Source organism: Heloderma suspectum, chromosome 6 (genome assembly GCF_057233095.1).
Source record: "Heloderma suspectum isolate Gila_16-S chromosome 6, 16-S_ref, whole genome shotgun sequence".
NCBI classification, from domain to species: Eukaryota; Metazoa; Chordata; class Lepidosauria; order Squamata; family Helodermatidae; genus Heloderma; species Heloderma suspectum.
Window position 1 is genome coordinate 114127671 of NC_139463.1, and position 144179 is coordinate 114271849.

Below are 144179 nucleotides of genomic sequence, written 5' to 3' on the forward strand. Positions count from 1 at the left end.
GCCCTTGTGATCCTAACCTAAGGATGTTGGAGAAATCCGCAATGGAATCAAATGAGTTCTGCTTGACCAGCAGATTCCACAGTGGATCAGCTTTCCCCAAGTTGCATGGATGGAGCAGTTGTTTGTTTGTTTGTTTGTTTGTTTTTAACATTCTGGAATTTTATGTAAATTTAGTCATAGAAAAATATGTTTTTAAAACAATTGTTGTTCAGTTGTTCAGTCGTGTCCAACTCTTCGTGACCCCATGGACCATAGCACGCCAGGCCTTCCTATCCTGCGCTCTCTCCCGGAGCATGCTCAAGTCCATATTCATTGCATCGGTGATGCTATCTAGCCATCTCATCCTCTGCCATCCCCTTTTCCTTTTGTCTTCAGTCTTTCCCACCATCAGGGTCTTTTCCAGGGAGTTTTCTCTTTGCATTAGGTGGCCAAAATATTTGAGCTTCAGCTTCAGTATCTGTCCTTCCAATGAGCACTCAGGGTTGATTTCCTTTAGGATGGACTGATTTGACCTCCTTGCAGTCCAGGGGACTCGTAAGAGTCTTCTACAGCACCACAGTTCAAAAGCATCAATTCTTCAGTGCTCAGTCTTCCTTATAGTCCAGCTCTCACAGCCATACATTACTACTGGGAAAACCATAGCTTTGATTAGACGGACCTTTGTCAGCAAGGTGATGTCTCTGCTTCTTACTATGCTGTCTAGGTTTGCCATAGCTTTCCTCCCAAGGAGCAAGCATCTTTTAATTTCATGGCTACAGTCACTGTCTGGGGTGATCTTGGAGCCCAAGAAAATAAAATCTGCCACAGCTTCCATTTCTTCCCCTTCTATATGTCAGGAAGTGATCGGGCTAGATGCCATGATCTTCATTTTTTTAATGTTGAGTTTCAAACCAGCTTTTGCACTCTCCTCTTTCACCCTCAACAAGAGGCTCTTTAGATCCTCTTCACTTTCTGCCATTAGGATGGTATCGTCTGCATATCGGAGGTTGTTGATAATTCTCCCAGCAATCTTAATTCCGACCTGTGATTCATCCAACCCAGTGTTTCTCATGATGTACTCTGCATATCAGTTAAATAAGCAGGGTGACAATATGCAGCCTTGTCGTACTCCTTTCCCAGTTTGGAACCACTTGGTTGTTCCATGTCTGGTTCTTACTGTTGCTTCTTGACCCTCGTACAGGTTTCTCAGGAGACAGGTAAGGTGGTCTGGTACTCCCATCACTTTAAGACTTTGCCACAGTTTGTTGTGATCCACACAATCAAAGGCTTTAGCATAGTCAATGAAGCAGAAATAGATGTTTTTCTGGAATTCTCTTGCTTTCTCCATGATGCAGTGAATGTTGGTGATTTGATCTCTAGTTCCTCTGCCTCTTCGAAACCCAGCTTGTACTTCCGGTAGTTTTCGGTTCGCATACTGCTGAAGGCTAGCTTGTAGGATTTTGAGCATCACCTTGCTGGCATGTGAAATGAGCACAATTGTGTGGTAGTTTGAATACTCTTTGGCATTGCCCTTCTTTGGAATTGGAATGTAAACTGACCTTTTCCAGTCTTGTGGCCACTGCTGAGTTCCAAATGTGTTGGCATATTGAGTGCAGCACTTTAACAGCATCATCTTTTAGGATTTCAAATAGCTCAGCTGGAATGCTGTCATCTCTGCTAGCTTTGTTGTTACTAATGCTTCCTAAGGCCCACTTGACTTCAGTCTCGAGGCTGTCCGGCTCAAGTTCAGTGACTGCACTATCATGGCTACCAGGGACATTCAGACCTTTCCTGTATAGTTCTTATGTGTATTCTTGCCACCTCTTCTTAATCTCATCTGCTTCTGTTAGGTCCCTGCCTTCTCTGTCCTTTATTATGCCTGTCTTTGCACAAAACTTTCCCTTGAGATCTCCAATTTTCTTGAAGTGATCTCTAGTCTTTCCCATTCTGTTGTTTTCCTCGATTTCTTTGCATTGTTCATTTAAGAAGGCCTTTTTGTCTCTCCTTGCTATTCTCTGGAACTCTGCATTCAGTTGGGTATATCTTCCCCTTTCTCCCTTGCTTTTCGCTTCCCTTCTTTCCTCAGCTACTTGTAAAGCCTCATCAGACAGCCACTTGGCTTTCTTGCATTTCTTTTTCTTTGGGACGGATTTTGTTGCTGCCTCCTGAACAATGTTATGGACCTCGGTCCATAGTTCCTCAGGCACTCTGTCTATCAGGTCTAATCCCTGAAATCTATTCCTCACCTCCACTGTATATTCATCAGGGATATGATTGAGGTCATACCTGAATGGTTTAGTGGTTTTCCCTACGTTCTTCAATTTAAGCCGAAATTTTGCAACAAGAAGCTCATGATCTGAGCCACAGTCAGCTCCAGGTCTTGTTTTGACTGACTGTATAGAGCTTCTCCATCTTTGGCTGCAAAGGACATAATCAATCTGATTTTGATATTGACCATCTGGTGATGTCCATGTGTAGAGTCGCCTCTTGTGCTGTTGGAAAAGAGTGTTTGCTATGATCAGCGTGTTCTCTTGGCAAAACTCTATTAGCCTTTGTCCTGCTTCGTTTTATACACCAAGGCCATGCCTGCCTGTTACCCCGGTGATCTTGACTTCCTACTTTAGCATTCCAATCCCCTATGATGAAGAGGACATCTTTTTTTGGTGTTAGTTCTAGAAGGTGTTGTAGGTCTTCATAGAACTGATCAACTTCAGCTTCTTCAGCCTCAGTGGTTGGGGCGTAGGCTTGAATTACTGTGATGTTGAATGGTTTGCCTTGGATTCATACTGAGATCATTCTATCATTTTTGAGATTGTACCCCAGTACTGCTTTTCCCACCCTTTTGTTGACTATGGGTGCTACTCCATTTCTTCTAAGGGATTCTTGCCCACAGTAGTAGATATAATGGTCACCTGAATTAAATTCGCCCATGCCTGTCCATTTTAGTTCGCTGATTCCCAAGATGTCGATGTTCAGTCTTGCCATCTCATGTTTGACCACCTCCAACTTACCTTGATTCATTGATGTGACATTCCAGGTTCCTAAACAATATTGTTCTTTACAGCATCGCATTTTCTTTTCACCACCAGACACATCCACAGCTGAGTGTCCTTTTGGCTTTGGCCCAGCCGCTTCACTCTTTCTGGCACTACTTGGAAATACCCTCTGCTCTTCCCCAGTAGTATATTGGACACCTTCTCACCTGAGGGGCTCATCTTCCGGTGTCTTATCTTTATATTATTTATATCTTTATATTTATATCTTTATTTTGGCTGTTGACATTTAAAACAATATCAAAGGCCAAAATGCCCATTTCCTCCATTGGCTAAAGCATGAAAATGAGCATTTCAAGGAGATTCATGCATTTTGAATGGTTTTGCACAAATGCAAATTTGCGAAAATTCAAGCAATTGGAAAGAATCCAATTCTGTCAATGAGTAGACAATGGAATGGAAGGCACCTTACAATTTGTGAGTCATAGATAGAATGAAAATTATGAATCACAATTTGGACTTCCAAAAAGGTTTTGACAACATCTCTCATCAAAGGTTCCAGAATAATCTTGGGTTAAGCATTGGGTGAAGCATTGGGTTAAGACAGCAGGTCCTCTTATGGACTGAGAACTAGCCACCTTGATTGTCATTTTCTTGGTGCAAAGGTACAAATCAAATAAATAAACTAGTAAAGAAAATGAATCAGAGAGTAGGTTTGACAGGCTGTTCAGACAGCGAGCGGAAGGAAGAAGTGGTTCTATTAACTTGTGCACAAAACTATCTGGAGGTAGGGGAGGTACAGTGAGGTGGCTAATTTTGCAGATAAAACCTAATTGCTCCAGTTCAGGAAAACACAACTGAATGATGGAGAGATCCCAAAGGATTTTTTCCATACTGGTTGAACGGGCAATGAAAAGGCAAATGAGGTTCAATGTAAGCACCCATAAATACTATACATCAGGGCAAAACTGAATCCTAACTTCAGATATGCACTGATGTGGTCTGAACTGAGTCTGAGAGTGACTAATGAAGAAAGAAAAATCAGGTTTGTGTTGTCTACCTCAGCGTAAACAAGGATGGATGCAAATATCACATAGTAAAAGAGGCAGGAAATATGTGCATGCAATTGTAATTGGACGGTTTTAATAGTTGTTGGAACACCGTATGTTGCCTTGGGGATCCTTCTGGATAAAAAATGCAGACGATATTGAACATATGAGTGACTTAGAATATATATCAAGAATATTTGGAAGCCCTCAGACCCTCTTTTCAATTTCTGCAATGTCTCTCCCCTCACCAACTTTTCTTTTTTTAGATTTCATATGGCTCATTTGAACCAAAAGTGAGTGATCAAATGGGTTTCTCCCCCTTTTACCGCATGGTCCCCAAAGAGGATATACAGTACCTTGGAATCATCCAGATACTCCTCCATTTTGGATGGAAATGGGTAGGACTCATTACATTGGATAATGAAGGTGGAGAGCATTTCTTGCAGGTCTTGGAGCCAATGCTGTCCCAGAATGGAATCTGTTCAGCATTCACAGAAATTGTTCCAAAGAACATACATCTCCTTAGCATAGATGAGATTATTGATCTCTATCTTAGTGATATTCCTGTTTTCATGAAGAGCAAAGCCAATGTAGTTGTTATTTATGGAGAAAATAGATCCATTGCACGGCTGAAGGGTATTGTATTTGTAAGATCTTTGGCTTCTCTAACACCTGCTGAATATGAGGAGATGAGCTCTTCAGGGAAAGTGTGGATTATGACAGCTCAAATTGATATCACATTGCATTCCTTCCAAAAGGTTTTTGAGATCCAGGCACTCCATGGTGCTATCTCTTTCACAATTCAGTCAAAACAGATTTTTGGCTTCCAAGAATTTCTTCAAACAATCCACCCATCTGGGGCAAATGGAGATGGTTTTATCAAGGATTTCTGGGAGCAAGCATTTGACTGTTCCATTCCAAATTCCCACAGCCCAAATGAATTAAGTGAATCCTGTTCTGGAGAGGAGAGGCTGGGGAGCCTTACTGCACCTTTTTTTGAAATGAGCATGACCGGCCACAGCTACAGCATCTACAATGCTGTGTATGCTCTGGTGCATGCTTTTCAGGTCATGTACTCATCTAGAACCAAGCACAAAGCAATGGAGGATAAGAGCAGATTGGCTTCTCATGATGTGGAACCCTGGCAGGTAATGTTCCCTTACTGATAAAAGTCTATTTTTGTAACCTGAGCGCCATATAATGGTGTGACACTCAGTACTCAGGTATAACACCTCCAAATTTCTGTAAAGGATAAACACTCTCCTTTTGTCCCACTTATCTCCATCAAATCCTTCTGCTGCTTTCCAGAGATTGATGCTATGACTATTTATAGCCTCATGTATTACTGAAGGACCATGTTGGAAGTTCTCTCATCAATACCACCAACCAAAAAAGTTGCACTGATCACCATTGTTTTCCAGTGTCCAAAGTGGGATGTACTCCCTTGCCATGACTCTTCTATCATAGGAAGTACTGTATTTCAGTAGTCCATTTAGTCCAGGATCCTGTTCCTATTGTTGCCAGCCAGATGCCCCTAGAAAGCTCAAAAAGAAGACATGGGGCAAGAGACTTCTGTTCTTGATCCCAACAGCTGGTATTTAGTGGCAAAGTGCCTCTGGACCTCAGTGTTGCATGTATCTGTTATCATAGGCAGGGTGTCTCAGGGTCCTTTTCACCCAATCCTCACTGCCAAGGGTGGGTTTAATGAGAATGGCTTCACCAAGGCATAGTTGAGAATGAGAACTTAGAAGTCCTGTGCCTTTTATAAAGGAAATACAGTAAATACATGCTTTCTTTACACATCCAAGTCATGCCACTCAGCAAGCAACAAAGAGTAACATACAACAAAGCAAACATAATCATTTTGTAGTCCTCTTTATTGATTATACTTCCATCCCAAGTGCTTCTACCAAGTGAGCATTTGCTGGAACAGGGGTGTGGTAGTTGACCTGAAGTCCCTGACTTGGCCAGCTAACAGGCGAACACTGACACTGTGGACCTTGGTACCCAACAGGTACTTGGTGAAGCACTTTGCCTGATAATGCTGGCTTCATATTTGCCCCAGAGTTCTCAGCTCCCTCCAGTTGCAGGAAGCCACCTTAATACTGATCATCCCTCCATTTTGCTTCACCTGTTTTCAGGTTTTTGCTTGAACTGCTGCCAGCTCTGTCTAAGCCGTTGTCATCTGTAGGGACCTCCTTAGAAAAAAATCCTGTAAGCATTCCCTTTCTTACAGCTAGAGAGGTGAATGGCAGGGACCACTTGGTTTCAGTATGCATCATGACTGGTTCCCATTGAGAGACTTCTCTCCCAAAAGTCTGCCTAATGCCATCTAAACTAGAGGCCATCCAGATATCTTTGGCACCAAATTCACAGATTAAATATGTGCTGTGAGAAGAAGTTATTCTTTCTCTATCCTGAATAGCCTGCTAATCAGGATATTAATTGGATTACCTAAAATTATATGATGGTGATAATGCTGGTGTTCTTGATGATGATGATGATAAAAATCTATCTCACCCTTACTTTTTAAAAATCATAAATGTGTTCATTCATAAACGCATATCTCATTCCATCATGGAAAGGTCTTTGAAATGAAAGTCTTTTTAATATATTTGATCCCTTTCTCTTTCGTTCTAGCTTTACTCTTTGATTCAGAGGATCTCCTTCAACAACAGTGCAGGAGATGAAGTTGCATTCAATGAACATGGAGAATTAGCAGCTGGATTTGATATTACAAACCTGGTGACTTTCCCAAATAGGTCCTACATCAGAGTCAAAGTGGGAAGACTGGATCCACAGGCTCCTCCTGGCAAAAAGTTCATTGTGAATGAGGACAGAATTCAGTGGCATGGGTGTTTCATTCAGGTTTGGCTATAGCTGCATTACCTCTCAACTGACACAGTTACTTGTCACTGAATGATTTAGAAGTCTTACTCTAAACCAGTTTAAGAAGTGGAAGGACCCACTAACTATTGAGTGTGGCCATTGCCTGTCAGTCAGTTCTAGGGAAGACCTCCACTAGTAAGGCAGAGTTGAGGCATCATTTTATGCTCCATGTGCTATGCCATGTTCAGATGACCAGATAACCCATGCCAGGTGTAATTAGGGAAATGGCAGCCATGCAACAGGCACCTGGGAGTGGGTAAAAGAAGCCACTATGCCTTCTTTTCTCTGGTGATCATCTGAACCTGGCCATTTGGCAATTAGAGTGTCTATGGCTAAGAAAAAAAATTCCTACCCAAAGAGACACTCAGACACTATTGAAGAGGATAACGTGCCATAATGGCACATTTATTGAGGTTTACAGAGATTCAGACGTTCAAACTGAGTTTGGGGGAGTTAGCTGAGCAAATGGAATTGTTAACACATACCAGTTGGGATGCTCCAGGCTTCATTAAGTTATGCCTCAAGATGGGAAATTAGCTGCATCTGCAACAAAGCTGAACTTCAGGCCTAAAAGTAGTTTTTGAGACTGTGGGAAAGAGTCTTCTCAAAGGTAGAAGCATACACACATACACAGAAAGAGGGTAGTGGAGGCTACATTTTGAACTAAGAACATCCAAGAGCATTATACCTTTCCTGGACTAAAGCCCTTTCCTGCAGACACAAACTAGCAAGTGTTGCAATTCCTGGCCTCAGGTGGAGAACAGGAAGCCTTGACTATGGGAAGCAGGGCACTCAGTGATGGCAACTTGCTCTGGCAAGCAAGGAGCCTAGTGATTTCAGTGGGAAGGCGGCTAGTCCTTCAGTGATTTCAGCATGGAGCCTTTCCTCTGGGAGAAGAGACTCAAGTGATTTCAGCAGCAGCATGGCCCCTTATCCCTGGGGAGTGAGGCATGTAGTGATTCCAGCAGCATGGCCCCATGCTTCTGGGAATAGGAGGAAGTCAGCAGCATGGCCCCATACCTCTGGGAAGATTGGGAATGACAGCAACATGGCCCATGCCTCTGAGAAGAAGGGGGACATCTCAGGCTGCCCAAACCTGACAGTTTTTATACAGTTCAGAGAAAGGCGGTGACATCACAACCTTGATAAACCAGACAACACTCACAAGCACTGGAAGTGGTGATACTTGCTATGGGATAAAGACAAAGCTAGACCTAGAGCTTTGTGAACCGCCCAGAGAGCTTCGGCTATTGGGCGGTATAGAAATGAAATGAAATAAATAAAATAAATAAATAAATAAATAAATAGACCTTCTTCCATATAACCAAAGAGAGTGTTTGGGTATAATGGCTGTACTTGCTGGAAACAGGAGCCCTAATGGGTCCTTCTTGCTATTACCATTCTGTTAACAAAATATGATCTTACAAACTAATGGCTGTCTTAATGACACGTATCAAGGCTGGAGTGCAACAACAGGAGCACATTGCAAGGACTAGACCCAGTACCTTATGAGATATCACTCTTGCTACACAGCACATACATATTTTGCTCATCTTTTACCCCCACCTGTGCCTTTGGGAAATGCATTTTAGGAAGGCTATTAGAAACTGAATTGCTTGATCTACTCTTATCCGAGCTCTCAGCCCCATTCTCAGCCTTTCTCCCACCTAGGGATGCAGAGGACTTCCACCGCGGACTCAAATGAGGCCAGATTCCAAAGAATACAGCCTCTGGAGTCCATAGTGGAGAAGCCACACTTACCTCTGGGTCTGGAGGAGTTCCCTCAGAGCAGCTCTCCAGCTCTCTATGAGATGTGATACGCCAATGACGACTGCCATTAGCCTATCGTGGGGAAAAATATAGCTGTAAATGGCATAAAGCACTGACTTTGACCTAAATTGCAGCTGTTTACAGCTGTATTTAAGTCAAAGTCAGTGCTTTACAGCCTCAAATGGCATACAGTATGCCATTTGCAGCTGTATTTTTTGCCGCAATATGCTAATGACAGCGGCCATTAGTGTATTGCATAGGGATGTCAGAGAAATCTGTTGTGGATTCAAATGAGGAATACTCAGGAATCCACAGTGGATCGGGACCACTTACCTCTGCTCCAGGAAGATTGGAGGTGGAATGGCACTTGGCTGCTTCTTTGAGCCAGAACAGTTCGCCTTCTCCCTGTCCCTGCTGATTGCCTTTAAAAAAAAGTCTTAAAAAAAAGATGGCGATCAGGGGGACATGCCCATAGACTTGTATGCAAAATAGAGTGGTGAATGTTGCATATGAGCCTATGAACACATAGACTTATATGCAAGATTCATGACTCTATTTGCGTATAAGTCTATGGGCTCATCCCCCCCCCATCACCTTTTTTTAAAGACTTTTTCTAAAGGCAATCTGCAGGGACAGGGAGGAGGCGAATGGGTCTGGATGGGAGAAGGCGAATGGGTCTGGATGGCAGGAGGGAAGGTAAGCGCCCCCAATCCAGTCCCCCTCCCCAAATCCTAGTGGAGAGGAACTGCTCTGAAGGATTCCGGAGTGGAGGAACGGATCACCTCCCCCACGCCCACGGATTCCCCACTGGAACAGATGGTGGGGAATCTGTACACCCCTAGTATTGCATATTATAGGGATCCAGAGAGCCGCTCTGCCAATTCCAGTGGATGCGGATGGGCTCTGGAAGATTCTGCAGGGCCCTGAGTGGTCTGAATTGCCCCTAAATGGGCCCCTTCCTGGACTGGACAGTGTGGGGTTCATACATCCCTACTCCCACCTTTGCTGAAGCTAGGGATGATGACTCCTGGCTTATTAGCTGTGTCTCAAAATGGAGTCAGTGTGGATCACTCAAAAGAGAGCTAGTTCATAACAGTACAGAACTGAGAAGAGAATTATCCTTTCCAACTCCAGCAGTGACCCTCCCCCTCATATTCCAAATAAGCTTTTAATAGTTTCCATTTACACTAATGGATGGTTATTTAAAAGCCTCCACTTACTGATCAGAGATAAGGGCAGGAGAGAAGCTCGCAGGCTGCATAGGCCATTATGCCTCCCATGGGCCATTCCCAGCCCATGCGCCACAGGTTCCCTATCCCTTCTATATAGGACACTTCCGGATTCTCAGAAATCATGGCTAAGAGGTACCTGTGTACTTGAGGTTGTTGATAATTCTCCCAGCAATCTCAATTCCGACCTGTGATTCATCCAACCTGGCGTTTCTCATGATGTACTCTGCATATAAGTTAAATAAGCAGGGCAACAATATGCAGCCTTGTCGTACTCCTTTCCCAATTTTGAACCAATTGGTTGTTCCATCTCTGGTTCTTACTGTTGCTTCTTGACCCTCATACAGGTTCCTCAGGAGACAGGTAAGGTGGTCTGGTACTCCCATCTCTTTAAGAATTTGCCACAGTTTGTTGTGATCCACACAATCAAAGGTTTTAGCGTAATCAATGAAGCAGAAATAGACATTGTTCTGGAATTCTCTTGCTTTCTCCATGATCCAGAGAATGTTGGCAATTTGATCTCTAGTTCCTCTGTCTCTTCGGAACTAGGGATGTACGAAAGGGAATTACCTGGACCCACAGCTTGCTTCGTGGTGGGGAAGAGGCGCTTCGGTTCTCCCCCCGAAGTTCAGGCTGGGGGTGGAGGCGCCCCGCCTCGCCTGGCCGAAATTCAGGCCGGGGGGGGAGGCGCCCTGCCTTGCCTGGCTGAAATTCAGGCCGGGGGGGGAGGCGCCCCGCCTCACCCGGCCGAAATTCAGGCCGGGGAGAAGCACCCCGTCTCCCTGGCCGCGAAAGAAAAAGTGAAAAAAAAAACCCGTGACAGGCTACATAACGATTTACGTAGCCTATCACAGCTAGATTTCAAGAGTCAGCCATGATAGGCTATGTAAATGGTCACGTAGTGTATCATGGGTGACTTTGGGGGGAAAAAAAGCACGTACGCAAATGGCGGCGCCCATGGGGCGCCGCCATTTGCATTCCTGAGTTTGGCACGTCTAGTCTACGTAAAGATTTACGTAGACTACGGCAAAAATAAGGGAATGCTATTTGCATTGCCGTTATTTTCGCCGTAGTCTACGTGAATCTTTACATAGACTAGACGTGCCAAACTAAGGAACGCAAATGGTGGCGCCCCATGGGCGCTTCCATTTGCGTACGTGCTTTTTTTTTTTTTCAAAGTCACCCGTGATAGGCTACGTGACGATTTAGGTAGCCTATCACGGCTGACTTTGGAAATCTAGCCATGATAGGCTAAGTAAATTGTTACATAGCCTATCACGGGTGTGTGTGTGTGTTTTTTTACTTCCCTTTTTTATTTTGCAATGGCGGCGGTGGCAGCCGGTCAGAAGACCAGCCGCCGCTGCCGCTGCCGCCCCCACCGAACCGCCGGCGAACCATCGCCGGGACCTGCCGCCGAGAGGGACATTCGCATGAGGTAAGTCCCATCCGGGGGGGGGCAGGGGGCCGGCGGAGAATTTCACCACCAATTTCGGGGGACCGAATGCATTGGCATTTGGCCTCCCGGAAATTCGTGGAGAAATTCTCTGCCATCCCTATCGGAACCCTGCTTGTACTTCCAGTAGTTCTCGATTTACATACTGCTGAAGCCTAGCTTGTAGGATTTTGAGCATCACCTTGCTGGCATGTGAAATGAGCACAATTGTACAGTAGTTTGAACACTCCTTTTCATTGCCCTTCTTTGGAATTGGAATGTAAACTGTAGGGATGTACGAAAGTCACTTACCTTTTCAAAGGGTGACATTTGCGGTGGGGGGAGGCGCTTCGTCCCTCTCCCCAAAATTCTGTCCGGCCGGCTCTGTTCCACGGAGATGCTGCGGAGCCGCCGGCCGGGGCCGCCAGCAGCTGGACATCCGGCCACTGGGCAGCCTGCAGGGATGCAAATGGAGGCTGCCATAGCCACCGCCATTTGTGTCCCTGTATTTCGCCGTGAAAGGTGTCCTAAATATTTACATAGCCTATCTCGGCATGCAAAGAAACAACAGCAGCAGACTCAAATGGCGGCGGCTACGGCAGCCGCCATTTGCGTTCCCTTTCTTTTGCCATTTTAGCCTACGTAAATATTTACATAGGCTAAAATGGCGAAAAAAAGGGAACGCAAAGCCGCCATTTGCGTCCGCTGTTTTGTTTTGTTTTTCCTTGCTGTGATAGGTGATGTAAATACTTAACATAGCCTATCATGGCCTCCGCAGGGATGCAAATGGCGTCCCTGCAGATGCGGCCGCCATTCGCAAGTCACCGCGGACGGCAGCAGGTAAGTGCTCCGTTTCGCATGCCTTTTCTGGGGGGGATGGGGGCTTCATTCTGCCATGGATTTCGGGGGGCCGAATGCACTGGCATTCGGCTTCACCAAGATCTGTGGTGGAATTCTCTGATATCCCTAGTAAACTGACCTTTTCCAGTCTTGTGGCCACTGCTGAGTGTTCCAAACTTGTTGGCATATTGAGTGCAGCACTTTAACAGCATCATCTTTTAGGATTTTAAATAGCTCAGCTGGAATACTGTCATCTCCACTAGCTTTGTTACTAATGCTTCCTAAGGCCTACTTGACTTCACTCTCTAGGATGTCCAGCTCAATTTCAGTGACCCCACTATCATGGCTATTCAGATCTTTCCTGTATAGTTCTTCTGTGTCTTCTTTCCACCTCTTCTTAATCTCATCTGCTTCTGTTAGGTCCCTGCCTTCTCTGTCCTTTATCATGCCCGTCTTTGCACAAAATGTTCCCTTGATATCTCTGATTTTCTTGAAAAGATCTCTCGTCTTTCCCATTCTGTTGTTTTCCTCGATTTCTTTGCATTGTTCATTTAAGAAGGCCTTCTTGTCTCTCCTTGCTATTCTCTGGAACTCTGCATTCAGTTGGATATATCTTCCCCTTTTCCCTTGCTTTTCGCTTCCCTTCTTTCCTCAGCTACTTGTAAAGCCTCATCAGACAGCCACTTGGCTTTCTTGCATTTCTTTTTCTTTGGGGTGGATTGAGTTGCTAACTCCTGAACAATGTTATGGACCTCGGTCCATAGTTCCTCAGGCACTCTGTCTATCAGGTCTAATCCCTGAAATCTATTCCTCACCTCCACTGTATATTCATAAGGGATAGGATTTAGGTCATACCTGAATGGTTTAGTGGTTTTCCCTATGTTCTTCAATTTAAGCCGAAATTTTGCAACAAGAAGCTCATGATCTGAGCCACAGTCAGCTCCAGGTCTTGTTTTGACTGACTGTATAGAGCCTCTCCATCTTTGGCTGCAAAGGACATAATCAATCTGATTTTGATATTGACCATCTGGTGATGTCCATGTGTAGAGTCGCCTCTTGTGCTGTTGGAAAAGAGTGTTTGCTATGATCAGTGTGTTCTCTTGGCAAAACTCTATTAGTCTTTGTCCTGCTTCATTTTGTACACCTAGGCCATGCTTGCCTGTTATCCTGGTGATTTCTTGACTTCCTACTTTAGCATTCCAATCCCCTATGATGAAAAGGACATCTTTTTTTGGTGTTAGTTCTAGAAGGTGTTGTAGGTCTTCATAGAACCGATCAACTTCAGCTTCTTCGGCCTCAGTGGATGGGGCATAGGCTTGAATTACTGTGATGTTGAATGGTTTGCCTTGGATTCATACTGAGATCATTCTGTCATTTTTGAGATTGTACCCCAGTACTGCTTTTCCCACCTTTTTATTGACGATGAGTGCTACTCCATTTCTTCTAAGGGATTCTTGCCCACAGTAGTAAATATGATGGTCACCTGAATTAAATTCGCCCATGCTTGTCCATTTTAGTTCGCTGATTCCCAAGATGTCAATCTTGCCATCTCATGTTTGACCACCTCCAACTTACCTTGATTCATTGATCTGACATTCCAGGTTCCTAAACAATATTGTTCTTTACAGCATCGGATTTTCTTTTCACCACCAGACACATCCACAGCTGAGTGTCCTTTCTGCTTTGGCCCAGCCGCTTCACTCTTTCTGGCACTACTTGGAAATACCCTCTGCTCTTCCCCAGTAGTATATTGGACACCTTCCAACCTGAGGGGCTCATTTTCCGCAATCATCTCTTTTAGCCTTGTGATACATTCCATGGGTTTTTCTTGGCAAGAATACTGGAGTGGGTTGCCATTTCCTTCTCCAGTGGACCACATTTTGTCAGAACTCTCCGCCATGACCTGTCCATCTTGGGTGATCCTGCACGGCATAGCTTATGGCTTCACTGAGTTACGTAAGCCCCTTCACCACAACAAGGCAGTGATCCATGAAGAGGCTCAGACCTTATACCATCATAGAAATGTAGGAAGCTGGATTATGCCAAGTGAACGTTTTTGCACATCTAGTATTATCAACTATGGTTGGCAGTGGTTCTCCAGGGTCCAGAGAAGTGGACTTTGCTACTTGATCAGCTGCTACCTGATCCATCTAGCTGGAGATACAATGAATTCCATTTGTGATGGCATGATATGTATATGGTCTATCACAGAACAATTCTCCCTTCCCAATGGAATCTGCATCAAATCAGCACTAGAGTTTCTCCTTGCTCTTCAAGCATAATTGTATGCTGATATTTAAAAGAAAATAAATAAATATAACAGGGTCCCTTAAGCATCTTCAGCCCCTAGACAGTAAACATCAAACTCCAAGTAGTGACTTCTAGGGATGTACGAAAGTCACTTACCTGTTCGCGGATTATGTTGATGCTGGGGGGGAGGCGCTCCGTCCTTCCCCCTGAAATTCTGGCCGGGGGGGAGGTGCTCCATCCCTCCCCCCCCCCGGATCCTGGCTGGCCGGCTCCGCTCTGCAGGGATTCTGTGGAGCCACCAGCCATCTCCACCAGTGGCCGGACATCCGGCCACTGGCTAGCAGGGACGCAAATGGCGGTGGCCATAGCCGCTGCCGTTTGCGTCCCTGCAGTCAGCTGTGATAGGCTATGTAAATGTTTACGTAGCCTATCACGGAAGATTAAAACAAAACAAAATGCGTGTACACAAACGGCGGCACCCATGGGAGCCGCCATTTGCATTCCTTATTTTGGCACGTCTTAGTCTACGAAAACATTTACGTAGAGTACGGCGAAAATAAGGGGAACGCAAATAGCGTAGATGCTATGCTATTTGCGTTCCCCTTATTTTCGCTGTAGTCTACGTAAATGTTTACATAGACTAAGACGTGCCAAAATGAGGAATGCAAATGGCGGCGCCCATGGGCACCACCATTTGCGTACATGCGTTTTTTGTTTTGTGATAGGCTAGGCTACGTAAACATTTACGTAGCCTATCAAGGTGTTTTTTAAAATTTAGTCGTGATAGGCTACCTAAATCTTTACGTAGCCTATCACGTTTTTTTGTTTTTTGTTTTTTTAAAAACTTGGAAATGGCGGCGGCGGCAGCCAGTCAGAAGACTGGCCGTTGCCGCCGCCGCTGAACCGCCGCCGGAGCCGCTGCCGCCAGGAAGATATGCCCCAGGTAAGTCCCGTCTGGCATTCGGCCTCCCCGAGATCCATGGCGGAACGTTCGTACATCCCTAGTGACTTCCTTCCCCAGTTCCTGTTGCTCTAGTAAGCATTTGTGGGGCTGGTTTGGGTAAGCCCCCTACACCATTGAATACCTTGCTTTGGCTGCTTGGGTTGTGTGCCATTTTTTTTTGCTCCCTATGACTTGTCTTGCCTTCCAAAATGCCCTCAACCTGCCAGTTGTTACATATTTGTTAAGTAATTAAATGGATGCATATGTAGGCAATCATCAACTGACTGACAGAGCAAAATAACAATAATAAAAAGCAAGTCTCTTTGTTTTCTGCCAGTTGAATAATGGGAACCAAAACAACAAAATACACACACAAAAACCCACCAAAAAACCTAATTTGGTTATATTGAAAGCATATTACACAATATGCTTTTATTACACAAAAGAAGGCTTTCTTCAGAAACTGCAGGTTTTGTCCAAATGAGGAGAAAAAATGTGAACACAACCTTGCCCAATGGAAATGAAAAGAGACAATAGGGATGACTCTCCACCAAGGATTTTGAAATGCATATCACTAATAACATCTGTGCCAACAATATACATACATCAGAAGTAGGAAGCTGGATAGGGAGGAAGTAGGACTATTTGATGGAAGCAGAGTTGAAAGAGTACCAAAAGAGGTTGTGGAGATTACCCTAAATGAGTTCCTTTCATATGTCTTTCCTGAGAATGATGTAGGGCAGATAGCTATGCCTGAACTGACATTTTCAGGAAGCGACTCTGAGGAATGGAGACAAATAGTGGTGACAAGAGATAACGTTCCTGACCTTATTAAAAAAAAAAACCCTGAAAGCTAATCAATCACCAGATCCAGATGGTACCCATCCTAGAGTTCTTAAGAAACTAAAAAAATGAAATGGCAGATCTTGTGACAAAAATATGTAGCATGTCCTTAAGATCAGCCTCTGTACCAGCAGAGGACTGGAGAATGGCCAATGTAATGCCTAGTTTTAAAATGGGATCCACTGAATGGCAGCCATTTAGTTTAACACTTCTTCTGGATAACTTGGTGGAAACCATTATTTAAGGGAAAATTAGTAAGCATATGCAGGAACATGCCCTGCTGAAAAGAACCAAATTGGCTTCCACAAAGTTAGCTATTTTCACTAACCATTTTAGAGTTCCTTGAGAGTGTCAATAAATACGTGGACAAGGTGATCTGGTAGACATTGTTTAATTGGACCTTTGACATAGTCACAAAAGACTCCTGAGCAAACATAAGAGTAATGGAATAGGAAGTGTGGTCCCCTTATACATCAGTAACTGCTTAAAGAACAAAAACTGAGAGTAGGAATAAATGGTCATTTTTTACAATGGCAGGATGTTGTCCCACAGGGATATTTATTGATAGTTACTGATATCAATGATTTTTATTTTGTTCATAAATGATCTGGAATTAGGAATGAGCAGTGAGGTGGCCCAGTTTGCCGATCTTGCCAAAAAAATTTAGGGTAGTCAAAACAGAACAAAAGGATTGGTGGGGTTTCGAAAGAATATCACTAAAATGGGAGAATGTGTATTAAAATGGCAAATGCAGTAACTGTAAGCAAGCGTAAAGTGATGCACACTGGGGCAAAAAATTCCAACTTAACATATGTGCAGATGGGATCCAAGACAGTGGTGACTGACCAAAAAAGAAACCTTGGGGATGTGGTGGACAGTTTAATGAAACTGTTGGCCCAGTTTGTGGCTGCTGTGAAAAAGGCAAACAGTATGTTATACATAATTAGAAAAATGAATTGAAAATAAAACTGCCAATATCATACTGTCCTTATACAAATGAATAGTCCAATCACACTCAGAATACTGTGTACAGTGTTGGTCACTGCACCTAAAAAGTTGGGAAAAGTGCAGAAAAAAGCACCCAAAATAATCAAGGGGAGAAGAATGACTCTCCTATGAGGGAAGGTTAGAATCTGTGGGACTGCTTAGCTTAGAAGAAAGGTAATTATGAAGAGACATGATAGGAGTGTACAAAATTATGCATGGTGTAGATAAAGTAGATACAGAGCCATTTTTCTCCCTCTCTCATAATACTAGAACCCAGGGTCCTCCCATGAAGCTGATTGGTAGGAGATTCAGGAAAGATAAAAGAAAGAAATCACTCACACAGCACATAGTCAAATTTTGGAATTCAGTACCAAACGATGGAAAGATGGCCACCAACATTAATGGATTTAAATAGGATCAGATACGTTCTTGGAGGATAAGGCTATTAATGACCACTACTCATATTTGGCAAATATTACTTCCAGTATCAGAGTCCATGTGCCTCTTCTGCAAGTTGCTGAGGAACATGAACAGGAAACTGCTGTTGAACGCTCCTCCATCACAGGAAGGTGGTTGAGGAACATCATTGTTATTTCTCTATGTCAATACCTCTGCTATTTACCAGTATACAATTTTTAAACAAATATTTTGCAAACATTTACTCAGAGCTATTCCTTTTGTTCATGGGTAGGTGCCACCCTCCTCTCTCTGTAATGATAGGTGCCATCCCGGTTACAGCAGAAAAAAGAAGGAGGGGGAGAAATTTTGTTGCTATGATTGTGCTGTATGTCCAGCAGGGAAGATCACAAATCAGACAGGTAGGAAATACATTGTTAACGTACATGACTTGGATCAAATATGCAATTATATGGGATTAAAGACAATAGGTGTAATCTAGAGGATACACAAGCCTGCCATTGCTGGACTTTGGGCCATTGAAAAAGAGGCGAAAGGATGTGCTTATTTTCCATTCCCCAATTATCTTCAGTTATTTGCTTGATAATTCAAAACAAACAAACAAAAGCGAACCAGAACCACATTCCAGGCATGATCCCTTCTCCCTAACAAGGGTGCTCATTTTCAGGGCTCATGAGAGTAAGTGCTATTGGTCTCATTTGGGTTGCCATCCTGGTTACAGCAGAAAAAAGAAGAAGGGGGAGAAATTTTGTTGCTATGATTGTGCTTCATTTCCAGAAGGGAAAATCACAAACCAGACAGGTAGGAGACACATTGTTAACACACATGACTTGGATCAAATTTTGAATTAATCTAGGGAATACAGATACCTGCCATTGCTGGACTTTGGACAATTCAGAAAAGAGGCTAAAGGATGTGCTTTTTAATCTGTTCCCCATTTTTCTACAGTTATTTGCTTTATAATTAAAAAAGAAAGAAAACAGATTAAGAAAAGTGAACCAAAACCAAATTAAAAACTTTATCCCCTGTCCATAATGGGAGGGCTTATTTTCAGGGCTCCTGACAGTAAGTCCATTGATCTGAACTGGTTTTCCTTTTGAGTCAAAATGATAGGATTGCACTATGTGCCTGCATTGTATATTTATGTACATATTTTTAGAATTATCTGGCACCCTAAATGCTCTGATGAAAATCTACCTGAGACAAATCTCAGCTGCATGAGGCACTATCAGAAATACTGCCTTCATATCCTGCCTTTTTTGGATATAAATCCTTCCATAGCATGTTACACATAGTATCAACATACATTTATTAACAATAACCAGTAGTGCTTTTTTAAAAAGAAACTCAACAAGTGATCAGGATACTTCCCATATGACTCGATGTGGTAGATTGGCTTGTTGCAGAGGGTAGGGTGGAAAATCCGGACCTGAGGTAGTATTCATCTGCCTCCTCCACTTCTGGGATCCTTCCTATAAGGCAAATGGTTGTAGATGGCCCCATGGGTGGGACAGGCCAGTAGACCAAGTGTACCTCAGTCCAGACACTGAGATATGCTTTGTCTACCTGCCTTTCTCTCCTCTTTCCTATATGAGATTAAGTGCATGAAATTAGATCGGGTAGACAGGTCATTACTACCCTCTCCTGATCTGCCACTGTTGTGGAGGGAGATGGACAAAGCTTTCTACAGGGAGGAGAAATCCTAATGAAAGTGTCTCCTCCCTCCACTTGAATGGCTGGCTACTATCACATTGCTTGTTAAAGAATGTTAGTCTAGGATATGCAGGTCATATCACATTGAGATTACCATTAAGAATCTCAGGAACTGGAAAGAAACATCTTACCCTGAGAACAATCAAAATAGATTTAATATTTAATATTATTTAATAATAATTTTCCTCTTTCAGACATGGATTATTGCATCAGCTGCCCAGAACATCAATATGCAAACAAGGGCAGACATGAGTGCATTCCCAAAGTTAAAAGCTTCCTTTTCTTTGAAGACCCTTTAGGAATCACTTTAGCTTTGCTGGCTCTTTTCTTTTCTCTAGTCACAGCTCTGGTGCTCTCAGTCTTCGTTAAGCAACGGGACACTCCCATTGTCAAAGCCAACAACCGGAGCCTTACCTATGTCCTCCTCATGTCTCTTCTTCTTTGCTTCCTCTGCTCCTTGCTCTTCATTGGACAGCCCAATAAGGTGACCTGCCTTCTTCGACAAACAGCTTTTGGCATCATCTTCTCTGTTGCAGTTTCTTCAGTTTTGGCCAAAACTATTGTTGTGGTTGTGGCTTTCATGGCCTCCAAGCCAGGGAACATTTTTCAGAAATGGGTGGGGAAAAGATTGGCACATTCTGTTGTCATCTCCTGTTCTCTTGCTCAAGTCGGCATCTGTGCTGTTTGGTTGGCTAGTTCTCCCCCATTCCCAGATTTGGACATGCACTCAGTGTTTGGAGAAATCAATGTGGAATGTAATGAAGGTTCGGTCACCATGTTCTATTGTGTTTTGGGCTATATGGGATTCCTAGCCATTCTTAGCTTCACGGTGGCTTTCCTAGCGAGGAAGTTACCTGACAGTTTCAATGAAGCCAAATTCATCACTTTCAGCATGCTACTCTTTTGCAGTGTTTGGCTGACTTTTGTTCCAACCTACCTAAGCACAAGAGGAAAATACATGGTGGCTGTGGAAATCTTCTCCATCTTGGTTTCCGGTGCTGGGTTATTGGTCTGCATCTTTTCCCCAAAATGCTACATTATTTTGGCAAGGCCTGATTTGAACAACAGGGAGCAGCTAATAAAGAGGCAGCATTATGCTATCTAAACTTTATCCCTTCGTTCTGCTGATAGAATAAGTTAACTGTGTTTCCTAGGAAGCTTCTCTAATGTAATTCAGAGGGCCTGCACAAAATGTGATCTTGGGTTATTTTGTAGAAAGCATCACACCTTTGTGTGTAGAATGAAACCTCTTGAATTTATGACAGATGAAAATATTCGTCCCATTATGATTGCTTCTTGCTTGATGTCTTTGATGGAGGTTGGGTGGTGGAAGTTATGAAATAAGCACCATATACTTCTAATAGTGTATGTCCACCATCTTTTTGTTTAATTTTTCCAATAAAGGAATTTTACTTTTGAAAGGTAATTCTGGACATGGCTGTAGTACGTACTAAAGAAATAATTGTAAGGATTGTAATCCAGCTACCCAAAGATTCCCATTTGTACAAATCTTGTAAAATTGTACAAATTCCCATTTGTAGAATATTCAAATATGCATGCACATTATCTTAATAATGCATAATACAATAACCATATGACTAGTCTGGCACACCTATTGCTGTCATAAGGAAAACATTTGGCTATAGGTCCTTTCCTGCATTCCACACCCCTCCGTATACTGATGGTATCTTTGTGCCAGTCTTCCCCTCATCATACTTACCATAGAGGGGATAGAGAGGGAGTTAAAGCACAGGGTATGCCATCTATGCCAAGAAGTGGGGAGGGGGCGAGCTCAGATGTTCTTTCACTTGTGTAATGCATATCTAAGGGCACGTTCCTCTGTATGTTTAGACAGGAAAAAGTCCAGCAACACCTAGCACTCCCCAGCCAGACCTTATGAGACTGGAAGTTCCCACTTCTATCCCAAGTGGCCCCTTTCCACCACCACTGTTCCTCACATTCAGTGAGTGGGGAAGAGTGTGTGGATGAAGAACAAGCTCCTATATGTATTGGATGCACCAGATGGGGTATGGTTCTACAAATGTTTTGAAGAAGAGTTGTCATGAAAAATATTAGTTCTTGAACATCCTCAGCAGACATCCTCTAAATTAAAGTGGTATGTATGTTTGAGTGTTAATATTTATTTATTTATTTCTATCCTGCCATTTGTGTCAATGTCACAAACTGCTTCACAAAAGAGTAAAAAAAGACACTGAACAAACAGAGACATGGTACTACAAAATAAATCCTATACAAGTCTATGGGGGTGGGGGTGGGGATATCTGTCGAATTGCTGGTGGGCACTTGCCAAACTTTAAAATCATATAAATAATGAATTCCTTGACCTTTCTTCCTCAAATCAAAATGAGTGTGAACCATCCTCAAGCTCAGCTCCCTTACACTGCCAAGTTTCAGAGCACTTTCTTTGACCCATTTTCTCAATATAAGCCATGGGTGTAGAACTAGATTCTGGGTGGGGAGTGGATGACCTCTACCCAGCCCTTGATGCCTATGTGACATCATTTGCTCCCTGACCCAGAGACAACACTTTGGCCAAGCAACAACAATTTGGCCAGGGACCACAGTTTGTTCTGTATCACTTTTCCCTGTTAGGAAAGTGAAGTTGAGCAGCCTAGACCCTATGGCTCAAACAAAGAGGTGTCAGGGCTCTAACCCAATCTTTAATCACCACACTTCCTTTCTGCAATGGGGGAAGGAGGCAGGGTGGGAAAAGCAGGAGCTGCTAGGTCCTCTTCACTACTTCAAAGGAGGAGCAAAGGAAATTCCCCTGGCCCACATCATCCCATCCACACAGTTCTCACAGGAACCCTTTGAAGTAAGCAAGTCTGAGAAACAGTACCTGACCCAAAGTCATCCAGGAGCTTCTTGTCTCAATGGGGATTTCAATCCTGGCTTCTCCAATCTTGGACCAGGATTCTAATCCCTTGCCCCCAAATTCTGAAATAAGGTGATGTGAAGTTGAATTTGGATTAACTAATGGCCAGAACTTCAATTAAGAATTTGAAGGAAACCTACCACAGAATATTGGTAACTGCCTACCATACCCCCAGTTAGGGATGTGAGAACCCATCCCAGCTTGGGTTCTGAGAGTGCCAGCCAAGCTCTCCAATGCAAAAAGTGCTGTGGATCACCCATATACCCTAGTTTCACAGCACTACTTTGCGTGTAAGTCTATGGGCAAGTGCTGCCGATCGCCATGTTTTTAAAAACATGGTGATCAGGACAGAGACAAACAGCCCCAGGTAAGTTTTGGGCTGCTTACTGAGCATGAAGGGGGGGCTCAACTGCAGCCCAGAGGGCCAACAAGCAGCGGGGGAAGCTCGGTGGGTGCAGCTCAGGGGACGTGGGCACCAGTGGTCCAACAGATTTGCAGACTGAAATGGGTGCCCACACCATCCCTACCCCCAATATGGATAAATATTTGGTGTACAGAGGCATGATTGCATTACCTCCTACTGCAACACCAAGCTTTTAAGTCTAAAATGAAAGACAGGAGACGGCCCTGCAGATCTGTAACCACTGAGACTTGGAAATACTGAGTGAGGTGGAGTCTTGACACAATCCATTTTATTGCTGAGTATAACTGTGGTAACTTTCAAATAGACACATGCATTCCTGCTCCAGCCTGGGATTACTGCTGCAGATGCTCAGAAGATCAATATCCAAATGAAGTGTAAGATCAAATAAACAACACAATTTCCACTGGTTTTCCAAACATGCCCATTTTCCCCTTGATCCCATCCTGAAGTTCACTGTAGGTTATTCTGAAATCAATGTCCAGTTCCTGTCCCAGTAAGTAAAAGAAGAATATTGTGGTAAGAACTATCAAGTATGTTGCCTCAACACCAGAGGGAGCTCAAGAACATCAGAGAAGTGATTATCACCCCTATAATGATCAAAATCACTGTCATTGATTCATCTAACTAAAGCTCCAGTGGCTTCTCAGAAGGCACTAGAAAGAAAAATAACAACCTAACAAGGTTCAGATCAATAGAACCTGTGCTGTGCCACTGGGTGCTAAAGTCACATTGCAGGGCTTTGTCACTAGGACTGAATAGTTCTCCTATTTGCATTGCATAGGTGAGACTTGAAATAATTGTCTCTCCACTGGCATTCAAGGCACAATTTTAGAACAGACATGAGGCTAAGCATAAGGATGGCAGCATCCTCTTTCAGAAGTACATTAGCAGAACTCAACTTCAAGCCAAGCCAGCTTCTTTAAACTAGGGATGGACGAAAGGGACTTACCTGGTCCCGCAGCTTGCTTCGCGGTGCGGGGGAGGCGCTTCGGTTCTCCCCCCGAAGTTCAGGCGAGGGGGGGGAGGCACCCCGCCCCACCTGGCTGAAATTCAGGCCGGGGGGGAGGCGCCCCATCCCTCGCCGCCTTAATTCAGGCCGGGGAGCAGCGCCCCATCTCCCCGGCCGCGAAAAAAAAGTAAAGTAAAAAAAAAAAGCGCATACGCAAATGTTTATTTTAAAAACATTTTTTAAATGTTTAAAAACGCTATTGGTGTTGCCCTTATTTTCGCCGTAGTCTACGTAACTCTTTACGTAGACTAGACGTGCCAAACTAAGGAACGCAAATGGCGGTGCCCCATGGGTGCCGCCATTTGCGTATGCGCTTTTTTTTTTTCAAAGTCACCCGTGATAGGCTACGTGATGATTTACGTAGCCTATCATGGCTGACTTTGGAAATCTAGCTGTGATAGGCTACGTAAATCGTTACATAGCCTATCACGGGTGTGTGTTGTTGTTTTTTTACTTTACTTTTTTATTTTGCAATGGTGGCGGCAGTGGCCGGTCAGGAGACCGGCCGCCGCCCCCGCCGAAACGCCGCCGAAATGCCTCGGGGACCCACCACTGAGAGGGACATTTGGCCACAGTAAGTCCCATCCCGGGGGGGGCGGGGGGCCGGCGGAGAACTTCCCCACCAATTTCGGGGGGCCGAATGCATTGGCATTCAGCCTCCCAGAGATTCGTGGAGAAATTCTCCGCCATCCCTACTTTAAACCAGTCACAAAGCAGCTAGTGATGCTGCTGCTGTAAAGTGAGCAAGAACATCAACATTTGCAGGAAAGATTTGGCCTCAGGCGTTTGGGGTTTGTGATGTTGCTGCTGCTGGTGGCTTTCTTCCTTCCTCCCCAAGTATGCACAGTGAGTACTATGAAATGTGCACCAACTGACCCGCTTCCTATTCCACATGAGTGGCACCAGCCAAATGAAGTCATCATTGGTGCGGTTGCATCTCACATCAATTATATGTTCCATAGAATTTTATTTGTTAAACACCCCTCACAGGAGTCAATTAGGTTTCCATTGTAAGGACCCTTATTTCCAAGAAGTATCTTATAAATGTCAATTTGATGTTATAGATGCTTTCTGCTTGTATGTTGGCAAACTGGTTTGACCTTTTTTTAAAAAAAAAAATGGATATAGTTTTGGTAAAGATATGAACGAACAAGTTGCTGCTAACTTTGGTTGCTATGACAAGTGAAACGCACAGAATCAAGTATAAAGATATTATGGCCACACATAAACATTCAGTTTTTGCCATGAGATTTCACTCTAGCCTATGTGTGCTCCAGCCATCATACATAAGATTGGCACCAATCTCTGAGTTCAGAGGCTGGTGACTCTCTTCATAGAATTGTGCCCTTAATGACACAAATACTCTTCTGACCAAAGAGTAGAAAACCTATCAGTGCTCCCTAAATGGGCTCCAGTGACCCCTCAGGAAGTGAGGGATTTAATTTCATGTCTGAAATCAGGGGAAGTGCCTGGTCCCATGATTTTATCCCCCCTGAATTATTCAAGGTCAGTGTGATTCTCTCTCCCCCCCCACACACACACATACTCCTGTCTGCTCTTTTTAGTTCTATTAACAAAACTGGCAATATGCCTGAAACTTTGCTTAAGGTGATAATGATTCCAATTCAAAAAGTTGGCTGTAAATCTGATCACATTACTACAGATCGATAACCCTGCTAGCTGTCACAGGTAAATGGTATGTCAGTGTTCTCGATATTCAATATTTCATTTGTTTGTTTGTTTGTTTCTATACCACCCAATAGCTGAAGCTCTCTGGGCGGTTCACAAAAGGCTTGGCTCGAGATATGATGCTTGGCTTGAGATAGAAAAAAATCTGGGTGGGGAGCAGGCAGCTTTCAGAAAAGGTGGTTCTACCATAAACCAATTAAACCTCTTGTTAGTTGTCTCAGAAGACCCTTGGGTGAATGGGGTTGTGTGCCAGGGAACAGCTGGATTGAGGGAAATTACACACACACACACACACACACACACACACTAGAAGAATATAGTTATTCATATTCCCTGGTATGTTTATTCCTCATTTTGTCCATTCCCTGAGCATCTGCAGAGTGTGCTTTTTATTCAAACAAGTGTGATTGCTTCAGCAACAACTTTCTGTTATACTGTCTCTTTTTCTTCATGAGTTTCATAACAGACGTATGGTGTAGTGGTTAGAGTCCAGCCCAAAGTCACCCAGTCAGATAACTAACAGGAGGTTTGCTAATGAGCTGGATGTGGAAATACAAAGCTGAGCTGGGGGCTAGTGGGGTGCTGACATGTGTAGGAGTAAATCCCATTGAACTCAATAAGACTTACTTCTGAGTAGACATGCACAGAGTTGGTTCTCCTCTCCATTTTAGCTTCACAACATCAACAACAATGCTGGATGTGGAAATACAAAGTTTAGCAGGGAGAATAATACCTCATGCAGGGCTCCAGACCAGCATGGTCATTTTAAAAGGTTTTTCCTATCTTTAAAACAGTGTTGCTTTAAACAAAGAGTGCATCGCTCAGGCACACCTAGAACAGCCTTCTTTTGGGAAGCCCCTAGGAGGAGGAAGTGTTTTGGCTGAAAGTAAATGGAGACGGAGGATTTCAATTGAAAAAGAACACCCACAAAAAAGGCGGTGAGCACAATTCATTTTTTTTAAAAAAAACGTATGTATTTATTATCGGAATATACTAGGGATGTACGAAAGTCACTTACCTTTCCGCGGATTATGTTCATGGGAGGGGGAGGCGTTCCATCCCTCCCCCCAGAATCCGCGATGGGAAGGAGGCGATCTGGTCCTCCCCCCCAGAATCCTCGACGGCTGGCTGTGCCCCGTGGCGGCTCCGCAGAGCAGCCGGCCAGGCCCAGGCCAGAGCCGTCTGCAGCTGGATTTCCGGCTGCAGAGGGCTCTTGGTAAAACAACAACAACAACAATGCATACGCAAATGGTGGCGGCTATGGCCGCTGCCATTTGCGTTCCTCATTTTTCGCCATCTTAGTCTACATAAATATTTACATAGACTATTATGGCGAAAATAAAGGGGAATGCAAATAGTGTAGCGGGCACTATTTGCGTCCCTTTTTGTTTGACAGAGGTGTGTGTGTGAGTATGCTTCTACTACAGCTTTGTCTTTCTTCTTTCTTCCCAAATCAACTATTCTCTTTCTTTCTTTTCTAGATTCATTTCATAGAATCATAGAATAGTAGGGTTGGAAGGTGCCTACAAGACCATCAAGTCCAACTCCCTGCTCAGTGCAGGAATCCAAGTCAAAATAGGGATGTACGAAAGTCACTTACCTTTTCGCAGCTTTGATTCGCAGTGGGGGGGAGGCATGCCATCCATCCCCCCAGAATCCTCCCTGGCCAGTTCCGCTCTGCGGCAGCTCCTCGGAGCTGCCAGCCAGGGCTGTCCACAGCCGGATTTCCGGCCACAGCTGGCTGCTGCGGCCGCCATTTGCGTCCTGCCAGGCTGCCGTGATAGGCTACATAAGTATTTACATAGCCTATCATGGCAAAGAGCAGGGGTGCAAACGGCGGCCACTACGCCATTTGCACCACTGCTCTTTCCGTGATAGGCTATGTAAGTATTTGCATTTGCAGGTACACAAATGGCGTAGTGGCCGCCATTTGCGTGGCTGCCTTTACCATGATAGGCTATGTAAATACTTACATAGCCTATCACGGCAGCCTGTCAGGATGCAAATGGCGACTGCTATGGTGGCCGCCATTTGCAGCCGCAGCAGCCAGCCGAAAGACCAGCTGCCGTCACCGCCGGAGCCACCGCCGGAGCTGCCACTGCCGGAACATCCGCCCCAGGTAAGCTTCGTCCTGGGGGGGATTCCGCGGGGTGGCAGGGGGTGGGAGGCCATTCTGCCATGGTTTTTGGGGGGCTGAATGCCAGTGCATTCGGCCTCACTGAAATCCATGGCAGAATTCTCCGCCATCCTTAAGTCAAAGCATCCCTGACAGATGGCTGTCCAGCCTCCAGTCTTGAATGCCTTCAGTGTGGGAGAGCCCACTACCTCCCCAGACAATTGGTTCCTTTGATGTATTGCTCTAACAGTCAGGAAGTTTTTCCTGATGTTCAGGCGGAATCTGGCTTCCTGCAACTTGAAGCCATGATTCCATGTCCTGCACTGTGGGATGACCGAGAAGAGATCCTGGCCTTCCTCTCTGTGACAATCTTTCCAGTACTTGAAGAGCGCTATCATGTCTCCCCTCAGTCTTCTCTTCTGAAGGCTAAACATGCCCAGTTCTTTCAGTCTCTTGTCATAGGGCTTTGTTTCCAGTCCCCTGAATATCTTCTTTGCCCTCCTCTGAACCCTCTCCAGTTTGTCTGCATTCTTCTTAAAGTTTGGCACCCAGAACTAGGGATGGGGGAGAATTTCTCCCCGAAACCTCGGGGGCCGAGTGCCAACGCATTCGGTCCTCCGAAGGTTGTTTGGGGAGAAATTCTCCACCCCCCCGCCCCCCGCCCCCCCGGGATAGGACTTACGTTTCACGAATGTCCCTCCTGGCGGCGGGTCCCGGCGGCGCTTTGGCAGGTCTTCGTCAGGGGCGGGACCAGCAGCCAGTCTTTCGACCGGCTGCCACCGCCGCCATTACAAGAAAAGTAAAAAAAAAAAAACGCCCCTGTGATAGGCTACGTAACGATTAATGTAGCCTATCATGGCTAGATTTGCAAAGTCAGCCGTGATAGGCTACGTTAATCATCACGTAGCCTATCACGGGTGACTTTAAAAAAGAAAAGAAAAGCATGTACGGCTAATGGCGGCCTCCATAGGGAGCCACCATTCGCGTTCCTTATTTGGTCCCTGTAGTCTACATAAATCTTTACGTAGACTACAGCGACCAAATAAGGAACGTGAATGGCGGCTCCCTATGCGGGCCGCCATTTGCATACGCACTTTTTTTTTTTCAAAGTCACCCGTGATAGGCTACGTGACGATTAACATAGCCTATCATGGCTGACTTTGCAGATCTAGCCGTGATAGGCTACGTTAATCGTTACGTAGCCTATCACAGGGGCGTGGTTTGTTTTTTTTTTAAGTTCACGGCCAGGGAGATGGGATGGTTCTCCCCAGCCTGAATTTCAGCCGGGCGAGGAGGGAAGCCTCCCCCCCCGGCCTGAACTTTGGGGGGAGCAGAGAAGCGCCTCCCCCACACCGCGAAGCAAGCTGCGAGACCAGATAAGTGACTTTCGTGCATCCCTACCCAGAACTGGACACAGTTCTCCAGTTGAGGCCTAACCAGTGCTGAGTAGAGGGGAACTAGTACTTCATGGGATTTGGAAGGTATACTTCTCTTCATGCAGCCCAAAATAGCATTTCCCTGTTGTGCAACCACATCACATTGTTGGCTTATATTCAGCTTGTAATCTACAACAGTTCCAAAATCCTTCTCGCTTGCAGTATTGTTGAGCCAAATATCCCCCATCTTGTAACTGTGCATTTAGTTTCTTTTTCCTAGGTGCAGAACTTGGCATTTCTCCCTATTAAATTTCATTCTGTTGCTTTCTGCCCAGAGGTCCAGTCTATCAAGATCACTTTGAATTTTGTTTCTGTCTTCCAAGGCATCAGCTATCCTGCCCAATTTTGAGTCATCTGCAAATTTGATCAGCATTCACTGCACCTCCTCCTCCAAGTCATTAATAAAAATGTTGAAGAGCACTGGGCCCAGGACTGAGCCCTGCAGTACCCCGCTCATTACCTCTCCCCAGTTGGGAAGATCCCATTGATAAACACTCTTTGAATCCGATTCTGTAGCCATCTGTGGATCCACCAGATCGTTGTTTCATCTAGCCCACTTTTAGCTAGTTTGCTAACCAGTATATCATGGGGCAGTTTGCCAAAAGCTTTGCTAAAGTCAAGGTATATTATGTTCGTAGCATTCCCTCAGTCCACAAGGGAGGTTACTTGATCAAAAAATGAGATCAGATTCATCTAGGGATGGCAGATAATTCCAACATGGATTTCAGTGAGGCCGAATGCACTGGCATTCGGCCCCCCAAAATCCATGGCGGAACGGCCAACCCTCCCGTGGATTCCCCCCCGGGACAAAGCTTACCTGGGGCGGATGTTTTCGGTGGTGGTGGCTCCGGCGGCAGCTCCAGCGGCGGCAGCAGCTGCTGGTTTTTCGACCAACTGCCGCGGCCACCATTTGCATCCTGGTCTTTGCCGTGATAGGCTACGTAAGTATTTACATAGCCTATCACAGCAAGCCAAGCAAAAAAACCACAAAAAAGGAGTACGCAAATGGTGGCGGCTACAGCTGCTGCCATTTGCATTTCCTATTCTTCGCCGTTTTAGCCTATGTAAATATTTACGTAAGCTATTACGGCAAAAAAACAGGAACACAAATAGCACCCATTATGCTATTTGCATTCCCCTTTTTTTCACTGTAATAGCCTACGTAAATATTTACGTAAGATAAAACTGTGAAAAATAAGGAACACAAATGGTGGCCGCCGTAGCTGCCGCCATTTATGTATGCTGTTTTTTGTGTGTGTGTTTTATTTTTTGGCCAGCCATGATAGGCTACATAAATACTTACGTAGCCTATCACGGCAGCCTGGCTGGATGCAAATCTGTCCGTCCACAGAACTCCAGCTGTGGACGGCCCTGGCCGGCTGCTCCGTGGAGCCGCCGCAGAGCGGAGCCAGCGGGGCAGGATTCTGGGGGGAAGGACCGGATCGCCTCCCCCCCATCAAGGATTCTGGGGGGAGGGACGGAGCGCCTCCCCCCACCGCGAATTAATTCCGCGAAAAGGTAAGTGACTTTCGTACATCCCTAGATTCATCTGGCAGGATTTTAAAAAACAAGCATTTTAAAAGTACTTAGTTTGAGTTTCCTCCTTTCCTTCACTGGTTCTCCCTGCCCCCCATAGGTTTTACCTTTCATTCTTTTCTTGATAGTTTATTTAAAAAAACCAAAGAAAAATGTTTAAAATTACTTTAGTTTTCCTTGCCTTACCTTGTTCTTTAACTCCCCACTTCTCAATTCTCAACCATTAGTTTTCTCTTACTTTCTAGATTTTTTTTTTAATATTATAGATGGATGGATGGATGGGAGACAGAGAGAAAGAATTTTCCTTTCCTTGTTCTTGGCTCCTTCACCCCACCCTTCTCAATTCCTGTATTCCTTCCCTCCCTATTTTTGATCTCTTTTCCCTTAAATAAATAAATAATCAAACAGCCTTTTCTCTTCTGTCAGAATTACATATACCCACTCCCGTTGTTTGCAGGTAGTTCAGTATCTGCTTTCCTTTATGTGTGTGTGTGTGTGTGTGTGTGTGCATGCTTGTGTTGTGGATAAGCAAGAAGTGTGTGGCAAAGCACTACACAGTCCACATTTCAAAACACAGTGGGCAAGCACTACACAACATAGATTATTTAAATTTTACACTACGTTGCGGCAAAGCAAGCCCAAAACAAGGCATTTCCAGGGCCTTGGCAGAGGGAGAGGTGGGTGAGGTGCTGGTGGGACCAGCAGCACCAATAGCCGAGCTGGGTCACCCCAGTCCAGATAGTGCCTCCTGGTGTAGCAGTGCAGCAGAGCATGGACACCAGTCTCAGTGCCCTGAGGTCATTGTTTGAGGAGGCTGGTGTAGGCAGCAGCAGTGGCACTCTTGCCAAAGGAGCAGCATCTCCTTCTGTAGTGGAAAGGGGGAGCCTGGTGTCTCTCTCTCTCTCCAAGCCATGTGCCAGCATTCTTGCCTCTGTCAGTCCAGAAGACAACTGTTGTTGCTCTTCGTTCACATCAACGTGCCCACATGGCAGTGTTACTCTGTCTTTCTGCCTCTGTCAGACACAACCATTGCCGGTGCTGTCAATTCAAATCAATGTGCCTAGCTTGCAGGGTTGCTGTGTTTGCTTCCTTCCTCGGTCAGACAAGAGACCACCATTGTTGTTCTTTGTTCAAGTCAATGTGAAGCTGAATATTAAAGTAGGACTAGTGGAGAGGGATTTGCACTTCAATGAAATCTACAGCAGAGATTAGGGATAGAGACCCCCTCCTAATCACTGCTTAAACACCTCACTTCTCTGACTATCATTTTGATAGTGATTGATTTTGATTGCCCTTTGGTTTCTGAGAACAGTGAATTTTATCTTTTCCCAGCACAAAAACTTCTGGGCCAAACTGTCTGAAGTTTGGCAAGTTCAGTCAGCTCCTTGGGGGCTCCTAGGTGCCCGGATTTCATGCACTTCTGTAGAAACAGTGAAACATTATAGCTGTTTGCTTTGAGAGTTTTTGTTGGAGAAAAAAAAATCAAATTTTAACTCCACGTAGCCCAAGAACTACTGGGCCAGGCAGTCTGAAATTTGGCAGGTGGAATCACCTCTATGCAGCCTGACAGGTTCCCAGATTTCATGCACTTCTATGGAAACAGCATATCACTCTCTGCTTTGAGAGTTTTTGTTGAAAAAAAAATTAACTCCACTTAGCCCAAGAACTAATGGACCAGACTGTTTGAAACTGGTAGGTAGAATTAGGGATGGACGAAAGGGACTTACCTTGTCCCGCAGCTTGCTTCGTGGTGGGGGGGAGGCGCTTTGCTTCTCCCCCCGAAGTTCAGGCGAGGGGGGGAGGCACCCCATCCCTCGCCGCCGAAATTCAGGCAGGGGAGGAGCACCCCGTCTACCTGGCCGCGAAAAAAAAAAGTAAAGTAAAAAACAAACACACACCCGTGATAGGCTACGTAAGGATTTACGTAGCCTATCATGGCTAGATTTCCAAAGTCAGCCGTAATAGGCTATGTAAATCGTCACGTAGCCTATCACGGGTGACTTTGGAAAAAAAAAGCGCGTACGGAAATGGCGGCCCCCATAGGGAGCCGCCATTTGCGTTCCTTAGTTTGGCACGTCTAGTCCATGTAAAGATTTACGTAGACTACGGCGAAAATAAGGGCATGCTATTTGCGTTGCCCTTATTTTCGCCGTAGTCTACGTAAATCTTTACATAGACTAGACGTGTCAAACTAAGAAAAGCATATGGCAGCACCCCATGGGCGCCGCCATTTGCGTACGCGCTTTTTTTTTTTCCAGAGTCACCCGTGATAGGCTACGTGATGATTTACATAGCCTATCATGGCTGACTTTGGAAATCTAGCCATGATAGGCAATGTAAATCATTACGTAGCCTATCATGGGTGTGGGTTGTTGTTGTTTTTTTACTTTACTTTTTTATTTTGCAATGGCAGCGGCGGCAGCCGGTCACAAGACCGGCCGCCGCCGCCGCCCCCGCCGAAACGCCGCCGAAACGCCGCCGGGACCCACCGCCAAGAGGGACATTCGCATGAGGTAAGTCCCATCCCGGGGGGGGTGGGGGGCCAGTGGAGAATTTCACCACCAATTTCACCACCAGAGATTCGGGGAGAAATTCTCCGCCATCCCTAGGTAGAATCCCCTCCATGACGGATGATAGACATCCAAATTTCATGTATTTATCATGAAAACTGAAAAGGTTATGACTACTTCTATTTTCCAATGCAAGTCAATGGGAAAGCAGAATTATTCAGATATCTGAATCTCACTTCGGATCTGAATCCAAAGCAAAGTGGATGGGGTCTGAAGAGATCTGAAGTGAAGCCAGGGGGTCCATGCACAGACCTATTAAATAAGCTGTTCAGACAGTGGGGAGAAGTAAGAAGTGGTGTTATTTAAATTTGCATAAACTGTCTGCAGTTGGAGTGTGCAGTGAGGTGGCCACATTTGCATATAAAACCAAATCATACAGGTCCACAAAAACACAACTGAATGATGGAGAGATACAAATGGATTTTTCCGTAGTGGGTTAACGGGCAGTGAAAATGCAAATCAAGCTCAATGTAAGTATCTGTAAATAATATGCATTGGAGTAAAATGGAATCCTTAACTTCACAAATACACTAATGAGGTCTGAACTGGGAGTGACTAATGTAGGGATGTACGAAATTGGCCTTACCTGGCTCCGCCGGGTTCCGCTGGGGGGGGCGCTCCGTCCCTCCCCCCGGAATCCTTGCCGGCTGGCTGTTCTCCGCAGGGATTCTGTGGAGCTGCCGGCCAGCTCCGCCAGCAGCCGGACATCCGGCTGCTGGCTAGCAGGGACGCAAATGGCGGCGGCCATAGCCGCGGCTGTTTGCGTCCCTGTAGTCAGCCATGATAGGCTACATAAATCTTTATGTAGCCTATCACGTCTGTCTTTAAAAAAAAACAAAAAACGCGTGTACACAAAAGGCGGCGGCTACACAAAAAGACTACGGCTACACAAAAAGACTACGGCGAAAATAAGGGCAACGCTATTTGTGTTGCCCTTCTTTTCGCCGTAGGCTACGTAAAGATTTACGTAGACTACAGCGACCAAATAAGGAACGTGAATGGCGGCTCCCTATGGGGGCAGCCATTTGCGTAAGCGCTTTTTTTTTTTTTTTAAAGTCACCCGTGATAGGCTACGTGGCGATTTACGTAGCCTATCACAGCTGACTTTGCAGATCTAGCCATGATAGGCTATGTTAATCATCATGTAGCCTATCACGGGGGCATTTTTTTTTTAACTGTTTAGTTTGCGGCCGGGCAAGGCGAGGCGCCTCCCTCCCGGCCTGAATTTCGGCCGGATGAGGCGGGAAGCCTCCCCCCCCAGCCTGAACTTCACGGGGGGAGCAATGAAGCGCCTCCCCCCCACCGCGAAAAGCTTCGAGGACAGGTAAGGGACTTTCGTGCACCCCTAAAAATGAGGGGGAAGGGTTTAGTCTAGACTGAGTGACAGATGTTTAACCTATGAAATTGTGTACATACAAATCCAAGCAAACAGGCTATTCCTAAATGATGTTTTAGCCTTTAGATATGGAGCTGATAAAGTTAAGTGACTGATGTGGCAGGATACGTAATCCCTTTGTCTGACCCACACAGGGTTGTTGAGGCCTGGGTGACTCAGGAAGGACTACCTGAAAACCTGAAGAGGTGTGGCCAGTGAGTAAGGGGCAGTTCTTACACTTCCTCCAACTGATCACAATTAGTAGGGTCCCACATGCTTTTATGCTTGTCATATATCCTATTATGTTAAAATGAAATGAAGTTGTGGCACCGGTTAATCCAGAGCTTTTCTACACAGGGCTGTTAATCTGCTGTATCTACTTTTGGTTTCATCGCAGAATTGAGATCTGAGCAGTACACAAAGAGCCTTCCCTTTCCTGCTTTTCTGCTACATAACCTCTAGGTGGCACTGTGGAATTGCAGAAAAGAACACACACTTAAGGGGAAAAAGTGGTTTCTTTCACTTTCACAATTAAATGCCACATTTTCCCTGTTCTTAAAAAACAAACAAAAAAACACCTAATCAAAAATGGTATTTAAACACAGAAGTGATGTCATCTAAAGAGCCAATGGAGGGTTCTGATGTCATCTAAAGAACCCATAAACAACCATGAGGAAAGAATGATGAGTGTAGAAAAGCTGCCAATGTCACAAGTCTTGTCTTGTCATTCTGGATATGGTCATATGTAGTAGCTCTACAGGGTCTCAGGCAGAAGGTCCCACACATCACCTGACATATTTAATTGAGGATACCAGGGATTGCACCTGGGACATTGGGTGGAATCCCCACCACCACCACATAAATCAAGCTGAGGAGCATCAGTATTATTGTTCCATATCCACTTACTTACTTACTGTTCTATGTCAGCTTACTTACTAGTGGATATTTCTAAAGCAAAGTTCCCTCAAACATCCTCTGAGTGCTATCTGTTACTTTTGTTCAAGGATAGGTGCCTCCTTCGTCTCTCTGCAATGACAAGTGTGATCCTGGTTGCAGCAGGAAAAAGAAGGAGGGGGAGAAATTTCGTTGCTACGATTGTACTTCATCTCCGGAAGGGAAGATTGCAAACCAGATTGGTAGGAGCTATATACTTGGAGTTATGTTGTTCACAAATCTGAACTGGGTTTGAATTCAGTGGAGATTGAATTGGGACCAACGATAGTAGTGTAATCTAGAAGATATATAAGTGTCTGTCATTGCTGGAGTTCAAACAATATGAAACCGAGGTTGAAGAATGTGCTTATCATGCAATATCCAACCATCTTCAGTTATTTGCTTTGAAATTTGGAGAAACAAAGGGGGACCCTGAACAAAATTTTGAGCTGTATCCCCAGTTTTGCACTGTATCACCTGAAAGGGAGTGCTCCTTTTCAGAGCTCTTTACAGTAAGTCTAATTCAACTGGGTATCCTTCAGTGTAAACATGATAGGATTGCATTGTTTGTTGTTGTTTATTCAGTCAGTTGCTTCCAACTCTTCGTGACTTCATGGACCAGCCCACGCCAGAGTTTTCTGTCGGCCATCACTACCCCCACCTCCCCCAAGGTCGAGTCCGTCACCTCCAGAATATCATCCATCCATCTTGCCCTTGGTCAGCCCCTCTTCCTTTTGCGTTCCACTTTCCCTAGCATCAGCATCTTCTCCAGGGTATCCTGACTTCTCATCATGTGGCCAAAGTTTTGCCTTTAATATCATTCCCTCAAGTGAGCAGACTGGCTTTATTTCCTGGAGTATGGACTAGTTTGATCTCCTTGCAGTCCAAGGCACTCTCAGAATTTTCTTCCAGCACTACAGTTCAAAAGCATCTATCTTCCTTTGTTCAGCCTTCCCTATGGTCCAGCTCTCACAGCCATAGGTTACTACGGGGAAGACCATTGCTTTAACTATGCGGACCTTTGATGTCAGTGTGATGTCTCTGCTCTTAACTGTTTTACCAAGATGTGTCATTGCTGTCCTCCCAAGAAGTAAATGTCTTCTGATTTCCTGGCTGCAGTCAGCATCTGCAGTAATCTTTGCGCCTAGAAAGACAAACTGCCTTTCTGTCACTGCCTCCACATTTTCTCCCTCTATTTGCCAGTTATCAATCAAGCTGGTTCCCATAATCTTGGCGGTTTTTTTAGGTTTAACTGCAACCCAGCTTTTTCACTGTCTTCTTTCACCTTTGTCATAAAGTTCCTCAGCTCTAGGGATGGCGGAGAATTTCTCCCCGAAACTTCGGGGGGCCGAGGGCCAACGTGTTCGGCCCCCCAAACAAGTTTCGGGGAGAAATCCTCCGAACCCCCCCGCCCCCCGTACCCCCCCCGGGACGGGACTTACCTTCACCGAATGTCCCTCCCGGCGGCGGGTCCGGCCGGCGGTTCGGCGGGTGTTCGAGCGGGGCGGGAGCGGCAGCTGGTCTTTCGACCGGCTGCCGCCGCCACCATTGCAATGAAAGAAAAAAAAAAACGCCCCCTGATAGGCTACGTGACGATTCACGTAGCCTATCACGGCTAGATTTGCAAAGTCAGCCGTGATAGGCTACGTCAATCGTCACGTAGCCTATCACGGGTGACTTAAAAAAAAAAAAAAAGTGTGTACGGATAATGGCGGCCCCCATAGGGAGCCGCCATTCCCGTTCCTTATTTGGTCGCTGTAGTCTACATAAAGATTTACGTAGACTACGGCGAAAATAAGGGCAACGCTATTTGCGTTGCCCTTATTTTCGCCGTAGTCTACGTAAACATTTACGTAGACTACAGCGACTAAATAAGGAACGCGAATGGCGGCTCCCTATGGGGGCCGCCATTAGCGTACGCGCTTTTTTTTTTTTTTAAGTCACCCGTGATAGGCTACGTGACAATTGACGTAGCCTCTCACGGCTGACTTTGCAGATCTAGCCGTGATAGGCTACGTGAATCGTCACGTAGCCTATCAGGGGGCGTTTTTTTTTTTTTTTAATTTTCGCGTTCGTGGCCGGGCGAGGCGGGAAGCCTCCCCCCCGGCCTGAATTTCGGCCGGGCCGAGGTGGGAAGCCTCCCCCCCGGCCTGAACTTCACGGGGGGAGCAGCAAAGCGCCTCCCCCCCACCGCGAACGTCCTTCGAGGACAGGTAAGTGACTTTCGTCCACCCCTACTCAGCTCCTCCTTGCTTTCAGCCATCAAAGTGGTATCATCTACATATCGGAGATTGTTAATGTTTCTTCCAGCGATTTTAACTCCAGCCTTGGCTTCATCAAGCCTAGCACATCACATGATGTGTTCTGCATACGGGTTGAATAGGTAGGGTGAGAGTATACAACCCTGCTGTACTCCTTCCCCAATCTTAAACCAGTCCGTTGTTCCATGGTCTGTTCTTACCATTGCTACTTGGTCGTTATACAGATTCCTCAGGAGGCAGACAAGATGACTTGGTATCCCCATCCCACCAAGAACTTGCGCAATCCTATATTTTCTTTCTTTCTTTCTTTCTTTCTTTCTTTCTTTCTTTCTTTTAAAATTATTTATCTCCCACTTTTTGGAACAGAAAGCCTTCCATGGCAACTTACAAGTAACTTCAAAAATCATAAATATAATCTCTATAAATAGTATATATTTTGGCATCCCCTAGTCTTGGTCAAGCATGCTCTGAGGTGGTCTTCATCTGCATGTCTGCCTCTCTTCTTGGATCCCTCCTCCCCTGCCAGCAGCCCAGATGGTGGTATATGGTTCTAAAGGGCATGGCTGAAGAACTTGCAAGGGTCCAGGGGCCAATTTCTACCAACACCACCAAAACACTGCCACTGCCAAATTGCTGACAAATTTCAGAGGCAATTCCAGCAGTAGGAGTGCACGAAAGCCACTTACCTGGTCTCGCAGCTTGTTCGCGGTGGGGGGGAGGCGCTTCGCTGCTCTCCCCCCGAAGTTCAGGCCGGGGGGGGAGGCTTCCCGCCTCGCCCAGCCGAAATTCAGGCCGGGGGAGAGACTTCCCGCCCTGGCCGGCCGAAATTCAGGCTGGGGAGGAGGCGCCTCGCCTCGCCCGGCCGCGAAATAAGAAGTTAAAAAAAAACGCCCCCGTGATAGGCTACGTGATGATTAACGTAGCCTATCACAGCTAGATCTGCAAAGTCAGCCATGATAGGCTATGTAAATCGTCACGTAGCCTATCACGGGTGACTTTAAAAGAAAAAAAAAAGCGCGTACGCAAATGGCGGCCCCCATAGGGAGCCGCCATTCGCGTTCCTTATTTGGTCGCTGTAGTCTACGTAAAGATTTACATAGGCTATGGCGAAAATAAGGGCAACGCAAATAGCGTTGCCCTTATTTTCGCCGTAGTCTACATAATCTTTACGTAGAGTACAGCGACCAAATAAGGAACGCGAATGGCGGCTCCCTATGGGGGCTGCCATTTGCGTAAGCGCTTTTTTTTTTAAAGTCACCCGTGATAGGCTACGTGACGATTTATGTAGCCTATCACGGCTGACTTTGCAGATCTAGCCGTGATAGGCTACGTTAATCGTCACGTAGCCTATCACGGGGGCGTTTTTGTTTTTTTTTACTTTTATTGGAATGGCGGCGGAGGCAGCCGGTCGAAAGACCGGCTGCCGCCCGCTCCCCTGACGAAGACCCGCCGAACCACCGCCGGGACCCGCCGCCGGGAGGGACATTCAGGAAAGGTAAGTCCCGTCCCGGGGGGGCGGGGGGGCGGAGGATTTCTCCCTGAAACTTCTTTGGGGGGACGAACACATTGGTGCTCGGCCCCCCGAAGGTTCGGGGAGAAATTCTCTGCCATCCCTATACCAGCAGTGAGGGTGGAAAAACCCACATTTTTTGTTTGTTTGCACAAGAAGTGTGCATCTTGTTTGAATGCAAAACTGTGCTCCTGCAGTCCCCAGGAGAGTGTGAAATTGCATTAAAACAAGGCACGTATTCCCCACACAACTTATTTTGAAAGGAAAATGTGGCTTTTTTGTCTCACCAATAATAATCTGGGGGTCCCCAAAAAAAGATGGGATGACCTCATGCAGCCCTCAGGCCATGTGTAACCCACCCTTATTGTACTGGGACAGTCCAGTGAAGCAGGCTCTAAAATGGACATTGTCTGCCTGCCTCCTTCTCTCCTCTTTTATACTACACATTTATGTTTTATCATGTCCCACTGAAGTGAACTCACCAATGATGAGTTGATGCTTCATTCAAACAAAACAAAACATAACCATAATTTGATTACAAATTAAAATTGAAACAGAGGATATTGATTCTGAATTCCCAAGTGATTCCTCCATCTTTTATAAGTTTGTAACTACTTAGAGAATTTTTAAGAAACATTCCTGGCCTAGGCTTAATTCCACTCCGAAGTAATTCACCAAATTCATCCTTTGAACAAAGCCCTCTGGTGTACTCCAGTGAGGAGCAGTGTAAGCAGCAGTTATTAATTCTTAGATGTCCCATGTACAACGTATACTGGTCGAGTCCCATTCCAAAGAGAGATCAGGTAGAAACTTCCCAATTGCCCTCTGGAGTTCCATGAAAGCAGTATCCGTCACTGTAGTTGATGGAGTGGAATAAAGCTTTCCACAAGGACATAAAAAGCTAATGAAACTGCCTCCTCTCTCCATCTCACTCTTTCTTACTTGGATCACATTGTTCGCTTAAGAATTCAAAGTCAGAATCTGCTAGGGATGTTGTGAACACCTGGCAGGGTCTGGGAGTCCAGCAGATTCCTCCACGTCCACCCCTCAGACCCCCGCTCACTGAGTCATGGCATGCTGACGGACCCAGCCGCCAAGTGCCCCGGGGCTCAGCAACTGTCTGGTAGCAGCCTGCCCTCATTGTGAACTGCCATCATTGAGAGCAAAATACCATCTCGGCCTCTTCTGGGAAGAGGGCAAGCCACAATTTTGTGCATAATGGTGACCCTCAGAGTTCCTTTGCCATGCACCAACTGCTTGCCATCTCCTCCTTGCATGGAGGAGAAGAAGACCATTTGGAGTGCAGCAACAGGAGCTCCTCCAGCTGCACATTCTCCCTTCCTTACAATAGGGATGTACGAAAGTTCTGCCACGGATCTCGGGGAGGCCGAATGCGCTGGATCCTCCCAATTTTTGGATCCTCCCAAAATTGGTGGCGGAGCGGCCTGCCTCCCCGCCCCCCGCCAGGATGAGACTTACCTTGGGCGGATCTTCCTGGTGGCGGCGACTCTGGTGGCAGCTCCGGAGGCGGTGCGGTGGCAGCAGGGTGGTGGCTGGTATTCCAATTGGCTGCCGCCACTGCCATTTCCAGTTTTAAAAAAAACAAAAACGTGATAGGCTACGTAAAGATTTACGTAGCCTATCATGGCTAGGTTTAAAAAAAAAAATGTGATAGGCTATGTAAATGTTTATGTAGCCTATCATGGCTGACTTTTTTAAAAAAACAACAACAACAACGCGCATACGCAAATGGCGGCGGCCATGGCCGCCACCATTTGCATTCCTTATTTTGGCACATCTTACTCTACATAAACATTTACATAGACTAAGACGACGAAAATAAGGGGAACGCAAATAGCGTAGCGTCTACGCTATTTGCGTTCCCCTTATTTTCGCCGTCTTAGTCTACGTAAATGTTTACGTAGACTAAGACGTCTCAAAATAAGGAACGCAAATGGCGGCGGCCGTAGCTGCCGCCATTTGCGTAAGCGCGTTGTTGTTGTTTTTTTTTAAAAAAGTCAGCCATGATAGGCTACATAAACATTTACATAGCATATCACGGCTGACTGCAGGGACACAAATGGCTGTGGCTATGGCCGCCGCCATTTGCGTCCCTGCTAGCCAGTGCCGGATGTCCGGCTGCTGGTGGAGCTGGCCAGCAGCTCCGCAGAATCCCTGCAGAGCACAGCCAGCCGGCCAGGATTTGGGGCGGGGGGGACGGAACACCTCCCCCGCAGCCATAAACATAATCCCGAAAGGTAAGTGCCTTTCGTACATCCCTACCTTACAAGTAGGGGAGAGCATGCATCACCTTCCCGGAAGAGCCCACCTGAGCCACCACTATTCTGCATAATGACAGCTTGAAGGTGGATGGCCCCACAGCTTTGCTGAGTGCTCACCAGGTCATCCAGAAGCTTATGTGATGCTGCAAGCAGCTGTTGGAGATGGCAGCAGCAGCTTGGCGAGTGCCTGTCAAAGCCCTAGAATCTGCCATCTGTCAGGGCTGCAAAACTGTATGAGGTGGATTCCTGGAAAAGTGCATCTTATCCCCGAGAACAATAAAATTGCTTTAACATTATTTATTTATTTATTTATTTATTTATTTATTTATTACATTTATATCCTGCCTTTTTTTCCCCTTTAAGGAGCCCAAGACAGAGCACATAAACCTCCTCCTCTCCATTTTGTCCTTACAACAACCCTGTGAGGTAGCTTGTGCTGAGAGTCTATGACTGGCCCAAAGTCACCCAATGAGCTTCCATGGCTGAGTGGGGACTAGAACCCAGATTGCCCGACTCCCAGCCCAACACTCTAGCCACTGCCGCTGCCATTTGCATATGCCTTTTTTTTTTTTTTTTTTTAACCCAGACGTTTTAGGCTACGTAAAAACTTACATAGCCTGAAACTACTGGTTAAAAAAAAAAAAAAGCTGCCACCATTTGCGTTCCTTATTTTGGGACGTCTTAGTCTACGTAAATAATTATGTAGACTAAGACGGCGAAAATAAGGGGAACACAAATAACGTCCACTATGCTATTTGCATTCCCCTTATTTTCGCCGTCTTAGTCTACGTAAATATTTACGTAGATTAAGACATCAAAAATAAGGAATGCAAATGGCAGCAGCCATAGCCGCCACCATTTCCATATGCGGTGGTGTGTTTTTCCCCCAGAGCCCTCCACGGCTGGAAATCTGGCTGCGGACAGCTCTGGCCTGGCTGGGCCTGGCCGGCTGCTCCGCAGACCAACTGCAGAACACAGCCGGCCAAGGAGGATTCTGGGGGTGAGGAATGGATCGCCTCTCCCCACATCGAGGATTCCGTGGGGAGGGACGGAACGCCTCCTCCCCACCATCAACATAATCTGCGGAAAGGTAAGTGACTTTCATACATCCCTACTGCTCACCCCGCTCACTGAGCCATGTGAGCTGCCCCTCCTCTCTGAACCAAGGACTCCAGCAGTCAAGCCTTTGTGCTTTGTGCACACAAGGGCTTAACTGCTGGAGTCCTTGGGGCTGCATTCATCACAAATACTCTAGCCTTTTCCTCCTACCTTGGGGTGCCAAGGCCACTCCTGCCCCACTGGTTGTCAAGGGCTTCCTTGACAGCTGGTGGAGGCAGGAGGAGGCCTCAGTGCCACCCCCAGCTGCCCACCAAACTCTGGGGCACTCAGTCAGCAGCTGGGTCCATCAGTGACTGATGGCTCAGCGAGTGGGGTCCGGGAGGTCAGATGGGGGAGAATCTCCTTCACCACCCCTTCTCAGACTCCCATGCCATCCCTTGTTATGATATTTGAAACATCTCCAAAATTTTGTGAATGCTTATCACCAAAATTGTATTTTGGAACCTGGCATGTGCACTGTGATGTTCTTTTTCTACCCTGCACATCATGTCATCATGAGTCACCACACATCTTTCCCTCATTGGCCATTATCAGATGTGTTTTGTTTACAATACTGTTGCAAAAATATGACCTCCTTGGCCTCAGGTAATCTCCCATCGTGGCCCCCAGATCACAAGTGCCCCTCCTGAAAAAAAAAAATGGAGCAGAACTCAAACAAAAGGGAAAACTGCTCTACGAACAGGCACTATGGTTCCTGCCATCAAAACCATGTTCCTAGTTAATCCCAGAGCAGAAATGGAGTAGCACTCATAGTCAACAAAAGGGTGGGAAAAGCAGTACTGGGGTACAATCTTAAAAATGATAGAATGATCTCAGTACGAATCCAAGGCAAACCATTCAACATCACAGTAATTCAAGTCTATGCCCCAACCACTGAGGCCGAAGAAGCTGAGGTTGATCGGTTCTATGAAGACCTACAACACCTTCTAGAACTAACACCAAAAAAAGATGTCCTCTTCATCATAGGGGATTGGAATGCTAAAGTAGGAAGTCAAGAAATCACCGGGATAACAGGCAGGCATGGCCTTGGTGTACAAAATGAAGCAGGACAAAGGCTAAGAGAGTTTTGCCAAGAGAACATGCTGATCATAGCAAACACTCTTTTCCAACAGCACAAGAGGCGACTCTACACATGGACGTCACCAGATGGTCAATATCGAAATCAGATTGATTATGTCCTTTGCAGCCAAAGATGGAGAAGCTCCATACGGTCAGTAAAAACAAGACCTGGAGCTGACTGTGGCTCAGATCATGAGCTGCTTCTTGCAAAATTTCGGCTTAAATTGAAGAACGTCGGGAAAACCACTAAACCGTTCAGGTATGACCTAAATCATATCCCTGATGAATATACAGTGGAGGTGAGGAATAGATTTCAGGGATTAGACCTGATAGACAGAGTGCCTGAGGAACTATGGACGGAGGTCCGTAACATTGTTCAGGAGGCAGCAACGAAATCCGTCCCAAAGAAAAAGAAATGCAAGAAAGCCAAGTGGCTGTCTGATGAGGCTTTACAAGTAGCTCACGAAAGAAGGGAAGCGAAAAGCAAGGGAGAAAGGGGAAGATATACCCAACTGAATGCAGAGTTCCAGAGAATAGCAAGGCGAGACAAGAAGGCCTTCTTAAATGAACAATGCAAAGATATCGAGGAAAACAACAGAATGGGAAAGACTAGAGATCTCTTCAAGAAAATTGGAGATCTCAAGGGAACGTTTTGTGCAAAGACGGGCATGATAAAGGACAAAGAAGGCAGGGACCTAACAGAAGCAGATGAGATGAAGAAGAGGTGGCAAGAATACACAGAAGAACTATACAGGAAAGACCTGAATGTCCCTGATAGCCATGATAGTGCGGTCACTGAACTTGAGCCGGACATCCTAGAGAGTGAAGTCAAGTGGGCCTTAGGAAGCATTAGTAACAACAAAGCTAGCAGAGATGACAGTATTCCAGCCGAGCTATTTAAAATCCTAAAAGATGATGCTGTTAAAGTGCTGCATTCAATATGCCAACAAATCTGGAACACTCAACAGTGGCCACAAGACTGGAAAAGGTCAGTTTACATTCCAATTCCAAAGAAGGGCAACGCCAAAGAGTGTTCAAACTACCGCACCATTGCGGTCATTTCACATGCCAGCAAGGTGATGCTCAAAATCCTACAAGCTAGGCTTCAGCAGTATGCGAACCGAGAACTACCGGAAGTACAAGCTGGGTTTCGAAGAGGCAGAGGAACTAGAGATCAAATCGCCAACATTCGCTGCATCATGGTGAAAGCAAGAGAATTCCAGAAAAACGTCTATTTCTGCTTCATTGACTACGCTAAAGCCTTTGATTGTGTGGATCACAACAAACTGTGGCAAATTCTTAAAGTGATGGGAGTACCAGACCACCTTACCTGTCTCCTGAGAAACCTGTATGAGGGTCAAGAAGCAACAGTAAGAACCAGAGATGGAACAACCGATTGGTTCAAAATTGGGAAAGGAGTACGACAAGGCTGCATATTGTCACCCTGCTTATTTAACTTATATGCAGAGTACATCATGAGAAATGCCGGGTTGGATGAATCAGAGGTCGGAATTAAGATTGCCGGGAGAATTATCAACAACCTTCGATATGCAGACGATACCACCCTAATGGCAGAAAGCGAAGAGGATCTCAAGAGCCTCTTGTTGAGGGTGAAAGAGGAGAGTGCAAAAGCTGGTTTGAAACTCAACATTAAAAAAACTAAGATCATGTCATCTGGCCCTATCACTTCGTGGCATATAGAAGGGGAAGAAATGGAAGCAGTGACAGATTTTACTTTCTTGGGCTCCAAGATCACCGCAGATGGTGACTGTAGCCATGAAATTAAAAGACGCTTGCTCCTTGGGAGGAAAGCTATGGCCAACCTAGACAGCATAGTAAGAAGCAGAGACATCACCTTGCCGACAAAGGTCCGTCTAATCAAAGCTATGGTTTTCCCAGTAGTAATGTATGGCTGTGAGAGCTGGACTATAAGGAAGGCTGAGCGCCGAAGAATTGATGCTTTCAAGCTGTGGTGCTGGAGAAGACTCTTACGAGTCCCCTGGACTGCAAGGAGGTCAAATCAGTCCATCCTAAAGGAAATCAACCCTGAGTGCTCATTGGAAGGACAGATACTGAAGCTGAAGCTCCAATATTTTGGCCACCTAATGCGAAGAGAAAACTCCCTGGAAAAGACCCTGATGCTGGGAAAGACTGAAGGCAAAAGGAGAAGGGGACGGCAGAGGATGAGATGGCTAGATAGCATCACGGATGCAATGAATATGAACTTGAGCACGCTCCGGGAAAGAGCGCAGGACAGGAAGGCCTGGCGTGCTGTGGTCCATGGGGTCACGAAGAGTCGGACACGACTGAACGACTGAACAACAACAACAACAATCCTAGGATGCAGTGCTCAAAGGCTCCTGCCCACTTTCTAGGACCCTCTAGGGATGTTCTTGGAATGAGCCTTCTATGGCAGGAACCATAGATCCTTGAAGGTAAACTGTTTCCTACCTAAAAGATCCTAGGAAACTGGCAGAATTTCCTACTTGAAGCAGTGACTGCTAAGGCTGAAATTGGGTAGGGCAACTTGGTGGGTGTGAGGCTTCAGCCTCCTCCCACCCACAGCCATCCCCACACAGCAATCCCTATGTGTGTGTGTGTGTGCGTGTGCATGCACGCATGCACACACATGCATGTATGAATGAGTGCGGTGTGTGAATAAATGAGTGGGGGGTTTGAAAGAGAAAGAGAAAGAGAGCTGTATGTGAGTGTGTGTGTGTGTGTGTGTGTGTAGGCGTGTGCGTGCTTGCATGCAATTCTGGTGTTCTGCTGTTTCATCTATTCTACAATGTCATGGGATTTGCTTCTCTCCAAGCTCTAAAGTCCCCTCTTCTTCCCCCGCTCAGGGGTGACATTATGATAGAAATCATGATTAAAATGAGATTAGGAAGATAAGTGCTTACTACTTACAGTGGGATGCCTCCTGAGCCAGACACCCTTCAAGGTTATATTTGTGATCCATTCAAGTTCCAAACTACCCCAGAGTCCTCCTTTCACTTTAAAGGCAACTCCAGTGTTCACCAATACCTGATGGCCCCCCATCCACACTGCCTGCCAGAGGAAAAAGTAGCAAGCTGCTGTTTTCCCCTTTCTCCCCACCTGCTCTGGATAAATCCCAGCAGTCACCTCTGCAGATCTCAACAGAGAACTCCATCTATGTCAGGAAGGGTGCAGGCTAGGGATGTACGAAAGTCACTTATCTTTTCGAAGGGTGACATTCGTGGGGGGGAGAGGCGATCCGTCCCTCTCCCCGAAATTCTGTCCAGCCAGGTCCGATCTGTGGAGATTCCTCAGAGCCGCCGGCTGGGGCCGCCCGCAGCCGGACATCCAGCCGCTGGGCAGCCTGCAGGGACGCAAATGGGGGCTACCGTAGCCGCCGCCATTTGCGTCCATGTATTTTGCTGTGATTTTTTTGATTTTGCCGTAAATATTTACATAGCTTATCATGGCAAAAAAAATGATTTTGCTGTAAATATTTACGTAGCCTATCATGGCAAAAACAAAAACCAGTGGACGCAAATGGCGGTGGCTATGGCAGCCGCCATTTGCGTCCCCTTTTTTTTGCCATTTTAGCCCACGTAAATATTTATGTAGGCTATTACGGCAGGGAAAAAAACAGGGAACGCAAATGGTGTAGCCGCCGCCATTTGCGTCCACTGTTTTCTTGTGTGTGTTTTTGCAATTATAGGCTCGTAAATACTTACGTAGCCTATCACAGCCTCCGCAGGGATGCAAATGACATCCCTGCATTAGCCGTGATAGGCAACGTAATTATTTACGTAGCCTCTCACAGCTATAATGAGGAAGCGAATGGTGGCCACAGACGCGGCCGCCATTTGCAAGTCAGCGCGGACGGCAGCAGGTAAGTGATCCATTTCGCATGCCTTTCATGGGGTGGGGGGTGGGGGGCTTCATTCCGCCATGGATTTCAGGGGACCGAATGCACTGTCATTCAGCCTCACCAAGATCCATGGCGGAATTCTCTGACATCCCTACGCAAATGGCAGCCACTACGGCGGCTGCCATTTGCGGCCGCAGCAGCCTGGCCGCGGCCTGAACTCTGGCTGTGGACAACCCTGGCCGGCAGCTCCATGGACCCGGCCAGGGAGGATTCTGGGGGGAGGGACAGAGCGCCTCCCCCCCCCACGAATCACACCTGCCAAAAAGTAAGTGACTTTCATACATCCCTACATCTCTTTCTGGCATATTATCCAGAAGGTGCTGCAGATCCTTATAGAACTGATCTACTTCTGCTTCTTCAGCATCTGTGGTTGGGGTGTATATTTGGATCACTGTGATGTCAAATGGCTTACCCTGAATTTGAATTGAGATCATTCTATTTTTTTTGGATTGTATCCAAGCACTGCTTTACCCACTTTATTATTAATTATGAAGGCTACTCCATTTCTTCTGTGGTCCTCTTGTCCACAGTAATAGATCTGGTGGTCATCTGATGTGAAGTGGCCCATTCCAGTCCATTTCAGTTCACTGACACCCAAAATGTCTATATTTAATCTTGACATCTCCCCAATAACCACATCCAATTTGCCCTGGCTCATAGATTTTACATTCCAGGTTCCTGTGGTGTGTTGATCTTTATAACATTGGATTCGTCGTTCACCACCAGCACCGTCGGCCACTAGCCACCCTTTTGGCTTTAAGCTAGCTGCGTCATCACATCTGGGGCTAGTTGAACTTATCCTCTGTTCCTCCCCAGTAGCATTTTGACCATCTTCCGACCTGGGAGTCCCATCTTCCGATGGTATACCGACATATCTCTGGTTGTACAGATCCATTTAGTTTTCACAGCAAGAATACTGGGGTGGGTTGCTATTACCTTCCCCAGGGATCGTATTTAGTCTGACCTCTCTGCCATGACCTTCCCATCTTGGGTGTCCCTTCACAGTTTAGCTCATTGAGGTGCTCAAGCTCCAGCACCACAACAAGGTAACAATCTCCTTTGCTGGAGAAAAATCTGTCTAATGATGTAAAATTGCCTATTTTTGTGGATAAACTTTTGCATGAGATACTCCCTGTCCCATCTGATTATTTACTTGATATTGAGCAGGCATTTCATGTGCCAAATGCTAAAGGGGCTGACTATATGATCATAGTCCAATTTGCAAAAGTCTCCACAAAGAATTACATCCTGTGTTTGACAAGAGAGGGTGGAAGCCTTTCCTGGAAATAGGATAAAGTTATGTTATTTCCAGTAGGGATGGCGGAGAATTTCTCCACGAACCTCTGGGAGGCCGAATGCCAATGCATTTGCCCCCCCCAAAATTGGTGATGAAATTCTCTGCCACCCCCCGCCACCCCCCGGGATGGGACTTACCTCCTTCAAATGTCCCTCTCGGCAGTGGGTCCCGGCAGCGTTTCGGCGGGAGCGGAGGCGGCGGCCGGTCTTCCGACCGGCTGCCGCCGCCACCAATACAAAGTAAAGTAAAAAAGAAAAAGTGATAGGCTACGTAATGATTTACATAGCCTACCACGGCTAGATTTTCAAAGTCATCCATGATAGGCTATGTAAATCTTTACGTAGCCTATCACGGCTGACTTTGAAAAATAATTTAAAAAAGCGTTGCCCTTATTTTCACTGTAGTCTACATAAATCTTTACGTAGACTACCCCTGCCCAAACAAGGAATGCAAATGGCGGCGCCCATGGGCGCCGCCATTTGCGTACGTGCTTTTTTCCCCCCAAAGTCAGCCGTGATAAGCTACGTAAAGATTTACGTAGCCTATCACAGCTGACTTTGAAAATCTAGCCGTGATAGGCTACGTAAATTGTTACATAGCCTATCTCGTTTTTTTAAAAAAAAATTACTTTTTTATTTCGCAGCCGGGGAGATGGGGCGCTCCCCCCGGTCTGAATTTCGGCGGCGAGGGATGGGGCGCCTCCCCCCTGGCCTGAATTTCAGCTGGGAGGGGTGGGGCGCCTCCCCCCTGGCCTGAATTTCACCCACACACTGAGCACAGTGTGTTTGCTTCCCCCACACACCGAACACAGCTGCAGGACCAGGTAAGGGACTTTCGTCCATCCTTAATTTCCAGATTACATCAAAGAGGTGGTGAATAAAAGAAGGCAATTCATCAAAGCAAAAAATATGGCAATACAAATGAACTTACAATATTACTTAAAATATCCTGCAACACTTTGCATTGTGCCTGAAGGTCAGATGAAGAAGTTTCTGAATCATGAAATGGCGTAGACATGGCTGAACATAAAAATGCGTGAGATTTCTGTTACAACCCCATGAACTGGAATCTTTAAACAAGCTCTGTTAACTGTTTATGTTTCGTCTACATGATCCAGGCTAGGTCAGAAGATAAATGATTATACATATATTCGTTTATTCTCTTTCATCTTTCGTCTTTTCTTGCTTTTCTTTTTTATTTCTTTATTCCAAAATAGATACAATATGCTGTATTTAAATATATTGTTTGAGGGTGTATTGTGAGCATATTATATATCTAGTATAAAATATATCGCTGATAATTGAAGGTTTATTTTAAGTTTTATTATTGTATAACACTATATTTGTTTTTTATACTATTATTATTATTATTATTATTATTATTATTATTATTAATATAGGCTACTGGGAATGAACTGTAGGCCTGTTTCTTTGATATAAGATTGATGATATGACATTGAAATGTAAGGTTGTTTATTAAACTGCAAGATTGTTAATGTTATAGATATAGTTTTTAAAATAGAATGGCATCAGAGGCCAGGGGGTATTGGAGTTTAAACTTAATCCTTTAAAGGGGAGGGGGAGGGAAAGGGAAATAAATTTATTTTCTTTTTCTTTACTTCTTTTCTTTACTTCTTTTTAGGGATGTATGAAAGTCACTTACCTTTTCGAAAGGCGACATTCGCAGTGGGAGGGAGGCGCTCTGTCCCTCCCCCCGAAATTCTCCCAACATCCGGCTGCTGGGCTGCACAGGGATGCAAATGGTGGCCGCCGTAGCCACTGCCATTTGCGTCCCTGTATTTTACCATGATAGGCTACGTATATATTTATGTAGCCTATCACAGCAACAACAAAAAAGGGGGAACGCAAATGGTGGCAGCTACGGCAGCCGCCATTTGCGTTCCTGGTTTTTGCCGTGATAGCCTATGTAAATATTTACGTAGCCTATCACGGCCTCCACAGGGACTCAAATGGCATCCCTGCATTAGCCGTGATAGGCTACGTAATTATTTACATAGCCTATCATGGGTATAATGAAGAAGTGAATGGCGGCCGCAGATGCGGCCGCCATTCGCAAAGCAGTGCAAACGGCAGCAGGTAAGTGCTCCGTTTCGTGTGCCTTTCACGGGGTGGGCAGGGCGGGGGGCTTCATTCCACCACAGATTTCGGGGGGCCGAATGTACTGGCATTTGGCCTCACCAAGATCCATGGCGCAATTCTCTGACATCCCTACTACTTTTCTTTTCTTTTATTTTCCTTTCCTTTTTTCTTTTTTTTATTGTTGTGTCCCCATCAGAACATTGTATTGCTGGGAAACTGTAGCATTGATCAGGTTGTTGGTATTCTTGGTATTGTTTATTTCATTTATAAAGATAAAACAAATAAAAATATATTAAGAAAAAAAATATTTTAAAACTTAAGCAGGAAAACAGTGAATACCTTTTTTAACTTGCGAAATGAATGAAAACTTGCCACACAAGAAGTCTTAAGATATGAATGGTTCATAAAGAAAAAAAACAAATGCAAAAGAACATCGGATACAGACATAAAATGTGAAACATGTAAACATTACCAAAAAAAATACATGTATACACTATGCAAAATATATTACAGTTTAATGTATGGAAAATATATTACTGTTGCTAAGGCCTAAAAAAAAAAGAAAGATGTTAGTAGGCCCAAAACAATGTTAGTATGCCCAGTGGCAGTTTGAATTGTTTGTTAGCTCTACTTAGACTTCTGCCAGTCCAAACTAGTTAAATGCAGTGTTCGGAGCTTTCAACATTATAGCAGTAGGGATGCCAGAGAATTCTGCCATGGACTCCAGTGAGGCCGGATTCTTTAGAACCCAGCCCCCCAGAATCCGTGGCGGAATGGTCTCACCCACCCGCCACCCTGCGGAATCCCTCTGGGACGGAACGTACCTGGTGGCGGATCCTGAGGCTCTGGCGGCTCTGCTGGCAGCTGTGGCTGCGGCAGCTGTGGCTGGTCTCCCGGCTGCTGCCGGGCTGTTGCATCCACAAATGGCGGCAATTGTAGCAGCCACCATTTGAGTCCTTGCAGTAAGCCGTGATAGGCTATGTAAATATTTACGTAGCTTATCATGGCAATGAGCAGGGGTGCAAATGGTGGCGACTATGCCATTTGAGTCCTTGCAGTAAGCCGTGATAGGCTACCTAAGTATTTATGTAGCCTATCACAGCAAAAGGCAGCCACACAAATGGTGTAGTGGCTGCCATTTGCATGGCTGCCTTTTGCCATGATAGGCTATGTAAATACTTAAGTAGCCTATCACAGCTTACTGCAAGGATGCAAATGGCGTAGCGGCTGCCATTTGCGCCCCTGCTCTTTGCCATGATATGCTACATAAATATTTACGTAGCCTATCACAGCTTACTGCAAGGATGCAGTAAGGATTTGCAGTAAGGATTTGCAGTAAGGATTTGCAGCAAGGATGCAAATGGCGGCCACTATAACAGCTGCCATTTGTGGCTGCACCAGCCCGGCAGCAGCCAGAACTCCAGCTGTGGTTGGCCCTGGCCGGCAGCTCCATGGAGCTGCCACAGAGTGCAGATGGCCAGGGAGGATTCCGGGGGGAGGGAAGGAGCTCCTCCCCCCCACTGCGGATTGAACGGCACAGAGCCAGGTAGGGATTTCGTACATCCCTATATAGCAGTATGGTCCAAACGTTTAGAGAAAAGGAGGGGAGGGATTTAAAAGGAAGGTATAGCTACCTATCCAAAGCAGATGTCTAAAGACCAGGCTTTCGTGGTCCCAGAGGAAAGCTGAAAGAGACCTAGAATCCAGAGTGTGGAACTCAGCAAAGTCCAGGTAGGGAAAATGAATCCAGATAGAGAGTGAAGAAAATATTTTAAAATGAAAAGTGTTGTGAACTTGTTCACCAGTGAGCAAAATAAAATAGAGGGCAAAAACTACACCAAGCTGCTCAGGGAAACTGGCTTGGGGAAAAATAGCCCCAAATAGTCTCAAAGTCAAGGGAAAACATGTTCAAACTGAGAAAAGAGGACTCCTCTTCTCCCAAAAGGGAGGCAAGAATGAGGCTGGGCACAAAATGGCTCTCAAACCAAAATCTGCTAATAAAGTTCACAGTTAAGCAAAAGGTAAAAATCCAGGTTGGAACAAATGTGATTAGCTCTTTTCCCTAGTTGCTAACTGGAAAATGTGGTTCTGGATTGGTAAATGACATATTGGCCAGCAGAAATGTGCAGGGACAGTTTCTCATTGTTTTAGGCAGCTGATGTTACTCTAAGCCTTATCAGGGTACATGGGAACACTCGGGACTCATGGAGCTGATAGTTGCAGAGAGTAACAAACCTTGTGACCTTTTCTCATACTGGTCCATTTGTCAGCAGCTTGACCACTGCTTTGTCAGCACAATTGCTGGCTTCTCAGACTTCAAGCAGCAAAACTTCCTGCCCTCCAGGAAAGACAGGCCTGCTTATGAACCAAAGTTTCACTCCTATTCCATAGCTTCCTTCTAAGCCCTCTGTTCCAAGCACTTGAACCCCCAAAGGGACCTTAGTAACACACATGATTAAGGGGAAAGCAGGGAGCAGAGGAAGAAGGGGAATGGGTGGGAGCACAGACCAGTAAGCAGAAGTGGTGAGGTATGGTCATGCTGAGGTGATTCCTTGTCTGCCTACACACACACGCACAGAGAGGTCCCAGAAACTCGCTGCTGCTGCTGTTTCTGCTTTTCCTCTGCACAGCAGTTATTCCACTCCTGCCACACCTTTAACATTCTGAGCACCGCTTTGAGACTCCCACAGACTTTCATTATAAAACATTAAAAAATACATTGAATTTCTAAAAATGAAATTCCATTCCACCAACTACAATACAGTGGGAATAGGAAAACATCAATCTTTAAAATAAGGAGCCTAGAGATTCCCCACACACACACACACAAATGATGGGCACAAAACATTGGCAACACATGATTTCAGGAATAGTTTTGCATGACTGAGTTTTCATTTTCTTTTTTCTGTTAATGACCCTTTCTTCCTCGATCTTTAACCAATCCTCCTGAAATGTTCAGATTATGTAAAACCAACATTTCTTTCTAGTATGATCAAATTTCAGGAAGATTGGTTAAACCTTTGCAATTTTATTAAGGTTATAACAACCCACCCCCTGATTTCCATTTAACATTACGGAACTAGGGATGTACGAATTACTTACCTGTTCTGGGGGTGGGGTTCCACAGCGGGGGAGGTGATCCATCCCTCCCCCCGAAATCGCCAGCTCTGCTCTGCGGCGATTCCATGGAGCTGCCGGCTGGCTCCGAAGTCCCAGCAATACGGCCGCCATTGCCGTATCGCTGGCTGGACTGACGTACTGCGGACGCAAATGGCGTCCGGCGTAGTGGACACCATTTGCGTCCCTGCTCTTTGACGTGATAGGCTACATAAATCTTTATGTAGCCTATCGTGTGAAGGAACAGGGATGCAAATACGCCATTTGCATCCCTGTTTTTTCACGCAATAGGCTACGTAAAGATTTACGTAGTCTATCACGTCAAAGAGCAGGGATGCAAATGGCATAGTGGATGCCATTTGCATCCACAGTACATCAGTTCAGCCAGCTCTACAGCAATGGCGGCCGTATTGCTGGGGCTTCAGAGCCGGTGGCAGGCAGGATCTGGCCAGCGAGGACTTTGCAGGGAGGCAGAGGTAAGAGATCTGATCCTCCACGGACTTCAGGGGGTTGGATTCAATATAATCTGGCCTCACTGGGGTCCGTGGTGGATTTCTCCAACATACTTATATGGAACCCTTATTTTATAGAAGGCTTACTGAACAGGAGCCACAGTTGTGGCTCCTATTATGTGTGTGTGTGTGTGTGTGTGTGTATGTATGTGTATACATACGCACACAGGTTTTCATTAAAATTCTTAAGCTTTTTTGTGCACATTTCTCCTACATGCATTTTTGTCTAATAATATACATATTTTTGCAAAGTCATTTTCCTAATATACAGCATTTTTGAACATTATTTTCCATCATATACACAATTCTGAATGAATTTCTTAATTGGCGAACTCCATTGCAAAAATTCAGAGCAGTGAAATTTCCAAAGGATCACTGAGTTTCAGTTCACATAGTGGTTCAGAAGTGCATATATATGCACTGAATGAATATCTCACCCATTCCTACCCACACATGGGGGGGCAGAGTGGGGAGCAGAATTAATTAATTCCAGTGTGGAATGGGGTTAGTGTTTTACCCTCACTAAGAATATTAGGGCAAGTATTCTATTGTTCCAACTGCACAATTCCTAGTGTAGAATTCCCATTTCTATTCCAAGCATATATGCTCACTTCCTCACAGATTACATCCTAAGGGTCAGTATGGGTCAGTCTGAATTTACCTCTCCTCCCTAGCTGCTATCCCTGGGTAAGCAGAAAGTTGCATTGAAATCTGATAACATCTTTGTGTTACCAAGTTTGCTAGCAATTATAGGGAATGGAGAACCAAAAAAATATGTGAAAGAAATTACACCCTCCCCTGTAATTATAAAAAAATCACTGTAATCAATTCACCATCCATGCTCCAGTGACTTTCTAGAAGTGACTAGAAAAAACTCAATGAGCAAGTCTGAAATGGTGATACATTTCCCAGTGTGTCACTGACAGCAAAGATCAGGGACTAGCGGCAGGCAGGACTTTGTTAAGTTGATCAATTTTACAATCCATTTTGATTGTATCATTGATGAGGTTGTATAGGATAGGATATTGCTAGTGTCAGCTTGTTTAAACCAGACTCATGCTGAGAGTGATGCTAGGGTTCTATACTCCAGCCTTGACCAAGCTGGTGCCCTCAGTTTCAATTCCCAGCAGGTGCAACTTGCATGACAAATAGTCAGGAATGTTGAGAGTAGTAGTAGGCACCAGAATGACGAATGTTGCTGCAGAGAGATCAAGAAAAAATGCATCTTTAGAGGGAAGCATTGAGATCAGGAGGTTATCGTTTGAGATGTTGCTGCTGTTGTTGCTCTTCCTGATCCCTCAGATGGTATGCCCATGTGTGCAGACTGATCCCCTTCCTATTCCACATGAATGGCACCAGCCAAATGAACTACTCATTGGTGGGATTACATCTCATATCCATTACTTTTTCCCTGAAGTTTTGTTTAACAAACACCCTAGACTGGATTCCATTGAATTCCCAATGTGAGTAACTAATTTGTTTCCCAACCATATAATGGATGTTGATTTTATTTTAGAGATTCTTAAGCTTGTATGCTGGGAAACTGTTTTGATCCATTTGCGGGGGGGGGGGAGTATAATAAAAAAAATGGGGAAATCGTATGAAAGGATGAGCAGATACTAACCTTGGTTGATGTGGAAAATGAAGTGAAAAGTCTGGCTTGCTGTCAAAATCCACTTGTCTTAATACTCTGGTACTGCTGTTGATTCTTCTTTTAAGGACAAATGACACATTACTTCAGAGTTCTTTAATTTTCTCCTGATGTGGGAAAGGCAAATTACAATGGTAACATTGTGCAGAGGAAGACAAGGGGGGTCCAGTGCTTTTGCTTGTGTTGCAGCCCCAATCCCACATCCTTGCAGCTACTATCAGACACAGAGAGGGAACAATTCTGTATTTGTTTAATTCATTTAAGATATATTTAGACCACTTTCAAGGCTAAAAACTTCTCAAGGTGGCTTACATAGTATAATATAATACAATGACCAAAACAACAATCATTAATACAATGGTTGATTCAATATAAACACCAGCAATAATAAGAAAGAAATATTCAGTCCAGACAGTACTGTAATAGATGCAGTTAAAAAACACCGGACGACATCAAAATTACCCAAGAGAAAGTCAAAGAAAAGAAATGGGCCTTCAGAGCTTTCTTAAAGGCCTGCAATGAAAGACCCCAGATGGCAACTCATTCTAGATGCATGGACCTACAGCAGAAAAGGCCCTCTTTGCTGTAGTTGCTTGGAAATGCACTAATAAATAATGCTGCCTGGATTGCCATCTTTTTTTGGTAGAAAGGTGGGGTACAAATGAGTAAAATAAAATAAAATAAATAAATAATACTTGGAAATGAACTGGTCATCTGGTATGGTATAAATCTAATAGGAAATGACTGACTGACCCCCAAATACATTTGGAAAGATGCTTTATTTATGCATACATTTATCCATATATATTTACCTTAGAAACTAAGAGCAGGTTCATGGGGACAGCTTGAGTTGGAGAATTAGCACAGGGTAAAAGTCTCCTTCCACACCTTGGTCCTGACCCATATTCAATAAACAACAACAATACCTTGTGGTGTACATAAAGAAATGTAAGACTATACAGCTTTTAACCAAGCACCAAAAAGCAGGGAAATTGTGAGCTTAGGTGCACAAGCCTCAACACCACATCTTCTTAAGAGGCAGAAAGTGAAAGTCAAATTCTCATTCTCCCAAAGCAGATAAACCATGTGGATATGATGGAGAATATCTCCTCCCACATGTACCTGCCTGGACCCTAAGATCATCTTCAGCAGTCCTTCTCTAGGAGCCCCTGCCAAAGGAAATGAGCTGGGTGGCTACCAGGAAGAAGGCCTTTTCTGTTGTGGCACCCCGGTTGCTTCCCTGAGAGGCTCGCCTGGTGCCTGCATTGTGTTCTTTCCTGTGCCAGGTGAAGACCTTTTTTATTTTCCCAGGCCTTTGTTCTGTTGCTTTAACTCTGTTATTGTATTTTATATATCTGCATTGCTTCCAGGTTTCATTGTGGTTGCACTTCTATACTGTGGTTTTAAGCTTTTAAAGTTTGTATTGTCTTTTATGATGCATTTTGTGGTTTTAACTGTGAACGCCCAGAGATCTTTGGTTATTTAGTGGTATAGAAATGTAATAAATACATAAATAAAATTATGATATGCAGACGTGCCTGTGGGGTTGTGGAAAACTGATGATGAACAACTTCGGGCCACCTGCAACGCTTTCTTTTATCCTTCCCCAACCTTCTCACTTTCAAGGAAATGGAAAACAATTGTTTCATTTTATGGCACATGCCACGTGTATCCTCACAATCTTTATCCTCACAACAACCCTGTGTTGGAGAACAGGCGGAGAGTCTATGAATCACTTTTTATAGAGGAAGAGGGTTTTCTTTGTTAGTTTGCTTGCTTTGCTTTTTGTTTTAAAACTGCTCTTTCTCCATCAAATGCTCACCAATCTTCCTGAAACTTTCTGTGTATGTAAAACGTATACGTCTTTCTGGCACCTGTATATTTTAAGAAGATTGCTTGAACTGTTTCATTTCTATGAAGGTTAGAATGCACCCTATCACATCTTACAAGGATAGCATGCTCATTTTACTGATCACCACTAGGGATGGGCAAAGGAGCAATGTTCGAGATTGCCAGGATCCTACAAACATCGACTCACCACTTGTCTCATGCCCAGTTCCCTTTCACATCTGTGTGATCATTGTTCTCTCTGTGCGAACGGGAAAATTGAGCAAATTGAGAAGTGATCAAATGAGAGATTTGTGCACATCTCCCCAAATTTGCACAAATTTCCTAATTTGAAACATGCCTGTATGTTGCTCCTACCACACATCAGGATGTGGCAGAGAACAACAACACTGGACTGCCCAGCAGCAATCACTCAATCAATATGGAGTGGGAAGGTGGGGTAGAATGAGCAGTGGGTTTAAGTGTTGGGCCACTTCAGTGTTGAAAATAGTAGACCGTGGCTGGGCTTTGGAGCCAGCCAGTCAATCAACATGACATAGGACTGGTTGTGGGAGTGGCTGTGGGGAGTTGAAGGTTTTAAGTTGTAGCTTGCTGTAGCCATTTTTCTTTCTTTTTTCTCACAGGTCATTGTGCATGCTTATGTTTAGCCCTCCTGACATTTTGATTGTGCATGTAAGAGAGTGAATAAGAGTAAGTGAGAGTCCATGTGTGTGCATGAGACCCCCTTTTCATTGTCAACTCAGTGCTTTTGCTGACAGGAGCTCTGGACCACTCTGGTAGTGAACCAACCCAGGAAAGGAAAGGTTCCTCCTGTGCAAGCACCGGGTCATTACTGACCCCTAGAGGGACGCCGCTTGCGCTGGCGTTTTCATGGCAGACTGTAGCAGGGTGGTTTGCCATTGCCTTCCCCAGTCGTGACTACCTTTCCTCCAGCAAGCTGGGTACTCATTTTACTTGCCTTGGAAGGATGGAAGGCTGAGTCGACCTGACCTGGCTACCCGAGACCTGGCTTCTGTTGGGATCGAACTCAGGTCGTGGGGAGAGTTTCGGTTGCAATACTGCCACCTACCACAAAGGTGAAGTTATTTTCTTGCTTTTCTTCAGTGGGGTGGGGAGCTGTTATTTGCTATTGTTGATGCTTACAAATAATTCTTGAAACATTTTCTGCTTGCAGTGGGTTTGGAATATTTTTCCAGGCCCATATCTGTGAGCAGTGAGGCTGGGATTTCTTTCCAGGCCCATATCTACTGGTTGTGAGCTTGGGAAATTTTTCCAGGTTCATATCTGCTGTTCACAGTTTACCTGTGTGTATGTGTGTATGTGTGCTTTGGTGGGTCTGGGGTTGTGGAAAAATTGCTCTCTTTCCTTTCCTTCCCCCCCGCCCCAATAGCTGGTATTCAACTGTATTCTGCCTCTAAACCTAAAGTTGCATATAAGCTACATAACTTAACTTCCATGAACCTGCCTAATCCTCTTTTAAACCATCAAAGCAAGAGGCTACCAGAAAAACTTTGGCAATGAATTCCACAGATTAACTGTGTGCTGTGATCAGAAGTAGGTCCTTTTTCTCTCCTGATAACCAGTTCCACTGGATGACCTTCAGTTCTATGACGCTGCTGCTGCTGATAAACATCCAGTTTCTATTTTCAAATCTAAAAATATTTTGTTCATAGACTTTGATGCTTAAGAGAGGAAGAGGATCAGAATCCACGTGTGAAACCCCATGTTAGCGCAATACCTTTATCTGGCCAACTCAAAGGCCACAGAAAAATGTGCAAGCTTTCAATATGCGCCTGATCTTGTCTGATCTCAGAAGCCAAGCAGGGTCCACCCTGGTTAGTACTTGGATGGAAGACCGCCTGGGAGTCTGGCTTCCTGCATTGAGCAAGGGGTTGGACTCAATGGTCTTGTAGGCCCCTTCCAACCCTATGATTCTATGTCTATGTCTATCTCCAGTTACTTTAAAAAATGCAACTGAAGCTGTAGTGAATCTATTCTATACTGACATCTCCATAAAATATGTAAGAGGGTAGAGGATAAGTATGGTTTAGGCTGCTGACTGAGCTGTTTCTTACTTTAAAAATGGATTGAGCATACACAAGTGAATAAGCAGAAACTAGCAGCTGATAAGCATGACACATTGATTTGTTTCCATTGACTAACTTTGCTAGATTGTGTCCTTTCTGTATGATTAGGCATATGAAACTTTTCAAGCCATAGTGAACAAATACTGTGATACAGTTATTTCATGTATGGTAGAATTCTCCTTTCTAACAGCCTTTTGCCTTATTTATTTACAGAGTGGTGACAAAGTTCTACCAACACATCCTGACCTTACTGTTCGCAATTAATGAGATCAATGAGAATCCCAAGATCTTGCCCAATGTCACTCTTGGCTTCCACATATATGACAGCTACTTTGATTCAAGGATGACCTACCGTACCACTCTGGGCCTGTCCTTTAAATCACATCAGTTTCTTCCCAACTACAAATGTGGCATCCAGAACAATCTAATAGGAGTCATTGGAGGATTTGATTCTGAAACCTCCTCACGCATGGCAGACATCTTAAGTCTTTACAAGATTCCACAGGTAGGATCCATTTGTGAAGGTCATGGGGATTTTCGCAAACCTCGCATGTAACTCACTGTGAATTGTGCTAGGAATTTCATCATTTAGAAAACTGAGGACTTTTACTGGGACACCAAGCATCCAAATCTTGGGAGGGTGGGGGAGTTCCAGGGAGTATTTGGCAAGTAAAAGTTGCTCCAAGGGTGATGGGGAGTGAAGCTAATATGTGGGAGCATGAATGTCCAAGGCTGTGGTGGGGAAACAACCACCCATAAAAATGATTACTTCTTTTCATCTCTTTGAACTGACTTAATGACGTTCTAGAGTCTCAAATTCATTGCAGGTCCAGGATTTCTGTTTTCATTTTCCAAATAGCCATGTAGTGTTTTGATTGGTTCACTTACTGTTTGCCTACATATTTGACTACCCATATGTTGAGACATTCAGCTGAAGTCCTTAAAAAAAAACCAACACAGAATGTTGTACCACTTGAACAAATCTAATGCAGATGGGCACATTTGTGGAAGTGTGCAAGTGCACATTACTGCTACTTCAGATTAGCTCAGGATGCCCCCCAAAGTGAACTGGGATCTGTGTGACTCAGAAAAGCTGGTCGGAGTCAGTGTGGTGTAGTGGTGAGAGTGACAGACTGGGAGTTGGGAGATCCGGGTTCTAGTCCCCACTCGGCCATGGAAGCTCACTGGGTGATTTTGGGCCAGTCACACACTCTCAGCCCAACCCACCTCACAGGGTTGTTGTTGTGAGACTAAAATGAGAGGAGGAAGATCATGTAAGCCGCCTTGGGTTCCTTGCAAGAGGAAAAAAGGCGGGGTATCAATGCAATAAATAAATAAATAATACAAATCCATACTCATTTGAATCTCCTGCAGATTTCTCTGACATCCCTAGTATTCATGGCAGTGTTACTCCAGTTATGGAATGCGTGGCACCAGGCAAAGATCTTCCTACTTTTCAAGCATTTTTTTTAACATACAATGCTGATTGTTTCCATTTACTGTTTAAGTCTTTTTGGTGCCTTTACAATGGCAAGGTTGTATTGTGAGCCAATGTTTCTCCCAGTAGATTCTACTTTATCCCTTCTTTCTTCTCTCCCTTTGCCCAAAATATTTCCTCAGAAGCTGTAGATGTATTTAGGGGTGTACAAAACCCCACTTACCTGGGTCCTCTGGGGGTCCTCCAGGGGGGAGGTGGGTGATCCATTCTTCCCCCCTGGAATCCTGCCCAGCCAGCTCCACTTGGCAGCAAGGCCGCGGAGCCGCCAGCCAGGCCAATCCGCAGCCAGGCCTCCATCCGCTGCTGGGCTGCTGCAGACACAAATGGCGTCCTGTGTAGGGGATGCCATTTGCATCCCTGCTTGGGCCATGATAGGCTACATAAATACTTACGTAGCCTATCACAGCTAAAGCGGGGACGCAAATGGCGTAGCAGACACCATTTGCATCCCTGCGGGTAGCTGTGATAGGCTATGTAAATATTTATGTAGCCTATCACGGCTACCTGCAGGGATGCAAATGGCATCCATTATGCATGACGCCATTCGCAGCCACACACCGGATGGAGGACAGCAGCGTCCAGATCCAGACCTGCCAGAGGCAGGTAGGATCCGATCCATGCAGGCTTCACGAGGTGGTGGGGGGAATTTCTCCATTCTGCCACGGAATCTGGGGGGCCGGATTCTTAAGAATCTGGCCTCACTGGAGTCCGTGGCAGAATTCTCTGCCATCACCGGTTATATTGTAAGGTTCTATATAAGCTAACTTGGAGATACTTCTTGATCAAAGTGCCTGGTAATAGCAAGTTAAATAGTCGGTACAACAAAGTTGTTGATGATGGTGATGGAAAAGCTTGGCAGAAATTAACCTAGGGATGTACAGATTCTGTAAAATCTGTCCTGCCTGGGTTTCACGGATGGTCGGATGCCTTTCATTCCATCGTTCGCTAGGGATGTACGAAAGGTACTTACCTTTCCATGGATTATGCTGATGCTGGGAGGGAGGCGTTCCGTCCCTCCCCCCAGAATCCTGGCCAGGGGGGGAGGTGCTCCATTCCTCCCCCCTGGAAACCTGGCCAGCCAGCCAGCTCCGCTCCGCAGGGATTCTGCAGAGCTGCCGGCCGGCTCTGCCAGCAGCCGGACATCCGGCCACTGGCTAGCAGGGACGCAAATGGCGGCGGCCATAGCCACCGCCATTTGCGTCCCTGCAGTCAGCCATGATAGGCTACATAAATGTTTACGTAGCCTATCACGGCTGATTTGAAACAAAAACAAAAACGCGTGTACGCAAATGGTGGCGCCTATGGGCACCGCCATTTGCATTCCTTATTTTAGCACGTCTTAGTCTACGCAAACATTTACGTAGACTAAGACGGTGAAAATAAGGGGAACGCAAATAGCATAAATGTTTACGTAGACTAGGGATGGCGGAGAATTTCTCCCCGAAACTTCGGGGGGCCGAGCGCCAACGTGTTCGGCCCCCCGAACAAGTTTCGGGGAGAAATCCTCCGCCCCCCCGGCCCCCGCCCCCCCCGGGGACGGGACTTACCTTCCCTGAATGTCCCTCCCGGCGGCGGGTCCGGCTGGCGGTTCGTCCGGTGTTCGAGCGGGGCGGGAGCGGCAGCCGGTCTTTCGACCGGCTGCCGCCCCCGCCATTGCAATGAAAGAAAAAAAAAAAACGTCCCCTGATAGGCTACGTGACGATTCACATAGCCTATCATGGCAAGATTTGCAAAGTCAGCCGTGATAGGCTACGTGAATCGTCACGTAGCCTATCACGGGTGACTTAAAAAAAAAAAAAAACTGTGTACGGATAATGGCGGCCCCCATAGGGAGCCGCCATTCCCCTTCCTTATTTGGTCGCTGTAGTCTACGTCAATGTTTACATAGACTACGGCGAAAATAAGGGCAACGCTATTTGCGTTGCCCTTATTTTCGCCGTAGTCTACGTAAACATTGACGTAGACTACAGCAACTAAATAAGGAACGCGAATGGCGGCTCCCTATGGGGGCCGCCATTTGCGTACGCGCTTTTTTTTTTTTTTTTTTTTTAAAGTCACCCGTGATAGGCTACGTGACGATTCATGTAGCCTATCACGGCTGACTTTCCAGATCTAGCCGTGATAGGCTACGTGAATTGTCACGTAGCCTATCAGGGGACGTGTTTTTGTTTTTTTTTTACTTTCGAGTTCGTGGCCGGGCGAGGCGGGAAGCCTCCTCCCCGGCCTGAATTTCGGCCGGGCGAGGCGGGAAGCCTCCCCCCCCGGCCTGAATTTCGGCTGGGCGAGGCGGGAAGCCTCGCTTCCCGCCTCGCGAAAAAGCTGCGAGAAAAGGTAAGTGACTTTTGTTCACCCCTAACGTAGACTAAGACGTGCCAAAATAAGGAATGCAAATGGCGGTGCCCATGGGCGCCGCCATTTGCGTACGCGCGTTTTTGTTTTTTGTTTTTAAATCAGCCATGATAGGCTACGTAAACATTTATGTAGCCTATCACAGTGTTTTTTAAAAAATCTAGCCATGATAGGCTACATAAATCTTTACGTAGCCTATCACTTTTTTTGTTTTTTTTGGTTTTTTTACCTGGAAATGGCAGCGGCGGCAGCCGATCAGAAGACCGGCTGCTGCTGCTTCCACTGCCGCCGAACCTCCGCTGGAGCCGCCGCCGGACCTGCCACTGCCAGGAAGATCCGCCTAAGGTAAATCCCATCCCAGGGGGGGCGGGAGGCCGTTCCACCACCAATTTTGGGGGGCTGAATGCGCTGGCATTCAGCCTCCCTGAGATCCACGGCGGAACTTTTGTACATCCCTATCATTCACTCATCGATGAAATCGGTGTTTTTTAGTTTCTGAATTTGTGCAAATTCATATTTGCGCAAATGTGCACATGTGCAAATGTGCAAATCCCCTCCAAATAAACATGTTCTTTCTTTAAGCTCTGGGGAAAATGCACATTTTCTGGCTTTTTTAATTGTATTTATTTTTCTATTATTAAATCTGTGCAAAATTCTAGAAAGTTAGAGAAGTGTTCCACAAGTGTGTGGAATTCACTCAACTGGGGAAAGATGGTACACTGCGGAATTCATAGCTGGATTCATAAAAATCCAAACTCATTGGATTTCATCGAGGATTTCTCTGATATCCCTAAATTAACTACAGTCTTTAAAGGCCACTAAGGAATATATTAAATAAATAAAATACATAAACAGACAAAACATAATTCCCAGGATCTATTACACAGATAAGCATGCTTAAGAGTCTCGATTCCACTGAATCTAAATATAGAACTCTGTGTTACATCGTACCCACTTGGGCATTCATTTTATTCTATCAGAACATATGAAGCTGTCTTATTTCAGGTCAGGTCAGAATATTTGTCCATGTAGCCCAGCATTGCTTGCTCTGCCTGGCAGCATCTCTCCAGGATTTCACGTGTGAGTCTTTTACATCATCTGCAAACTGATGTCATTTTAATTGGAGATGCCAGGATTTAAACTGGACCTTCAGTTTGCAAAGGCTGTGCTGTCCCACTGAGCTACAGCCCTTCCCTCTACTGAGCTGTAGGCCTGCCTTTCTCTGTAGTATTTCTCCATTTGCCCATCTTTGCTTTTCCGCTGAACAAGTGGATTTGGATGGCCATGTGTTCCTTCTCTTACTGTCTTACTATGGCAGACAGTTGCAAATTATCTGAGTTGTTTACACTTGTAACATTGGGCTCCATTGGCTGGGAAGGACCCCACCCCCTGGACTGTGGCCTCTCCCACACCTTGTACATCTAACCTGAGAAAAGTCTGGATGTGTCTGGGGGTTACTCTAATTGTCTTTTGAGAGATTTCTAGTAGTATTGGGTTGTTGTTGCATTTTTTAATAGATTTTTTTTTCTGTTCTAATTATCTGGGCATGTTTAGCCTTGAGAAGAGAAGACTGAGGGGAGATACGATAGCACTCTTCAAGTACTTGAGAGGTTGTCACAGAGAGGAAGGCCAGGATATCTTCTCAATCATCCCAAAATGCAGGGCATGGAATAATGGGCTCAAGTGACAGGAAGCCAGATTCTGGCTGAACATCAGGAAAAACTTCCTAACTGTTAGAGCAATATGACAATTGAACCAATTCTCTAGGGAGGTAGTGGGCTCTCCCACACTGGAGGCATTCAAGATGAGGCTGGACAGCCATCTGTCAGGGATTCTTTGACTTGGATTCCTACATTGACCAGGGGGTTGGACTCAATGGCCTTGTAGGCCCCTTCCAACCCTACTATTCTATGATCCTATGATTCTTTACTGGAGACCTCCTCCAGGCTGCTTCCTGGTATTTTCCGCTATCTGTTCTGGTTTTTAACAATTTCAGAATCCCTTGCCATTTCTACTGTATTGTGAAGGGTTCGGTAGGGATTATGAGAAATTCGTTTCAGTTCGTTTCTGATCAGAATTTACCAAGTTTGCACCTTCTGCCCCAAACACAGACTTGAATACAATATGCAGGCAAAGCGTGTACATTTCTGAGCTTGCAATGTAATTCACCCACCCCAAAACTGCATTCAAAACCATGTGTACATTTAAGAAGAATTCATGGAACAAATACTTGCTTTTGAAAAATGTGCACAAGTATGCTTTAATCAATGGGAGAAGAATGCAAACAATTCAAAAATGTGCACAACTGAAGTGTACATGTGGGAAAGTATGCACAGAAATAAGAATAAATTTTCTTGTGAAAGGGAAAAAAATGAAGCCCACAATCTCATACAGACATGAGACGGAATGCACTTAGAGGTGGAATTTGGAGCACTTTGATGAGCTTGAATTTGGCTGATTCACAAATCTCTAGGGTTAAGTCTTCCTGCATTTTCAGTCTCTCTGAGTGTCCTTTGTCCAGGATGTTTATCACAACTCTGTCTTTCATGTGCTCTTCCTTATTGTCCCCAAAATCAAAGTTTTCTGCCATCTCATACAGTCCCCTCATAAAGGGTTCTACTGACTCCCCTGGGCTTTGAACTTTCTAGTGGAAACTGGCCCTCCCATAAACTACATTAGAATAAAAGGCTCATCCAATCTGGCCAGCACCTCTACATAGTCATCCTTATGATTCTCCTCAGTAAAAGTAAAGGGGTTGAAGATATGGTCAGCATCCTTTCCCATAGCATAGATGAGAGAGATAGCCTTCACATCTCCAGTATAAATAAAATAAATAAATGTGGAAACAAGCAACTCTTCCCCTCCAATATGGCTATCCTGAGGATCTGCTGAAGTTGAAGCTTTCTGGGGCTGAAAATTGTGCCACGACAAGCAATTCTTTAACAGTTGAAGCCTTCAACTTCTGACACTATGTCAGGTTATTTCAGAGATGAGGCCAGGTCAAAATGGATGCCTAACAGAACAACAACTTTATTACTAAGAACAGTCTAAGACATCAGCATAGATCTGATGTTGACTGTCACCTGCTTGGATACAGTGCCACCTATGGTTGTAATAGCAATATGGCAGTTAAACACACTATCACAATTACTAAGCTGCTTTTCTCGTGTTGCACATTTTTAGAATGTGATCCTGTGTTGTGGGGGATATTGGTTGTCAAAGCCCAGCTAGTTTAATTTCTGCTCTAGATAATTTTGTGGAAAACAAATAGAAGAACAAAATGTGCTGAGTAAGAATCACTTTGGTTATTGCAAAGAGAAGCTCACCAACTATGAATTGTTCTTCAGGAGTGCCAAAGAACATATGGCTAGGGGTGATCAGCTGATATTTAACCTCTTCATAAATGGTATGAAGTTAAGGGTGAGCAGCAAGATGGCCAAGTTTTCAGAGGATACCTAATTATTCAGGTTCATTCATATAAGTACAAGTGCAAAGTGAAGGGATCAAAAAGGATTTTTCCAAACCAGGTGGATAGATAATGAAATGACAAATGAAATTCAATCTAAGTGTAAAATAATGTATGTTGGAGCCTAATTTCACATATACTTTGATGGGGTTCGAAATAACTATGACTAAAGAAAAATGGTCTGTAGCATCTAACTTAGAGTCAGAATATATACATGTTTTTTTTTTTTTATTGACATGGTAGTTGGTTGGTTTCAGTGGCTTGGAAATATTAATTGTATTTTACAGTTCCACTTAAGTTAAATTTGGGATTCTTGTGAAGGAACGGTTTGAGCAGAAGAAAGTAGCTAAGCCAGTAAATAAGTACTCTTCTACCTTCTCAAAAATGTCTTCCCCTTGTTTTACACTATTATGTATTTATTTTAGGTTTCTTTTGGTTCATTTGAACCAACAAAGCATGATGCAACTGATCTCTCATTCTTTTACCGCACGGTCCCCAGTGAGGAATTTCAGAACTTGGGAATTGTCCAATTACTTCTGCATTTTGGATGGAAATGGGTAGGGCTCATTGTAATGGATACCAAGGGTGGGGAACATTTCTTGTCAACCTTGGAGCCAATGCTTTCCCAGAATGAAATCTGTTTAGCCTTCATAGAAATTGTTCCCAAAAATCCACATGTTGGGAAAGTACATGAAATGATCACTGAGTATCTCAATAGTCTAGAAGTTTTCATGATGAATCCCAAAGCCAATGCAATTATCATACATGGAGAAAGTGCATCTATATGGTTGATTAATGTTCTAATAGCAAACATGTTGATTCCTCAGACAACTGTTGAATATGAGATGAGTTCTGTAGGAAAAGTGTGGATTATGACTGCTCAGATCGATATCGCATTACTTTTCCTTCAAAAGCTTTTTGATATACAGGCATTCCATGGTGCTACCTCCTTCACAATTCGCTCAAAGGAGGTTTTAGGCTTCCAAAAATTTCTTCAGACTATCCATCCTCCTGGGGCAAAAGGTGACGGCTTTATCAAGGATTTCTGGGAGCAAGCATTTGACTGTTCCATTCCAAATTCCAAAGCACCAACAGACTTCAATGAACCTTGTACTGGGGAGGAGAAGCTGGAGAGACTTCCTGCACCTTTTTTTGAAATGAGCATGACCGGCCACAGCTACAGTATCTATAATGCTGTGTATGCTCTAGTTCATGCCTTACATATAATGTATTCATCCGGAGCCAATGCCAGAGCAAAGGAAGATCCAAGCAAATTGCCCCCTTATAATGTGGGACCTTGGCAGGTAAGGTCTCTTTGCTGACAGAGGTCTGTTATCAGGACAGGAGCACTATATCCAGTCCAGCATCCTGTTTCTATGGTGCCCAGCCAGATGCTTCTGGATGCCTCTGGAAAGTTCACAAGGAGAATAGGTGAATAGCCAATTCCTGTTGCCTTCAGTGGCTGCTATTCAGTGGTATACTGCATCAGAAACACAAGGTTGCATATAACCTTCATAACTAGTATCTCTTGGCTGACTTAACTTCCATGAATGTGCCTAATCAACTTTTAAGCCATGAGAATAACTTTGGCAATGAACTCCACAGATTAATTTCATGCTATGATAAGAAGTAATTCCTTTCTCTCCTCTGAATCTCCTGCTAACCTCCACTTTCATTGGATGACCTTCAGTTCAGTACCACTGCGGCTAAACTTCTGCTTATCCAGTTTCTAGTTTGAAACCGAAAGCAATGATTTTGTTCATAAACTTTGATGTTTCAGAGAGGAGGATGATCTACATCCACGCATGAAATTCTGTATTAGTGCAATACCTTTATTAGATCAACTCAAAGGTCACAAAATGTGCAAGCTTTCAATATCTCCAGATCTCTTCATCAGGCAAGATGTTATAACATACAGGTTGGGGTGGGAAATGGCAGTTGTGGGGTGAAAGCTATCTTGATTGTGAAATCATGAGGTTGCATGGGGTGAGTCTTAAAATGGTTAGAGTCTTAACTAAATTCATGATGAGGAGTTTGCAGACATCCAAATTACATTCTAGCAGGCAATGTGATAGTTTCAGGTTGCAGCTGGAAGTGCCCCTAGGATTGCTTGCAGTAGAAAAGAAATAATGGCTGATCCCCCATTTTTGAAGATATGGTATCTGGCAGCTACTCAGTACTGCCTCCATCAGGTGAAATACACAGGATCTCTTGTTAAGAGGTTCAACACCTGACCTCACCAGGCCTGTCCTGACGTCACCTCACCTCACCTGACCTCACTGGACCTCACCAGACCTGTTCTGACCTCGCCTCACAGGTTGCATGGGGTTGGACTCGGTGGCCTTGTAGGACCCTTCCAACCCTACTATTCTATGATTCTAACTGGTGGAAAACAGAATTAGAGAGAAACTAGGCAGATGTATATTAAAAGAGCTGGCAATAATGTTAGATTCTGTACTAGGTTTGTTTTTTTAAAGTCAATATGGGTCAAATTTACCTAGCAGTTGTAGGGGATGAATACTCAGGCAATAAGGTCACAGCTTTAGGTAGAATTCAGTCTTCTACTTCCAGTGTTGGGCTCCATTGTTGAATGACTAAATTCAATATTCTCCAGATCACACAAAAAGTAAATGCAGCCATGTTGGCCCTGAGAAAAATTCCAAAATCCATATTAGCATAATAACATTATTAGGCCAACTCAAAAGTTGCCCCCTGAAAAAGGTGCAAGCTTAGTAACCTTTGAGTTGGTTTAATACAGGAATTACCTTGATATGGATTTGATTTTTTTTTCTTCATGGCCAACACAGCTACTGTTACTTTGTTTTTCTTCTTTAAATAGGGATGTCAGAGAAATCTGCTGTGGATTCAAATGAGGCCGGATTCTTTGGAATCAAAGAATGAGGCAGATTCTTTGGAATCTGCCTCAGGAATCTGCAGCGGATCGGGACCACTTACCTCTGCTCCAGGAGGACTGGAGGCAGAACGGCACTCAGCTGCTTCTTGCCAGCCAGAGCTGTTCACCTCCTCCCTGTCCCTGGCTGGCAGGAGGGAAAGTAAGTGGCCTCAAGCCAGTTTTCCCCCTCCCATGGAATCCAAGCAGAGCAGAGCCGCTCTGAAGGATTCTGCAGGGGAGGCATGGATTGCCTCCCCCCCCCATGGATTCCCCATTGGAACAGTGAGGAATCCATACACCCCTATCTTTAAAAAGGTTTCTGAACAATTTTGTTGAGACTATACAACACACTACAGACCCCTAGATTCTCTTTCTCTTCCACCTAGCTTCACTCTTTGATTCAGAGGATCTCATTCAACAACAACGCAGGAGATGAAGTTACATTCAATAAACATGGCGAATTGGCAGCTGGATTTGATATTACGAACTTGGTGACTTTCCCAAATAAGTCCTATGTCAGAGTCAAAGTGGGAAGGCTAGATCCACAGCCTCCTCATGACTATACATTCACCATCAATGAGGAGAAAATCCAGTGGCATGGACGTTTCATTCAGGTGCGGAAATAATCTCATTGCCTCTCAGTTGACACAGTTCATGGTCACCCAAACAAACAATGTCGTATTTCATGCAGTACATAATTGACTCATGTGGTTCATGAGATTGCATGCTGTAGTGCCAAGTACAGTACCCCTCTTCATTAAAACAACAGCAACTTCTGGTTCTGCCTTTTCAAGGGACAAAAGCAGTTTATCAAGTAATCAGAGGAACAAACTCACCTTGGGGTGTAGGCCAATTCTTGTTAGACATAGGTGCTTGGGCAGTCTTGTACTAGCAGCTCAGTGTTGGTGGCATCATTCTACTCTCTGCATTATGGGAAAATGAGTTTTGCTGTGTAACCTTATATGTATCTACTCAGACTTCAGTCATGCTGATTCCAGTAACTCTACTCTTAGGGAAATGTATAGAGGAGGCCGCAATCTGATGCATACTAACCTGGGAGTAAGTTCCATTCAGTGCAATTGGCCATATGCCTGAATAAATATGGATAGGATTGCTCTGGAAGCATCTATTAATTGCTCAGTGAACCAGTGATCTTTGGTTCTCTACACAGTATAGAAGTATATCAGACATTCCTTTAAAATGAGGAGGAAGGGTTTGTATCGAGACTGAGTGACGGATTTTAACCTAGTTAACTGAGTACTCACAAATCCAAGCAAAAAGCCTGTTTCTTAAATATGGAGCTGGTATGGAACTGTAGGGATGCTGGAGAAAGTCGAGACAGACTAAAATGAGCTCGGATTTCTAAGAATCAGATCCATGGAATCCGCTGCAGGCTGTGCAGAGTCCACGGACTTTCAGATTTTTTTTTAAAAAAATAACATTCCTGAAATTGACGCATATAAAGTCGTAGAAAAGTATGTACTTTTCTGCTGAGGAAACTTCGAATAGAATGGGGGACAATACTCTAAATGTTACATGCTAAAGTAAATTTTGTAAATACTTACACAAATACTTATGTAATTATTTAAGTAATTTTCTGCAAGATGAAAAAAAAAAAGTTTGCATCCATATGTGGGTGGTCGGTGGAACAAAAGGCACCTGACAATCCATGAAACACAGATGGAGTGGATTTTACACAGTCCAGACATCCCTATGGAGCTGATCAAATTAGTGAGCAAACATTCAAAATCATCTAATTTCCTTCACAAGTGGATGTTGGAACTGAGATGGGACATCGTACAACAAGTATAAATTACGTTTAGGATACCTCTGGATTCCAGGCACTGGTGGTTAACAAAACACACACACACACACACACACACAACCATTTGTCCTTACAATTGTTATTGTCTTCAGTTTTTATCATGCATACCTCATAAACCTTTTGTTTCATGGAATGTGCTGTCCATAAACTGACACACCCATTGCCCTCTACACACATACCTATGGAATGAAGATATTGAACAGAAACCATAGATCCATTTTGCTATGGGCCAAAGGTTTATATACATGTCCAATCTACAACCCAAACTAGTTTAACATTAATGCTGTGTGTCTCGCTTCTCTCTCTCTCTCTCTCTCTCTCTCTCAATTCTCATTCAACTGGATACAAAATAAATTGCTTTCAAAGAGAAATTCTAAGGAAAAGAACTCTGGGTTTGATTTAGGGTTCTTGTGCATACCTTACTTTTGAGGTGGCCAAGGAGTATTTGAGTGTGTCCTTTCTTTCATTGTACAATCATTACAAACATTGTGGGCATCTGGCTGGGGCTCGAAGCCCAGCAGGACATTGCCAGTTGTCCCCCTGGCTGCCAGTCCACAGATCCTCATGCCTGCCTGACCCAGCATGCAGCAAGTTGGGCAAACATGGGATCCCCAACCCCTAGCCGAGCTACAAAATGTAATCTTGCGTAAATGGCCCCTTTAAAGCTGCCATTTGTGTAAAATTGGCCTTCACAAAAAAGACTGAGCCACCATTTTTATTCAAAATGGTGGTTCGGGGAGGGATTGGGTGACCGTCCTCCACTCACTGGGTGCTCACAGACCACCCAGCAACGTGCTGCACATGGCAAGCACGGGCGGGCTGCCGGTGGGTTCTGGTGAGTGGCAAGTGACCTGGACTGCAGTAAATTTGCCCATCCTTAACCAGCATCTCTATTGCAGTCTCTAGCCTCATCAGCTTCCCTGGGAGCACAGCCAGCCTGGGAGGCTGCACTGCAATGGAGAGATGTGCAATCCAAAGAAAATGCACAGTCCCCTGCTCTCTCTCTCTCTCTCTCTCTCTCTCTGTATCATCGATCTATTAAATTTATATACTCCAGTCCATATTTTAAAAATATCTGCAAATGGTTTTATTTATTTATCTATTTATTTGTTTGTTTACTTAGAATAAATTTCATAGAATCATAGAATAGTAGGGTTGGAAGGGGCCTGTAAGACCATCGAGTCCAACCCCCTGCTCAATGCAGGAATCCAAGTCAAAGCATCCCCAACAGATGGCTGTCCAGGTCCAGCTTCTTCTTGAATGCCTCCACTGTAGGAGAGCCCACCACCTCTTTATACCATTTAGAGCATAATCCTAGGCATGTTTAGACAGAAACAAGTCCTACAACTCCCAGCATTCCCCAGCCAGCCATTGTACCTTTAATACATCTCGAAGTGGTTCATATGAAAAATGCACTATCATCATCGTCATCGTCATCGTCATCGTCATTGCCATCATCTGAAAACTTTACAAAATAATAATAATAATAATAATAATAATAATAATAATAATAATAATAGAAGCCAGTAACATAATCCTTAACAGGTCAGGGAAAGTCTGTGTGTGTGAGTAATTATGTTTTCAAGAGGCCTTTAAAACTTGCCACCATCTCTACCTCTCAAACTATTCCTAGGCCAAAGGGTGGGTGCCACCACTGAGAAGATCCTTTTCATGTTATGATGTGATGACATTCTATTGGTCACAGAACGACTCTGGTGGCCCAGCTCACAGTGATTAGATAAGGGCAAAAATACCACTAGAAGAAATTCAAAATAAATTATAAAATGTCTGAGAATGAGGCAGAAACAATGGAATCCTCTTTCAAAGGGGACAAAAACTTCCAAGAAACTGGAGGGCTGAGGGCCACCTTTTCTCTGGAGCTGGACACAACACTGCTCCCTTCAGACCTGCTACAGGACCTTCAGGGAAGTAGTGGTATTCTAAGCATCTGGGTTAGAGACAAGGTGTATCCACAGTCATTCCCCAGAAACATAACATTGCAAACACCCTGGGGAAGATACTGAACCCTGACAACTAGAGCTGAGCTAAAAATTTGTCAAAGAACATCTATCGCAACAATCACTGGCTGAACAACCCAGCTCATAGGAACCTAGAAAGCTACCTTAATCCAGGTTCAACTATTTTCCCATCTAACCCATTATTACCTGCTCTGACCAGTAGGCAGTAGCAGGGTCTCAGGCAGAGGGTCGTTCACATTCAGTATCAATATTTTTGTTTCATGTCATCACCTCTCTTATTCACTAGTAGTTCATATTTAAAGCAATGTTCCCCCAAACATCCTCCCCCCAGTGTTAACTTTTTCCCTTGTTCAAGGTAGGTGCCTCCCGTCTCTCTCTGCAATGAGAAGTGCCATCCTGGTTATAACAGAAAAAAGAAGGAGGGGGAGAAATTCTGTTGCTACAATTGTGCATCATGTCCAGAAGGGAAGTTTACAAATGAGACGGGTAGGATGTATATTGTTAAGAGCTATAAACGTGATCAATTATTCGGACTATTATGTGGGACAAATGATGAGTTATATTCTTAAAGGTACATAATTACCTTTAATTGATGAACTTAAGGAGAGTTGTGTTCTAATTCAGTTATCTTCAGTTCTTTTCTAAGTAATACAAAGGAACCAGAGGAGACCCAGAACTAATAGGAAGACTGTATCCAAATCCCTTAATATGTCTCCAGACAGCCTTGAATAAGAACTTTTCAGCACCTTATTCAGGTCACAGAAAGGAGAAAGTGGGTTTTTTCCCCCTCTATCCCACCCTCCTGAAACCTTCCCGTTCTATGCTATGAAACACGAATGAGTGAGGGTTTCTAGAGAGTGGGGAAAGAAAAAGGTCCCCTTTCCCTTTCTTCTCTCTTGAAGCCTGTGTTACAGGAAAGGATTTTCTAAAATGCAATTATGTTTAGAGGTGTGTTTGTTTGTTTGTTTGTTTGTTTTAGCAATAGACACAGTCTGTGTTATGCTTGTATGCAGAGGAGACAAAGCCAGCACTATCATTGGGCAGAATGAGATCGCTGCCTCAGGTAGCTGATTGAGTGTCAAGAAAGAGCAGTACAGTTCAGTAATCATTGTGCTGTTACTACCACAGAGGGGGAGAGGCTCTTATGGCATGCCAAAATAATTGCCAAAATAATTTGACTAGCTGTGGGTACTATGCACTGAGGCAGCAAGATGTATTTGGCTTTCCCTGGCATTAGAGTTTTTAACCCTTCTGAAGTTCATCTCTCCATTGGTTATTTCCTCGGCTTCATCTCTTGCACCAGGGTGCTAAAAGCATGATGGGCTCAAGTAGCCCATTTACTTTCAGTGGACATCCTCAGCATTTTGTAAGTCCTTGAAGCACAAAGAGCCTTGTCAACTCACTTTTGCTTGATGGTTCTTTTTTTTAATCTTTAATTTACAAACGAATACAATTCTGTTTACCTGGGCATCTCCCAGGTTTCTAAAACCACTGCTTATTTTTGGATTGCTTGCTTTAGTTATTTTGGTGGTTGCTTGTTTCACTTCCAAATTTATAAGCAGAGGACCATTCCTGATAAGTATTAAAGGGAACCATTGAGACCAGCATCAGAATGCTTAGTGAGATGTTCTTGTTCAGGATTCCAGGCAGGCAAGTATACCCTCTCCTGGGATACTTCATTCCATTCCCCCTTACCATCCCCCCCACCCGCCCGCCCTCCATCAGTCCACATGAGGCTGTTTTGTGTGTGTTTTATCCTGGATTTATTTTTTATTTTCTTTAAAAATGTACTTCTGAAAGCCATTGGGTTTATTTATTATTTTATTTATTATTAGCATTTATATACCGCCTTTTCTCCCACCACCACTTATCTTCTAAAAAGGCATCAGTATGATGTTGTTGTTGTTGTTGTTCAGTCGTTCAGTCGTGTCCGACTCTTCGTGACCCCATGGACCATAGCACGCCAGGCCTTCCTGTCCTGCGCTCTCTCCCGGAGCATGCTCAAGTTCATATTCATTGCATCCGTGATGCTATCTAGCCATCTCATCCTCTGCCGTCCCCTTCTCCTTTTGCCTTCAGTCTTTCCCAGCATCAGGGTCTTTTCCAGGGAGTTTTCTCTTCGCATTAGGTGGCCAAAATATTGGAGCTTCAGCTTCATTATCTGTCCTTCCAATGAGCAGTCAGGGTTGATTTCCTTTAGGATGGACTGATTTGATGTGCAGCCACGTAAAACAATAAAACCTTGAAGTCATAAAAACAAGAACATTAAAAATGGTAAAAAATGTGAAAATATTAGAACAAGACATTTTAAAAAGGCTAAATTGAAAAGATGCATCTTCACACACTTTCCAAATGCCAATAGAGTAAGAGCCAATTGTAGTTCTTGAGGAAGCCCATTTCATAGTTTGGAGGCAACACAGGAGAAAGCTCTTTTCTGCATGTCTGCTCAGGGGGTCACTGGTCTCTGCAGGCAATGGTGCCATCAAAAGTGTCTCTCCTGCAGACCTCAGTACTGGGGTAGGTTCATAGTGAAACAGGTGGTCCCATAGATAACTAGATTCTAAACTTTGTAGGGCTTTAAAGGTTGCCACTTTGAATTGTGCCCAGAAAGCAATTGGCAACCACTGTAGGTCTTTCAAGACAAGTATAATATGAACCCAATACTAGTTAGGCCTCATCTGGAGTACTGTGTTCAGTTCTGGGCACCACACTTTAAGAAGGATGCAGACAAGCTGGAGAGGGTTCAGAGGAGAGCAACAAAGATGACCAGGGGACTGGAAACAAAGCCCTATGGAGAGAGACTGAAAGAACTGGAATGTTTAGCCTTGAGAAGAGAAGACTGAGGGGAGATATGATAGCGCTCTTCAAGGACTTGAAAGGTTGTCACACCTTCTCGATCATCCCAGAATGCAGGACACGGAATAATGGGCTCAAGTTACAGGAGGAAGCCAGATGCTGACTGAACATCAGGAGAAACTTCCTGACTGTTGTTGTTGTTGTTGTTCAGTCGTTCAGTCGTGTCCGACTCTTCGTGACCCCATGGACCATAGCACGCCAGGCCTTCCTGTCCTGCGCTCTCTCCCAGAGCGTGCTCAAGTTCATATTCATTGCATCCGTGATGCTATCTAGCCATCTCATCCTCTGCCGTCCCCTTCTCCTTTTGCCTTCAGTCTTTCCCAGCATCAGGGTCTTTTCCAGGGAGTTTTCTCTTCGCATTAGGTGGCCAAAATATTGGAGCTTCAGCTTCATTATCTGTCCTTCCAATGAGCACTCAGGGTTGATTTCCTTGAGGATGGACTGATTTGACCTCCTTGCAGTCCAGGGGACTCGTAAGAGTCTTCTCCAGCACCACAGTTCGAAAGCATCAATTCTTCGGCGCTCAGCCTTCCTTATAGTCCAGCTCTCACAGCCATACATTACTACTGGGAAAACCATAGCTTTGATTAGACGGACCTTTGTTGGCAAGGTGATGTCTCTGCTTCTTACTATGCTGTCTAGGTTTGCCATAGCTTTCCTCCCAAGGAGCAAGCGTCTTTGAATTTCATGGCTACAGTCACCGTCTGCGGTGATCTTGGAGCCCAAGAAAGTAAAATCTGTCACTGCTTCCATTTCTTCCCCTTCTATATGCCAGGAAGTGATAGGGCCAGATGCCATGATCTTAGTTTTTTTAATGTTGAGTTTCAAACCAGCTTTTGCACTCTCCTCTTTCACCCTCAGCAAGAGGCTCTTGAGATCCTCTTCGCTTTCTGCCATTAGGGTGGTATCGTCTGCATATCGGAGGTTGTTGATAATTCTCCCGGCAATCTTAATTCCGACCTCTGATTCATCCAACCCGGCATTTCTCATGATGTACTCTGCATATAAGTTAAATAAGCAGGGTGACAATATGCAGCCTTGTCGTACTCCTTTCCCAATTTTGAACCAATCGGTTGTTCCATGTCTGGTTCTTACTGTTGCTTCTTGACCCTCGTACAGGTTTCTCAGGAGACAGGTAAGGTGGTCTGGTACTCCCATCACTTTAAGAATTTGCCACAGTTTGTTGTGATCCACACAATCAAAGGCTTTAGCGTAGTCAATGAAGCAGAAATAGACATTTTTCTGGAATTCTCTTGCTTTCTCCATGATGCAGCGAATGTTGGCGATTTGATCTCTAGTTCCTCTGCCTCTTCGAAACCCAGCTTGTACTTCCGGTAGTTCTCGGTTCGCATACTGCTGAAGCCTAGCTTGTAGGATTTTGAGCATCACCTTGCTGGCATGTGAAATGAGCGCAATTGTGCGGTAGTTTGAACACTCTTTGGCGTTGCCCTTCTTTGGAATTGGAATGTAAACTGACCTTTTCCAGTCTTGTGGCCACTGTTGAGTGTTCCAGATTTGTTGGCATATTGAATGCAGCACTTTAACAGCATCATCTTTTAGGATTTTAAATAGCTCAGCTGGAATACTGTCATCTCCGCTAGCTTTGTTGTTACTAATGCTTCCTAAGGCCCACTTGACTTCACTCTCGAGGATGTCCGGCTCAAGTTCAGTGACCGCACTATCATGGCTATCAGGGACATTCAGATCTTTCCTGTATAGTTCTTCTGTGTATTCTTGCCACCTCTTCTTAATCTCATCTGCTTCTGTTAGGTCCCTGCCTTCTTTGTCCTTTATCATGCCCGTCTTTGCACAAAACGTTCCCTTGAGATCTCCAATTTTCTTGAAGAGATCTCTAGTCTTTCCCATTCTGTTGTTTTCCTCGATTTCTTTGCATTGTTCATTTAAGAAGGCCTTCTTGTCTCTCCTTGCTATTCTCTGGAACTCTGCATTCAGTTGGGTATATCTTCCCCTTTCTCCCTTGCTTTTCGCTTCCCTTCTTTCCTCAGCTACTTGTAAAGCCTCATCAGACAGCCACTTGGCTTTCTTGCATTTCTTTTTCTTTGGGACAGATTTCGTTGCTGCCTCCTGAACAATGTTACGGACCTCCGTCCATAGTTCCTCAGGCACTCTGTCTATCAGGTCTAATCCCTGAAATCTATTCCTCACCTCCACTGTATATTCATCAGGGATATGATTTAGGTCATACCTGAATGGTTTAGTGGTTTTCCCCATGTTCTTCAATTTAAGCCGAAATTTTGCAAGAAGCAGCTCATGATCTGAGCCACAGTCAGCAATACAACAATGGAACTAATTACCTAGGGAGGTAGCAGGCTCTCCCACACTGGAGGCATTCAAGACAAGGCTGGACAGCCCTCTGTCAGGCATGCTATGACTTGGATTCCTGCATTGAGCAGGGGGGTGGACTCGATGGCCTTGTAGAACCCTTCCAACCCTACTATTCTATGATTCTATGTACCAAATAGCTGCCTAGATGTTGTGTTCTGCACCAGTGGAAGCTTCCAGAGACCCTTCAGGGAAAGTCCCACATAGAGTGGGTTGCAATAGTCTAAGCATTATGAAAACAAGGCATGGATAACTATTGCCAAGTCAGTCTGATTGAGGAAGGGTCACACTGGTGTACCAAGCGTACTTGTGCAAATACACTCTTTGCCACCACTGTCACCTAAAGATCTGGGGACAGTGTAGGATCAAGGAATACTCAGAAGCTATGGATTGGATACTTCAAGGAGAGCTCAACTCCTTCCAGATTAGGTTGAGTCCCAATCTCAGAGTCTGGCTTTCTTCTGACCAACAATACTTCATGTAAATATTAAATAACATGGGGGACAATATAGAACCCTGTGTGAGACGATAAGCCAATGGCCATGGGGTCCAACAGTAATCTTCCTGCACAACCTTTTAGACACAGCCTAAGAGACAGGACCAGAATCACTGCAAAACACCATCCCCAAGCTCCAGCCCTGTCAGGAGGTCCAGAAAGATAGTTGATGGTATTGAAATCCACCAACAGGTCCAGAAGAACTAATAGGGTCCTGCTCCCCCATCCAGTTCCTGGTGTAGGACATCTATTAAGTTGACCAAAGTAGTCCCAATCGCATATCCCAGTAAAAAAAAAAATGAAATTCTACAGATAATCAGTTTCATACATCTGGAGATCCAACCCCAATACAATTTTTATCACCTTAGCCAAGAATGGTGCATTTGAGACTAGCCTGTAGTTAGACAGATTGCCTGAATCAGGGGGAAGTTTCTTTCTTATAGGTCTTATTACTGCATCTTTTAAGCAAGAAGGGGGGACCCTCCCATAAAGAGGCATTAATCATTTCCCTTAGCCATGGCAACTTTCCCACCTTTACCAATTTAATCAGCCAAGAAGGACAAAGGTCAAGTACATAGGTGGTGGAGCTCATCTCCCCAGAAACCTTGTCCATATCCTTGAGATGTTCACACAGAAAAGAATCAATAACAACTGGACAAGTGGTAGCTGAGGTTACAATACTCTCACCTGCCCCAATATTGGAGTTCAAGTCAAAGCAAATCTGAGCAACTTTATCCTCAGTGTATGAAACAAATTGTTTACAGCAAGTCACCAATTGCTTCAGCTACTGCTCTCCAGCATCTGGTGAAAGAAGCCTTACATAATATGGGAAAGTATCACAGGTCTACTCTGGTTGGACATGATGATGGCAGAAATACAAGCTTTCTTTGCTGCCCTCACCACCATTGTGTAAATGGTATTTCACCCATGTTTGCTGTAGTTGACACTTGGGATGTATGGGGTTCTGTTTTGGGGGGTAAAATCTCGATGGATTTTTTCTGGTTCATCCCTGGTAGATTTTGTTCCATTTCTCACCACTGGGTCGACTTGTAGTGAGTCAATCCAATAGGCAGATTCCATTTTTTTTTTTTTTTTAATGGTGGGAACTCATGTTGATTTGATCACTTTCTTCAGGTCTTTAAATTTGTGGAAATGGGGTTGTGTGTGTGTGTGTGTGTGTGTTTTCTTAAAAAATAAAATGCTGATATTGCACAAGTGTGCATGATCGCAAGTCCACCTGTCTCCTATAGCCACACTACTTCATTTATCCCAGAAGAGTTCTGTACTTGTAAAAGAACCTTTCAATTTCATCCACCACTTCAGCACTTCCGTCTTCTTCCTGTGTTTTAACTTTGGCATGTTTTGGTCTTTCAGACATGGATGATTGTGTCAGCTGCTCAGAAGATCTATATCCAAACAAGGGCAAAAATCACTGCATTCCCAAGTTTCAAAGTTTTCTTTCTTTGGAAGAAACATTGGGCATTATGTTAGTTTCTTTGGCTCTTTTCTTTTCTCTGATAACAGCTGGGGTGCTTGCAGTCTTCATGAAGCACTGGAACACTCCCATCGTCAAAGCCAACAACCGAAGCCTCACCTATCTTCTCCTCATGTCTCTCCTTCTTTGCTTCCTGTGCTCCTTGTTATTCACTGGACAGCCCAATAAGGTGACCTGCCTTCTACGACAAACAGCATTTGGCATCATCTTCTCCATTGCTCTTTCTTCTGTTCTGGCCAAAACTATTACAGTAGTTGTAGCTTTCATGGCGTCCAAGCCAGGAAACATTTTCCACAAATGGGTTGGGAAAAGACTGGCATATTCCATTGTTTGGTGCTGCTCCTTTGTTCAAGTAAGTATATGTGTTTTTTGGCTGGGGACTTCTCCTCCCTTCCCAGACTTGAACATGCACTTGTTCACTGAAGAAATCATAGTGGAATGTAATGAAGGATCAGTCACCATGTTTTACTGTGTCTTGTGCTACATGGGCTTTCTGGCCATCATCAGCTTCACTGTGGCTTTCCTAGCAAGGAAGTTACCTGACAGTTTCAATGAAGCCAAGTTCATCACGTTCAGCATGTTGGTCTTTTGCAGTGTTTGGCTGTCCTTTGTTCCAACTTACCTAAGCACCAAGGGCAAATATATGGTAGCTGTGGAGGTCTTTTCCATTTTGTCCTCTGGTGCAGGGCTACTGGGTTGCATCTTCTCCCCCAAATGCTACATTATTTTGTTGAGGCCTGAGCTGAATAACAGGGAGCAGATACTAAGGAGGAAGCATTAGCATATTCAAAAATTATGCTCTGCTGAATTCTCAGAATTAGTTTATTTGCTCAGCACTTAATTGTGCTTCCTCAGAAGTGTCACTAGTATGAGTTAGTGGACCTGTGCAAAATCTGATCTTGGCCTGTTCTGCGAAAGATCCCATCTAGTGGCTTCACAGCTTTGTTACATATGCAAGCATTATAATGGGAATGGAGAATGTATGTATGACTAATGTGTGCATGACTAATGAAATTTTTCTTCCAACTCTGGTTGTTTCTTTCATAGTGTCCATGATGGAGGTTGGTGTTGGAATTTGAAAAATAAACAGCACAGAACCTCTCCTATAGTGGGACTTCTGCTTTGCTGTGTACCATTCTAATAAAGGATTTTTTTTCCTTTTGGAAGTTTCATTCTTGTGAGTGCAAAGACAAAAACATGACTTCAGATATAAATTAGAGAAAGGCATAGGGATGTATGAAAGTCACTTACCTTTTCGAAGGGTGACATTCACAGTGGGGGGGAGGCGCTCTGTCCCTCCCCCCAAAATTCTACCTGGCTGGTTCTTCTCTGCGGAGATTCTGTGGAGCCGCCAGCCGGGGCCGCCCGCAGCCCGTAGTCGCCACCATTTGCGTTCCCTTAGTTTTGCCGTGATAGGCTATGTAAATACTTACGTAGCCTATCACAGCTTCCGCAGGGGCGCAAATGGCATCCCTGCATTAGCCGTGATAGGCTAAGTAAGTATTTATGTAGCCTGTCACGGCTATATGGAAGAAGCAAATAGCGGCCGCAGATGCGGCCACCATTCACAAGTCAGCACGGACGGCAGCAGGTAGGTGCTCCATTCTGGGCCCATTTCGCAGGGTGGGGGGGCATTTGGGCTTCGTTCCGCCATGGATTTCGGGGGGCCAAATGCACTGGCATTCGGCCTCACTGAGATCCATGGCGGAATTCTCTGACATCCCTAGATATGAGGAGCCTAATTCAGTACCCACAAACTCCCATCTGTATTTGCATACCAGTGAACAATGTTCAAACATACATTGGCTGGGATCCAGAGTTGGTCATATTTACAGTAGACTTACTGAAATATATGGGAGTTCAATTAGTCATCCCATTGATTGCAATAGGTCGACTCTAAGAATGATTAAATCTGAGTCCAACCCATTATCTTAGTAATTATTAAGGCTGTGCATGGGCCCCCCGATCCACTTCGGATGCCTCTTCAGATCCTCCAAAGTGACCCCCATCTACTTCAGACTGATTTGGACCCCATCCGCTTTGACTCAGATCCGAATCCAAAGCGAGATGCGGATATCCGGATCGACGGTTTTTGGCATTTTCCCATTGACTTGCATGGGGAAACACAAACAGTCATAACTTCGTCTTTTTTAGTTTTTATGATACAGACATGAAATTTTGGGGACCTCTCCAGCCCCCTGGAGAGAAGGCAACCAGCAAAATGTCAGACAGTTTGGCCCAGTGGTTTTTGTGCTAGACCGAGTTAAAATCTGATGTTTCCCCTGTAACTTCTCCGTTTCCAAGCACGCAGGTGACACCTTGGCCCCTCCCAACCCCCCTCAAGAGCATTGCACCCCCCAAGGCCCAGACAGTTTATCCCACTGGCTTGTGTGCTAGGTGCAGGTGAAATTTGAGTTTTACCTGAAAGTCAAAGCAAACTGAGAAGGGATAGTGTGTTGAAGTGGGGGGTCACTATGCCTAATCTCTACTGCAGGTTTCTCTGAAGTGCAACACAAGTTTATTCTGAAGAATCACTAGCTCAACCTCTCTATGGCTGCGCATACACTTCACCTGGAAGGCAGGCTGGAAGAGATTTCGCCTTCTACATGCTGTTGTCTATTTCTAGCATATCTTAGGGATGTCAGAGAATTCCACAATGGATCTCGGTGAGGCCGAATGCCAGTGCATTTGGCCCCCTGAAATCCGTCGCAGAACGAAGCCCCCGTCCCTCCCAACCCACGAAAGGTGCGCGGGACAAAGTCCATTTGTGTATCCATTTGCGTATGCTGGGGTTTCCCCACCCCACGAAAGGCACGCGAAACAGAGCAATTACCTGCTCCCGTCCGTGCTGCTTTGCAAATGGCGGCTGTCCTGTGGCCGCCATTCGCTTCCTCATCTCAATAGCCATGATAGGCTACGTAAATACTTATGTAGCCTATCACGGCTAATGCAGGGATGCCATTTGCGTCCCTGCAGAGGCCATGATAGGCTACATAAGTATTTACATAGCCTATCATGGCAGGGGGGGGGGAAACCCCAGCGTACGCAAATGTCGGCGGCTACTGCCATTTGCGTACACTGGGGTTTTTCCCCCTGCCATGATAGGCTACATAAATATTTATGTAGCCTATCATGGCTCACTACAGGGACACAAATGTCGGCGGCTATGTCAGCTGCCATTTGCATCCCTGCAGGGCTGCCCAGCAGCCGGATGTCCGGCTGCGGGTGGCCAGAGCCGGCCGGCGGCTCCGTGACTTGGCCGCAGAGTGGAGCCGGCCGGGCAGGATTCCGGGGGGAGGGATGGAGCACCTCCCCCCCACTGCGGATGCCCCTGCGCAGAGCCAGGTAAGGGATTCGTACATCCCTAGCATATCATAAATGAGTATTTATGATATTTCAATGTTCAGGGTTTTCTTGGCCAGACCACTTCTGCCAAAACTCAAACAGTTTTTAATGTAAAACCTGATTCTAGGGACCTGAAGGAAGAGAGAGTGCTGCAAGTGCATATTAATTATCCAGGTAATGCAGTTGGTCACCTCTGCTGACCTCAGGCTCTCAGTAGTCTTCTGACAGAGTCAGGAAGACACAACAACTCTGACCGTCAGGACCTGTGGTGGTTCTACCACTCCTACATGCCAACAAGCACATCTCTTGGGAAGAGCTGCCTGGGGAGCAGACATGGACCATGAGAATAGTTTCATTGGTTTTCAAAATGAAGGATCTACAAAAGACAGACAGACAGGCAGGCAGGCAGACAGACAGACAGAGGAATTAATGGACCAGAGTGCAATGCTTTGCCCACTAGGACATATTCCCTAGGGAAAAGCGGCCTGTGGCGAGAAAGGCTGATACAAATGGAGTCAAGCCCACCAAGAATACATATTCCTTTCTCAGGGACAGCCATGGGGGGGGGGACTGCAGCTCTTCTGCCCTGGGGCTAACAGCAAGAGCAAGCGAAAGATAGATACAGCAAGAAAATTCACAACAGGCTGGAGGGTGGGGGAATGGTGTAACAGTACATCACTCATTGGGCCTTGAAACTGGAGATTATGCCACAGTCTCGTGCTGAGGACATGAGACACCTCTGACTTGTCCTTTCCTCCCCATTCCTGGAAAGAGAGATCCAGCCATCCCAAGAGGGCAGAATGATTACACAAAACGACAGCTGCTTTGAGGCACCGAGGCAAGAGCGGTGGAACATGGCTGCCAGGTAGAGAGACACCTGTGAGTGCAGCAGGGTGTACCTAAGTGAGAGTCCCAAGCGCAGCTATTCCACACAGGCACAGAGCACGGGCCAGCCTGGCTGATCCTGCAAGGCTTGTCCGAGAGGCAAGCCATGCATGTACACATGGGTGTAACAGTGAAACTGCAAAAGGATAATTAAATATGTCACGGTTCCATTGGGCTTGGAAGGCTGGTGAAGGCTGGCAGGGTAGGGGTACACAAACCCCACTCACCAATTCACCAGGGGGCGTCCGCTTGGGGGGAGAGATGATCCCTCCCTCCCCCCCCAGAATCCTCCCCAGCCGGCTCCATTCCATGGCAATGCCACAGAGCCTCCAGCCGGGGCTGGCTGCAGCCGGACTTCCGGCCTCTGCTGGGCTGTGGCTGCAAATGGCGGCCGGCATAGTGGCCGCCATTTGCGTCCCTGCCTTAGGCCGTGATAGGCTATGTAAGTATTTACATAGCCTATCACAGCAAAGGGCAGGGACGCAAATGGCGCCCACTACACCATTTGCGTCCCTGCTCTTTTCATGATAGGCTATGTAAGTAATGTAAGTAAGGTACATAAGGCTACGCCGGCCACCATTTGCATCTGCAGATGGGGATGAGGCAGCTGAGGATGGACCGGACGGCTGATGACCAGGTAGGGTCATCCGGGGGGGGATTCCGTGGGGTGGGGGGGGTAGTCCGTTCTGCCACAGACTCCGGGGGGCCGGATTCTAAAGAATTCAGCCTCACTGGAGTCCTTGGCGGATTTCTCCATCATCCCTATGGCAGAGGCAGCCAGGCTGGCAGAGGTAGGGATGGACGAAAGTCACTTACCTGTCGTCGAAGGCCGTTCGCGGTGGGGGGGAGGTGCTTCGCTGGTCCCCCCGCGAAGTTCAGGCCAGGGGGGAGGCTTCCCGCCTCGGCCTGGCCGAAAGTCAGGCCGGGGGGGGAGGCTTCCCGCCTTGCCCGGCCGAAATTCAGGCCGGGGAGGAGGCGCCTCGCCTCACCCAGCCGCGAACGCGAAAGTAAAACAAAAACAAAAAAAACGCCCCCTGATAGGCTATGTGACGATTCACGTAGCCTATCACGGCTAGATCTGCAAAGTCAGCAGTGATAGGCTACGTCAATCGTCACGTAACCTATCACGGGTGACTTTAAAAAAAAAAAAAAGCGCGTACGCGAATGGCGGCCCCCATAGGGAGCCGCCATTCACGTTCCTTATTTAGTCGCTGTAGTCTACGTAAATGTTTACGTAGACTACGGCGAAAATAAGGGCAACGCAAATAGCGTTGCCCTTATTTTCGCCGTAGTCTACGTAAACATTTACGTAGACTACAGCGACCAAATAAGGAACGGGAATGGCGGCTCCCTATGGGGGCCGCCATTATCCGTACGCTCTTTTTTTTTTTTTTTAAGTCACCCGTGATAGGCTACGTGACGATTGACGTAGCCTATCACGGCTGACTTTGCAAATCTAGCCGTGATAGGGTACGTGAATCGTCACGTAGCCTATCAGGGGACTTTTTTTTTTTCTTTCATTGCAATGGTGGCAGCGGCAGCCGGTCGAAAGACCGGCTGCCGCTCCCGCCTCGCTCGAACACCCGCCGAACCGCCGGCCGGACTAGCCACCAGGAGGGATATTCGGTGAAGGTAAGTCCCATCCCGGGGGGGGGGGTGCGGGGTGCGGGGGGGGTGCGGAGGATTTCTCCCCGAAACTTGTTCGGGGGGCCGAACACGTTGGCGCTCGGCCCCCCGAAGTTTCGGGGAGAAATTCTCCGCCATCCCTAGGCAGAGGTCAGTGGAGGCAGGCAGGCTGGCAGAACCTGGTGGAGGAAGGCAGGCTGGCAGAGCTTGTTGGTGGCAGGCAGGCTGGCCGAGGCCAGCAGAGGCAGGCAGGCTGGTGGAGCCTAACAGAGGTAGGCAGGCTGGCAGAAGCTGGTGGAGGCAGGCAGCCTGGTGAAGCCTGGCAGAGGCCGGTGGAGGCAGGTAGTCTGGCAAAGGCCGGCAGAAGGAGGCAGGCTGGCAGAGGCCAGTGGAGGCAGGCTGGCTGGCTGGCTGGCAGATCTTGGTGGGTAGAATGGCCTACCCACTCCTGACCCATGTTGTTATGAACAAGGATCATCCATGGGAGGGCAATTTTGGTGCCGGGGAGGGCAGGGGGACATGCCAGACTCTGCGAAGGCACTGACTTCAAAGTAGGGAATGGGTTGAGGAGATTAACATACAGTACATATAGTCCTGATCAGGGATGACTAAACTGCAAAAACTTTAACAAACGTCCATGGGAGGGCAAATCTGTTGCCTGGGAGGCGGTGGAGGAAAACAGTGCCAGACCATATGATCCATTCTGGTGAATGAGTAATGATCTTGGAGGGGAAGTCAGGTGCCAGCAGGTCAATAGCGTCATTGCATGACATGGAACATCTTGTCGCTGCTTCTAGGGAAACTGAGATACATAATGAAGGATCTGGACAGAAAGAAAGAAAGAAGAACAGACCTAACCATAAGGGAAAAAAAAGAGGGTGGCGGAGAACCCGTGCTGATGCCAATGCCTCGTAGCCCAGCTATTCCTGCCAGAGACAGGGGATGGGGCACTGAGAGGTCAGGAGGGTGACCGGGAGGATCTTGGTCATATGCCTCATTCAGAACATTTTGTCTGTATTATCTTTGTTGTTTTTCTGATCCCTTTCGGTATAGTAGAGTTGCTGCAGTTAAACAGTTCGTAGTTATTTCTTTAGATATACTGTGTAATGCAAGGATGGTGCTATTTAAACAGGACACGGTGCTGCTGGGAGAGAGGATTGAGTGTAGGACCTCCCTCCCTTATTGTGGAGAGCAGAGGGCTCTATTGGAAGTGCATACTGGTGAGTGTGCCGGTTCTGGCTATAGGAGAACAATTCCTAGGGGAACGGGGCATGTGACACTTGGGAGTGGAAGCGGGACAGTGCCTTCACAACAAAGGACTCACAGGAAGGAAGAAATAGGACAGGGCCGCTGCAATGAGTGCCAAAGTTCAAAAAGAATCCATCCGCAAAGGACTGCTCGCACAAGGAGCGAAGGAATGTACCCACGACAAGGCCGCTGTTCGCTCTTAAAAACTTGGAAACCCTGATAGCAAGGGAGAAGTGAGGAATCTAAGAAGAGCTGCAACGTCTGCATGCACACACCCCAGATCTAATGAAATACACCCACTGTCTCCCAAAGAAACAGCTCGCACACTAAGGAACCTCGCCCTTTTGATGAACACCATACCACTCTCCTCTACTGCTCTGTCTGAGTGGAGACTACTTGCGTAGGTACAGTCCAACAGTTGCCATTCACCAATCCAAACTCCCTCTGCCTCCTCCACCTCTTCCTGCCCCTCCATGTCAGCTTTCAGAGGTGCAGACCTGTGGAAGACAGCCTGTCTGGACTACGCATATGGCATAGGAAGAGCTATGAATATACAGGGCAGAGCTGGCACTTTGTGGAGGAGGTGCTTTCCCTCAGGGCGGCTTGATGCTGCTCTGAACTGCTTCATATCATGAGGGGGGTCCTCCAAATCAGCCCCCTTCACCTTTTTTTCTGGCTTCATACCGAGGCAGTGAAAATGACTGAATGCATTCATTTATTGTGGTTGCAGACCAGCAAAATCAGTATAAAACATATAAAACACAGTTAAAACTAGCACAGTTACAAAATGCAATTTATGAGGTTCCTTCTTTCAAGAAAATAACATCATTTTTTCCCCTAGTTTGCACTGAAATCATAAAAAACCTGGCAACCCTTCCAGTGACCCAAGAAGACACATCCTTTAAACAAATGGATACCAAAGTGGTGGAGCTACTTCCTGGGAAGGATGTTGATAGTGGGGAAATCAGCTTTTCTCTGCTTCCCCTACAGAGATAACAATGTAAGAGAACATGTTCAACTGATTAGGGATGTGAGAAAGTCACTTACCTTTTCGAAGGGGGTGATTTGTGGTAGGGGGGAGGCACTCTGCACCTCCCCCTGAAATCCTAACCCAGCCAGCTCCGCTCCGTGGCAACTCCACAGATCAGCTGACCGGGTGCATTCGCAGGCATGCAGAGCCTGTGGACGCAAATGGCGGCAGCTACGGTGGCCGCCATTTGCATTCCTGTTTTTTGCCATAATAGGCTACATAAATATTTACATAGCTTATCATGGCAAAAAAACAGGGGCACAAATGGTGTAGTGGCTGCCATTTGCACCCCTGTCTTTCGCCATGATAGGCTACATAAATATTAACGTAGCCTATCACGGCAAAAAACAGGAATGCAAATGGTGGCCACTGTAGCTGCTGCCATTTGCGTTCCCTTTTTTTGCCGTGATAGGCTACGTAAATATTTATGTAGCCTATCACGGCCTCCGCAGGGATGCAAATGGCGTCCCTGCATTTGTCCCTGCAAATGGCGTCCCTAAAAGTAAGTATTTACGTAGCCTATCACGGCAAAAATGGGGAAGCGAATGGGGAAGCACCAGATAAGTGCTCCGTTTTGCGCACCTTTCGCAGGGTGGTGGGGCAGGGGGCTTCGTTCTGCCACAGATTTTGAGGGGCTGAATGCACTGGCATTTGGCCTCACTGAGATCCATGGCAGAATTCTCTGACATCCCTACAACTGCTTCTGTTACTCCAGCACCACAGAATCACATCCGTTCACTCACTGGGATCTTACTAAATCATCCATTTAATAATGCCAATGGCAGCACATTAAAACGGGCAAGAGTAAATGTTCTTCTATACTTTGGAATGGTTAATGTATGCAGATATGGGGCTGCAGAGATTCCATAATTATTTAAATTATTCTATTTAGTATGGAATTTAGTATAGCGGGAACTCCCTTCCCAGGGAGGACAGAGTGGCACTGGCACCCTCCTTGGTATGTTTTCACAAGCAGGTAAAAACTTTTTTGTTCCAGCAGGCCCTTGAGGATAGCTAGTCTGGACCTGTGAGAATATGATGGATGGATACTATGCTTTACATTTCTTGTTGTCTTTTAAAATCTTGATATTTTATACAATTTTAATATTATTGATTATTTGATTATATTCTTAACATTTTAGATTTCTATTTATAGGTTTTAACTGTAGACGTTTTTAATGTTCTAAAGCCGCCTTGAGTCCCAGTATTGGGGAAAAGGTGGGATATAAATAGATTAACAACAACAACGACAATATAGAGTAATGGAGAGCAGGTTTTATTTGCAGTGGGTCTGAAATACTGTAAATCTAAGTCTATTAGTCTTTGAACAACAAGAAATTGGGCCTTGTCAAGCCCATAATTGCCTACTAGGGATCAGGGAGAAATCCTCCATGGACCCCAGTGACGCTGGATTCAAAAGAATCCCCCCCCCCCCGGAGTCCGTGGAGGAGCGGAAGACTTACCTCCACCTCCACAAAGAATCCTCGCCGGATTCCACCTCCACAAGGAATCCTCCCTGCCGGCTGGCTCCGAAGTGCCAGCGATATGGCCGCCATTGCTGTGGGCTGGATCGACTGCAGCTTCAGATGGCATCTGGGATGCCATTTGCGGCTGCAAAGGCCTTAGTTTAAGGTAAATGCAGCCGTAAATAGCTGCATTGATGTTAAACTAAGGCCTTTATGGCTGCAAATGGTGTCCTGGATGCCATTTGCATCCATGCTTTTAATTAAAGAGATAGGCTATGCAAATATCTGCATAGTCTATCACGTAACAGCAGGGATGCAGGGATCGGATTTGTCAGAATTCGATCCCATTTAAAATTTGTGCAGAATTCTCTGACATCCCTAATAGCAGCCACTGAAGGCAACAGGAATTGGCTATTCACCTAGTCTCCTTGTGAACTTTCCAGAGGCATCCAGAAGCATCTGGCTAGGAACCATAGAAACAAGATGCTGGACTGGATATAGTGCTCCTGTCCTGATAACAGACCTTTGTCAGCAAGGAGACCTTACCTGCCAAGGTCCCACATTATAAGGGGCCAATTTGCTTGGATCTTCCTTTGCTCTGGCATTGGATCCAGATGAATACATAATATGTAAGGCATGAACTAGAGCATACACAGCATTATAGATACTGTAGCTGTGGCCGGTCATGCTCATTTCAAAAAAAGGTGCAGGAAGTCTCTCCAGCTTCTCCTCCCCAGTACAAGGTTCACTGAAGTCTGTTGGTGCTTTGGAATTTGGAATGGAAAAGTCAAATGCTTGCTCCCAGAAATCCTTGATAAAGCCGTCACCTTTTGCCCCAGGAGGATGGATAGTCTGAAGAAATTTTTGGAATTTTTCTCCAGCCTCTCTAGCCTCTCCTCCCCACATAATAGTCCGAATAATTGATCACGTTTATACTTCTTAACAATATACATCCTACCCATCTCATTCATTTGTAAACTTCCCTTCTGGACACATGATTGTGTGGATCACAACAACTGTGGCAAATTCTGAAAGAGATGGGAGTACCAGACCACCTTACCTGTCTCCTGAGAAACCTGTACAAGGGTCAAGAAGCAACAGTAAGAACCAGACATGGAACAACTGAGTAGTTCAAAATTGGGAAAGTAGTACGACAAGGCTGCATATTGTCACCCTGCTTATTTAACTTATATGCAGAGTATATCATGAGAAATGCTGGATTGGATGAATCACAGGTCGGAATTAAGATTGCCAGGAGAATTATCAACAACCTCAGATACGCAGATGATACCACCCTAATGGCAGAAAGCGAAAAGGATCTAAAGAGCCTCTTGTTGAGGGTGAAAGAGGAGAGTGCAAAAGCTGGTTTGAAACTCAACATTAAAAAAACTAAGATCATGGCATCTGGCCCCATCACTTCCTGGCATATAGAAGGGGAAGAAATGGAAGCAGTGACAGATTTTACTTTCTTGGGCTCCAAGATCCCCGCAGACGGTGACTGTAGCCATGAAATTAAAAGACGCTTGCTCCTTGGGAGGAAAGCTATGGCAAACCTAGACAGCATAGTAAGAAGCAGAGACATCACCTTGCCAACAAAGGTCTGTCTAATCAAAGCTATGGTTTTCCCAGTAGTAATGTATGGCTGTGAGAGCTGGACTATAAGGAAGGCTGAACACTGAAGAATTGATGCTTTCAAACTGTGGTGCTGGAGAAGACTCTTACGAGTCCCCTGGACTGCAAGGAGGTCCAATCAGTCCATCCTAAGGGAAATCAAGCCTGAGTGCTCATTGGAAGGACAGATACTGAAGCTGAAGCTCAAATATTTTGGCCACCTAATGCGAAGAGAAAACTCTCTGGAAAAGACCCTGATGCTGGGAAAGACTGAAGGCAAAAGGAGAAGGGGACGGCAGAGGATGAGATGGCTAGATAGCATCACTGATGCAACAAATATGAACTTGAGCACGCTCCAGGAGAGAGCGCAGGACAGGAAGGCCTGGCGTGCTATGGTCCATGGGGTCATGAAGAGTCGGACACGACTGAACGACTGAACAACAACAACAAATAGGTTGGATCCAACCTAATGACTGAACAACAACAACAAGGAACCCAAGGCAGCTTACATTATCCTCCGCCTTTCCATTTTATCCTCACAACAACAACCCTGTGAGGTAGGTTGGGCTGAGAGTCTGTGACTGGACCAAAGTCACCCAGTGAGCTTCCATGGCTGAGTGGGGACTAGAACCCAGATCTCCCGGCTCCCCGTCCAACTCTTTAGCCACTACACCACACTGGCTCTCTTTGTTATGTTTCTGGAGAATGACTGTGGATACATCTTGTCTCTAACCCAGATGCTTAGAATACCACTACTTCCCTGAAGGCCCTGTAGCAGGTCTGAGGGGAGCAGTGTTGTGTCCAACTCCAGAGAAAAGGTGGAGCTAGTGCCCTCGGCCCTCCAGTTTCTTGGAAGTTTTCATCCCCCTTGAAAAGTAGGGATGGGGGAGAATTTCTCCCCGAAACTTTGGGGGGCCGAGTGCCAACGTATTCGGCCCCCCGAAGTAGTTTCGGGGAGAAATTCTCCGCCCCCCCGCCCCCTGCCCCCCCCCGGGATGGGACTTACCTTTCCCGAATGTCCCTCCCGGCGGCAGGTCCCGGTGGCGGGTCGGCAGGTCTTCGTCAGGGGCGGGGGCGGCAGCCGGTCTTTCGACCGGCTGCCGCCACCGCCATTCCAAGAACAGTAAAAAAAAAAAAACGCCCCTGTGATAGGCTATGTGACGATTAACGTAGCCTATCACAGCTAGATTTGCAAAGTCAGCCGTGGTAGGCTACGTAAATCGTCATGTAGCCTATCACGGGTGACTTAAAAAAAAAAGCGTGTACGGCTAATGGCAGCCCCCATAGGGAGCTGCCATTCGCGTTCCTTATTTGATCGCTGTAGTCTACGTAAAGATTACGTAGACTACGGAGAAAATAAGGGCAACGCTATTTGCATTGCCCTTATTTTCACCGTAGTCTACGTAAAGATTTACGTAGACTACAGCGACCAAATAAGGAACGCGAATGGCGGCTCGCTATGGGGGCCGCCATTTGCATACGCGCTTTTTTTTTTTAAGTCACCCGTAATAGGCTACATGACAATTAATGTAGCCTATCACAGCTGACTTTGCAGATCTAGCCATGACAGGCTACGTAAATGGTCACGTAGCCTATCACGGGGGTGTTTTGTTTTTTTTTACTTTTTATTTCGCGGCCGGGCGAGGTGAGGCGCCTCCTCCCCGGCCTGAATTTCAGCCAGGCAAGAAGGGAAGCCTCCCTCCCCGGCCTGAACTTCGGGGGGAGCAGCGAAGCGCCTCCCCCCCACCGCAAAGCAAGCTGCGAGACCAGGTAAGTGACTTTCATGCACCCCTATTGAAAAGAGGGTTCCATTGTTTCTGCCTCATTCTCAGACATCTTATAATTTATTTTGAATTCCTTCCAGAGTTACTGGAATCAGCATGACTGAAGTCTGAGTAGTTACATATAAGGTTACACAGCAAAACTCATTTTCCCATAATGCAGAGAGTAGAATGATGCCATCAACTCTGAGCTGCTAGTACAAGACTGCCCAAGCACCTATGACTAACAGGAATTGGCCTACACCTCAAGGTGAGTTCATTCCTCTGATTACTTGATAAACTGCTTTTGTCCCTTGAAAAGGGAGAACCAGAAGTTGCTGTTGTTTTTAATGAAGAGGGGTACTGTACTTGACACTACAGCATGCAATCTCATGAACCACATGAGTCAATTATGTACTGCATGGAATAGGACATTGTTTATTTGTTTGCTCCCCCCCCCCTCTCTGTAATGGCTTCTTGGCTCATTGGGTGACCATGAACTGTGTCAGTGGGGAGGCAATGAGATTATTTCCGCACCTGAATGAAATGTCCATGCCATTGGATTTTCTCCTCATCGATGGTGAATGTATAGTCATGAGGAGCCTGTGGATCCAGCCTTCCCACTTTGACTCTGACATAGGGCTTATTTGGGAAAGTCACCAAGTTTGTAATATCAAATCCAGCTGCCAATTCACCATGTTTATGGAATGTAACTTCATCCCCTGCATTGTTGTTGAATGAGATCCTCTGAATCAAAAATGAAGCTAGGTGGAAGAGAAAGAGAATCTAAAGGTCTATAGTGTGTTGTATAGTCTCAACAAAATTGTTCAGAAACCTTTTTAAAGATAGGGGTGCACAGATTCCCCACCATCTCTTCCGGTGGGGAATCCATGGGGGGGAGGCAATCCATTCCTCCCCCCGGAATCCTCCAAAGCGGCTCCGCTCTGCTTGGATTCCGGGCGAGGGGGAAAACTGGCTTGGGGGCCACTTACCTTCCCTCCTGCCAGCCAGGGACAGGGAGGAGGCGAACGGCGCTGGCTGGCAAGAAGCAGTCGAGTGCCGTTCCCCCTCCAGTCCTCCTGGAGTGGAGGTAGGTGGCCCCGATCTGCTGCGTATTCCTGAGGCCGGATTCCAAAGAATCCGGCCTCATTTGAATCCACAGCGGATTTCTCTGACATCCCTATTTAAAGAAGAAAAACAAAGTAACAGTAGCTGTGTTGGCCATGAGAGAAAAAAAAAATCAAATCCGTGTTAAGGTAATTCCTGCATTAAACCAACTCAAAGATGACTAAGTTTGCACCTTTTTTTGTAACTTTTGAGTTGGCCTAATACTGTTATTATGCTAATACGGATTTTGGAATTTTTCTCAGGACCAACATGGCTGCATTTACTTTTTGTGTGATCTGGAGAATATTGAATTTAGTCATTCAACAATGGAGCCCAACACTGGAAGAAGACTGTATTCTACCCAAAGCTTTGATCTTATTGCCCGAGTATTCATCCCCTACAACTACTAGGTAAATTTGACCCTTATTGACTTTAAAAAAAACAACAACACACACCTAGTACAGAATCTAACATTATTGGCAGCTCTTTTAATATACAACTGCCTACTTTCTCCCTAATTCTGTTTTCCACCAGTTAGAATCATAGAATAGTAGGGTTGGAAGGGTCCTACAAGGCCACCGAGTCCAACCCCATGCAACCTGTGAGGCGAGGTCAGAACAGGTCTGGTGAGGTCAGGTGAGGTGAGGTCAGGTGAAGCGCGATCAGGACTGGCCTGGTGAGGTCAGGTGACTGGAACCTCTGAACAAGAGATCCTGTGTATTTCACCTGATTGAGGCAGTACTGAGTAGCTGCTGGATACCATAACTTCAAAAATGGGGATCTGCCATTATTTCTTTTCTACTGCCAGCAATCCTAAGGGCACTTCCAGCTGCAACCTGAAACTATCACATTGCCTACTAGAATGTAATTTGGATGTCTGCAAACTCCTTATCGTGAATTTAATTAAGACTCTAAACATTTTAAGACTCAGCCCATGCAACCTCATGATTTTATGATCGAGATAGCTTTCACCCCGCAACTGCCGTTTCCCACCCCAACCTGTATGTTATAACATCTTGCCTGATGAAGAGATCTGGAGATATTGGAAGCTTGCACATTTTGTGACCTTTGAGTTGATCTAATAAAGGTATTGCACTAATACAGAATTTCATGTGTGGATCTAGATGTTTCCTCTCTGAAACATCAAAGTTTATGAACAAATCATTGTTTTAGGTTTCAAACTAGAAACTGGATAGGCAGAAGTAGGGATGTATGGATTCCCCACCATCTGTTCTGGTGGGGAATCCGGGGGGGGGGGAGGCAATCCATTCCTTCCCCCTGGAATCCTCGCTGAGTGGCTCTGCTCCACAAGGATTCCGCAGAGCCGAGGGCCGCCCCATTCTGCTGTCCGCATGCCCCAGATTCTCCCGTTTTTTCAGCTCCCCGAACTTACATAAATAATTCCATGAGTACCACCAAAAAATCCTTTTCGCTCGCCCGCCATTGGTCTCTGTAAGCCTCGGGTCATAGGGAAAATGCCTATCTACTTTCGTAAAAAGGGTAAATTTATTTATTCATTTATTGTATTTTTATCCCACTCCTCAGCCAAAAAAGGCTCCCGGAGCGGCTTACAATCAATGAGCAAAGAAGAGAGTATGTATGTATGTAGGTATGTATGTATTTTAAAGACAATCTTTATGTGGTTCCCCTGTGTAACTTTCGGTCACCTGACCTCACCGGACCTGTCCTCACCTCACCAGACCTCACCATAAGGATGGCGGAGAATTCCGCCATGGACTCCAGTGAGGCCGGATTCTTTGAAATCCAGCCCCCTGGAGTCCATGGCAGAAGAGCAATCCCCACCACTACCCTGCAAAATCTGCGTGGACTGGATCCTACCTGCCTCCGGCGGGTCCAGATCCAGCCACTGCTGGCCACCGTCCGGGCTGCGGCCGCGAATGGCATCCTGCGTAATGGATGCCATTGGCGTCCCTCCCTTTGGCCATGATAGGCTACATAAAGATTTACGTAGCCTTTCATGGCAAAGAGCAGGGACGCAAATGGCATCAGCTACACAGGACGCCATTTGCAGCCACAGCCCAGCCATGGCCAGAAGTCAGGCTGCGGCGAGCGGCCCTGGCCGGCGGCTCTGCGGACTAGCCATGGAGCGGACCCAGCTGGCGAGGATTACGGGGGGGAGGAATGGATCACCTCCCCACGGCAGACCCCCCACATATGCAGGTAAGTGAGGTTTCGTACACCCCTACCTCACCGGCCCTGTCCTGACCTCACCACACTGGACCTCACCGGATCTGACCTGACCTCACCTGACCTCACCTCCACAGACAATGCACAGAAAAGATGGAGGATTTCCGTGGACTTTGCAACTTAGCCCCAGCAAAAGAAAGCCTCAGGTTTTTAAAAAATAAAATAAAAAATGGCGATCGGCAGAATGTGCCCATAGACTTATATGCAAAATAGAGCTGTGAATCTTGCATACAAGCCTATGGACACATAGACTTAGATGCAAGATTCATGTCTGTATTTGCGTATAAGTCTATGGGCACATCCTGCTGATAGCCACTTTTTTTTTAAGACATGGCGATTGGCAGGGAGGAGGTGAATGGATCTGGCTGGCAGGAGGGAAGGTACGCAGCCCCCAAGCTGGTTCCCCCCCCCAGAATCCTCACGGAGCTTCTCCAGAGGATACCGGGGGGGGGGGAGGAATGGATCATCTCCCCCCCCATGGATTCCCCACTGGAACAGATGGTGGAGAATCCATACACCCCTACTTGGGGGTGAGAGACGGAGAGCTTGCAGGAGTTCCAGCAGCACTACCAGCCTTCTGCTTGCCCATGCTGCCGGCCTGCTGGGACATGGGTAGGGATGTACGAAAGTCACTTAGCTTTTTGTGAAATCTTTTGTGGTGTGGGGGGAGGCAATCCGCTCCTCGTCCATAGAATTCTCGACGGCTGGCTCCACTCCGCAGCCAGGCTGTGGAGCAGCTGGCAAGGGCTGTCTGCAGCCGGATTTCCAGCTGCTGACGGCTTGGTGCGGATGCAAATGGCAGCCGCCGTAGCAGCTGCCATTTGCTTCTAGCCAGACAGCCGTGATAGGCTACATAAGAATTTACATAGCCTATCACGGCTAACCTCAAAAAAACAACAACAACGCAGCGTTCACAAATGGCGGTAGCTATGGCAGCTGCCATTTGCGTTCCCTATTTTTCGCTAATTTATCTTATGTAGGGGTGTATGAAACCCTGCTTACCTGGCTCCGCTGGGTTCCACTGGGGAGGAGGCACTCCATCCCTCCCCCCAGAATCCTCACCGGGGGGGAGGTGCTCCGCGCCTCCCCCCAGAATCCTGGTTGGTCGGCTCCGCTCGGCGGGGATTCCGCAGAGCCGCCGGCCGGCTCCGCCAGCAGCCGGACATCCGGCTGCTGGCTAGCAGGGACTCAAATGGCGGCGGTCGTAGCTGCCGCTGTTTGCGTCCCTGTATTCAGCAGTGATAGGCTACATAAAGACTTACGTAGCCTATCGCATCTGGGTAAAAAAACAAACAAAAGATATACGCAAATGGTGGTGGCTACGGCCGTTTTTGGCCGTTTTAGTCTTAGCCATGGCCACCGCCATTTGCGTACACGCGTTTTGTTTTATTTTTTAAAGTCAGCCATGATAGGCTACGTAAACATTTACTTAGCCTATCACGGCTGACTGCAGGGACGCAAACGGCCATGGCTACGGTCGCCGCCATTTGCGTCCCTGCTAGCTAGCGGCCGGATGTCCGGCTGCTGGCAGAGCCGGCCGGCGGCTCCGCAGAATCCCTGAGGAGCACAGCTGGCCGGCCAGGATTCCGGGGGGGCGGAACGGAGTGCCTCCCCCCTGGCGAGGATTCCGGGGGGAGGGACGGAACGCCTCCCCCCCAACCATAAACATAATCCGCGAAAGGTAAGTGCCTTTTGTACATCCCTACCCAGACGTGATAGGCTACATAAGTCTTTACGTAGCCTATCACAAATGGGGGGGGAAAAACAACAACAACAGACTGCAAATGGCGGCGGCAAATGGTGGCAGAAGCCACTGCTGGAGTCGCCGCTGTCCGGAACATCTGCCCGAGGTAAGTCTCATCCCGGGGGGGATCCTCAGGGGGCGGGGGGGTGGCAGGCCGTTCCACCACGGAGTTCGGGGGGCCGAATGCACTGGCATTCGGCTTCACTGAGATCCGTGGAGGAATTCTCTGACATCCCTAATCTTACGTAAATATTTACATAAGATAAAATAGTGGGGGGAAAGCGGAACGCAAATAGCGTAGTGGACGCTGTTTGCGTTCCTTGATTTTTCACCATTCTAACCTACGTAAATATTTATGTAAGATAAATTCTTACGTAGCCTATCACAGTCCAAGGACAGCAATGGCAGTGGCAGCAGCCCTGCTGTGGCAGGCCAGAAGACCAGCCGCCGGAGTGGCTGCCGGAACCACCACCACCACTGCCGAATGCGCCTCATCCGCCCCAGGTAAGTGCCATCCCGGAGGGATTCTGCGGAGGAGCAGGAGGCCATTCTGCCACAGATTCCAGGGGGCTGGATTCTAAAGAATCCAGCTTCACTGGAATCTAAAGAATCCAGCCTCAATGGAATCTGTGGCAGAATTCTCTGCCATCCCTAGACATGGGGGCCTCTTCCCTGAGCAAGACTGATTGCTGCTGCCTCCTTAAGTGTAGGAGCAGGCTGCTGGTGCTGTCGTGCCCTGGCTGTTTCCCCCTGCTCAGAGACACCTTGCAGTGAGAACAAATGGCAGTGCTGGGATCCGCTCCCAATGCAAAGTGGTCCTACACAATGCTGCCCCGATGTTCCCGTGAAGAAGACACAGACTGCCTGCCTTGTGTGAAAAAATATTGAAAAGAGAGATGGATACACACAACAAAAGAGTCGTAGAACAACAGAAATAAAATGCAGCTGCAACAGGAGCCCAGGCAGAAAACAAACACTCCCAAAGGGGAAGCTCATACATGGAGCGAAGGACCGATCCCAGGAGAAATGTTGCTGTTTTGCTTTTATAAACCTAGGAAAGCCTGGCTGACAGCAATTGAGAATGAAGTAATAGAAGGAGGAGGAACTACAAGGACCCTGAAATCCATCGCGGAATGAAGCCCCCGCCCCCCCACCTCATGAAAGGCACACGAAATGGAGCACTTACTTGCTCTCATCCATGCTACTTTGCAAATGGCGGCCATCCTGCGGCCAGCATTCACTTCCTCCTCTTCAAGCTGTGATAGGCTACGTAAATACTTATGTAGCCTATCCCGGCTAACACAGGGATGCCATTTGTGTCCCTGTGGAGGCCGTGATAGGCTACGTAAGTATTTACGTAGCCTATCACAGCAGGGGAAAAAAAAAACAACGTATGCAAATGGTAGTAGCCGCCGCCATTTGCGTACACTGGGGTTTTTCCCCCTGCCATGATAGGCTACGTAAATATTTACGTAGCCGATCACGGCTCAATACAGGGACGCAAATGGTGGCAGCTACGACAGCTGCCATTTGCGTCCCTGCAGGGGTGCCCAGCGGCCGGATGTCCGGCTGCGGGCGGCCGGAACCAGCCGGTGTCTCCGCAGCTTGCCCATGGAGTGGAGCTGGCCGGGCAGGATTCCAGGGGGAGAGACGGACTGCCTCCCCCACACCACGGATGCCCCTCAGTGGAGCAAGGTAAGGGATTCGTACATCCCTAGCTCCAGGGCATTTCTGCATCAAACGCCCCTCCTGACACTGATGATGCTTCCCTGCCTTCCTCCCACTTTGCAATACTTAGCATGGAGCAGGAGTGGTGACACAGAGCATGTCATCTATGTCAGGAAGGGTGCAGTGGGGTCTCAGTCATTCCTTCAGTTGTGTGCTGTGTTGTATGCACTGCCTGTGGGCTGCTAAGGTTTGGAGGTGCTGAGATAATGATAAGCCAGACCCAGATTTGCTTACAAGGAGCCTTTATTGAGTACTTAAAGCACACAGGCGTACCCAACGGTTGGATCAGAGAGCTTCTCTGAACCCAGAGCCATGGGGCAAAGTGGGTTTTATACCATGCATGTCAGCAGTGAGGCAGCATGACAGCAGCAAGTGTTAATTAGCATTCATCTGCAACTTTCCCAGCATAGACTAACACTACTTGTTCAGAAGGAAAATGATCAGAACTTTCCCAGTACAGCCACCTGTAACTCGGCATAAACATAGCCTCACTTCTCAGGTACATCCTAGTCCCTGATAAGATACTAGCCTTCATTAGTATGGAATCTGCTGAGGGCGTGCTATCAATCTTTATCTCACATGCTCAGAGGCCGATTAGCAAGGAAATTGCACTTATAATGAACCTAAGCCAAGCATTATGGAACTCTAGGACCCTCTAAAACTACAGGTGACTTGGTTACACTACTGGGGCCATTACATATGTCTAGGGATGTCAGAAAATTCCGCCACGGATCTCGGGGAGGCCGAATGCCAGTGCATTCGCCCCCCCGAAATCAGTGGCAGAACAGCCTGCCCCCCCGCCACCTCGCCCGGGACGAGACTTACCTGGGGCGGATCTTCCAGGCGGCAGCGGCTCCGGCGGCGGTGGCGGTGGTTCGGAGGCGGTTCGGCGGTGGCAGCGGCTGCGGCGGCCGGTTTTCCGACCGGCTGCCACTGCCGCCATTTCCAGTAAAAAAAAAAAAAAAAGACGTGATAGGCTACATAAAGATTTACGTCGCCTATCATGGCTAGGTTTAAAAAACAACAACAACGTGTGTACGCAAATGGTGGTGGCCATGGCCGCCGCCATTTGCGTTCCTTATTTTGGCACGTCTTAGTCTACGTCAAGATTTACGTAGACTAAGACGGCGAACATAAGGGGAACGCAAATAGCATAGCGTCCGCTACGCTATTTGCATTCCCCTTATTTTCGCTGTCTTAGTCTACGTAAATCTTGACATAGACTAAGACGTGCCAAAATAAGGAACGCAAATGGCGGCGGCCGTGGCCGCCGCCACTTGCATACATGCGTTGTTGTTTTTTTAAGTCAGACATGATAGGCTCAGACGTGAGTGATGTTGTTTTTTTAAGTCAGACGTGATTCTTGGACCAAAAATAAATTGTGTTCAACATTATGCATTCATTTGAAAAGTGTGCATGAAAAATGTGTACTTTTGAAAATAGCACACAAATACACATTAATCAATGGAAGAAGAATGTGTACATTTCAAAGATGCACAAAATGGAAGAATATATTCACAAAACTACACATGGAAATATGCATGGATGTTCATGTGAAAGAAAAACAAGTTTGCAATGTGATATGGACTTCAAGATGGGATGGGGAGAACATCACCAAGTTCAATGCATTCTGATGCACACATCCCTTGTCTACAGAGACATCATTGCATTACCTCCTATTGTAACAACAAGCAACCTGGCACAGACCTCAGAATAAGATCAATCAGCGATAAACCGATGGCCAACCAGAAGTCCTTTTTTTATGTTCATAATCCCTGATCAAAGCTACTCTTAGCCATGCCTTGTCTATTAAAAAATACCCCCCCAACTTTTAGCATTGAGTGGGCATGTATGCCAGTTACATACATGAGCTGTTGTTGTTCAGTCGTTAAGTTGTGTCCGACTCTTTAGATCCTCTTTGCTTTCTGCCATTAGGGTGGTATCGTCTGTGTATCTGAGGTTGTTGATCATTCTCCCGACAATCTTAATTCTGACCTGTGATCCATCCAACTGGGCATTTCTCATGACGTACTCTGCGTATAAGTAGGGATGTATGTAATTCCGCCACGGATCTCGGGGAGGCCGAATGCCAGCACATTCGGGCCCCCGAAATCGGTGGCGGAACGGCCTGCCCCCCCCGCCCCCCCGGGACGAGACTTACCTTGGGCAGATCTTCCTGGTGGCGGTGGTCTCCGGCTCCAGTGGTCTTTCAACCGGCTGCCATCACCGCCATTTCAAGTTTAAAAAAAAACGAAAACAACGTGATAGGCTACGTAAAGATTTACGTAGCCTATCATGGCTAGGTTTTAAAAAAAAAACATCATAGGGTACGTAAACGTTTACGTATCCTATGATGTCTGACTTTAAAAACAAAAACAAAAAACAACGCGCCATGGCCACCGCGATTTGCGTTCCTTATTTTGGCACGTCTTAGTCTACATAAAAGTTTATGTAGACTAAGAAGGCGAAAATAAGGGGAACGCAAATAGCGTAGCGTCTGCTACACTATTTGCGTTCCCCTTATTTTCACTGTCTTAGTCTACGTAAATGTTTACGTAGACTAAGACATGCCAAAATAAGGAATGCAAATGGCGGCGGCCGTGGCTGCCGCCATTTGCATACGCACGTTGTTGTTGTTTTTTAAGTCAGCCGTGACAGGCTACGTAAAGATTTACATAGCCTATCACAGCTGACTGCAAGTGTGCAAACTGTGGCGGCTACGGCCGCCGCCATTTGCGTCCCTGCTAGCCAGTGGCCGGATGTCCGGCTGCTGGCAGAGCTGGCTGCCGGCTCCGCAGAATCCCTGCAGAGCACAGCCGGCCGGTCAGGATTCTGGGGGGGGGAGGAACAGAGCGCCTCCCCCCCGGTGAGTATTCCAGGGGGAGGGACAGAACGCCTCCCCCCCAACCATAAACATAATCCGCGAAAGGTAAGTGCCTTTCGTACATCCCTACATATAAGTTAAATTAGCAGGGCGACAATATACAGCCTTGTCCTACTCTTTTCCCAATTTTGAATCAATCGGTTGTTCCATGTCTGGTTCTTACTGTTGCTTCTTGACCCTCGTACAGGTTTCTCAGGAGACAGGTAAGGTGGTCTGGTACTCCCATCTCTTTAAGAATTTGCCACAGTTTGTTGTGATCCCCACAATCAAAGGCTTTAGTGTAGTCAATGAAGCAGAAATAGACGTTGTTCTGGAATTCTCTTGCTTTCTCCATGATCCAGCGAATGTTGGCAATTTGATCTCTAGTTCCTCTGCCTGTTCGGAACCCAGCTTGTACTTCCAGTAGTTCTCGGTTCACATACTGCTGAAGCCTAGCTTGTAGGATTTGGAGCATCACCTTGCTGGCATGTGCAATGAGTGCAATTGTGTGGTAGTTTGAACACTCTTTGCATTGCCCTTCTTTGGAATTGGAATGTGAACTGATCTTTTCCAGTCTTGTGGCCACTGTTGAGTGTTCCAAATTTGTTGGCATACTGAGTGCAGCACTTTAACAGCATCATCTTTTAGGATTTTAAATAGGTCAGCTGGAATACTGTCAACTCCGCTAGCTTTGTTGTTAGTCATGCTTCCTAAGGCCCGCTTGACTTCACTCTCTAGGATGTCCAGCTCAAGTTCAGTGACTGCACTATCATGGCTATCAGGGACATTCAGATCTTTCCTGTATAGTTCTTCTGTGTATTCTTTCCACCTCTTCTAAACCTCATCTGCTTCTGTTACATCCCTGCCTTCTTTGTCCTTTATCATGCCCGTCTTTGCACAAAACATTCCCTTGAGATCTCCGATTTTCTTGAAGAGATCTCTAGTCTTTCCCATTCTGTTGTTTTCCTCAATTTCTTTGCATTGTTCATTTAAGAAGGCCTTCTTGTCCCTCCTTGCTATTCTCTGGAACTCTGCATTCAGTTGGATATCTCTTCCCCTTTCTCCTTTGCTTTTCACTTCCCTTCTATCTTTCCTTAGCTACTTGTAAAGCCTCATCAGACAGCCACTTGGCTTTCTTGCATTTCTTTTGCTTTGGGATGGATTTCATTGCTGCCTCCTGAACAATGTTACAGACCTCCATCCATAGTTCCTCAGGCTCTTTGTCTATCAGGTCTAATCCCTTAAATCTATTCCTCACCTCCGCTGTATATTCATAAGGGATTTGATTTAGATCATACCTGAATGGTTTAGTGGTTTTCCCCACGTTCTTCCATTTAAGCTGAAATTTTGCATGAAGCAGCTCATGATCTGAGCCACAGTCAGCTCCAGGTCTTGTTTTGACTGACTGTATAGAGCTTCTCCATCGTTGGCTGCAAAGTACATAATCGATCTAATTTTGATATTGACCATCTGGTGCTGTTGGAAAAGAGTGTTTGCTATGATCAGCGTGTTCTCTTGGCCAAACTCTATTAGCCTTTGTCCTGCTTCATTTTTTTCATCAAGGCCATGATTGGGGTGATTAACACTGTAGATGCAGGGTTTAACCACAACAGTTTACTGGTAAATGACAGCAAAGAAATCATAACTAAAGGTATTTACACAATAAAGCTGAGTGATACAAAAGGGATTAAGAGAAAATAAAAGTTGCAAAAATGCATGAGCAGGAAGTTGCTATTGTGCTCATGTCCTGGTTGTTGGCTTCCCATGGGCATCTGTTTGGCCACTGTGTGAACAGAATGCAGGACCAGATAGGTCTATATTCTGATCCAGGATGGCTCTTTTTATGGGTGAATAGAATCAGCATTAAACAGGGCTCTGTTCCCTTTGGCCAAACAGAAGTCCATTGTTCTTATGTTCATAATCCCTGAACATAGCTATTCGTAGCTATGGCTTCTATATTAAAACAATCCCTCTGGACTTTTAGCATTGAGTTGGTGTGAAGTTTTGAGGCCTACAGGGGAAAGGAAAAAGGTCAGGCCTAGAGGCCTGGAGTTTTTTGTTGGGAGGGGGAATCCCTGAGAGGAGTAGTTTCATTTCCCCAGTTACGTTTCAGTTTCATTTCTCCAGGTTCAAAACAGTACTTTCAGTTTTGGGGAAGGAGGCAATGTAAATGGAGAGAGAGCTAATGATAGGGAGACCAGAGAGAGTGAGATCGGAGTCAGGGAGATCAGAACCTGAAGAGAGAGCAAGTGAAGAAGCCCAGAGAAGTCCAAGTATAATTAGGGTAAAGGGACTTGCATTTTTGCAACTTTTACTTTCTCTTAATCCCTTTTGAATCACTCAGCTCTATTGTGTAAATACCTTTAGTTATGATTTTTTTGCTGTCATTTACCAGTAAACTGTTGTGGTTAAACCCTGTTAGAAAAAAGGAGACTCCATAACCGTTGGCGTCTCAAGTTACGTAAGAGCCCGAGTGGCGGGAAAATATAGGCGGAGCAAAAAGGGAATCATACTGACGCGCTCATGACTAACAGCTTGGTAAGCTGATAGTGACTGTTTATTGGATATTGACTTAGTGAGCCAATGTACTAACTGTTTCATTGGTTACTGGTAAGAACAATAGAAGCGATATGATATAAAGGGCTTTTTCACACGTGTCTCGGGGTCCAGACTGCTCTGCACCCGTTTTGCAAAACGTTCAATAAAATAGTGTTGGATCCACTGCTGCCTGCCTGGCATTCTTTTCTTCTAAACTGAAAGCAAGGAGTTTTTATCTAACAATTTGGTGCCGTGACTCGGATCCTGCTTCAGGGCATGTCCCCTTCGCGCTGAGCCGAGGGGCCGTGGAGGAGAAGTGGCCACAGGCGGTTGTTTTACACTGCCTTCTCCTCACGACGGTGGCGGCAGAGGCGCCTGGGGACCAACGCCAGAGGAAGAGGGAGACGTGATCATTCTTTTTAGGCACCGGCAGTGGATGAATAAGCAGCTGGACACAGCTGCGGGTGGGACAGAAGAGGCTTTTGGGGTAAGTGAAACAGCTTACATTAGGGGATAAACGCGGGACGGTGGTGTGTTTGTGATTGTGTGAGACGCCTATGGGCGAAGCGAGTGGGGAGCCCCGATCTGCATTTCCTTACCCCGGAGACGGGCTAGGTCAGAGGAGGGCGAAGCGCAAGAATTGCTGATTGAAATTCTCACCGTCATGGGCGGGTCCCAATCTAAGTCTGCGAAGAAGTCCATACGCCCTTGGAGTGTTGTTTGCGCAATTGGTCACATTTTAAGCAGGATTATGGAACTAAGATGACAAAGGATCATCTTGTCTTTTTTTGCACCCGGGAATGGCCAATATTAGAACCCAAATGGCCACCCGAGGGGTCTTTTGACCCAACCTTGGTATCTGATGTGCAAACAATAGTAGCACAGAGGGGAAGTTGGGACCAGTTCCCTTATATTGATTCGTGGGCAACTTGTGTGCCCCTTGGCGGCAGGCCTGCTCCGTGGGTTGTTAAATGCATGTCCCTTGCCCTTCCCATGGTGGTCAAAAGGAAACCACCAAAAGAAGGACCACCCAGGGTCGTGGCCACGGCACCGGAGGACCTACTGCTTCCTCCTCCCTACAGGACAGCCGTCGCAGGGCGCTCGTTGTAACCACCACCCTCTCCTGAGGGGCCCGCCCAGCGGTTAGATGCCCCTGAGAAGGACCCCTCTCATGAAATAGTACCAGAGGACCCCACCCCTCTAGTTGAATGCCAGGACACTCTCCAAGATCATCTATATTCCCTAGAGGAAAGATTAGAGGTCCTACAGAGAGAGGCAAAAGGGGGACCTAACTACAACCTGCAAAAGGACCCCCAACCACTGGTGAAGTTCACCTTCCCCATCAGAGAAGTCCCCGACCCTACCGCCCAACATCCTCAAGGGACGATGTTTGTTTATGTCCCATTCACAACATCTGATTTGTATAATTGGAAACAATTTAACCCCTCCTTTGAAGAGGATCCCGGGCCACTCCTGTCTCTGATGGAGAATGTGAGGCTCACTCACAACCTCACATGGGACGATACACAAATGCTATTGAACACCTGTTTTCTCAGCCAAAAGCCAACCATCCTTGCGGGGGCACGAGCCAAGTATAGGGAGGAAAATCCCCAGGCAACTGAGGAGGAGACGGCGGAGGTTCTGCCCACAGGGCGACCCAATTGGGGGGTGGCCACAGCGGCACATAGACGCTTACATGCTGACTATTTTCGGCTCATTTTAGCAGGCATGAAGCACACTGCAAGAAGGGCCCCCAATTTGCAAGAAGTCCTGACTCTAAAGCAAGACAAAAACGAACCTCCTGCCGTGTTCCTCCAAAGGCTGAGGGAAGCCTTCGCTAAATATACTGACATTGACTTGAATGATCCAAATAATTTAAGGATCCTCACGACTCAGTTCATGGGAAATAGCTGCCAGGACATCAGAAAGAAGTTGCAAAAAGTTGAAGGAGGGTTGGCAGCTGACCTAGGAGTTTTAGTTGAAGTAGCTCAAAAGGTTTATGAGAGGCGAGAAGAAGAAGAAGGAAAAGAAAAAGACAAGAGGCAGGCCAAGCTCCTTGCTGCGGTTCTTAAACCTGACAAAGAGGGAGCTAGAAAGGGGAGGGAAGGGGGAAGGAAAGGATCTCCCCTGGGGAAAGATCAATGTGCCTTTTGTAAGAAAATGGGGCACTGGAAGCGTGACTGTGAGGCTTTGAAGCAGAAAGAGAGAGGGGAAGATACGGGAGGAGCGCAAAGAGTTCTGTATGAACAGGAAAGAGATTAGGACAGACCGGGGCCCGGCCCCCTCTTAGCCGTCTCTGAGGCAAGACGGGACCCCATGGTCAAAATAAAGGTTGGGGGCCACTCCTACAAAGCCCTTTTGGACACAGGGGCCGCCCTGTCCATCCTCCCCCTCAGTGAGCCCCCAACGGGAGGTGGAGGGTTCACCACCATAATGGGGGTTGAGGGAAGGGCAACCCAAGTGCCCCTCTCTCGTCCCCTGTTCACCAAGGTTGGGAAAACACACCGAGAACATGCATTTGTCTGTACCCCCTCCTGTCCGGTGGCATTGCTAGGAAGGGACTTATTGACTAAACTCCAAATTGAGATTGCTTTTACTCCTGACGGAAGGATGGAGATACGGCTCCCTAAACAGCAGAGTAGTAACTACCAAATGGCCCTTTTGAAGGTTGCAGAAGAATCCACCCCAGAGGCCACCAAGGACTGGAGCTTAATAGAAAACAGAGTCAACCCTCTAGCTTGGGCCGGGATTAGAGGGGCCTCTCGTGCCAAGTCGGCAGCACCATACAAAATTCCCCTCAAGGAGGGAGCAAGGCCTGTTCATGTGAAACAGTATCCCCTTTCCCGCCAAGGAAAGGAGGGCCTACAACCAGTAATAACAAAGCTCCGAGAAGAAGGCCGGCTCATTGAGATAATGTCCTCCTATAACACGCCTATCATCGCTGTGCCAAAAAGGGGAGGGGGGGCAAGGGCTACCGCTTAGTGCAAGACCTCCGGTTCATTAATCAGCAGATCGGGGGCCCCCATCCTGTGGTCCCCAACCCACACACCCTCCTTGTAGGAATTCCGGAAGAGCACGCCTGGTTCACTGTCATAGACCTAAAAGACGCCTTTTTCAGCATCCCCCTCCACCCTGATTCAAGGCCTTTGTTCGCCTTTGAATGGGAAAGCCCAGAGGGGGGGTCAAAAGTTCAATTAGCATGGACAGTCATCCCTCGGGGGCTCAATCTCTCACCGGTCGTCTTTGGCCAGCAGCTCCAAAAGGATCTCGAACCCTGGGTCCAGCAGCACTCAGAGGTGCATCTCCTCCTGTACTGTGACGACCTCCTGATTTCAGCCAAGGCCAAGAATGCGTGCCTGAGTGGGATGGTTTCCCTCCTCAACTATCTAGTGTGGGGGGGTATAAAGTGTCAAAAGAAAAAGTACAGTTGGCCCAACCAACTGTAAAATTCCTAGGCTACCACATAACTAAAGGGACTTGGAGCCTAGGGCAAGGAAGAGTTGAAGTCATCCGTGACACTCCTGTCCCTAAGTCCCCCCACGAATTGAGGGCCTACCTGGGGTTGACCGGATTCTGCCGACTATGGATAGCAAACTATGGGGAGACAGCGCGGCCGCTGTATGAGGCGCTGCAGAAAGATAGACTGGATAAATGGAAATGGACTAAGGAAATGAATAAGTCTTTTCTCAGTCTTAAAGCTGCTCTTGTGTCACCACCTGCTCTAGCCATACCAAATCCCAGCCAGCCATTTAGACTTTATGTGCATGAAAATAAGGGCATAGCTTCGGGAGTGCTTTGCCAGCGAAAAGGGCCCTCTTAGAGACCAGTGGGATATTATTCCAAGGTCCTAGATGTCGTAGCATGAGGATGGCCAAGTTGCCTGAGGGCAGTAGCGGCAACAGCTCTGATCTGTACCGAAGCCGAGAAAATGACAATGGGAGGACCCATTGAAGTTTGGGTGCCGCACGGAGTGCCACAAATTTTGGGATCAGGAGGAGGAAGCAAATTTCTCAACCCAGCCCGGCATTCCCGATATGAAATAGGTTTACTAACAAACGAAAACCTCACTTTTAAGGCTTGCTCTAGCTTTAATATCGCCACACTACTGCCAACATTACTGGGCACAAACGGATCAGGACTCCCAGATCATGACTGCCTTGAAGTATTAGACCTAGACACCAAAGGCCGACCAGACCTTGAGGATGAACCAATAGAGGGAGCCAGAGATTGTTTGTAGATGGATCTAGCTATATGCTAGATGGAAGGCGCTACACAGGCGCGGCCATCGTTACTCTAGAGGAGAGTGTGCACGAGGAAAGGCTGCCTCCTCATTTCTCCGCCTAATCCGCTGAACTGGTAGCCCTGACAAGAGCCCTGCAAGCCAGCAAGGGAAAGCGAGTAAATATTTATACCGATAGCAAAAATGCCTTCGCCGTTGTGCATGCTCATGGGCAACTGTGGAAAGACAGGGGATTCCTTACAGCAAATGGATCTCCGGTGGCTAATGGCGGCCTAATAGTGGATCTTCTGGATGCCCTCCAGCTACCCTCACAAGTAGCTGTTGTCCACGTCCGAGCCCATGGGAAAGAAAAAGAGGAAAAATAGAGACAGGGAAACCAGAAGGCAGATGAGGCCGCAAAAAGAGCAGCCAGAGAGGGAATCCAAGGAACATTCCTCATTCTACCCAAAAGAAAAGAGTGCCCCACATACTCCCCTGCTGAGTTACAGATGGCACAAGAACACGGAATAAGTCCCTGTGATGACGGATGGATCCAGATGACAGATGGAAGACTGCTTCTTCCACAGACCCTGCAGAGGGTTGTTCTAGAGCAAGTTCACCATTCTCTTGGTCACCCTGGAGCATCAGCCATGATTGACTATTGCAAGAGGCTGTTTGTCTCCCCTGGCTTAACTGTATGCGCCCACCGACTAGCCGCAACCTGTGAAGTCTGCCAGAAAACCAACCCTCCCAGGGCACCCCCTCCTCCAAAAGGAGGGTGACCATGGGCCTACTATCCTTTCCAGAGGGCGCAGATTGATTTTGCTGAGATGCCACCATGTAGGGGTTACAAGTATTTGCTTGTAATAGTATGTCAAATGATGGGGTGGGTAGAGGCGTTTCCATGTAGGAACTGCCAAGCTAAAACTGTTGTTGCTAAATTGTTACAGGAGGTGGTGCCCCGGTTCTCCCTGCCCGAAGTTATAGAGTCCGATCAGGGCTCACATTTCACCTCAGTTATTAGACGGGGGCTGGCACAAGCTCTGAGAGTAGAGTGGCATTTACATTGCCCCTGGAGGCCCCAGGCAAGTGGACAGGTTGAAAGAATCAATTGGAGCCTCAAGGAGACTTTAACCAAACTCCAACGAGGGGTGAAGCTCACTTAGGTTGAGACTCTGCCAATAGCTTTAATGAAGCTTCGAAGGATGCCAAGAAAGGACATAAAATTGTCCCCTTTAGAAATGATGTTTGGGTTCCCGCCTTGGGTACGCTGCGGAAGGAGGGAGGAAGTCAAGTGGGAGGTGGGTGATCAGATGCTAAGGGATCAGTCGACTTCTCTACAGTCTGTTCTTTCACAGCTACGAGCTTATTCCGTTCCGTTTCAGAGACTGCCGTTAGATGCACCTATTCATCTCTTCCAGACGGGAGACGAGGTGTTGCTGAAAAAGTGGGATAAAGAAGCTTTAAAGGAAGGGTGGGAGGGGCCTTATTTAGTGGGACCAACCAGCCACTCGTGTGTAAAGCTTGTGGGTTCTAGTAAATGGACACATTGCAGCCGGATAAAGCCATTTAAGCGACCCTCGCTTCCTTCTGTCACCTGGAAAGAACAGGAGGACACAGGCAACGGTCCTTTGCTCCCTGGCACCCCTCCGGAAGCTGCCAAAGACACAGGCGAAGAAGCCATCCAGGAGCCACAATCGCCTGTAATATACAAGTCACAACATCTGGGAAAAGCTCGGGTTCGAATTACAAAAAACTTGTAATATGAAGCAAGTATTGTGGGTGGTGTTGGTAATGTTAGTTAAAGAAATATTAACGTGGATGGTGATACCTCAAGGACTTGGGCTTGACAGCTTTAAGATAAAACCCTGAAATGTCACACCAACACCCCTCAGACCACTTCTGGTACAGATCCCCGAGAAAGACAGGCATCCCTGGAGAACCAGGTTAGGGATCCCAAAAACAGAGGAAACTGATAATGTGTGGTTAGAGCGGATAAAGTATACAGCCAAGTCTTTAAATAAGTCTGACTGTTTTGTTTGTGCCACAGGGAGATCTGTAGCAAAGGTGCTTCCCTTTCCACTGGGATGGGACACTCCTTCCCTCCTCACCTGCGTGATCCATTTGTTCCAACACCCTGATGCATGGGGAGAGGAGGAATGCCAAACCCTCAATAAATTATACCCCCCACTCAAATCAAAGGATCGTGTCAGACCTTCCACAGTCTTCCTGCAAAGAAGAAACCATACCGGATGCATACACTGAAACCTTGCAGACACAGAGGGGCGTATAGGGAACCTGACGAGTAAAGTAAGATGTGTTAATTCCACCCGCTTTAGGAATAATTCCTTTTCAATCCCACGAGCTGATCTCTGGTGGTATTGTGGTGGTCTAGAGTTGTATGAGGTATTGCCCTCCAATTGGTCTGGAGCTTGTGGGTTAGTTCAGTTGGCAGTCCCCTTTTCAATTGCATACCATCCAGCAGAGAAGACTGACCAACCCCGGCAGAAACGATCAGTAACCCCTTTTGATGATCAAATATATATTGACTCCATAGGAATACCAAGGGGAGTGCCAGACGAGTTCAAAGGAAGAAATAAAATTTCTGCAAGATTTGAATCTACCCTGTTTTGGTGGGTGACCATTAACAAAAATGTAGATTGGATTAATTACGTTTATTAGAATCAACAGAGGTTTATAAACTATACTCGAGATGCTGTAAAAGGATTGGCTGAGCAGCTAGATGCCACCAGCCAAATGGCTTGGGAAAATCGGCGTGTTCTTGATATGATGTTAGCAGAAAAAGGAGGGGTTTGTGTCATGCTAGGTGGACGGTGTTGCACCTTTATCCCTAACAACACTGCCCCAGATGGCGAGGTAACAAGGGCTTTGCAGGGCCTCACCGCCTTATCTGAAGAATTAGTCGAGAATTCAGGGATTAACAACCCCGTGACTGCCTGGTTAGAGAGATGGTTTGGAAAATGGAAACACCTAGCAGTCTCAATCCTTATTTCGCTTGTAGTGATGATAGTGTAGCAGCCATATCGGGGGTCAGACTAAGTAGCCTCTTGCAGTCTCATGCTTCATGTTCTTGCTGAGCTCTTTCTCCCTTGAATATATTGTTGTAAGCTGACGAGACACAGGAATTCCTTATCTTGTCAAAGGTCATACAGTTGTATATCTTGTTCTCTGCTGTTCTCTTCTGTTCTCTCCTTATCATGGCTACCCTATAACCCAGTTCTTGTATTATAAACAATAGTGCTAAGAAAAGAAATGTTGAGGATTGCAACCCCATGCGGGAGGGGGAGGAGGAGCCGTTTCATATGTGTCACAATGTCTATAAAACCAATGTGCTAATGTAAATCGGGGCTTCTGGCTCTTTGGAAACGATTCCAGCCTTAAGCCCGCGCGTTAAATAAAGAATCTCTTTTTCCTTCACTCCGTGGTCTCTCTGACTCTGGGTTCTGCAACATAAATGGTGCCGTGACTCGGATGTGGCAGGCTCTGAGCCAGACAGGTGGCAGTTGCCTGCTCTTGATCGCCGCACCAGGAGGACGAGCTCAGCGCATGCCTCCCTTTCTTGGCGCCACCGACCTTTTTGTCGAGTGAATGGGAGAAAGCCTGCACCGGGATCGCCCAAACGGCAGCGAGCAGCAAGAGAACCTTGGGAAGCGGAGGAAGGAACTTGAGCCCTGCCTGTATCGCAGCTGCAATTGAGTTGAAACCCACATTAGAAGCCTTCAGGAGAAAGGCAAGTATATGGGAAAAAGAGGGCCCCGCCTTTAGGGAGAAAGGCCACTGGGCAGAAAAAAAGAGGGCCCCGCCTTATGAAGAAGGTCAGTGTTGGTGGTATACGTATACAAAAGAACCTACTCCTTGCGGGTAGAAGGGGGGCCTGATCACACCCCCGAGTGGGCGCCAGTACCTAGCACGCCAGTACTCAGTAGGAAGCTGAGGAAGCTGGGGAAGCCGTTTTCCGCTCTGGTAAAAAGTGGGAAAAGTGGGTGGCAGGGACATATGGATGCAGTGGAGAGAATGATTGTGTGAGTGGCTACTGCGGTTTCTGACGCATACCGTTGACCGTCCGGGTGCCCAGGCCAGTAGCAAAGTGCGTGGTGTGAAAAATCCTCTTGTGTCGGCCAGTGAGACCCCTTACTCACTGACCAATTCCCATTCCCTAATTGTGTCTGTCTTCAATTTAGGAGGGAGGCTATGGGTGGTGGGGGAAGCAAACCTTGCACCCCCTTGAGATGTATGTCAAACAAAGAAAGAAAAAGGTTTTTTTAAAAAGATTCAGAATAGAGAGAGAAAACAGCAAAAAGCTCAAGGTCGAGCTGAGAGGAAAAAAAACAAGATCTGAGGCTGTTTGTTAAAAAAATGTTGCAGGACAGTCTGGCTTTTAACAAAGCGTAGGAGCGTGAGAGTGTAAGGCCGAAGAAGTAGCTGTTAGCCTAGCGCGCCGAGAGAGGGGGGGCAGGAAAATTGCCCACAACGTTCTGAGTTGTGCAACATCATCACCTCGCCTAATTGAGATGAAATCCCTAAGAAATGGAAACTGAAAATGAAGACCCAGAAGATGAAGGCAAAATAGAAAATAAAGGTGAAGAATCAGCCCCCAGAGCACAGGCTAGACCCCTCTTCGAGTGAAAAGTGTGCCATAAGACTGTCCCAAAGCAGAATGAAGCGGAAAGACCATGTTGAAGATCTCTGTCAAGGTAACCATGTTTAGCTTTGAACTGTGTTAAAATTGCATAGAGCCTGTAGCTACTGACCATCAGCTATATGATTTCTGAAGAGCGTAACCATTAAGCTTTTGCCATGGGATTCCCTGCAATGAAGAAATCTCACTGATTTGAGTGTCCAGTGTTACACTGCCTAAGTGTGTGTGCTAAAGAGACCGAGAAACCAGACAGCATGTTCCTGGCCAAGCCAAAATCACGCTACTGCCATGCTCCTGAAAGCTGCAATAAACTGTGTAAGCTGAAAGACCCAACCTGATTGAGAAGAAAATATTGGAGCAACTGTCTTAAAAAACAATGAGATCTGTGTAGCTGGCTGGCTGACGCTGTCAGTGATGTTACAACTTTAAATTAAGACTGTTTTCCTGTTTGAGACCCCAGCGAAAAAAGCTGAACCGAGTTATTTGTTGCCCCTGCCAAAGCAAGAATTTGGTGGCCCTGTACCTCATCGTGTCCTGTTTTGAGCTTGGGATTTACAAATACAAACAAACTGAGAAGCTTGCCTTTGAAGTCCTGCAAATCACCCCACCGCCTCCCCGAAGATTAATGGCTGCCTGAAAAATGCAAGTATAAGGCGATGCCCATCACCCCCAGCGTCCTGAGTTTCGGCACTCAGTGTTTCAGTGCTTTTGTGTACCAGGTTAGAAAAGAAAAAAAAAAAAGAGTAAGTTTTTAAAATGTCTGTGAGAGAACCTGACAGAAGTAAAATAAAATTTACAGAGGAGTTGCCCAAGTTAAAGCATCATGGCTAGAGAGCTGAGCTGTGCCGCTTTGTTTAAACAGAAGCCTTGCTAAAAAGTTAAAGGCCCTTGTCTGTCAAAAGGGGTGTAGGGCCACACTTTCCCTTTTTAAACTGATGCAAAAGTAGAGAGCCTTTGCTGGAAACATCACATCTTCATTGCCCAGAGCCGTCTCTGTTTGCTTCCATCAATGTCTGGGCTTTTTAGAGACACTCTGCACATGAACTAAAATTTTAAATTGTCAAAGACTTGCCATGGACAGTGCTATGAAGCTTTTGATAAACTTGAACTCTCATCGCTGTAGACCATGTGTCTGTGTTTGTAGTCAGCTCAGTGTACAGCAGGCTAAGTTTGATCTGTGACTTTTAGATTTCCTTTTGCCAGAATTCATGCAGCATAGAGTTGCCGATGCAAAAATGGTGACCTAGAACTCTGCGTGTGTGGGTATGCCCGTCCCTTGATTTTAATGAGCCCTGAGCTTTCAGCCAGAAGACCAGTATGATTGCTGGATCTGCTCCATCATGCCTTACCATGCAAGAAGTGTTTTCCATTCATTGTGTTAAATTGCAGAAAAAGTTTGTTGTATATATTTTATGATTTCTTAGATATCATAAAATATATGTAATATTTGCAGATTAGTGTTAGTTGCAACTCCAAATGATACTAAGTGTGGTTCCCAATGGATGACGAAGAGAAAAGACAAAAGCAAGTAGAAAAGAAGGAATAGAGAAAGTAGCAGACAGATAGAGAAGAGGGAGGAAAAAAGAAGAAAGAAAAGGCAAAAGGCAAAGAAAAAACATTTATAAAAAAGAAGCGTGGCCATAGTTGCCCCCATGGTAAATTAAAAGCAGCTGATTGTGCCTGGAGCTTATTACCTGGGGTAAAGTAGCCACAATAATGTAATAGTTCTTTAAGATGAAGAAAATGTAACTAGAAGGAGAAGAAGAGCCTATCCCAAATGTGTGTCATTGGGACTAGTGTAAGGCAGAAAGGTTTAAGTGAGTGAGTTTAACTTGAAAAAGACAAATAAAGAGACAAGGCTGGTGCATGGAGCAGAAAGTTTTATATAAAAAGTTTGAAACATGATCTGCAATACAGGCAGATCAGCAAAGAAAAAGAAAGCAAAAGAAAGAGAAAAAAATTTGTCTTCCCATACTAATAAATAAAAAGTGTTATCAAGCACTTTGGGAAGCGAAGTTGTTTACAGGAAGCTGTGCCTGAGAACCAAACACTTCTAGCCTATGCTGAAAATGCTTGCTAGTGTTATGGGTAACATGTATAGTATAAAAACCCATTTAGCGCAATAGCTCGTGGTTCAGAGAAGCTGTCTGATCCAACCATTAAGTACGCCTGTGTGCTGTAAGTTACCCAATAAAGTCTCCTTGTAAGTAACCCCCCCCTGCTGGAATCCCAAAACACAAGTTGGGCTAGAGCGCCTCACCCAGTATCAAACCCTGCTGTTAAAAGCCATGAAAGCAGGTATGAAGAAGTCAGTTAATATGACCAAAGTGTCTAAAGTGCTGCAAGGTGCCACCGAGGCCCCAGAGCGTACTTGGAGCGTCTTTCAAATGCCTATCGCCAGTATACCTCCCTCAGCCCAGAGGCCCAAAAAGACGTGGACGAAAGAAAAGAAAAAGACCCAGCAGAGGCAGAAGATTCTTAAAAAAGAACCAGTGTGCCCAGTGTGGACAAGATGGACATTAGTGGCATGAATGCCCAAATAAAATAAATCAAATACACAAAGGAAAAAAACAAAGGGGCCAGAATGGGCGAAGAGAGAGACAGCTTGAGAGGGGCCGTGACATTGACTGTGAGGGGCCGTGACATTGACTTCATAATTGACACTGGAGCAGCATCAAAAGCAAGCAAACGTTAGCCTTAAACAAGAAGTCCAAACACTAAACAAAGTTCTTCAAGCCCAGCGTAGCTTTGTCTTAGAAAATAAGCCATTCCCATCACAGAAGTTCATCCTTTCCAACCAAGAGTTAAAGTATGAGTTAAAGAGGGAAAAATAACCCTTTGACTCCCAGATAGAGAAGGCTGAGAACCGTCATACTTTCCACCCCCGCAGCTATGAAAGCAGCTAGAATTAAACCCTGGATACATTGGACACGAGTCAAGAGAGCGAGAGGGGGAAAGTAGACCATAAACAGAAATCCTGAAAATCCTTTAAAAATCATTCTGAAAAAGCAGTAAGAAGACTCAGGCTAGACCTTACTGTGGACACACCGGGAAACTGTCCCCCTGCGTACGGTCAGACCTGCAACTGGAGAATTGAAGAAGGGGACTAGACCCTACTGCAGCTTGCCAGGTGAATAGCTGCCCAGCGTACGGTCAGATCCCAAAGAAGATCAAACATGCGTGTTGTAGTGTTAGTAGTGTTGCATTGTGTTTCCTTAATAAGGTGCAAAAAGGGGGGCCAGCCCCTGAAAGAGAAAGTTTGTCCCAGTGATTTGCTGATAATTACTGGCTTCACCTGGCTAACATCACGAGAGTAAAACATTTTTGTTTGCCAAAAGGTATACCTGCAAACAGGCTTATTAGCTCTTGCTTAATACCTGTCTGTAGACATCCTGGGAAAATTCAAAAAGATACCATGTTAAAAGTTTATGGTGTAAGTTTAACTTATTCCCAAAATGCTAATTGAGGCATGGTTGCAAAGATCCTACCCCCTACAGAGTTCACTCTACGCACCCCCATCGTTGCTGAAACAAATGCTACGTGTGCACGAATGCTTAATTGTCAACAATTTTCCAGAAAATACAAAGCTATCCCTGGCCCCCTTCCACTGTAATAAAATTCAAAACATATCTTTTAATGATGCCCACATACTTTTGCCTCATGGATAGTTTTAGACATGTAATTCCCGCACTTGGTCATTCATTCCTGCCAACTTGTCTGATAACCACCCATGTTGCCTCAGCCGCCAATTGAACTGGTGCCAATTCTTCCCCTGTAGCCCGAGAAAATCCGTCAACGGCAGCCTCGAGCACTCCAACTAACTAAAAATTGTAATAGTCATGTGCAGTTATATTTTGACTCAAAAAAATTGGCCTTAGCAATGTCACTAGTTGAGGTTCCAGGTTTAGCCTTGGCTGATGGTCTGGAAATCAACCGGTTAGCTTGCAGCTTAGCCAAAAGCATAAATGCCACCTCACGAGCATTGTCATTGTTAAATAAAGAGTTGCGTGATCTAAAAGGGGCAGTTCTAAAAAACAGAGCTGGTATAGATTACCTCTTCCTTCTTCATCATTTAAGTTGTGAGACACACCAAAAGCTCTGTTGTTTTAACTTAACTAATAATGGCAATGCTGTAGATGAACAGATCAACAAGCTGCACAATATAGTAGCTAACAAAACAATAAGACAAAACAATTAGCTCAATTAGTTGACCCTTTGGCTTCCAGATCTTAGCTAGCTTGAAAGCATTGTTCATCCTAATTCTACCAGTGTTGTTCATAGAGATACTGTTATGTCTCTGCGTTCCTTGTCTTATGCGCTGTTTAACCAATCTGTTTTATGTCTCAGCTAATAAAACTGCTGCCCTCTACGCTCTAATAGCCCAACAAGAGGCTAAGTAATATGTATGTCACAAAAAGCTTTGTATAGTTATCAGTAATGCTATAATTGTAATGAAATTATGCATTTAAGGGGGGAATGTAGCAGCCATATCGGGGGTCAGACTAAGTAGCCTCTTGCAGTCTCATGCTTCATGTTCTTGCTGAGCTCTTTCTCCCTTGAATATATTGTTGTAAGCTGACGAGACACAGGAATTCCTTATCTTGTCAAAGGTCATACAGTTGTATATCTTGTTCTCTGCTGTTCTCTTCTGTTCTCTCCTTATCATGGCTACCCTATAACCCAGTTCTTGTATTATAAACAATAGTGCTAAGAAAAGAAACGTTGAGGATTGCAACCCCATGCGGGAGGGGGAGGAGGAGCCGTTTCATATGTGTCACAATGTCTATAAAACCAATGTGCTAATGTAAATCGGGGCTTCTGGCTCTTTGGAAACGATTCCAGCCTTAAGCCCGCGCGTTAAATAAAGAATCTCTTTTTCCTTCACTCCGTGGTCTCTCTGACTCTGGGTTCTGCAACAATAGGAGTTTTAGTGTTATTTGGTTGTTGCATTATCCCCTGCGCTAGAGGCTTATCCCAGCGGTTAATTGAAACCACTCTGTCAAAACAGATGCTCTTGCTTTATTGTGCTGATAAAGAAACTCCGTTTTAAATGCTTTAAGACGTGAATAAAGACTTAAAGGAGGGAATTGTTAGAAAAAAGGAGACTCCATAACCGTTGGCGTCTCAAGTTACGTAAGAGCCCGAGTGGCGGGAAAATATAGGCGGAGCAAAAAGGGAATCATACTGACGCGCTCATGACTAACAGCTTGGTAAGCTGATAGTGACTGTTTATTGGATATTGACTTAGTGAGCCAATGTACTAACTGTTTCATTGGTTACTGGTAAGAACAATAGAAGCGATATGATATAAAGGGCTTTTGCACACGTGTCTCGGGGTCCAGATTGCTCTGCACCCGTTTTGCAAAACGTTCAATAAAATAGTGTTGGATCCACTGCTGCCTGCCTGGCATTCTTTTCTTCTAAACCGAAAGCAAGGACTTTTTATCTAACAACCCTGCATCTACAGTGTCAATCACCCCATGCCTACAGTGTAAACCCCACATTATTGGAAAAGGGAAGATAAAAGAAAGAAGGTGGACTCTTAAGGAGGCAAGAGATACTTAAGGAGTTGCTCAGGGGGTCCAGGACATAAGGGAAACCCTGACAGTTGTTATGTATGCTGGTTGCTGGGTACAAAATCAGGAAGGTTCTACTCTTGGTTTTGGGCTTCTCATGGACATCTGGTTGGCCACTGTGTGAACAGAATGCTGGACTAGATAGACATTTGGTCTGATCCAGCATGGCTCTTTTTATGGATCAACAGAATAGGCATTAAATGGTAATTTGTTCTCTTTCCCCCTCTTCTTTCTAGCCCTGAAAGCCTGATCCCAGGAAACCCTATTAACTGGTTAATTGAAAACTTACGGTGTTTTCCAAAATTCTGTACTCTTACCTCACCATTTATTGGTGCTACTGATTACTGTAGGATTATTATTTTTAATAACTGGATTGCTGTAGCAGTTGCCAAGAAGATTAATATCCAAATAAGGGCCAGAATCAATGTGACCCAAGAACAAAGAAACAAGCAAATGTAGCATTGCCATTACAATTTCAAGTTGACTTCCACTTTGTTATCATCCTTGTAGTCACTGTGGGTTATTCTGAACTCATCAACAAGTTCCTGTCCTGCTACAAAGCAGGACAAACTTGTGACAAGTTCTGTCAAATACATTTGCATCATCAGCTCAGGCTCTGATGAAACCACAGAGAGCCCAAAACATCACCGAAGTGATTATTTCCCCTATAATTTTCCAAATAACGTCTCATTAATTGTCCTGGTCAAAGCTCCAGTGGCTTTCCAGAAAACATTATAATCCCCCCCTGCTGAAACTATAATAAATACACCCCAGCATGCCATTGACAGCTAAGATTAGGGACTAGCATGTGGTAGGGCTCTGTGTGTTTGAGTAGCTGCTCCCTTTTTCATTGTATATGCCAGGCTTACAATCCATGTTTCTTGAGTGGCATTCAAGGCATACTTTTACAACACACTTAATGCTAAAGTTGAGGCCAATATGAGGTCTTTTTATTAAGTGATTGGTAAGGTCACCCAGTCCAGCTTGTTTAAATCATAGCGATGCTGATAAAGATGTCAGAGAGAGGGCAAGAAAAATCCACCTTTAGAAGGAAGATTCCCCCTCAGGAGTTTGGAGTTTGTGATGTTGTTGTTACTGATGTTCCTTCCCCTGCTGTGCATCCTGTGTAGTGCTAACTGTCCACTTACTGATCCACTTCCTATTCCACATGAGTGGCACCAGTCAGGAGACCTCCTCATTGGTGGGATTTTGTCTCACATCCACTATATTTTCCCCCTACTTCTGTTCAAGGAACACCCTTCTCAAGATATGATTACATTTCCATTGTGAGAATCTTTTTTTTAAGTACTTTGTGAACATTACTTTTATTTAGAGATCTTTTATGTTTGTGTGACCATATTGCTTTGATCCTTGGGATGGGGGTGGGGGATGGTTTTAAGATTGACATGGATGAGTGGACACTATCATGGGTTGATGTTAGGAATGTGCATCTGATTTGCCAGAAGGCCGAGACTGCTTGTGGTCCTTTGGCCAATTTCTGGTGCTTATCAAGGTGAAGCAGGCTTCCTTCTGAAGTGTTCAGAGCAGAAGCTGGACAATACACCAGGCTCCTTTTGTGATCTGGCTTTAGAAAGGAATGCCATGTGTCTCCAAAAATACTGCCTTTTCCTTCCATTCTCAAAAGAACTTTCAAATTTGTCCGAGCAGAATCCTGCCATTTTCCTTAAGTGTAGGACCATAGGGGTCCAACTCAAATCTTGTGTTTGACACACATCTGTAGTTGATATGAAAAAATGAAATGCACAGAATCTAGTACACAGATGTTGTGGCCACATTGACAACAAGAGCTGTTGAATAGTTCAGCTTTTGTGGCCATGTTGCACCGTACTTTGTTGATGCTGAGCCTTGCTTTCTTGAAAGAGGTTCGAGAATAACTGCACAATGTTTTTGCACTATTAGGCATGTTCCAGTTCTATGTAGTTCTACATCTGGAGAGGTGTGCATGAGCTGAATGCAGGGGTGGGGTTAAGGGGAACAAAACACCCTCATAATATCTTGTGATGAGACTACAAGCTATCAGCACCAAACTAGTGTTTGTTGTAATATATATTTCAGAACAAATTGCATTAAAGGTAACTTTTGCTTTCTCGGCTTCTCTAATCCACCTCACTCCTTTGTCTTCTACTCCACAATATCTTCAATAACCTTGGAACATTTATATGCTTCTAACCCACATAGTACCCCTGAAGGTGCTTGGATTTGAGCCAGCTTAATGGAGGATTTACTGTGCTATCAGAAGACAGTCCTTCTTCTCGTGGAAGGCAGATTCTGGATCCAACCTCTTATATATTTTTTTTCTAGTTTGGTGTCAGAATCTCTATGTATTAATCTTCCAATATATTCTTCTTTTAGGGGCAAACCACACATGACATTACAGTTGTGTAAACATGTACACAGAGAGAGAGAGAGAAAGAGATCTATACTTCCAGAGATATTTCACTTGAACTATAATAATAATACACCACTTAGCCCTTTTGCATACACTATCCAACAAAAGAAATTCAGGTCCTTGACAAGTCCTGCTTTCAGAGTGTTTAAGCAGTTGTTCAAATTCTATAGCTTCTCCAAAATGTCCTGGTTGTGAAAATATTTATAGAAGGTGATACATTTTCCTTTCATTTCCACATGAATATATACATAGTGAATGATGTAATTGCGCTGGGGGAAAGAGCTTTATAAGAATGTGTCATGCTTTGTATCAACTGAAGATACCTAAGAGCAGAGGAGGCTTGTGGCTCCGATGTCAGTGGGGTGGGGAATCCACAACAGGTTTCTGTCAGAACCAGTCAGAACTCCTTTAGAGTTCTGACTGATTCTGACTGAAACCCGGAGTGGAGTCACCACCCCACTGACATCAGAGCCACCAGTCTCCAGTGCCTAAGTGCTGATCTAAGTTGAAATCTTTCTCTTAAAACTGAAGCTAGATAGCTGCCTGAATGTGTCCTTTCTTGCTTTCTCTTTTAATTTTACGTGACGTGTTAATTTTGACGTGCAGGGATAATCTACTAGCTCTTCAACTAGATGTTAATTTATTTTATTTTCTGTGATCTCCAATACTCATCCCATAATTTCAATGTGAATTAGTCATGATAAATGATAGCTGAATCAGGGCCATTCTCTTTACTGAAAATGGCATCTCACCATCTTGAAATACCCTTGATTATGGCTATGGAAAATGACATCCTAGCCAGTGATTTCCTTGCAAATAATTTTCGTTGATATACTCAGACCAAGGACATACTACATAACGGAAAGGAGTTGGTTAAATTATTCTAGAGTGGAAGGTAATTTTGGACCGTGCATGTCGTGAAGTAGTTTGCTAAATGGAAACATAGAACAATCTTCCAATATTTCTGTCTTTGCCTTCATTCCTACATGGGAGTAAAACTATAAACAATGGCAAGATGCAAAACAGGCTCTTCTCATTTACCCACCCATGAGAGCAGTTAGGTGGGTGACCACATGTGAGAGGGCCTTCTCTGCAGTGACCCCACACCTTTGGAACAAATTGCCATCAGAGGTCTGCCATGATCCTTCATTGCAGGCTTTTAAATGGCCTTTAAAACGTATTATTTTACTGTGGCCTTCTCTTGATAGAATTGCTGTTGTTACTGATACTGCTGTTGTCGTTGCTGCAAGTTTTATTGCTGGCTTTTATTGTTGCTTTTATTGCTATTTTATTGTGTTTATGCTTTTATTGCTTTTAAAATTTTAACTATTTTTATGTATTTTATTGCTGTGAGCTGCCTCAGGAGGGCTTCTGCCATGAAAAGTGGCCAAGAAACATGATAAAGAAAGAAAGAAAGAAAGAAAGAAAGAAAGAAAGAAAGAAAGAAAGCAGGTTTTCGGATGTGGTGTGTGAACTGTGGGATAACCTGATAGCACTAGTAAATTATGTTTGTTGACAACAACAGATAGAAAATGTTTTATCCTATCTATATACAGTAGATGACTCCATGTGTAGAATTCTACACATGTGTAGAAATTCAGAATATCATTTAGAGTGCTGAAAAAACTGCTTCTTACACACACACACACACACATTGTGGACATACTCCAACAGGATATTGGATCAGGAAGCAGAATGTTTAAAACCAAAGTGGACTGATTCTACAATTACATGATTTCATGGACTGCAGAATTCTCCCTTCTAACAGCCTGTCACTTTATTTACAGAGTGCTAACAAAGTTCTACCAGCACCTCCTGGCTCTGGTTTTTGCAATTAAAGAGATCAATGATAATGCCATGTTCTTGCCCAATGTCACTCTTGGGTTCCATATCTATGACAGCTACAGTAACCCAAGGATGACCTACCGTACCACTTTGGACTTCTTCTGCAAATCACAGAAGTTTATCCCTAACTACAAATGTGGCATCCAGAACAATTTAATAGGAGTCATTGGAGGACTTGATTCTGATACCTCCTCATGTATGGCGGACAACTTAGGTCTTTACAAGATTCCACAGGTAGGATCTTCTCAAGGGGATTGTGGGGCTTTACAAAAAGTTCACATTTAATTCACACTTTCTCACTCATTTTGGTAGTAAGGGTATGATTTAGAAAGAGAGTAAAGTACGATAAACAGTAATAGTAGCAGTAATGGGAAGAAGAAGAAGAAGAAGAAGAAGAAGAAGAAGAAGAAGAAGAAGAAGAAGAAGAAGTTAAAGTCATCTATGGTAATATTTTGGTATCTAAAGACATAGAAGGTGGTGTTTCAGAGTGTGTTTGGTAAAAATAAAAATAAAAAAATTAAGGATTATTCCAAAGATAATACAGAGTGGGGCTACATGGGAGTGTGTGAATGTCCAAGCTTGGGTGTGGAAAAATGAACACCCCCAAAAGATGATCACTACATTTCATCTCTCTGAACTGAGATAACCCAGTTCCAGTGTTTCCAGTGTGTCTCACATCCAGACAGGTCTGGCCCTATCATTAGGCAGAGTGAGGCTGCTGCATCTGGCAAAGATGGGGGGCAGGGGGGCAGCTCCCCACCATTTGCATGAGTCTCCCAAGCTACCCTTCCTGCCCTGCTTCTGTTAAGCTGCCCTGCTACCCCAAGTTTGTGGAGGAATTTGCCCCACCACCAGCCCACTTAGATTCTGTGGACATCTTGTCCTTTGCTACAGGCAGCAAATAACTTTGGTGGATCCAGAGCTTCCTTCTATCATTTCCCCCATTGCCCTGAAGTGTTTTGGTTGGCTCATTACTTGAGCTAATTGTGCCTACCCAGATGTTAAGATGTTCTGTGGAAGGCCTTCTGTCAGTGTTCCCACTCTCTGAGACAAGGCAGGTGCCTACGAGGGGATCTTCTCACCCTAGAGTATGCTTGGGACTTTCCTGTGCCAGGCAAAGCCCTCATTATTTCCCAGTCTTTATATACAATATTTGCCCTGCTTTTAGTTCCCGTTTTGGTTTTTGGTTTGTTTGTTTTTAGTTTTTCATGATTTTTAGTCTTTGGGATGTATCCAGATAAAGCTAACTGAGCTGAGGTCACTTAGACAATGATGGGACAAGTTATCAGCCCTTCCTGCCCTATAAAAGCATCCCACTCTTGCACTGACTGTGTGGCTAAGGGCAATACTGAACACCACTTTATGGCAAGATGTCATTCTGTCTTGCATGAAGGAGGTGGTAGTATGACCCTTGCTGAAACAAAACAAACAAGTAAAAAACCTCCCTGAACCCCGCTGTGTTGGATAATTTCTGGCCGGTCTCCAATATCCCATTCTTGGGCAAGGTGTTGGAGTGTGGGGTGGCTTCTTAGCTCCAGGGATTTCCAGGTGAGATGGATTATCTAGATCCATTTCAATGTGGCCTCAGGAGTGGTTATGAGACAGAGACTGCTTTGGTTATGGTACAGAGACTGCCTGGAACTGGATAATCAATGCCTGGAACTGAAAATAGGGAATGTGAATCATAGAATCATAGAATAGTAGGGTTTGAAGAGGCCTACAAGGCCATTGAGTCCAACCCCCTCTCAATGCAGGAAATGCGGACCAACCCCCTGCTCAATGCAGTGCGTTCCTGTTATTTCTGCTGGACCTTTCTGTGGCTTTTGATACCATTGATAATGGTAACCTTTGGGGGCATTTTCTCTGCTGGGTTAGGGCAGCACTGTTATATGGTGGCTCTTGTCTTTCTTGGTGATCTCAAAAGGTGGTGAAGGGGAATTCCTGTTTAACATCATGGCCATTTGTCTGTGGTGTCCATCAAGGTTCCATCTTATCCTCCCATGCTATTGAACATATACATGAAACAACTGAGAGAGATTGTCCTGAGTTTTGGGGTTCAGTGCCAGCAGTATTCTGAGAACACCCAACTCTATCTCTCCTTTCCATCCAAATCCAATGAAGCTGTTCTGGTTCTAATTGGTGCCTGTTGTTACTAATGGGCTGGATGAGGGCAAACAAATTGAAGCTTAATCCAGAAAAGACAGAGGTGCTCATGGCAAATCAGGGAAGAGGGATTCCATCTGTCCTGGGTGGAGCTACAGTCCCCCTGAAGACTCAGGCTCACAGTTTGGGTGTACTCTTGGACTTGGCCCTGAGCCTTGGTGCCCAGTTCTTGGTGGTATCTAGGAGTGCATTTGCACAGCTGAGGCTAGTGTACCAACTGTACCAATTCCTAGAGATCTCTCATCTGGCCATGGTCATGCATGCCTTAATTACATCCCATCTGGCCTACTGTAACATGTTCTACATGGGGCAACCTTTGAAAACTGTTTACACACCTTAGCTGGTCCAGAATGCTGTGGCCAGACTGTTGACTGGGGCTGGTTGGAGGGAGCATGTGACTCCCCTGTTACAGCAGCTTTACTGGCTACTGGTCTGTTCCCAAGCATAATTGAAAGTGCCGGTTATGACTTATAAGGTTCTATACCACTTGAGACAAGGAGACCTGAAAGACGGCCTTTTCCCATACCATTCTGTGCTCGATCCTTAAAATCTTCTGGAAAGGCCCTTCTTTTGAGACCACCATCAGAGGCCTATTTGGTGGCACTGTGAGGGAGGGCCTTTTCAGTGGCCACTCCCAGGCTGTGGAGCTCCCTCCCAAAAGAGGCTAGGTTTGCTCTCTCTCCACTATCCTTCTGGTGGCAGGCAAAGCATGCTTTATTCAGGAAGGCCTTTGACTTGTAAGTGGGTCTGGTAGTTGGGTGCTGTTTTTATTCTATAATTTTTATGTGTGTGTTTTTCATTATTGATTGATTGATTGATTACATTTATATCCCACCTTTCTTCCATTGTGGAACTCAAGGTGCTACATGTGGTTCCCAGGTGATCTCCCCTCCAAGCACTGAACAGACCGAGACCTGCTTAGCTTCAGCAAGGTGGCTGCCTCATGTGCCTTCAGGCCATGCCTTGAGACATTTTGTAATGTGTTTTATTGTTTGAATCTATTTTAAACAGTTTTTCTAAGCTGCCTTGAGTGTCATTTTTTGGTAGACAGGTAGGGTGTAAATCTGGATGGGGTTGTACTCCCTCTGAAAGATCAGCTTCATTGTCTGGGGGTACTCCTAGATCCATCATTGTCACTGGAGGCCCAAGTGGCCATGGGAGGTTTTATCAGCTTTGGCCAGTTCGCCAGCTATGATCCCTCCTGGACAGGGATAGCTTGGCCACAGTGGTACAGACATTAGTAACCTCAAGACTGGATTACTACAATGCACTCTATGTGGAGCTGCTCTTAAGGCTGGTTCAAAAGCTGGAGCTAGTGCAGAATGCAGCAGCTTGGCTGTTGTCAGGAGCTGCCCCTTTTCAGCATGCAATTCCTATGCTGAGGGAACTGCACTGGCTACCTATTCTCTACTGCACTGGCTACCTAAACCCCTACTGAGGTTTAAGGTATTAGCACTAGTCTACAAAGCCCTAAACAACTTGGGACCAGGATACCTGAGATAGTTCCTCCTTCCTTACTAACTTGCCTGGTCACTGAAGTCATCAGAAGGCATGTTCCTGGTGGTTCCAAATGGACCCAAAGCCCCATTAGAGTCCACCAGGAAAAGAGCCTTCAGTGTTGTGCCCCCCTTCCTGTGGAACTCCCTGCCTCTGGAGTTCAGGCAGGTGCCAACATTCCTTCTGATGCCCCCTGAAGACATTGTCATTTTGGGAAGCTTTCCTTGAGTGACCAGTCGCAATTTATTAAATTCAGTCTTATCAGAACTTGTTTCTTGTACAGTGTTTTAATTGTTTTAACATGGTGTTTTATTCTTTATCTTTGCTGTTCACCACTCCAAAACCTTTCAATGTGGAGCAGTATATAAATATTGTAAATAATAATAATAATAATAATAATAATAATAATAATAATAATACAATAAAATCAAATACATAATAAGCTATATTAGCTTGTATCAAACCTTTTAATTATGTGTTTAATTTACATATTAAGTGTTGAGTTCATCAAATAACACACTTAAACCAGTTGATTTCAGTGATCGTAAATATAGAACCATATGTTGCATTGTAGCAGTTGGTTGGATCCAGACTGCATCATGCATACAGCTGACCTTTTGAAATCAATGGTACTTCATGAGTAACAAATGTCTCAATGATTTCAATGGGTATACTCTAAGTATGGCTAAATTTAGATCCAACCAATTCTGTGAAAGAGCTCTCAGACACTCATTCAGAGCACACAGCTCAAACTGATAGTTCATCCAGCCCAGTATTGTGTCTGCTCTGCTAGGCAATGGCTCCCATGGTTTCAGGCAGAGGACTTTCAGATATGTGTACCATGAGATTATTTGAACTGGAGATGACAAGGATTCAATCTGGGAGCCTCTTTGAGCAATGTATGTACTCTGCCATTGAGCAACGATTCCTCCTCTCTCTAAAATTTCTGTCCATTTCTCTCTTTTTTAGTTTTCATATGGCTCATTTGAACCAACACTAAGTGATCAAACAGGCTTCTCTTCCTTTTACCGCATGGTCCCAAATGAGGCTTTTCAGTACCAGGGAATTGTTGAGTTACTTCTGCATTTTGGATGGAAATGGGTAGGACTCATCACAATGGATAACAATGCTGGAGAGCATTTCTTTCAGACATTGGAGCCAATGCTTTCCCAGAATGAAATCTGTTTAGCCTTCAGAGATATTGTTCCAACAAATTTTCATTTAATTAGGTTGGATGAAATTATTGATCAATTTCTCTATGTTATCCCAGACTTCATGAAAAGCAAAGCCAATGCAGTTATCATACATGGAGAAATTTCATCCATTTCATGGTTGACAGGCATTCAATGGATTAAAATGTTCACAGATCCAGTACCTCTTGAATACAATACAACTTTTGCAGCAAAGGTGTGGATTGTGACAGCTCAAATTGATATTGCATTACATATCATTCAAAAGGAATTCAATATGCAGACATTTCATGGTGCTATCTCCTTCACAATTCACTCAAACGAGGTTCTAGGCTTCCAAGAATTTCTTCAAACAACCCATCCTTCTAAGTCAAAAGGAGATGGCTTTATCAAGGATTTCTGGGAGCAAGCTTTTGACTGTTCCATGTCAAATTCTGATGTAACAACAGACTTTGCTGAACCCTGTACTGGGAAGGAAAGGTTGGAAAGCCTTCCTGCAACTTTTTTTGAAATGAGAATGACTGGCCACAGCTACAGTATCTATAATGCCATACATGCTCTAATGCATGCATTACATACCATATACTCATCCAGATCCCAGCCCAGAGCAATGACAGGTTCACACATATTGGCCTCCCATTTGGTGGAACCTTGGCAGGTAATGGCTTTTTTTTTTTTTTTACTAGAAAAGGATCTGTTGTTGTAACTTAAGTGTCATATGGTGGAGTAACATGCAGTAATAAGTGTAACTTTTACCCCCATTTTTTAAAAAATAAAACATGAGCATCCTCTTTTGTCTTACTTATATCCTCAAAATCATTCCTTTAGGATTATTGATGCCCCAAAGCCCCAGTATTTATTAGGGGTGGACGAAAGTCACTTACCTGGTCTCGCAGCTTTTCGCGGTGGGGGGGAGGCGCTTCGCTGCTCTCCCCGCGAAGTTCAGGTCGGGGGGGGAGGCTTCCCGCCTCGCCCGGCCGAAATTCAGGCCGGGGGGGAGGCTTCCCGCCTCGCCCAGCCGAAATTCAGGCCGGGGGGAGGCTTCCCGCCTCGCCCGGCCGCGAAATTAAAAGTTAAAAAAAAAACGCCCCCGTGATAGGCTACGTGACGATTAACGTAGCCTATCACGGCTAGATCTGCAAAGTCAGCTGTGATAGGCTACGTAAATCGTCACGTAGCCTATCACGGGTGACTTTAAAAAAAAACGCGTACGCAAATGGCGGCCCCCATAGGGAGCCGCCTTTCTCGTTCCTTATTTGGTCGCTGTAGTCTACGTAAATCTTTACGTAGACTACGGCGAAAATAAGGGCAACGCAAATAGCGTTGCCCTTATTTTCGCCGTAGTCTACATAATCTTTACGTAGACTACAGAGACCAAATAAGGAACATGAATGGCGGCTCCCTATGGGGGCCGCCATTAGCCGTACGCGCTTTTTTTAAAAAAAAAGTCACCCGTGATAGGCTACGTGACGATTTACGTAGCCCCTGACGAAGACCCGACGAACCGCCGGCCAGACCCGCCGCCGGGAGGGACATTTGGGAAAGGTAAGTCCCATCCCGGGGGGGGGGGGTGCAAGGGCGGGGGGGGCAGAGAATTTCTCCCCGAAACTTCTTCAGGGGGCCGAACACGTTGGCGCTCGGCCCCCCAAAGTTTCGGGGAGAAATTCTCCGCCATCCCTAGTATTTATAGCCTCATTTATTCTTTGGGAATTTTACTGGAATATCTCTCAACCACACCACAAGTTGATGAGGTTACACTGATACTCACTTTCTTCCTATATCTGGTACCCTAAGTGGGATGCTGCCCACTCTTATGACTCTATCATAAAAGGATGCATTTCATGGGAAGGGTGAAATAGTCAGAACATCATAGAATCATAATTCTGGAAAGTACCTTAGATGTCATCTAGACTAGTCCACCTCCCCTGCCAATGTAGGAAATCCTCTACCACAGGATCCCTCATATATGGCCATCCTATCTCTGCTTAAAAGAGTCCATCTGCTTACATAGCAGTCAGTTCCTCTGTGAAAAAGAACTTCTATCATCAGGAAGTTCTTCCTGAAGTGTGGTCTGAATCCTTTTACTTGTAATTGGTACCCAGTGATACAGGTCCTATCCCCTGAACAAACATAAAAATATTTTTTTTCTCTATGATCCATCTGACAGCCCTTTAAATATTTGATGATGGCTATCATATTGCCTCTTCTCCAGGCTAAATATAGCCTAATACTTCAAGTCCATGTAATCCAGCATCCTGTTTGTTATATAGTGGCCAGCCAAAAAAGCTTCAAAAAAGCTCACAATCAGGACATGAAGGGGAAATCCATTTGGTTTGCTTTTCCATGCAAACTATTTGGTTTCAAACTCACCGTTTCGAACCAATATGGGAACAGAAATTCAGGGTGCAATCCTGTTGAGATAGCTGGCAGTCTCCAAAGTTGGGGGCTGCTGAGTATCCAATGCAGGGTGGCCAGAGCATGGAGCTAATCCTCACCTCCATGCTGCATCCATCCTGCATTTTTTTGGCTAGATGGCCAATTTTGGCTGTCTAGCTGCAGCTTCGAGGAGGGGGAGGGAAGGAGGCCACATGGCATATAGGAAGCTGTGTAATGCAGTTTCTAAGGTCTCCTCCCTTCCCTCAAGGGCCACCCCCTTTTCCCCATCTCCACACTCCATTTCCAAATGGAGACACCTAGCTGGCATGGAGAGAACCATGTTGGCTACTAGTGGGTGTGGGAGGGGGCAGGGAGCCCTGGCTCTGACCTTGGTTCCCCAAAACTGAAAAATCCTATGGCCCTTTAGACAGTGTCTAGTGGCCATAGTATTGCCCACTCAGTTATCCTTTAAAATTCACACTTCAAACATTTGTTTTAAGTAGGGCTGTATGAAAGTCACTTACCTTTCCACGGATTATGTTTATGGGGGGGGAGGCATTCTGTCCCTCCCCCTGGAATCCTCAATGGGGGGGAGGCGATCCATTCCTCCCCCCCAGAATCCTCAACAGCCGGCTGTGCTCCGTGGTGGCTCCGCGGAGCAGCCAGCCAGGCCCACCCCAGCCCAGGCCAGAGCCATCCGCAGCTGGATTTCCAGCCGCGGAGGGCTCTGGGTAAAAAAAACAAAACAAAAAACCACGTACGCAAATGGCGGCGGCTATGGCTGCCACTATTTGCGTTCCTTATTTTTGGCCGTCTTAGTCTACGTAAATATTTACGTAGACTATTACGGCAAAAATAAAGGGGAACGCAAATAGCATGGCAGGCACTATTTGTGTCCCTTTTTGATTTGCCATTTTAGCCTACATAAATATTTACGTAGGCTAAAACGGGGAATCGAAAAGGAACGCAAATAGCGCCTGCTATGCTATTTGCGTTCCCCTTTGTTTTCACCGTAATAGTCCACGTAAATATTTACGCAGACTAAGATGGCGAAAAATAAGGAACGCAAATGGCAGCGGCCATAGCCGCCGCCATTTGCATATGTTTTTTTTTTTTAACCAGCCATGATAGGCTATGTAAATCTTTACATATCCTATCACGTCCCTGTAAAAAAAAAAAAAAACCACCTCCAGACTGCAAGTGGTGGTGGCAGCAGCCGGTCGGAAGACCAGCCGCCGCAGCCGCCGCCGCCGCCGCCAAAGCTGCCGCTGGAACCGCCGCCACCCGGAACATCCGCCCCAGGTAAGTCTCGTCCCGGTGGGGATCCGCAGTGGTGGCAGGGGGGTGGCAGGCCATTCCGCCACAGATTTGGGGGGCCGAATGCAGTGGCATTCGGCCTCACCGAAATCTGTGGTGGAATTCTCTGACATCCCTAGTTTTAAGACATTGAGTTCTCTAATAACAATAATGAAAAGCAATGTGTGCAAAATGTGTTTATTCAGGTTAAGTACATATACTTGGTTTCTTCCAATACAACAGACCCTCCTACAGTTGCTTTCTCTCTCTCTGTATCATCAGAGTTCTTTCTTGATTCCGGTGCTTCAGAATCTTTTCAGATTCTTTTATTCTTGACAGGCACTGTCTTCCTTGCAGTTTCCTCCCTGGAAGCCTCTTCATGCCATCTCCAAATTACATATAACCTCCATGACTGGGAGCCACTGACAGACATATCTTCAATGAATTTGTCTCATCCCCCTTTAAACCCCTCCAATCTAGAATCCATTGAAATCTCTTTAGCAGTAAATCCCCCAAATTAATTACATGACATAAGAAATAGTATTTGCTTGGCTTTCTTGAATCTCCTGTTAATATGTTTCATTGGATGACCTCAAGTTTTACTTTTATTACAGGTGTAGCCAACATCCTTCTCTTTTCAGTCATAAAATTAAATTCTTCAGTGGTGGTGTTCTATGGAAGAAGAGGACCTAAATCCATAAAGGAAATTGATTTTAAACCATTAATGAAAATAATACAACACTTTTTATTCTCTTTGTTTCTTTTTTCTCTTTCCACTTAGCTTCACTCTTTGGTTCAGAGGATATCATTCAACAACAGTGCTGGTGATGAAATTAGATTCAATGAACATGGAGAATTAGCAGCTGGATTTGATATTACAAACTTGATCACTTTCCCAAATAGGTCCTACGTCAGAGTCAAAGTGGGAAGGCTGGATCCACAGGCTCCTCCTGGCAAAAGATTCACCATTGATGATGAGAGAATCCAGTGGAATGGACACTTCATTCAGGTGTGGAAATAACCTCATTACCTCTCAAATGACACAGTTCATGGTCATCCAGAAAGCCAGGACGACATTACATTTCACATGAAAAGAAAAGCCCTCCTTCATGTAGGGATGGGTGAGAAATTAGTTACACTTCATCCTTGAACAGAATTTATCCACTTTTGTGCATCTTTGAAATGTATGCATTCTTCTCCCATTGAAGCATAGTTTTGTATATTTTATTTTTCAAAAGTACTTATGCTGTTGAACACTTTTAGTTAGGGATGTCAGAGAATTCCACCATGGATCTTGGTGAAGCCGAATGCCAGTGCATTCGGCCACCCGAAATCTGTGGCAGAACGGCTGTTTTGTGGGAAACCAACTATGTGAACCATGAGTGGGGATGTTTGGGAGATACATGTCTTTTCTTTAGATACTTGCCCTACTCTCAGTTATATGTTACTCAGTATTCATCACTGAGCAAAGCAAAGCTCTACTATAAGCTACAATACAGCTGCAAAATTTAAGTTACAAGGATACTTGATTTCTCCAAAGAAAAAAATGAAGTCTATGGTACCTAGATTTAATGTCAGCTTAAGATGCATCCAGGTTTTTAGAATATTTTCTATCAGACTACTCTTAGAATAAGAGGTTCATCACATGAGGCTGAAATCCCACATCCTTACTGGGGCTTCCAGCTTTCCTTTCAGATTCTTTGCAGGATTATGACCGGCTCCTTACACATGAGGAGATGTGGTTTGAATCAAGGAAAAAGTCCTTCCTCAGCAAATTCTATATGTTTCAATACATTTCATTTTACAGCAACTAGATGGTGCTGTGACAATAACACTTTGCCGTCACTAAATACAGCTGATAGAATGGATTAACATCCCTTGTCGCTTTATCTCTGATCTTTTTGAAGGTGGGATAAAGGAGGAAAAGCACAGGAAATGTCCTGGAGATTGACGACATAATGTAAAGGACTCACAAACCTCCATGTCTGGCCAATCATGAGTGTGCAATAAGTTGCTCATGTAGGAATGCTCTAAGATACGCATTTCAGAAGTGACATTTTCACTTATCACATTATATTCACCACCTAAATGTATCAGATAACTTCTAGGGATGTCAGAGAATTCCGCCACGGATCTCAGGGAGGCCGAATGCCAGCACATTCGGCCCTCCAAAATCGGTGGCGGAACGGTCTGCCACCCCCTCGCCCCCCCTGGGATGGGACTTACCTTGGGCGGATCTTCCTGGCGGCGGCGGCAGCGGCGGTTCGGCGGCGGTTCGGTGGTGGTTCGGTGGCGGCAGCTGCGGCGGCTGGTCTTCCGACCGGCTGCCGCTGCTGCCGCCGCCATTTCCAGTAAAAAAAAAAAAAGTGATAGGCTACGTAAAGATTTACGTAGCCTATCACGGCTAGATTTTTTAAAAACACCGTGATAGGCTACGTAAATAGCGTAGATGCTACGCTATTTGTGTTCCCCTTATTTTCGCCGTCTTAGTCTACGTAAATGTTTACGTAGACTAAGACGTGCCAAAATAAGGAACACAAATGGCGGCGCCCATGGGCGCCGCCATTTGTATACGCGCGGTTTTTTTTCTTTTAAATCAGCCATGATAGGCTACGTAAACATTTACGTAGCCTATCACGGCTGACTGCAGGGATGCAAACCACGGCAGCTACAGCCGCCCCCATTTGCGTCTCTGCTAGCCAGTGGCCGGATGTCCGGCTGCTGGCAGAGCCGGCCGGCGGCTCCGCAGAATCCCTGCAGAGCGGAGCCGGCCGGCCAGAATTTTGGGGGGGAGGGATGGAGCTCCTCCCCCCCCCGGACAGAATTTCAGGGGGAGGGGCGGAGTGCCTCCTCCCCAAAATATCATCCTTCAAAAAGGTAAGTGACTTTCGTACATCCCTAATAACTTCTAGGGATAGGAAGGAAATTAACACCAATTTTCTTCTTACCCCATCTCTGCCCCTACTTATTTGCTTCTCAGCTCAATTATAGGGGGAGGGAGAGAAGAGGTCTATCTAAAGAAAGAAGTTACTAGATTTCATACTTGTGACCCTCAGTCCTTTGCATGAGTGGACGGAACTCAATAGATTTATTTTTGAGTAAACATGCATAGGACTGGGCTTCACTTAGCCTTTGACAAGGTTGGATTCTCACCTGCAATATGTGGATAATGAGAATACTGACGTACCTCACAGGGTTGTTATGAGCATTACCTAGATGATGTATGCGGAGTAGGGTTGGTGGAGAATTTCTCCCCGAAACTTCGGGGGGCCGAGCGCCAACGTGTTCGGCCCCCCGAACAAGTTTCGGGGAGAAATTCTCTGCACCCCCCACCCCCCCACCCCCCCGGGACGGGACTTACCTTTCCCGAATGTCCCTCCCAGCGGCGGGTCCGGCCGGCAGTTCGGCGGGTCTTCGTCCTGGGCGGGAGCGGCAGCTGGTCTTTCGACCGGCTGCCGCCGCCGCCATTCCAATAAAAGAAAAAAAAACCACCCCCGTGATAGCCTACGTGACGATTAACGTAGCCTATCACGGCTAGATCTGCAAAGTCAGCCGTGATAGGCTACGTAAAGATTTACGTAGACTACAGAGACCAAATAAGGAACGCGAATGGCGGCTCCCTATGGGGGCCACCATTTGCGTACATGCTTTTTTTTTTTTAAACTCACCCGTGATAGGCTACGTGACGATTTACGTAGCCTATCATGGCTGACTTTGCAGATCTACCCGTGATAGGCTATGTTAATCGTCACGTAGCCTATCACGGGGGCGTTTTTTTTTTTTAACTTTTTAGTTCGCGGCCGGGCGAGGCGAGGCGCCTCCTCCCCGGCCTGAATTTTGGCCGGGCGAGGCGGGAAGCCTCCCCCCCGGCCTGAACTTCGCGGGGGGAGCAGCGAAGCACCTCCCCCCCACCGCGAAAAGCTTCGAGGACAGGTAAGTGACTTTTGTCCATTCCTAATGCGGAGTTCTTTGAACATCCAAAGGTCCTGTATAAAGATAATCATTGTTCTTTTTTAAAAGACCAAGCAAAAAAGGAATTGTTATTTGAACTCCTGCTCTTGGTCCCAAATTGCTGTCATGCAGTACAATCCTATACACACTTATCTGGAAGTAAGCTCCACTGAACTCAGTGGGGCTTACTTATGAGTAGACATGCATAGAACTACACTGTTAATTTAGCAGGCACACTGCAAAAAGAAAGGGTGTATCAGAAAAAACAGCAAGCAAGAAAGAAAAAATGAAGTGAAATTCTACCTTTGGCCATACATTTATTTTGTTTTTTTCTGTGCTTCAAATTTCTGTTGCTGAGGAATGAGCAGGATAAGGATTTTGCAAGCAAAACAAAACCCAGCCAGGAAAAAAAAAGTGTGCGTGGGGGAGTAGAAACTTCCTTTGCAAAACAGAAACTCAAGCTGAAGATGGGCTGTGACCACTGGGTTAGAAGATCGCCCCCCCCCCCCGCAGGGAAACAAACTCTTCAAACTACTTTCTTGGCTGCCAAAGCCCCTGACTGCTTCAGCCCAATGGAAAGGAGAGGGGATGTGTTGCACTGGGAAAGCTTTATTTTATGTTTTTGCATATGGGGTGGGCTCGGTGGGCTCCTTACAAAGATGCATGAACCATATCTCAGAACATGTGCCTCCCTCCTCATCCATTCTCCTTTTCTCTGCCTTTGGACTTGGCGGCTTCCTTCACAATCAAAGGAAAACTAGGGATGTACGAAAGTAACTTACCTTTTCGATAAGGCGATTCGCGGTGGGGGGGCGGCGCTCTGCATTTCCCCCTGAAATCCTTCCCTGGCCGGCTCCGCTCCACAGAGATTCTGCAGAGCCACTGGCCGGGGCCGCCTGCAGCCAGAAATCCAGCCGCTGGGCAGCCTTCCTTCCAGAAGAAAAAAAAACAAAACACCCACATACGCAAATGGCAGCGGCCATGGCGGCTGCCATTTGCTTTCCCTTTTTTTTTGCAGTTTTAGCCTACGTAAATATTTACATAAGTTATTACGGTGAAAAAAAGGTCAATGCAAATGGCATAGTGGGCACCATTTGCGTTCCTTTTTTTCCCTGCCATTTTAGTCTACATAAATATTTACGTAAGCTATTACAGCAAAATAAAAGGAACACAAATGGCGCCCACTACGCCATTTGCATTGCCCTTTTTTTCACCATAATACGTTACGTAAATATTTATGTAGGCTAAAACTGTGAAAAAAAGGGAATGCAAATGGCATAGTGGGCACCATTTGCGTTCCTTTTTTTCCCTGCCATTTTAGTCTACATAAATATTTACGTAAGCTATTACAGCAAAATAAAAGGAACACAAATGGCGCCCACTACGCCATTTGCATTGCCCTTTTTTTCACCATAATACGTTACGTAAATATTTATGTAGGCTAAAACTGTGAAAAAAAGGGAATGCAAATGGCGGCCGCCGTAGCTGCCGCCATTCACGCATGCGGGTTTTTTTTTTCTTGGCTTGCCGTGATAGGCTACGTAAATACTTACGTAGCCTATCACGGCAAAGGGCAGATGGCAATGGCGGCCATGGCAGCCGGTCAAAAGACCAGCCGCCGCTGCCGCCGCCGCCACACCTGCTGCCGGAGCCGCCACCGTCCGGAACATCCACCCCAGATAAGCCTCGTCCCGGGGGGAATCTGCAGGGGGGCAGGGGGCAGGCCATTCTGCCAAGGATTTCGGGGGGCCGAATGCCATTGCATTCGGCCTCACTGAAATCTGTGGCGGAATTTTCCGCCATCCCTAAGGAAAACTGGGAAAGGGGATGAGAGGAACACGGAAGAGGTGGGGAGGGTGTGAGAAAGCTGGAGCTTTACTTTTTTATTATCTCCAATGTGGTGGTAGCAGAAGCAGATGCATTTGCAGCCCAGCTTTTCTTTTTACCTTGTTAACACCCGGACTTCCCTTGCCAGCAGCTTCTCTGGGCATCTTCACAGGAGCGATTCATTGCATGCTTGTGACTGGCCACTCACGAATGTTTGTGGGTCCCTTACATGACATTGTCAACATCCAGGGCTCCTCCTGTGCTTTCTCAGGTTTATTCTACTGTAAAAAGCACTGGACATAATCAGTTTGTTTGTTTGCTTGTTTAATGTGCAGAACAGGTAGTGTGTAAAGTCAGTGTATTTCAGCCACGAGATGGTCCTGTCTAAAAGAAAACAGAGGAAAAGTGCTGAAATAGAAGCTTTTGATTCAAACCACATGGTCACTCCTGTCTGCCGATGTAATGGAGTTGATTGTAATCCTATGAAGAAAATGGAAACAGAAAGCCCTGGTAGGGATGTGGGATTTCTGCCTAGTGTGATGAACCTCTTTGTATACATCAGATACAGGAACTGAAGATCATGGCGAAAAGACAAAGAGAGTTGGGGGGGTGCTTGTTGTTCAGTCGTTAAGTCGTGTCTGACTCTTCGTGACCCCATGGACCATAGCACGCCAGGCCTTCCTGTCCTCCGCTCTGTCCTGGAGTGTGCTCAAGTCCATATTCATTGCATTGGTGATGCTCTCTAGCCATCTCATCCTCTGCCATCCCCTTCTCCTTTTGCCTTCAATCTTTCCTGGCATCAGGGTCTTTTCAGGGTGTTTTCAGGTGGCCAAAATATTTGAGCTTCAGCTTCAGTATCTGTCCTTCCAGTGAGCAGTCAGGGTTGATTTCCTTTAGGATGGAACTGATTTGACCTCCTTGCAGTCCAGGGGACTCGTAAGAGTCTTCTCCAGCACCACAGTTTGAAAGCATCCATTCTTCGGTGCTCAGCCTTCCTTATAGTCCAGCTCTCACAGCCATATGTTACTACTGGGAAAACCATAGCTTTGATTAGACAGACCTTTGTCAGCAAGGTGATGTCTCTGCTTCTTACTATGCTGCCTAGGTGTGCCATAGCTTTCCTCCCAAGGAGCAAGCATCTTTTAATTTCATGGCTACACAGTCACAGTCACCAGTCACAGTCATCTTGGAGCCCAAGAAAATAAAATATGTCACTGCTTCTATTTTTTCCCCTTCTATATGCCAGGAAATGATGGGGCCAGATGCCATGATCTTAGTTTTTTTAATGTTGAGTTTCAAACCAGCTTTGGCACTCTCCACTTTCACCCTCAACAAAAGGCTCTTTAGATCCTCTTCACTTTCTGCCATTAGGGTGGTAACATCTGCATATCTGAGGTTGTTGATAATTCTCAAGGCAATCATAATTCTGACCTGTGATTCATCCAACCTGGTGTTTCTCATGATGTACTCTGCATATAAGTTAAATAAGCAGGTGACAATATACAGCCTTGTCATTCTCCTTTCCCAGTTTTTAACCAATCGGTTGTTCCATGTCCGGTTCTTACTGTTGCTTCTTGACCCTCGTACAGGTTTCTCATACAGATTGCTTCTTGACCCTCGTACAGGTCCTCCCGACCTGAGGGGCTCATCTTCCTGTGTCATCTCTTTTAGCCTTGTGATACGTTCCATGGGGTTTTCTTGGCAAGAATACTGGAGTGGGTTCCCATTTCCTTCTCCAGTGGACCACATTTTGTCAGAACTCTCCACCATGACCTGTCCATCTTGGGTGGCCCTGCACAGCATAGCTTATGGCTTCACTGAGTTACTCAAGCCCCTTCAGCACAACAAGGCAGTGATCCATGAAGGGGTGTTTAGCTGCCTGCACATAGTTCTCATAAACTCACTGACACCAGTTCTTGCTGTTTTCTTCTACACTGCTGCTTTCCTCTTGCTTTCCCACTGACTCACCACCATCTCCTGATGCTGCTTTCCTTAATGCAACAGTTTTTTCCCATCCCTCTCAACCTTCCAAACAAATCAGCTGAGAATCCTGAGTGAAAAAGAGAGGCTTCTGTCACTGCTTCTCCTTTTGAGAGTCCCATGGTTTATTTTTAATCAAATACAATTGAAATTTACAAAAAAAAAAAAAAACAGCATTCCACCAACTACAATAGAAGAGGACTGGGAAACTATTAATGTTTGAAGTGACCAGACTATTTATTTAATAAATAATGAGCAAAGAAAGTTACCAGTCACTTTTTGGAAGACATTTTTGAACATGCATTTTTTTTTCTTTTGAGCAAGCATGTTTTTGTTTGTGCCACTTGTAAATTTCAGAAAGCTTGGTGAAACCTTTCACATGGTATTGAGGTTAGATTTACCCACCCACCCCTTTTTCCCATTTTATATGGTGGAAACTATTTTTACATAACACCTTGACTATTACGATCCCTCCTGGGACTGTAATAATCTAGCCCAGTTTTGTCTGCTCTGACTAACTGGTGTCTCTAAAGACTTCTTTCACATCACCTACTACCTGATTTGCCTATCTGGAGACAGTGATTGAATCTGGGACCTTCTGCATGGAAGGCATGTGCTCTACCACTGAGCTACGGTCTTTTTCTTAACTCCAGTTTTGGTCTGCTAGTTACATTTGTAATTCTGGTTTTTATTGTTTCATACTGAAGACTTTTTTTATTACAAATGCAACCTTGGGAGTGGGGGTCCACCCTATAAGGTGGGGATGATTGAAAGACAGACAGACAGACAGACAGACATATTCACCTCTTTTATTTACCAGTAGATCATTTTTAAAGTGACATTCCAAACAATTATCTCTGTGCTAACTATTACTTTTCTTCAAGGACAGATACCTCCCCTCTCTCTATGTAATGACAAGTGCTATCCTGGTTACAGCAGAAAAAAGAAGGAGGGGGAGAAATTTTGTTGCTACAGTTGTGATTCATGTCCAGAAGGGAAGACTGCAAACAAGACAGGTAGGAGATGTAATGTTAAGAAACATCATTCAGTTCAACTATTCAAATAATCATGTCACATGAATGTCAAGAGGTGTAAATCTTGGTGGATTACAACATAATGGATGGCATTAGGTTCCTGACACTTTAAGGTAGATAGAGCTCCTCCCACAATCTGAGCAGTGGCATATAATGTCTAGGGATGTACGGATCATGGGGAGGCCAAATGCCAGCGCATTCAGCCCCCCAAAATCGGTGGCGGAACGGCCCCCCCGCCACCCCCCCCCCCGGATGGGACTTACCTGGGGTGGATTTTCCTGGTGGCGGCGGCTCCGGCGGCGGCTCTGTCGGCGGTTCGGCGGCGGTGGCTCCAGCGGCCGGTCTTCCGACCGGCTGCCACCGCTGCCATTTCCAGATTAAAAAAACACAAAAAAAGTGATAGGCTACGTAAAGATTTACGTAGCCTATCACGGCTGACTTTAAAAAAAAAAGCACGCGCGTACGCAAATGGCAGCAGCCATGGCCGCCGCCATTTGTGTTCCTTATTTTGGCATGTCTTAGTCTACATAAACATTTACGTAGACTAAGAAGGCGAAAATAAGGGGAACGCAAATCGCGTAGACGCTATGCTATTTGCGTTCCCCTTATTTTCGCCATCTTAGTCTACGTAAATGTTTACGTAGACTAAGATGTGCCAAAATAAGGGACGCAAATGGCGGCGGCCATGGCCGCCACCATTTGCATACGCGCATTGTTGTTGTTCTTTTTTATCAGACGTGATAGGCTACGTAAAGATTTACGTAGCCTATCACGGCTGACTGCAGGGACGCAAACGGCGGCAGCTATGGCCGCCGTCATTTGCGTCCCTGCTAGCCAGCGGCCGGATGTCCGGCTGCTGGCGGAGCCGGCCGGCGGCTCCGCAGAATTGCTGCAAAGCACAGCCGGCCGGCCAGGATTCCGGGGGGGGGAGGAATGGAGCGCCTCCCCCCCAGCAAGGATTCCGGGGGGAGGGATGGAACGCCTCCCCCTGCACCACAGCATAATCCCCAAAAGATAAGTACCTTTTGTACATCCCTAATAATGTCACACCAATTACAGTTTGACCCATTTTCCCATGCCAAATTGACTTTATGGGAAAATCCAGATCTAAGAATAGGAAAGAAAATATTTCTATGGCGGATCTGGACAGATAAAATGTTCTTTACCCTGGATCAATTACTGGGTGTTGATGATGAGTTTTTGCCATTTTCAGCTTTGCAAGATAAATTTGATTTGCCTGATACAGCTGAATGGCAGTATTCGCAATAGAAACATGCATTAGTATCTAGATTTGGTCCTGCTGCTTTTACTGCCTTGGAGTCTCCTCTGCTATTGGAAACACTTATTGAAGCTGACCAGGTGTATTGACCCACGATTTATGTTTTTAAAGACTTACCAACAACATTGAATATGTTGCTTGGAGGCTACAGCAGGAATGGAACAGGGAATTGTAATGTCCTGTTGTGCCCAATCAATGGACTGCCATTTTGGCATCTATATATGCTATCTCTATAGATCTCCGGTTATGTCTTATTTGGCAAAAACTTTGGTTTTGTCTTTATTGGACGCCACAACATCTCTTTAACAAAAGTTTGTCCAACTCAGCTAATTGTTGGAGGTGTAATGCAGTTAATGCTCCTTTTATTCATATGTTTTGGAAATGCCTGATAGTTGCCTCCTTTGGGGAGGAAGTTATCATATGGATAAACTTTGTATTGAAAAGCTCTTTAAAATT

At 45.6% G+C, this 144179-nt stretch overlaps 4 protein-coding genes and 1 pseudogene across 4 annotated transcripts; all 5 read left to right on the forward strand.

The window, feature by feature from the left end:
• The first annotated feature begins 4350 nt into the window (after nucleotides 1-4350).
• LOC146342613 (vomeronasal type-2 receptor 26-like) lies at nucleotides 4351-20439 on the forward strand. The gene is made up of 4 exons (XM_084808619.1): nucleotides 4351-5169; nucleotides 6662-6889; nucleotides 17896-18022; nucleotides 19529-20439. The coding sequence occupies exons 1-4, from the start codon at nucleotides 4351-4353 to the stop codon at nucleotides 20437-20439; spliced, it is 2085 nt and encodes a 694-aa protein (XP_084664745.1).
• Nucleotides 20440-24461: 4022 nt separating this feature from the next.
• LOC146342614 (vomeronasal type-2 receptor 26-like) lies at nucleotides 24462-60835 on the forward strand. Its single transcript, XM_084807932.1, has 2 exons — nucleotides 24462-24673; nucleotides 60275-60835. Exons 1-2 carry the CDS (start codon nucleotides 24462-24464, stop codon nucleotides 60615-60617), a joined length of 555 nt encoding a protein of 184 aa, XP_084664058.1. The 3' UTR covers nucleotides 60618-60835.
• A 1254-nt stretch (nucleotides 60836-62089) lies between these two features.
• Nucleotides 62090-82042, forward strand: LOC146342615 (vomeronasal type-2 receptor 116-like). The gene is made up of 6 exons (XM_084807933.1): nucleotides 62090-62162; nucleotides 67225-67328; nucleotides 67800-68678; nucleotides 70654-70881; nucleotides 74431-74557; nucleotides 81141-82042. The coding sequence occupies exons 1-6, from the start codon at nucleotides 62090-62092 to the stop codon at nucleotides 82040-82042; spliced, it is 2313 nt and encodes a 770-aa protein (XP_084664059.1).
• A 39916-nt stretch (nucleotides 82043-121958) lies between these two features.
• On the forward strand, nucleotides 121959-126035 carry LOC146342616 (extracellular calcium-sensing receptor-like). The gene is made up of 3 exons (XM_084807934.1): nucleotides 121959-122161; nucleotides 125073-125364; nucleotides 125940-126035. The coding sequence occupies exons 1-3, from the start codon at nucleotides 121959-121961 to the stop codon at nucleotides 126033-126035; spliced, it is 591 nt and encodes a 196-aa protein (XP_084664060.1).
• Nucleotides 126036-129822: 3787 nt separating this feature from the next.
• LOC146342617 (vomeronasal type-2 receptor 26-like) overlaps nucleotides 129823-144179 on the forward strand; it is a 16083-nt pseudogene continuing 1726 nt past the window's right edge.

Excerpts from the sequence above, each read along its gene's own strand:
- LOC146342616 (XM_084807934.1), top strand. The coding sequence starts at position 121,959 with ATGTTGTTGTTACTGATGTTCCTTCCCCTGCTGTGCATCCTGTGTAGT. Across the intron at positions 122,162-125,072 it reads GATATGATTACATTTCCATT|AGTGCTAACAAAGTTCTACC; the intron begins GTGAGAATCTTT and ends CTTTATTTACAG. Across the intron at positions 125,365-125,939 it reads GTCTTTACAAGATTCCACAG|CTGCCCTGCTACCCCAAGTT; the intron begins GTAGGATCTTCT and ends GCTTCTGTTAAG.
- LOC146342615 (XM_084807933.1), top strand. The coding sequence starts at position 62,090 with ATGCATGACGCCATTCGCAGCCACACACCGGATGGAGGACAGCAGCGT. Across the intron at positions 62,163-67,224 it reads TCCAGACCTGCCAGAGGCAG|AGAAGCTCACCAACTATGAA; the intron begins GTAGGATCCGAT and ends GTTATTGCAAAG. Across the intron at positions 70,882-74,430 it reads GGCATGGACGTTTCATTCAG|GTGCCTCCCGTCTCTCTCTG; the intron begins GTGCGGAAATAA and ends TGTTCAAGGTAG.
- LOC146342613 (XM_084808619.1), top strand. The coding sequence starts at position 4,351 with ATGGTCCCCAAAGAGGATATACAGTACCTTGGAATCATCCAGATACTC. Across the intron at positions 5,170-6,661 it reads ATGATGTGGAACCCTGGCAG|CTTTACTCTTTGATTCAGAG; the intron begins GTAATGTTCCCT and ends CTTTCGTTCTAG. Across the intron at positions 18,023-19,528 it reads GAAGATCACAAATCAGACAG|ACATGGATTATTGCATCAGC; the intron begins GTAGGAAATACA and ends TTCCTCTTTCAG.
- LOC146342614 (XM_084807932.1), top strand. The coding sequence starts at position 24,462 with ATGTTGCTGCTGCTGGTGGCTTTCTTCCTTCCTCCCCAAGTATGCACA. Across the intron at positions 24,674-60,274 it reads GAGTCAATTAGGTTTCCATT|AGTGGTGACAAAGTTCTACC; the intron begins GTAAGGACCCTT and ends ATTTATTTACAG.